General features: G+C 40.4%; 2 protein-coding genes across 6 annotated transcripts; both read left to right on the top strand.

Moving 5' to 3' along the window:
• The first annotated feature begins 2689 nt into the window (after positions 1–2689).
• Positions 2690–42741, top strand: cd302 (CD302 molecule). 2 transcript variants are annotated; one of them, XM_072262012.1, is made up of 6 exons: positions 2690–2853; positions 11066–11173; positions 13104–13217; positions 32675–32854; positions 38658–38690; positions 42129–42741. In XM_072262012.1, exons 1-6 carry the CDS (start codon positions 2769–2771, stop codon positions 42326–42328), a joined length of 720 nt encoding a protein of 239 aa, XP_072118113.1. In that variant the 5' UTR covers positions 2690–2768; the 3' UTR covers positions 42329–42741. The 2 variants fall into 2 exon arrangements, with proteins under 2 accessions (XP_072118113.1, XP_072118114.1); XM_072262013.1 differs by lacking the exon at positions 2690–2853 and adding an exon at positions 3003–3098.
• Positions 42742–58275: 15534 nt separating this feature from the next.
• On the top strand, positions 58276–102315 carry marchf7 (membrane-associated ring finger (C3HC4) 7). 4 transcript variants are annotated; one of them, XM_072262008.1, is made up of 10 exons: positions 58281–58444; positions 68705–68867; positions 70596–70740; positions 83743–83862; positions 85705–86839; positions 92753–92925; positions 93591–93694; positions 93997–94107; positions 94648–94696; positions 101643–101803. In XM_072262008.1, coding segments are annotated over exons 1-10 (2070 nt in total). In that variant the 5' UTR covers positions 58281–58442; the 3' UTR covers positions 101711–101803. The 4 variants fall into 4 exon arrangements, with proteins under 4 accessions (XP_072118111.1, XP_072118108.1, XP_072118109.1 ...); XM_072262007.1 differs by lacking the exon at positions 94648–94696 and having other exon boundaries at positions 58279–58444; positions 101643–102315; XM_072262011.1 differs by lacking the exons at positions 58281–58444; positions 68705–68867; positions 94648–94696 and adding an exon at positions 76329–76442 and having other exon boundaries at positions 70653–70740; positions 101643–102315.
• Positions 102316–102723: the final 408 nt, after the last annotated feature.

Genomic DNA, 102723 nt, shown 5'->3' with positions numbered 1-102723 from the left:
AATGGAATCACTGAAGCTAAGTGAGAACATTTAATAAGGTTTTTCCCATAAGTCTATTGGTAGAAATGCCAATAGATTTGCATTAGGAACTGGGTGAGTAGTAGACAATTAGTCTAGACAGGCTACAGATTTAGGAGTTACAATCTGGATTGTCACAACTGGGAATGTGAACATAAGCACCAACAGGCCACTTAACCCCTTCTCCGCATGTGTGCTCTGTCATTCAGTAAGATCACATCTAATCTTTTACCTCAGATCTGTTGCCAGTACTAACTTTGTATACCTCAATTCCTTCACTATCTAAAAATATATTAATCTATCTTGAATATACTCAGCTGGTGGAACTCTAGTGCCCTCTTGGGTAGAGTTTTCCAATGATTTTATCTCTATTCTGACTGGATGACATGTCATTCTGAAATTTTAACCCAGGATCTACACAAACCAACCATGGGGAAAATCAATTCTGCATCTGTCATGTCAAGCCACATAAGATCATTTCATTAAAAGATATAAAGGTTGTGGCAGACTTTACCCAGTAGAAACTTATAGGACTATATTTTTCCCTGGCTGTCAAGGCTAAAATTAGTAGTCACAGCCTCCCAATGGGTGGGCAGTCAGTTTGAACTGAGCTGACAAGAAATTCTTGTACTTTGGATTTGGAAGCTTTGGAATACTGACGCAAGAGACTACAGATGCGAAAATCTGAGCGTCAGGAGGAACTCAGTGAATCAAGGTGCATCTGTGAGAGGAAAGAAGTCATCAATGTTTCAGGACTGAGAATGGAGAGTCAAAATGACCAGTATAAAAAGCAGAAGGGGAGAGGGAGAAGGGGTAGAGCTGATGGACTGATACAGGTGAGTGACAGGTGGAGACAAAGAGAGGCAGACAGAGCAGGGTTAAGAGAGGTGAGCATGAAGACTGGAGATGACTGAAGTGGGGGATACGCAGAAACACAAAGGGTTACCAGTGATGAAGCTAAGAATGGGAGCTATTAGGGGAGGGGTGAATGGCGGTTGGAACCAGAATCAGGTACGGGAAGGGGCACCTGTGGGTGAGCCTGGTTCTGTGTGTGCGTGGAGTAGGTGGATGGAAGCAGGGAGAGAGGTGAAGGCAAATTTGGGGAGTAGTTGGGCCTGAAGGAAAGGAAGCAAAAACGGGAGTATTGAAGGATGGGGTGGGGGGGGGGGGGGCAAGGAACCTAACACTGAAAAACGTCATATTGATTCCATCAGGTTCCACTTCCCATTCTCCACTGATCTGTACATGGTCAGCTTTCTCTACTACCAGGATAAGACTGGAGGAACACACCTCATATTCTGCCCGGGTAGTCTCCAGATCAGCGGCACGATTGAGCAAGTGCAATGGAGACCCTGCAAGAGAAAACTTTGGAAGAAGTTTAATTAAGTTAGGTGTGGAGCAGTGGGCTTGTAATGGGTTTTGGTGGTTGGCCACTCTCCCGAGATGATGGCACAAAGGTCCAGAAAGGGAAGAGATAGAAATGTGAAGGTGAGAGTCGTTATGAAAGGAATGAAACTTGAGTTACTTGTGAGTGCAGGAAAGAGCACCTGTTTAGTGATAGTTATACCTGACAAATAATTGAACAAGTTGGCCCCAAGTAGGATGAATTCCATGTTTCCCACAAAAGGGTAGGACCACCTGGGACCAATACAAGTGCCTATTTCTACACTTTTTCTTCAGAAAATGGGTGAAGAATTTCTGTAATGTCAGGGCATTTAATTCTGAACCCAAACTATTGACTGTAAATACTGCCTGACTTGAGTATTATTGGTACTTTCTGTTCTTTACTTCAGATTTCTAGATTATGTGTTTGATAAAACCTTTAGCCAGACTAGCTTTTTCCATGTTTGAGCTGAACGAGCAGGCTGCTATTAACAGTGAAAACTGGATGATCACAGTGATGGGGAGATCTGCCTTACTCTGACACTCATTTGAATCATTCTGGACAGAAGTGTTGGAAACAAAGGCAAAAAAAAACATGGACAGGAACAAGATATTTTCATCCCCATATATTTTTTTCTGATCAAATTCAATCTAATTGCTCAGTTCAATTACTTTCGCCTTCTGAAACGCGTTTCCATTTTGTAATTTATTGCAAATTTGGACTGGCATTCATCAGCACATAGAGGCTGGTGAAAGCTTAGCCTTTCCACGCTTGACCACTCAGAGTATAAATATTCAGGGCAGTGCATCCATCTTAATAGATGGACCAGGGTATAAAAGCGTGTCAGATTTTACGCTTCAAGGATGAAATTTAAGGGCAAAGACTAATTCACTTCAAATACTCGTAATGCAAATTTGGAAACAAAAAATAGTTTCACTTTCAAGCTAGTTTTTTTTTCTATTTAGACGAAGAGCGGTCTCTCGCGGTAAAATTCGGAGGATTTAATTCTCTTCTTGGGTTTGGGAAACTATATTTATTTTTAAATTCCATGCGGAATATTTTGGAGGATCAAGAACTATTCGGTCAACTTCCAATGGCATCAGAAAGACCAATCAACATGCCCGAAAAAAAATTAACGGGAAACGATTTGAACTTTTTCCAATAAGGTGTGTTTATCTGTTGAAATTCCTGCAATATCTTGTTTAATTAGTCAGCATTTCCGCTCAATGATTTAGTTTTTTTTGCAGATGCGTTTTGCAAAATATTACACAGCAACGCAGACATGACGCATCTAAAGTTCAAATGTTCATGGTTATGGTACAGTGCAGCCTTTTTCCGATCCCATGAAAAGTCCGGAGATTGAACTATGGATGTGAAAACATTACCAGCTTTTGGCATTGTTTTTTTGACTGCGTTCTGCCTTTTCTCCGCGTCTTCCGCTAACATACCGGGTAAATTCTTAACTTTTATTTGGACTTTGCTTCTGTCGGGATTTTTGTGTGCTCTATTCGTGCTGCGAAAGCAAACCCCCCCGCCCCCCAACCTTTGGAAGTCGTACTCTTGTACGAAGTTAGAGTCAAGAAGTTGCAGTCGCGATTCGTGGTTTTGGTTTGTGTAATTATGTTCGGACCACCCACCCATCCTCAGCTGAAAATAACTCCGATTTTTCAGACATTTCTGAGTCATTCAGACAGAGGTTCGTGTTTTCTAACGTACGTCACGATGCGGCAATTGTCATACCGTTTACAACAGCAAACATTACGGGGAATTAGAAGCAGGGACGCTTGCTGTATTTAACGCCCTCCAACGGTGAAAGATTCGGTTGAATTAGAAAATTCTGCGTGTATTCAGTCAGGCCACATCTGGTGAGGGAGAAACGGAGTTTCAGGCCTGTGACTTCAGTTGGAGCTGGGGAGAAAATAGCTGTTTTAAAGTCGCGGAGATTAAACAATTATCAGTGAGGACACATAAGACTGTGGATATTAGGATCTGAAACAAAGAATACGGTGCCACGGAGGCAGAAAGTATGTCCAAATTTTTTGGACATGGACCCTGTGTTAGGGCTTGGAGGGAAGCGAAAAGATTGGCGCTGCTAGAGGAAGATCTGTGATTTGGATGGAAACAGAGAGCCTGACATAAATGATAGTGATGCTGCAAGAGAGAGAGGGCTTGTTCGTTCCTCATGTGCTATGTCGAAAGACGTGGGCGATCATGGTCTTTCCATAACCGTGATAGTTCTTGGCAAATTTTTCTGCATAAGTGGTTTGCAATTGCCTTCTGCGCAGTGCCTTTACAAGATGAGTGAACTCAGCCATTATCAATGCTCTTCAGAGACTGTCTGCCTGATCTTAAGTGGTCGCATAACCAGGACTTGTGATGTGCACCAGCTGCTCATAAGACCATCCACCACCTGCTCCCGTGGTTTCATGTGACCCTGGTGGTGGAGGGAGGGAGGGGGGTGCTAAGCAGGTGCTGCACCCTGCCGAAAGGTGACCGACCTGCAGGCTAACGGAGGGAAGGAGCAACTTACACCTCCTCTGGTAGAGACGTTATCTCTATACAAAACAAAAAAAAGGGAACTCTGTCTGGGTCGCACAGTATCTGTGGTGGAAGGAATAGTCGATGTTCAGGTAATGAGGGGAAGAGGTGTTAGGTGGAGTGAGATATGAGGGGCGATTGAGCCAGGGGGTGGGTGGAGTTGGGTGGCAGAAACAAGGATGGGAAAAGAGACCAAAGGAGCCAGGGGATAGTTGGTTGATGAGAGAGAAGAGAGAGAGAGAGAGACTCTGACTGACTCTGACTAAACGGTGATGAGATGCAGATACTGAACTCTGGTAACTATGGAAGGCGATAAATGAATCCAGCTAAGAGCGGATTGAAGGCAGGAGACCATGGAACATAGGAACAGAATTAGGGAATTTGGCCCATCAGGTCTGCTTTGCTGTTCCATCATGGCCAATTTCATTATCCCTCTCAACCCCATTCTCCTGCCTTCTCCCTGTGATCTTTGATGCCTTACTAATCAAGAACTTATAAACCACCACTTTAAATATATCCAATGACATGGCCTCCAGAGCTGACTGTGGCAATGAATTCCAAAGATTCACCACCATCTGGCTGACAAAATGGCTCCTCATCTCTGTTCTAAATGGACATCTTTACTGAGCCCACTATAGGAAACATCCTCTCCACGTCGACTTTGTGTAGGCCTTTCAATATTCGATAGGTTTCAGTGAGATTTCTCCCCCTCTCTCCCCCCCCCCCCCCCCAGTGACTCAACTCCAGCAAGTACAGGTACAGAGCCATCAAACTTTCATCATACATTAAACCTTTCATTCCCGGAATCAGTCTTGTGAACTTCCTCTGGATCGTCTCCAGTGGCAGGACATTATTTCTTAGAGAGTCCAATTGTGTCCTGACCTCTCCCTTATAAAGCCTCAGTGTTACATCCTTGCTTTTATATTCTAGTCCTCTCGAAATAAATGCTATCCCATTTGCCTTCCTTACCACTGACTCAATCTACAAGTTTACCTGTAGGGAATCCTGCATGAAGGCTCCCAAGTCCCCTTGCACTTCTGATTTCTGATTTGTTTTCCACTATTTAGAAAATAATCTGTGCCTTTATACCTTCTACCAAGGTACATGAGCATGCAGATCCTTACCACTATATTCTATCTACAACTTCTTTGCCCAGTTTCCCTGCAGACTCCCTACTTCCTCAACACTATCTACCCCTCCATCGATCTCTTTATTGTCTGCAAGCTTGGCCACAAAGCCAACAATTCCATCATTCAAATCATTGATGTATAATGTGAAAAGAAGCAGTTCCAACACCAACCCCTGTGGAACCCCATGAGCCACTAGCAGCCAACCAGAAATGGCCCCTTTTATCCCCACTCTTTGCCTCCTACCAGTTATCCAATCTTCTATCCATGTTAGCATGCTTCCTGCAATACCATGGGCTCTAAATATCTTGTTTATCAGCCTTGTGTGTTTTGCTTATCAGTGCCTTGTCAAATCCAAGCAAACAACATCCATTGACTCTCCTTTGTCTATCCTGCCTGTTACTTCCTCTTGTGGGAAGATTGGGACCTAAATATTAATGGAAATAGAAGAAAGGGCCAGGGGATCACAGGAAAAAGTCCTTGGAGTGCTTAAAGAAGCAGTGAGGAGAAGACAAAGCTTGTCTGGTGGTGTTGTTAAGTTCTTGTAGAATCAGAACATTTCTGGCAAGGCTAAAATGTATTGCCCATTTGTAATTGCCTTGAGAAAGTGATGATAAAGTGCCGCCTTGAAACCCTGCAGTTCATCTGGTGAAGGTACTTCCACACGGTTGTCTGGAGCAAAATTCGGGATTTAGGTCCAATAAAGCCAAAGGAAGATAATGTGTGGTGGTCGGGGGGAACTGCAGTGAGCAGTGTTCAAGCACTTGCTACTTTCTTCATACTAAAGGTTGAGAAGTGGGGGACACACTTCAAGCGGCTTGAGTGAAAAACTGTAATACATTTTGTAGATCTACACACTGAAGCCATCATATATTTGTCATTAAGCAAATTAATTTTATTTTGAATGATGCATACAAATCAAGCATGTTTCTTTGTCCTCAATAGCATTTACTTTGAGTGTTTTTATAACTGCAATCACCTACATAAGAATCAGAAACAGGTTTAATATCAGTGGCATATGTCATGAAATTTGTTGTTCTGCAGCAGTAGTACATTGCAATCATCATCATCATCAGGTACCATGCCCAGTTTGAGCTTTGACTGCCAAGGCCCACACACTCCTGTTTCAGGTCAACTGGATCAATTCATTGGTATTCATTTCCAGTTCTCTGACTGCTGTCTTCATCATCATTTGTTTTTGCCTTCCCTTCAGTCTTTCCCATAATTACCGTGCATTCTAACTCCTCATTCCTAATCACATGTCCAATTAAGTCACGTTGCCTTTTCATGATCTCATACATTATTTCTGTTTTTGTGTTTGCTCTGTTCATGACATCCTCATTAGATATTTGTTTTGTCCATGATATTCTTTGCATTCTCCTCAAAAGCCACATCTCTGCTGCTTCAATTCATGTGTATATATGTTTGTGTCCTGGGTGATGGGGATCCTTAATGATGAATGCCGCCTTTTTGAGGCATCCTTGAAGATGTCCTCGATGCTGGGGAGGCTGGTGCCCATGATGGAGCTGAATGAGTTTACAACCTTCTGCAGCTTATTTCAATCCTGTGCAGTGACCACAGCCCCCTCCCCCTCCCCCATCAGATGGTGATGCAGCCAGTTAGAATGCTAACTGGCAGAGGGTGATTCAAAACATTTGTGACCCTTGGTGTGTAGGTGACGGAAATGCTTTGTAGCTTGTTTAGTCGCAGCAGGATACAAAGTGTCTGAGCTGTTCTTCTCTCCACAGTATTTATGTGGCTGGTGCAGTTAAGTTTCTAATCAATGGTGAGCCCTAGGATGATAATGGTGGGATCTATTTTAACTATATTTCTTCTGTGAGTCCTTTCTTCCATTATCAGGTGAGAAACGGGGATGTTACCCATGTGATGTCTAATTCCATTTATTATTCCACAGCAAATGAACATTCAGCCATGAGCTGACAAATACAAGTAACACTTGTGCCAGAAAAGTGCCATACAGCCGCCATGTGCAATAAGAGATAAATTTAACCACCTACCCTTGTCAAACAGAGTTGGAGCATGTGAAAATAAGGGCAGGGTGGAAGTTTGTGCCAAAGATGATGAAACTATTGTGCTGACTGTCAGAGCAGATGCCACACCACTACAATATACTAGAAAGTGGGGTGAGAGAGGGGTCTAATTAGAAACTATTCAATGTATACCACAAAGAGATGACTATAGTTTTTCCCATGGATGCATTTTTGATTTGAAAGAAATGTGTGGAGTTGAAGGTTAAGTTGATCAGTGTGAAAACAATTCCAGCCAGGTGAAGGAAGATGGTGGCTGAGCCCTCTTTTAAACAAAAGTCCAATGAAGATTTGGGAATTGTAAAAACATGAGAACTTCCACATCTTGGCTCATCTCTTACCAAAGGTCAAAGTAAATTTATTGTCAAAGTACGCACAAGTCACCATATTCAACCCAAAGATTACTTGTCTTGCGGGCAAACAAGCAGTGTGCAAAAGACAACAAACTGCGTAAATGCATTTTGGGCCACATCCACTACTTTTTGAAGGATAATATTTCTGGAGATAAGTAAATAGTTAAAGACTGACTCTGCTGTCTTAAAAAAAATAATAGGAACAATTATGTGAGAAAAACATTTTTATTTAACTAACTATAGTTACAGACTTGTAAAGCTTCAGTAAACTTTTAGCATTGCAAATTGGTTCATGACAACTGTAGGATGTACTGCAGACCAAATAGAAAAGAGTACAGGCAACCTTATCTCAAATTATTTTTCAAGAAAGTTCCATTACTTGTTTTTATTTTGTCCTTAATGTAGCTCGGAGCATGCTCAGCCAGTTGAAATTTGCCAGTTCTCATTGGTGGGTCAGAGGTGGTGAGGAAAGCAGTTCAAATTTTAGGATATGAACACCTTGGATGACCTTTCCCGGTCACAGCATTTAGATGTAATCGCGAAAACTGGGCACCAGTGCCTCAACTTTCTTAAAAATGTGTTAGAGGATCTGGCATGTTACCTCCACAGATGGGTTGTTGAAAGTATCCTGACTGATTCAGTGGTCTGCACCGTCACCTGGAGGCTGCTTCCAGTTGGTTTGTATCCATTGTCTGTTTGCATTCTTTAGAACAATGGAGATACAGAGGGAGATTTGATTGGGTGTATAAAACTTGATGGGCATAAACAGAAAAGGTAAGTGTTCCATGGTATTGCCAACTTGAAGATGTAGTTTTAAGGATTTGAGAGGAATTGGGAAAATTAACTTTTTAGAGCCAAAGTAATGAAATACAAGAGTGATGAAATTAACAATGCTTGTTATAGTTAAGTTAACTGAAAACATAAAAAGAAACTCAAGATGTTGGAAACCCAAAAGAAGACAAAATGATTTTAGAAAAACTCAGCAGATCAAGCAGCATTTGTGAGAAGAGAAACAGATTGGCATCTCAGGTCAAATATCAGGTTAGACAAAGAGAGAAATCTATTTGATATATGCAGTATAGAGGGTGCAGAAGTACAATTGGTAGAACAAAGAATTTCTGTGATAGAATGAAATAATATAACCATGGAAGGGACAGTTATTAGTGTAATAGGTTTTTAATGTTGTAACCTTACTTATAAGAGATAAATGTAAGGCAAAAACAGAAAAAGAATTAAAAGTTCAAAGTAAAATTTATTATCAGTGTACATACGTGTCACCACATACAACCCTCAGTTTCCTTTTCCTGCGGGCATACTTAGCAAATCTATGGAACAGTAACTGTCAACAGGATCAATGAGTAACAAACTGCAAATGCAAGTATGAATAAATAGCAATAAATAATGAGCATGACATAACAAGATAAAGAGTTCTTATAGTGAGCCCATCTATTGTGGGAACACCAGAAATAGAATGAGTGTGGTTATCCCCTTTTGTTCAAGAGCCTGATGGTTGTGGTATAGTAACTGTTCTTGAACCTGGTAGTGCAAGTCCTGGGGCTCTTGTACCTTCTGTCTGATGGCAGCAGTGAGAAATGAGCGTGGCCTGGGTGGTGAGGATCTTTGATGATGGATGCTGCTTTTCTATGGCAACCTTTCACGTAGATGTGCTCAATGGTTGGGAGGGCTTTACCTGTGAACTGCTGAGCTTGAATCCACTACCTTTTGTAGGATTTTCCACTCAAAGGCAAGTTATTTAAAGCTGCTGGATCACCACTTAAGAGCCATGACTTACAATGCTGGTAAATTAGTTTATTATTATCATATATACTGAGGTACAGTGGAAGAACTTTGGCCAGTTATCCATACAGATCATTTCATCCCATCAGTCATTTAGTTCAAGGGAAAACAATAAAAGATGGCAGAATAAATAGATACAGTAAAAGAGTGCAGTCAGTCAATGAGGTGCAAGGGCATAACAAGGTATATTGTGAGCTTACGAGTCTAGCTTGTTGTACTGGGGGACCATTCAATAGTCTTATAACAGCAGTATAGAAGCTGTCCCTGAGCCTGGTAGAATGTGTTTTCAGGCTTTTCTATTTTGTGCCTGATGAGAGGGCAGAAAAATGCTGTGAGCAAGAGTCTGGCAATGAGGATAATCTAATAGGCTCTATTTTTACATAATTAAGTGAACCATACCTTTCTATTATTTATTTCAACTCACTTGCTTAGCTGTTCCAAATACAATGTTTTCCTGTTTTCGAAGAGATACCAGCTTGGCAGATACTTTGAGATGTTTTCTGGAACTCTGCACCACCTCACTGCACTCAGGGTTGGCCTCTTCCACACTGATTATATTGTGTTAGGTCATGGGGTTATAGATTTTGGATTATTTTTATTGCTACCATTGGATCCCCAGTTTTGTGGATTGTTCCTGGGCACAATTTGATGTACTTGGTTCTTCATTTCATAGATAGGACTTTATCTTCACACAGACTGAGCAGCTAGGAATCAAACATTGTTGTAGCTTAGGAATCTACTGAAGGCCTCTGTGGACAAGGAGGGCAGATTCTCTTCTGTAATCAATATTAGTAAATCAGATGGATCTTTGCAGCAATGTGGTAGTTTAATAGTTGCCATTAATGAGGTAGCTTGATAACTTAATATTCTTTTATAATTAACAGAATTAGAATTTCCAGCTACTATAGTGGGTTTCGAATACAGGTTTACTGTATTCATTAGAGTCTCCAACAGTGTTTGCTGTAAGCCGCACGGGAACGTGGCCCTGCAGTTACTGAAATGCTCCTGTGCACATAGCCTTTGTTGCCATGCAGCTGGACTTTTGTTTCATGTAATGTTAATATAAAGTGCAGAGCAGTTTTCAGGCCATGTAAAAATTTCCTGCTCAGAGTAATGTTTGGTCTGTGCAGCTGTAAAAAAAAATTAGAAAGTTGGTAACCATCACAATCCCACTTCATGCCTCCAATACAGAAATTGAATTTATGAAATATTTTGAGATTAATTCAGGTTGTATATGAGGTTTGGAAATTAATTTTATAATTTTCATTAAGAGCGAGAAAGAAACTTGGATTTAATGCTGAGACTTATCAAACAAAATGATTACCACCGGAGGTAGTTAGCATTCGCGTGAACCAAGGATTGGTAAGAGAAACCAGAACTTTGGCACTGCTTTTGGACTCTCTGAGCAAAGTCCCAGATTTAACCTGCTAAACTGCATGGTTTCCTTTTTTACTGTAAGCACCTGTGATTCCAATAGTTTAGAAAATATGATTCAATAATCACTTGAAATTGCCTGAATACAACTTTAATGGTTCACTGAGTTGTTTACTGCCACTAATAAGAAGTTTTTTGATTAATAGTACCGCGCACTGCTGGTTGCTGCAATGTAAGTTTGGAATGCAGTTACTGAACTAAGTGTAATTTCCTCATTGTCACCCTAATTCACGTTAGTGAAGGATATGAGTATATCATTACAATCACAAGAAATTTGAATCCTGACTTAACAACAGAAGCTTCAACTGCACAAAATTTAATGTTGGAAATCTCAGACTATACATATCTTTCTCTTCTTTTCTAAAGGTTGTGATGTCACGTGGATTCCATTTGAAAACAAATGGTACTCCTTTTTTCCAACTCAAGGAACTGGCTATGAAATGGAAGAAGCACAAGAGTATTGCAAAGATATTGGTAAAAATTCCTTTTAGCCTTATTCTCATTTGAATGAAGAAGCAAAATACTTGCAATATGTTTAAAATTTGGTTGCCATTTGAGTGGTAACTTGTATTTCTTCTGCACATTTAGTCAGTGGAAAGGAAGGCAAATGCGGTTAGCATTCATTTTGAGAGGACTAGAATATAAAAGCAAGGATGCAATATTGAGGCTTTATAAAGGACTGGTGAGGCCTCATTTGGAATATTGTAACAAGTTTTGGCTCCCTTATCTAAGAAAGGAGTTGCTGACAATGGAGAGGGTTAGAAAGAGGTTCACGAAAGTGATTCTGGGATTGAAAGGCTAATCGTATGAGGAATGTTTAATGGCATCAGGCCTGTACTCACTGGAATTCAGAAGCATGAAACCTATCGAATGTTGAAAGGCCTCAATAGAGTGGATGTGGAGAGGATATTTCCTATGATGGGGAGAACCTAAGACCCAGCCTCAGAATACAGGGACATCCTTTCAGAATGGAGATGAAGAGAAATTTCTTCAGCCAGCGAGTGGTGAACCTGTGGAATTCATTGAGAGGAGGCCAAGTCTTTAAGTATATTTAAGGCTGTTTGATAAGTTTTTGATTAGTCGGGGCATTAAGATATACGGGGAGAAAGCAGGAGACTGGGGCTGAGAGGGAAAATAGATCAGCCATGATGAAATGCTGGAGAGGACCCGGTGGGCCAAGTGGCCTAATTCTGCTCCTATATCTTATGGTCTCATGGTCTTAAGAGACTAACATCACCAGTGGTTTCAGAGGCAGATGGATAAAATGACAAATCGTCAAAGGATATCTTTAAGATTCTGAGTCATGAATAACAGAAACTGTATTAGGAAATATTTTCTTTGAACTCTTCTATTATTTAATAAATTTTTGATGCTTAAGAAAATGAGAAATAAAAGCAGGGGTATTCCATCTGACTCTTTAAGCCTGTTCTCCAATTCCACAAGATAGTGTCCATATTTTTAATGCCCATGCCACTTTCCTGTATCAATCTCATGTCCTTCAATTCCCCTACCTAATGTTTATCAATTTGCTACCTTGAAGATCTCAGTATCTCGATCCCTACAGTTGTGGCTAGAGAGTTTAAAGTGTTCAACAGGCTCGGGCTGAAGGAGATTCTTCTCACCTCAGAATGACTATTGCTTATTTTAAGACCGCAGTCTCTTGTTCCAAGCACACAGGCTGGGGAAACATCGTCCCTTCATTTGTTTCTATTCCTGGTAAGAATTTTGTGTTATTCAATGACATAATCATTTAGTCCTCTAAACTCTAGAGAATATGGATTAATCTCTCCTCAGAGGATATATCGTTCACCTCAGGAATCTGGTGAGCCTTTGTTACAACCTCTTTATCATAGATCTATCCTCCTTGAGTTGTAGATTAGAACTAAATATTTTTTCAGGAATGTTTGCATTGTATAATTTCAGTAGGACATCTTTACTCTTTTTCTGAATCCTCTTGAAATTAAAGTCATTGCACTGTTTGCCTTCCTAATTCCAGTTTTTAACTTTCAGTGATTTGTGTACTCGTTACTGAGGTCAATATCTTTCAATCTGTTTTTTTTTGTAAAAAGTCTTGTTTAAATTTTACAGTGTGGTTGACTTCATGTTTTTCAAAATACTCATTCAGCTGTAATGCTTTTGCCCATTCTCTATGCGTCATTTTGAACTGAAGTATTGCTTAAAGTATGGAAATATGATTCATTACAAAATCACAGATTTTAGTTTATTCTTAACTTTTCACTCTTAAAAGACGTGTTACCTACAAATATTAAGGGATACAGACAACCTCATTTATTAAGTCCAGTTTCAGAGTAAGCATTTGATGGTTTTGTTTTGAAATAAATTATTCAAACTTTATTTTATTTGATTTGATTTCTGACAAATTACATCTACTTTTGTGTTCCAGGTGCCAATATTGTCAGTGTACTTAGTGCAACGGAAAATAAATTCATTGTTGATCAATTGAAAAAGAATATGCAGTCTAAAACCATTTGGTTGGGCATGATTTTTGATACAGACAGTAAGTATTGGTCTATTTGTTAATAAGTCCTTTTCAAAACAAAAGGGAGTTTATGCACGTCTTTGCAAAGATTTTGTGTCACCACCTAAGTGTCTTGCTGTATTTCGAACTACAGAATACTAAAGCTAAATAGAGTAAGTCTCAAAAAAGTTGAGTTTGACAGTTAAGAACATAGAACATAGAATAGTACAGCACATTACAGGCCCTTCAGCCCACAATGTTGTGCCGACCCTCAAACCCTGCCTCCCATATAACCCCCCACCTTAAGTTCCTCCAGTTCTTGTATTTCAAAGAATTGTTATTTTGGGAACTGTTGTCAAGTGAGCTTTTATGTATTTAATATTTTAGTAATACTTGAGTAATCTTGAGTATCTGTGCATTTTTTTTCCTTTAAGTAATTCATTCCCAGTTATATGTATAAATACGTGAATTGCTTACGTCGTCTGCTGCCATGTGATATATGTGCACCTCTTTTAAAGTAAACTCGAAGTTAGACCTGCATTTTGGACTCCCATGTCTTCCTTTGAATTAGTTTAATGTTTTGAAGCTACAGGACTTAACAGGAGTTAACAGTCAACCATATCACTGTGGGTCCAGGGTTCATAGGGCCATAGGAGCAGAATCAGGCCATTCAGCCCATTGAGACTGCTCTGCCATTCCATCATGGCTGATCCTGGATCCCACTCAACCCCATACACCTGCCTTCTCGCCATAGCTATCTGAATGGAGTCAAGTTAGGAAAAGGGGAAGTACAACGAGATCTTGGTGTCCTTGTTCATCAGTCACTGAAAGTAAGCATGCAGGTACAGCAGGCAGTGAAGAAAGCTAATGGCATGCTGGCCTTCATAACAAGGGGAATCGAGTATAGGAGCAAAGAGGTCCTTCTGCAGTTGCACAGGGCCCTGTTGGGATCACACCTGGAATATTGTGTACAGTTTTGGTCTCCAAATTTGAGGAAGGACATTCTAGCTACTGAGGGAGTGCAGCGTAGGTTCACGAGGTTAATTCCTGGGATGGCAGGACTGTCATATGTTGAAAGATTGCAGCGACTGGGCTTGTATACACTGGAATTTAAAAGGATGAGAGGGGATCTGATTGAAACATATAAGATTATTAAGGGATTGGACACGCTAGAAGCAGGAAACATGTTCCCGATGTCAGGGGAGTCCAGAACCAGAGGCCACAGTTTAAGAATAAGGGGTAGACAATTTAGAACGGAGTTGAGGAAATACTTTTTCAGACAGCGGGTTGTGGTTCTGTGGAATGCTCTGCCTCAGAAGGCAATGGAGGCCAATTCTGTGGATTCTTTCAAAAAAGAGTGAAATAGAGCTCTTAAAGATAGTGAAGTGAAGGGATATGGGGAGAAGGCAGGAAAAGGATACTGATTGTGGATGATCAGCCATGATCACAGTGAATGGTGGTGCTGGCTCAAAGGGCTGAATGGCCTACTCCTGCACCTATTGTCTATTGTCTATAACTTTTAATGCCCTGACCAATCAGGAAACTATCAACTTCCGCCTTAAACATACCCACAGACTTGGCCTCCACGTCAGTCTGTGGCTGAGAATTTAACAGATTCTCTACTCTCTGGCTTAAAAAAATCCTCCTTCCCTCTGTTCTAAAAGGTTGCCCCTCAATTTTGAGGCTGCACACTCAAGTTCTGGATACCCCATTATGAGAAATATTCTCTCCACATCCACCCTATTTAGTCCTTTAAACGTTCGATAGGTTTCAGTGAGATCCCTACACATTCTTCTAAATTCCAGTGAGTACAGACCCAAAGCTGCCAAATGCTCCTCATATGTTAACCCCTTCATTCCTGGAGTCATCCCTGTGAACCTCCTCTGGACTCTTCCCAATGACAACACATCCTTTCTGAGATATGGAGCCCAAAACTCCAAGATGCTGGAGGAACTCAGCAGGCCAGGCAGCATCTATGGAAAAAAGTACAGTTGACATTTTGGGCCTGCTGAGTTTCTCCAGCATTTTGCGTGTGTTGCTCGAATCTCCAGCATCTGCAGATTTTCTCTTGCTTGTGACCTGACTAGTGTCTTATAAAGGCTCAGCATTATCTCCTAGCTTTTATATTCTATTCCCCTTGAAATAAATATCAACATTGCATTTGCCACCTTTACCACAGACTCAACCTGTAAATTAATCTTCTGGTAGTCTTGCACGAGGACTCCGAAGTCCCTCTGCATCTCTGATGTTTGAATTTTCTCCCCATTTAGGTATTAATCCCCACGATTGTTCCTTTTACCAAAGTGCATTATCACACATTTCCCAACACTGTATTCTATCTGCCACTTTTTGCCCATTCTTCCAATTTGTCTAAGTCCTGCTGCAATCGCATTGCTTCCACAGCACTACCTACCCCTCCACCTATCTTTGTATCATCTTCAAACTTTGCCACAAATCATTGACAAACAATGTGAAAAGTAGTGATCCCAGTACTGACCCCTGAGGAACGCCACCAGTCACCGGCAGCAAACCAAACAAGGCCCCCTTTATTCCCTGTCACTGCCTTCTGCCTGTCAGACATTCCTCTATCCATGCCCGTATCTTTCCTGTAATGCCATAGGATTTTATCTTGTTCAGCAACCTGATGTGTGGAACCTTATCAAATGCCTTCTGAAGATCCAAGTAAATGACATCCACTGCCCCTCCTTTGTCCACCCTACTTGTTACTTCCTCGAAGAACTCCCTTTTTGTTATGCATGATTTCCTTTTACAGAAATCATGCTGACTTTGATTGATTTTATCATTAGTCTCCAAATACTCCGAAACCTCATCCTTAATAAAGGCTCCCAACACTTTCCCAACCACTGAGGTTAGGCTAACTGGCCTATAATTTCCTTTCTTTTGCCTTCCTCCCTTAAAGAGTGACATCTGCAATCTTCCAGTCCTCTGGGACCCATGTCAGAATCATGTGATTCTTGAAAGATCACAACTAATGCATTCGTTATCTCATCAGGAATCTGGAATGTAGTCCATTTGGTCCAGCTGACTTATCCACCTTAAGATCTTTGAACTTGCCTAGAACTTCTTCGTTTGTAGTAGCAATGGCACTCACTCCTGCTCCCTGAGACACACGGACCTCTGGCACCCTCCTAGTGTCTTCCACATTGAAGGCTGATGCAAAGTACCCATTAGGTTCATCTGCCATTTCTTTGCCCCCATTACTACCTCACCAACATCATTTTCCAGTGGCCCAATATCAACTCTCACCTCCCTTTTACACTTGCACCATAAAAATATAAATCAGAGCACAAGTGGGCCATGTGGGTTCTTGTATGTTTCCCCATTCAACAATGAACCCATATATTATTTGGTAAATATGGACAGAAGATATATGAAGATCAAGATCTCAAATCTGGTACCAAACTCTAGGACTGCTGGGCAGCAAGTGATCCCTCTCCTCCTGTATGCTTCTGATGTCTGGTCTGCCTACAGTAGGCTCCTTAAACCATGTAATAGGTGCCCAGTTCTGAGCTCTGTCATATGAAGAAAGCAGCAAATAGAGGAGGAAAAGAAGTGAAGATGTGCACAAAGACCTCTTGAATAAATGTAACATCTCGACTGTAGTATTGTGGTTATATCATGTGGGTGCCCAGCTCCAGAGAGTCTCAAGTGAGTTCAACAGTAGTGCATTAATAATTATGGTAAAAATGTGTTACTCTAGCTCAGTGTTTCTCAACCTTTTTTAACCCAACGCCCTCCCCCCAATGCAATTTCATATTTGCCACACCTTCCTAAAGCACCTTCCTACTTGCCAATGCTCTCTAAGGCACAACATACTTTCCAGCACCCCGTAAGTGTAAAACCATGTCTACCATGTGCTAACATGAGAAAAATAATTCTGCTTTCAATTTTTATTTGTCTTTAAACCTGGCTTACTCAGTGCCTGTGCCCTGTACAACAGCTTCAATATTAATGTGATCCTTGAGCTTGATGGCTTTTAGCAAGAGTTGAAATATCTGGTTCAAGTTGTGACAGCAAAAGCCTCAAGTCCCCTATGCATGACAATGTTCTGTTCCTTTTTCTTGTGACTATGAGGTTCACTGCACTGATGCCTCTTTCAGCAAGGTAGGACGTTGAAAATCCAATGAAATGCAGTTTGGCTCTCCTCGAAAACCTAAGAAACTTCGTATGACAGTGTAGCCACGTACCAAAAAAGCTAACATTTTTGAACAGCATTTTTGCTTCATCATTCTGAATTTCAGTAATTTCTTCTTGCAAGCTCTCTTCCTGTTCTTACACCTTGCAAAGTATTGGGTTAGTTACCCAACCCAGAATTTCCAAGTCGTTTGACTACTTGAATTGATTCTGAAAGTCCTCATTGACTGCGGATGTAAGTAGTACTCTTGCAAATCACTGTCTGTGAAAGAGAATGTCATACTTTCCATGCAGGGAAACTGTGAGAACATTCTTTTCCCAATGTTTTGCTTAAATACTTCCAATTTTCTGATGAAAGTGGACACTGCACTTTTTGCCTGGATTAAATTGAAATTCTTGCCCTGAAGTTTCGTATTTGGAATGCTCATTTTGTCATACAGATCAGCTAGGTGTGCCATATCTCCACGTAGAAGTTTAGTCTTGTTTCCCAAGCTCTTCTTGACTCAACCAAATGACTCGAGTGTGCAATGCTTTTATCTTCTGGAACTGAGTAATACCATAAGTAGACTTTTCGGGGTGTCTTTTACAGAAGTGTTTCTGCAATCTTGATGGTTTCATGGCTTGATTAGACAGTTCAGTATTATAAATAAGACACGTGGAGTGTCGCAGATCTGGTAGGAATGGAATAAAACCAAAATGCAGGTATATTGTATTGACACACTTTCTGTGGTTTCTTAGTAGGATTAGAATGCAAGGCTTCATTGCCTTCAGACTCTCAGTGATCGCACTGTATGTATTTATCCGACATTAGCAGGGCTAAATTAAAATAAAAAATTAACACAAACTGGGAATGCCTATCGGACGTGGATGACAGCAGCGAGTTGACACGGGTGGAATGATGGCAGCAGCACACAAAGGAACGGTGAGGCGAAGATGGAAACAATTACAACAGCAAAAATTACATTGACAAGGATTCAGATTGGAATCTGAATGTTAGTTGGGATAGAGCTGGTGTTCAGCAAGCTACCTTTGTACTATTCCAGTTAGCGCAATTGACAGATCACGTAAAGTCTCATAATCCCCAAGGATGGTTCTGGACTGCACATATGAAGCCGAGGTCACTTTGTACATCTTGAGGAATCCTCTGGGTCGGCAGGTTCACTTCCTGTGTTCTACTACCTCATCCTTTCTTTTTCTTTTTGGAAGTGCCTGCTCTACTAATGGTCGATCAGGTCTCGTGCCTCAGATTAGGGTGCCACTTACCGTCCCCTCCCCCCAAGAACCCTGAATGCCCCTCAACGACTTCTATTTCCTCTAACACCCCCTTAAGCACAAATAACCACATCCATTGGGAATCATTGCTCTAGCTATAGTTAAAACTTGGTTAAATCATTCAAGTTTATGCACAGCAAGGCATCTCAAAAACTATGCTGGCAAACCGCTGCAAATGGAAAACTGATAATGACAATTGAAAGGAAATGGAGCAGTTGCAAAGTAGGAAGAGGTACTACAGTAAAACAGTACAGAGATGATTGGTCCTCTGTTGTGGAATGAGCTGGCAGCACAAGCACAAACTTCAATGTTTAAGAGAAACTTGGGTAGGTACATGGATGGGAGGAGGATGAAGGGTTATGGTCCTGGTGCCGATCAATGGGAGTAGGCAGTTTAAATAGTTTGACATAGACGAGATAGGCCAAAGGTCATGTTTCTGTGCTGTACTTTTCTCAATAATCTTTTGTGTGTTTAAATCTTGTGTGATTTTTTTTCTTTATAGTGGAGGTGTATGGTCAAACAACAAGAGGTTTAAGTTTGGGTGTTAAGTTCTAAATTGGACCTAAGGAACAATATTTTCACTGAGAGACAGTTTTAAATCTGGACAACACTGCTTGAAGAGGTGGTAGAATGAGAGATTCTCGCAAAATTTCAGGATGAGTTCTTAAATTGGAGAAAACTGGAGAAAACTATGGACCAAGAACTAGAAAGAACGCATAAACATATTCACTGGACAGCATGGGCATGGCAGCCTGAAGGATATTTATGATAAAGGAACATCCTTTGGGCTACAGACTTAATCAGGAATAGCTAATACTCATGTAATATACAAATACAATAGTTTCACATGCAGACTTTGCTACTGCAAAATAATGCAAATGGAATAACGACTAATATTGTTTGAAAATGAAACTATCATACTATTTTAAAGACTCTTCTAAACTAACCAACACCCTTCAAGGAATGAAATCTACCAAACTTACTGGTCCATAATTCATTAAAAGTGGTGTCACAGGCAGATATGGTCGCAAAGAAAGTTTCGGTATATTGGCCGTCATGAATCAATGCATTGAGGACAGGAGATAGGATGTTATGTTGATGTTCTACAAGACATTGGTGCAGCCTGATTTGGAGTATTGTGTGCAGTTTCGGTCACCTACCTGCAGGAAAGATATCAAGGTTGAAAGAGTACAGAGAAAATTTACAAGTATGTTGCTGGATCTGGAGAATGTGAGTTATATGGAAAGATTGAATAGGTTAGGATTTTATTCCTTGGAATGTGAAAGATTCAGAGAAGATTTGATAAAGGTACACAAAATTGTGAGGGATATATATGGGGTAAATGCAAACAGGCTTTTTCCACTAAGGTTGGGTGGGACTATGACTAAATATCATGTGTTAAGGATGAAAGGTGAAAAGTTGTGCACATCTGCATAGCAGTTAAATAAAAGCACACATGCGGGTGGCGGCTTTAACTTGTGTATTCACGTTGCAGAGAGCAATGTGCATGCATAGACAAAGGTGTATGCGCATACAGCAGATCAATACGTAGTGCTGGGGGGCAGGTGTCATTGCGCTCAAAGAAATAAATCCATAGATTATACTTCCTCTCCCTTTGGATTAGTGCAACATAAAACTGTATATGTACAAAACATTTAATTTCCCTTTCATAAACCCATGTTCCAAATAAATATGCTTTTACAATAGCAGTCCTTAATCAACTTCACAGGTCTAAAGATTCAGTCTTTAGGGAGGTACCCTTCCTTTCAGGATAGTGCCTCTGGACCTGTGGAGTGGCATCAGGTTTGGCAGGTGTCTTGTCAATGATAACGTTCTCGTTGCACCTCTGGATCTGCGGAGTGGTGTCAGGTTTGGTAGGTGTCTTGTCTTAAGACAACATTCTCGGTTTTCGGTATCACATTGCTGTCAGTGACATGATTATCATTGAGAGCTAAGTCTGGTGACTGTAATGTGTACATCTTGATGGATGCAATCGACTCGTGTTTTTCGGTTGAGCAACCAGTATCTGGTCCACATGACGTCTCCATGTCTGATATCCAACACCCACTGTGTACATCAGTGGTCCAGTTCTCACTCTGAATTTTTGTTCTGGTAAGCTATTTCTTGCAAAGATAGTCCTCAGAGTGGAGACGGTCTTTTCTGAGGTGGTTGACTTCATTGATATAACCTCCAGTCACTTCAAATGGGTATACACTGCAATCAGAAACGTGGAGTCCATGAATAGCCCAGCAAAGTCAATATGTACTCTTTGCCATGGTGTTGACTGTACTCCCACGGGTGTAACGGTGCCTGTGGAGGTGCATTTTGAACTTTGTAGCATCTCAAACAGCTTTTGGCCAAGTCTTCAATCTGTTTATCTATTCCCAGCCACCACACGTAGCTCCGGGCAAGGTTCTTCATCTTGACTATACCCAGGTCTCCTTCATGCAGATTCTCTAACACTCTGGTGTGCAATTTAGATGGAACCACAACACAAGATCCACACATAAGGGTTCTTTGACATACAGACAGTTGATCTCCGCTCGCAGAGAACTCTGGAAACACAGGATTACCCTGAGCTGGCCGTCCTTGCACAGTGATGTCATAAATTTTTGACAATGTTGGGTCATTCCTTGTTTGACATAAGGGGATGCATTGCACGCCAGCCTGATGGGTAGGGATGGGTCATAATGGGTGAGCAGTTCATCGGATGTTATTAGTTTCTGTTTCCATGAATGATCTTTCACATCTTTCTGACCATTCTCATTTTGCTTCAGTCTGCAACAGTGCATTCAATGGATGCAGCACTGTAGCAATCTTTGGGAGAAACCAGTGGTAGTAGTTTACAGGGTCCAAATATGACCTGAGTATTGTGAACAATTTTGGACCCCTCATCTAAGAAAAGATGTACTGGCTGGCATTGGAGTGAGTTCAGAGGAGGTTCACAAGGATGATTCTGGGAATGAAAGGTTTATCGTATGAGGAACATTTGATAGTTCTGGTTCTGTGCTTGCTGGAATTTAGAAGGATGAGGGGGAATCTCATTGAAACCTTTCAGTTTTTGAAAGGCATAGACAGAGTAGATAGGGAAAGGATATTTCCCATGGGGGCGGGAGGGAGTCTAGGACAAGAGGACACAGCCTCAGGATAGAGAGGATCTGTTTAAAACAGAGATAAGGAGAAGTTTCTTTTGCCAGAGGGTGATGAATTTGTGGAATTTATCACCATAGGCAGCTGTGGAGGCCAAGTTGTTGGGTGTATTTAAGACAGAGCTTAATATGTTCTTCATTGGACACAGCATCAACGGTTACGAGGAGAAGGCCAGTAAGTGGAGCTGAGGAAGGGAAGAAGGGTCAACCATGAATGAATGGCATAGCAGACTTGATGGACCGAATGGCCTAATTTTGTTCTTATGTCTTATGGAGTTGTGACATATTTTCTGGTTTGGGTGCCTAAATCACTGCTTCCATCTTCTATTGTGACTTATGTAAGTCATGCTTGTAAATGACATGTCCACAATATGAGATTTGAAAAACTCACATTTGTCTCTCTTTGAGTGCAGACCATATTCACTCAGCCTGGTAGACACTTTACCAGGGTTCTGGGGGTGCTCATCATCATTTTTACCTGTCACGATAATGTTATTAAGGTAACATTATGTTTTTGGGATATCTTGGAGCACTTGGTCCATTGTTCTTTGCCAAATTGCTGGAGCCAATGCAACACCAAAGATGAGTCAGTTATACTGGAACAGTCCCGTGTGAGTGTTGATTGAGAGGAACTTACTGCTTGACTTCTCAATCTCCATTTGCAGATAGGCTTGTGACAAGTCAATCTTTGAAAACCTCTCCCCAGCTGCCACAGATGCAAAAATGTCTTCCAATCGTGGCAGGGGATGCTGCACAGTGCACAGCACTGGATTGATGCTCACCTTGAAATCCCCACATAGATGAACAGCTCCAGCCTTCCCTTTCTTGATCACCAGGACAATGGGCATGGCCCAATCGCTGCGCTCAAACTTGAAGGGAATTCCAGACACCTTCAGGTTCTGAGGTACAGCATCAACTTTAGGACATAATGCATAAGGCACTGGACAGGCTTTATAGAATATTGGTGTTGTTGTTTCATCCAGTTCAATTCTGGTCTTCATGCCTTTGAGTTTACCAATCCCCTTCTCAAACACCATATTAGCATTAAGCAGCTGTGACAGCCTCTGATTAGTGCTACCATTTTGCCTGCCATTACCTATTGATATCGCACTGAGAGCTTTGCTTGAATGTCAGTCTAGTTGGATTTTTCTCAACCATTCACATCCAAAAAGTGCTGGTCCTCCACTTTTCAATACATAAAGCTCTAACTGTTGTGCTTGGCCTCCACGTATCACATTTACCTTCAGTTTGCCTTTGGGAGATACTTTTTCACCTGGGTAAGTCTTTAGCATCACTGAGGTCTTCTCTAATGGTATCTTAGAAAGCAGTCTGTTGTAGTCAGCCTCTGGAATTATGGACAAAGCTGACCCTGTGTACAGCTCAATTTTCAGTTTTACACCAGACACATCTGTTGTGATCCAGATGATTTTGTGATCTGCTTTTCTATGCAATTCTAGGCATGACAGTACACCTTTGGCAGGCTCTATGCTGTCTGATTCTGTTTTACATTTGGTAACTTTATGCATTTATTTAGTTTAGTGTTTGAAACTTTCCACTAGGTTGTGCTTTTCGTCTGCCTTGCATATTCTTTCTTTGCGACCTTGTCTGCAGACCTTTTCTTCGAATCAACGGTCATTTGCATCATAGGAGGATTTGCCTCATCGATACCATCTTCAGCTTTTTGCACTATTCAGGGACATTTTGTGCATTTCACATTCTAAACTCCTTTTCCGTAGTTCTGCATCGTTTGCTGCAGTCTCTAATGATATTGCAATAGTCAATGCCCATTATAAGGTTAGGTCTCTTTTGGACAGTAGCCTCTTTTGAGTGCTTTGACTGTGCATGTCACATGCAAGCCGGTCCCTTAATGCATCAGAAAGTCCATATCTAAAGTCCTGGGAAAGTTGATGCAGTTCTGCAATGTATTCAGAAATGCTTTCATCTTTTGACTGGCTCCTTTTGTAAAATCTAAATCTCTCAGCTAATACCAGTGGTTTAGGATTCAATTGATTATGTACAATTGTAACAACTACATCAAACGTCTTGCTTGCTGGCTTTTCAGGGTTACTAGGTTGCGAAAGGTATGTTCCTGCGCACATTAAGTTAAGAATTGTAGGAGCTTTCTTTTGCTCCTTTACGTTGTTCATATTACAATATAGTTCAACCCTTTTGATATGACTCCCAGCCTTCATTAGCACTATCAAATTCATTAACTTTTCCAATTGAAGCCATCACCATGTTATTTTCACTTTAAATTCATCACGTATTTCATTGTGTATAATGCACTGTACTCATGCCTTTCTTAGTGTCCATGACAGCCTTCTCTGTACTATTTTACTCTTGCTGTTTTGTCCCGTAACTATCGGTGCAGCTCATAATATTTTCTGACATTCAGGTTCATACTTGTCACCAATTTGTTGTGTCTGTGCACAACTACGTTTGTACATATGTATTAAATAAAAGCATGCGGTGATGGCCTTAACCGGTGTATTCACATTGCAGTGAGAGAGAGAGCAATACGCATTTGTAGACAATAGTGCATGCACAGACAACAGATCAATGCTTAGTTCTAAGTCGGTGGGGGGGGGGGGGCGGGGGAGGTTCATTGCTCTAAAAGAAATAGATCCATACATTACAGGGAACATAAGGGGAAACTTCTTCACTCAGAGGGCCATGAGAGTGTGGAATGAACTGCTTGCACCAGTAGTGCATGCAAGCTGGATTTCAACATTCAAGGGAAGTTTGGATAGGTACATGGATGGTAGAGGTATGGAGGGCTATGGGCCTGGTGCAGGGCGATAGGACTGGGAAATTTAAATGGCTCAGCATAGTCTAGATAGGCTGAAGGGTCTGTTTCTATGCTGTACTCTACTATAACTCTATGGTCTCCATGACTCCTAACACACCCCTTCACTTCCCCAATTAAGAGACTCTTAACTGTCTTCAGTTCATGATGTAATGATGATTGGTAATAAGTAACAGACCAGCCTGTAATATGCACATCCAATGAGTGCATAAATTATTGAGCTATGGCAAACATAAATATCTCATCATGATAAAACTATACTCAGTGGCCACTTTTATTAAGTATAGGAATGAAATCCAGTGTGGTCTTCTGCTGTAACTCATCCACTTCAATATCGACTTCTTTTGCATTCGGAGATGCTCTTCTGCACACCACTGTTGTTATTTGAGTTACTGTCACCTGTGTGTCGGCTGTAACTAGTCTTCCCATTTTCCTCTGATGTCTCTTATTAACAAGGTACTTTCACTCACCGATATGCTGCTCACTGAATGTTTTTCATTTCTCACACCATTCTCTGTAAATTTAAGAGACTGTTGTGTGTGAAAATCCCAGATCAACAGTTTCTGAGGTACACAAACCACCCTGTCTGGCACTAACAATCGTTCTATAGCCGAAGCACTTACAGTGCCTATGAAAAGTATTCACCTCCCTTGGAAGTTTTCATGTTTTATTGTCACATTGAATCATAGTAGATTTATTTTGACTTTTTTGAGACTGATCAACAGAAAAAGACTTTCATGCCAAAGTGAAATCAGATCTCTACAAAGTGATCCAAAGTAATTACAAACATAAAACACAAAATAATTGATTGCATAAGTGTTCAAGCCCCCCCCCCCTTTTTTTAAATAACACACCAAATCATCACTGGTGCAGCCAACTGGTTTTAAAAGTCACATAATTAATTAAATAGAGATCTGTTTTTGGAGACCTGTGTGCAGTCAAGGTGTTTCAATTGATTGTAGTGAAAATACACCTGTATCTGGAAGGTCCACCTGATGTTGAGTCAGTATCCTGGCAAAAGCTACACCATGAAGGCAAAAGAACACCCGCGAAAAGGTTATTGAAAAGCACAGGTCAGGAGGTGGATACAAGAAATTTTCCAAGTCGCTGAATATCTCTTGGAGTGCAGTTTAGTTAATCATCGAGAAAGGAAAAGAATATGGAACAGCTGTAAATCTGCCAAGAGCAGGCCATCTTCAAAAACTGAGTGACCTTGCAGGAAGGAGACTGTGACGGAGACCACTAAGAGACCTATGACAACTCTGGAGGAGTTACAAGCTTCAGTGGCTGAGATGGGAGAGACTGTGCATAAAACAACTGTTGCCCAGGTACTTCACCAGTTGCATCTTTATGGGAGAGTGGCAAAGAGAAAGCCACGGTGAAAGAAAAACTTGCATGAAATCTCAGCTAGAGTTTGCCAGAAGGCATATGGGAGACTCTTAACGTCAGCTGGAAGAAAGTTCTATATTCTGATGAATGCTTGACATAAGCCAAACAACACACATCATCAAAAATGCACCATCCCTACCATGAAGTATGGTTGTGTCTACATCATGCTGTTGGGGATGTTTCACTGCAGCAGGCCCTGTAAGGCTTGTGAAGTTAGAGAGTAAGATGAACACAGCAAAATACAGGGAAATCCTGGAGGAAAACTTAATGCAGTCCGCAAGAGAACTGCGACTTGGGAGATGATTTGTTTTCCAGCAAGACAATGACCCCAAGCATAAAGCCAGGGCAACACCAGATGGCTTAAAACAATAAAGTTAATGTTTTAGAGTGGCCAAGTTAGAGTCCAGAGCTTGAGCAGTTTTGTAAAGAAAAATGGGGAAACTGCAAAGCTGATAGAAACCTATCCACAGAGACTCATTGCTACCAAAGGTGCATCAACTATATACTGACTTGAAGGGGGTGAATGCTTATGCAATCAATTATTCTGTGCTTTATATTTGTAATTAATTTCGATCACTTTAACACAAAATAGCCTTTTTCTGTTGAACAATGTCAAAGAAACTAAATTAAATCCACTGTGATTCCATGTTGTAAAACAATAAAACACAGAAACTTCCAAGGGGAGTAAATACTTTTTATAGACACCGTACATCACATTTCTTCCCCATTGTAATGTTTGGTCTGAACAAGAACTAAACCTCTTGACCATGTCTGCAGGCTTTTATGCATTGAGTTGCTGCCACGTGATTGGCTGATTAGATCTTCACATTTATGAGAAGGTTTACCTAATAAAGTTGCCACTGAGTGGAGATTATTTGGTAAACAGTTGCTGGGTCTCCTCTGTTACAACATTGACTGTAACAAGCCATCTATTCCATCATCTAAATCATTTATATACAAAATAAAAAGAAGTGGTCCCAACACTGACCCCTGCAGAACACCACTAGTCACTGGCAGCCAACCAGAAAAGGATCCTTTTATTCCCACTCGCTGCCTCCTACCTATCAGCCAATGCTCTAACCTTGTTAGTAATTTTCCTGTAATATCATGGGCTCTTAACTTGATAAGCAGCCTCATCTGTGGCACCTTGTCAAAGGCCTTCTGCAAATCCAAATATCCAACATCCACTGCATCCCCTTTATCTATCCTACTTGTAATCTCCTCAAAGAATTCCAACAGGTTTGTCAGGCCAGATTTTCCCTGAAGGAAACCATGTCAGTGTTGTATTATCTTGTCCTGTGTCACCAAGTACTCCATCACCTCATCCTTAACAATTGAACCTAACATCTTCCCAACCACTGAGGTCAGCCTAACTTCGTCTATAATTTCCTTTCTGCTGCATTCCTCCTTTCTTAAAGAGTGGAGTGACATTTGCAATTTTCCAGTCCTCTGGCAGCATGCCAGAGTCCAATGATTTTTGAAAGATCATTTCTAATAGTTTCATAGTAGTCATAGTCATACTTTATTGATCCCGGGGGAAATTGGTTAATGCCACCACAATCTCTAACACTTCTTCGGTTGTCCATCGAAATCTGATGACGACGTCCACTCCTTTAATGGTGAGATCTTTGATGTCTATACAGTCCTATCCTGGACCCACAAGCTCTATTACAGGTGGGACATGTATATGTGGTAGTGGTGGCAACCATGGCTGCATTTCTCCTGGCTCTCTTCTGCTGTCTTCTGGATGCTTTTTTCCATCTCCAGAATACGAACCCCGTCCCTACACAGCTGTCGCCAAGTGGTACAGTCAGCAGCAACATCCTCTAGGTTCTTGGGTCTAATCTTGCACTTCCTTAAAGCATTCTTCATCTGATCCTTATAGCGCTTCTTTGGCCCTCCAGCTGAGCGTCGACCATGATGTAGCTGGCTGTATAACGCTCTGCGGGGTAGCCAACATGGGAACATCCTTATCACGTGCCCCAGTCACTGCAGCTGACGCTGGGTGATCATGGCCTCAATACTCCTGCAGTTGGTCTTTACAAGTATTTCAGTGTGAGGCACCTGCTCATGCCAGGTAATTCCCGGGATGCGCTGGAGGCAGCTTATGTGGAAGCACTCCAAGGACTTGATGTGAGGGCTGTAGGTTACCCAAGCTTCACAGCTATAAAGGAGGGTGGTGACACAGATGGCTTGGGATACGGCGACTTTTGTGGAGGGACAAAGGTTCCCGTTCTGAAAGACTCTACGCCGAAGTCTCCCAAAGGCAGCTGATGCCTGTTTAATGCGGCTCTGGATGTCGTTGTCAATGCCACTATCCTCAAGAGAGAATGCTTCCCAGATATTTGAAAGATGGCACTACTGACAGCTTTTCATCACCAGCAGTGAGGGTAGGTAGAGTGGGTGGGACACTGGTACTCCATTGGCAAACCACTTCTGTCTTGGTGGTATTGACAGTCAGCCCCATCCTGCTGTACGCTCTCACCACCACAGCAAGGACAGTCTGAAGATCCTCCAGAGTATGGGCCACAAGAGCACACTTGTCTGCACAATGCAGCTCCAGGACCCGCTCTCTACGGAGTTTGGTGATTATGTGGAGCCTCCTGATGTCAAAGAGGTTGCCATCTAATCTGACGTCCACTGCCACACGGCTGCTGTCCTTAATCTCGTTGTGGAGAAGCTTGGTAATACACAGGAGGAAGATGTTAAAGAGCACTGGCGCTAGCTCACACCCCTGCCTCACCCCTGTGCGTACAAGGAAGGGCTTGGACTCTTGTCCTCCTATGGTCACCCGAGTAGTTATCCCATCGTGGAACTGGCAGTGAATGTTAACAAATTTATTGGGACAGCCAAACCTGAGGAGGACATCCCAAAAGAGCTCTCTTTGCACAGTGTTGAATGCTTTGGAGAGGTCTACAAAGGCCATAACCAGGTCCTGATGATGCTCCTGGCACTTTTCCTGAAGCAGCTGGGCTGTGAAGATCATGTCGATTGTCCTTCCTAAATCCACACTGCAATTCAGGCAGCATTGACTGGGAGATGTTGCTGATGAGTCTCTTAGCCAGGACCTTTCCAGCAACAGAAAGGAGTGATATGCCCCTACTATTGCCGCAGATAGCCTTGTCACCCTTGTTCTTATAAATGACAACGATGTTTGCATTGCGCCATTGCTGTGGGATGTTCTCATCAGTCCAGGCCCTGGTGATGTACTGGTAGAGGGTGCTCATACGCATGTACCCCCCATTCTTCAGTAACTCAGCAGGGATATTGTCAGTGCTAGGGGACTTCTCGTTCTTAAGGGAATGGACAGCTGATAAAACCTCCTGGAAGGTTGGTGGTAGACTGAAGTCGTGGATAAGAGAAAGTTCAGGCAGTTCATACAGGATGGTGGGGTCTGCGTCAGAGTCCTCATTAAGCAGGGTGTTAAAATGCTCAGCCCACCTCAGCAGAATGATATTCTGATTCTTCAGAAGTGTTAGACCATCTGCTGTTTTCAGGGGAGTTACACGTCAATTTATTGGGCCGTAGATGGTTTTGACAGCATTGTAAAAATTATGCCTGTCATTATTATCAACAAAGGACTGGACTTCATGTGCCTTTTCAGTCCACCACTCATTTTGTATGACCCATATTGCCTTTTGCACTTTCCTCCGAGCCGCCTGCCAATGCTGCCTGATGCTGGTGGATGACAGGTTGTCTAAAGTTGCCTGGTGTGCTTTTTTGTGCACATCCTTAAGCAAGTTGTGGATGGTGTCTGAGTTATTGTCAAACCAGTCTTGGTGGTTCCTGCTCTTACGGCTGATGGATTGGGCTGCTGCCTCATAGAGCACGGAGCTGAGATAGGTTCATTGTTGTTCCATAGTATTTTCTGAGCTCAGACAAGGTTCCAGCTCCCTTAGTTTCTCAGCTAGGATGCGTCAAATCTCACTTCTTGCTTCTGTGTTTCTCAGGCGGTTGCAATTTAGCCACTTTTTACTGGGTTTTTGCAGCTGCAAGGGGGGACACACTTTCATATGGAGCTTGGCCACAATCATAAGGTGGTCAGTCCAGCACTCTGCACCTCTCATGGCATGGGTGATGAGAACATCCTTGATGTCACTACGTCTCACAATGATGAAGTCGATCATGTGCCAATGTTTAGAGAGAGGGTGCATCCACGAGGTCTTATATTTTGCCTTCTGCTGGAAGATGGTGTTGGTTATGGTAAGGTTATGTTCAGAGCAGAGTAAGTAGCCTCCTGCCACTTGCATTCACCTTGCCAATACCATGCCTACCTAGCACTCCACTCCATATCCTGTTGTTCTGTCCCACCCTGCCGTTGGAAGTCCCCAAGCAAAAAGGATCTTATCATTCTAAGGGATCCGGCAAAAAGCTTCATCCAATGTCTGATAAAAGCATTCCTTGCCCTCATTCTCAGATGGCAAAGTTGGTGCATAGGTACTGAGAAGCGTGGCATAACGTTTCTTTGCCAGGGGAATACAGAGGGTTATTAGTCTTTCACTAATGCCAACAGGTGTTTCTGAGAGACTTGGTAGAAAGGTGATCTTGATGGCCAATCCTACTCCGTGGAGATGTTGTTCACGTGGGGGGAATCCTTTCCAGAAGAAGGTGTAACCCATCCCTTCCTCTGTTAAAGAGCCTTCATCCAGCAGCCTGGTCTCACTCAGGGCAGCAATGTCGATGTTGTAGCACCTCAGCTCAGCAGCGATCAAGGTTGTTCTCCGATGAGGTCTGTCAGAGATGCCATACAAGTCCAGGAGAGTCCTTACATTCCGTGTTGCCAGTTTTAGGTTGTATTGTTTCTTATTTCGACCGCAGTGGTGGAATAACCCGATAGGCGCGGTAACCTATCCAGGTGAGTGATTGAATGGGCAATTCTTAGGCCACCTTTTCTAAGCCCTTCCCCAATTGGGGTGGGCAGTGCGATCCCTAAGTAGGGCTGCTCAGTCGCACAGGGGTCTGCCGAAAACAGCTGCCACTCAGTCCCAGCTGCTAGCAACCAAATACCCTGTGCTGCTGCCATGCAGGGTTCTGACTAGAAGCTCCCAGTCCATTCATACCTGCTCCCATTGCCAGAAGCCCCATTACTGTCAGACTTCAACCATATGTAGGGTCCAGGTATTGTTCACCGTGGTCAGGGGTGGGGACCTGTGCAAGGAAGATTTTAAAGTGCCACAGGGGGTGCACCGTCCCCTGTAGCACTATCTTCACCATATTGAGGTAAATCCCGATGGCAAGGGTGATCCCAGGACAATCGGTCCCACATCTTGGGTGCAGGAGGCTTCCGGGTCCTTTGTCTGTTAAGGCCCACCTATTGCGCGCCGCCCGCGCATTGCTTTTCTGTCCGGGTGTTCTCCCTTAGCCTTGTCTCAACAGACTTACTACAAGGCAGTGGGGCTATTTGCCCATAGCTGGGACAGTGGTTGACGGGCACCAGGGCGTGTCCACACAGTGGTGGGCTTGCACGCCACGTCTCTGGGGCCAGCTGCTGCTCCGAGATCCCCTGTAGTTTAGCCTGGGACTGTAAGATACCCAGTTTCCATGTGTGACCCCAAGGAGGCACTGCAGGAGTCTTGGTGGTGGAGAGGCTCTGTACTGGCAGGAGGAGGCTTACACACTCGGCTCCTCTTTTCACCCTTTATTAAGAAGACTAGCCAGCGGCAATAGCTGTAAGCAGAGAGTAGCAAGCGGAGAGCACTATGTGGTATGCGGTATACAGCATGCAGCATTCACTAACTATAAGCACTACTACACTACTGCACTAGACACTTCACACACACCCTGTGAGCAAATACATACATATATATACACACACACACACACACACACACACACACACACACACATCTCTAACACTACCTCTTTCAGAACTCCTAGGGTGCAGTTCCTCTGGTCCAACTGACTTATGTACTTTTAGGTCTTTCAGCTTTTTGAGCACCTTCTCTCTTGTAACAGTAACTGCACTCATTTCACACACTACAACATCAAGCTTACTGCTAGTATCTTCCACAGTGAAGACTGCCACAAAATAATCATTTAGTTCATCAGCCATCTCCTTGTCCCCCGTTATTATTTCTCCTGCCTCATTTTCTAGTGGTCTTATATCCACTCTAATCTCTCTTTTTAACATAATTGATAGAACTTTTACTCTCCACTTTGATATTATTTGCTAGCTTGCTTTCATATTTCATCTTTTCTCTTCTAATGGTTTTTTTTTAGTTGCTCTCTGTAGGTTTTTAAAAACTTCCCCATCTTCTATCTTCCCACTAATTTTTGCTTTGTTGTATGCCCTTTCTTTTGCTTTTACAATAGCTTTGACTTCCCTTGTCAGCCACAGTTATACTATTTTACCATTTAATATTTCTTTATTTTTTGGAATACACATGTCCTCCACCGTCCTCACTTTTCCCAGAAATGCTCGCCATTGCTGCTCTGCTGACATCCCTGCCAGCAGCTCCTTCCAATTTACTTTGGCCAACTCCTCTCTCATACTGTTGTAATTCCCCTTACTCCACTGAAATATTGCTACATCATACTTTATCCCTATCAAATTTCAAGTTGAACACAATCATAATATGATCGCGCACAATCATATTGAACAGAATGTTGATACTACGAAAAGTTGAGAGTAACATGCAGTTAAATATCAAGTTTTATTAAGATAAACTTCTCTCTGGTGATTATTTCCTGCTCTCTACCAAAAAATGGTTTTCTTTCTCTTTCAGGTGATACCTTCATTTGGTTTGATCAGTCTGCAGTAAATTACTCAAATTGGGATCCTGGTGAGCCAACGGAAGAAAGTAACATTGACACATGCGCTGTCATGGGCATAGAGTCAGGGAAATGGAAAACTGTTAACTGTGATGATGACTTTGGAAGCTCAGTCATGTGTGAAACAACAACATGTGAGTAAGATACAATATTTTTTTCTTGCACTGTATATTTTACATCACATGATTACTAGTTCTTGAATGAAATATTAGAAACTTCTGCTCCATTCTTTACATGGTATTAATTTCTCTAACAAGCTGTCTTTGCATTGTCAACAAATTATTGCTGATTCTGGGGAGCATTATTAGTGATGTTGTATACATCATCCAGATAAAGTTGTAATAAATTCTGAAATCAATATGCATTGGCTAATTTCAGTGTATTTTAGCTTTGGAAAAGTATACATTTATATGCCTGTTTTTTTTTTACATGTCCAAAATGAATCTGTCCAATTTTAACAAGGTTCCTTTAATACAAATTGACATCAATTTGTCCATCTCCTTTCAAACATGTTTTTTTTTAATTTTAGGAAATGTTCAAAATTTATGAACAGTAATAAATGTCCAGCAAAAGATGTTAATGGATTTTTAAAAATCCACGTTTCCCTTCATGCAATAATATTGTTTAAAAAAAACAAAATCAATAATTCATAAAAACAGCCGACTTCCCAAAGATCAGTGGTTCAGAATTATGTAGGAAAAGAGAGCTAACTTTGGATCAAAATGGATTTAATTAATTCAACAAAGATTGAAGTTATCAAAGTAGGAATGTCTTAGTTATGAAGAATGGCAGTTTAACACTGGGATCAGAAAGAATCCTGGGAGTGTGGAGCACAAAACCCATGATTTATTGTAAACTCTTTGTTCCTGCTGTAGCAATGATTTGCACAAGTCCACAAATGGACAATACTGATCAGGGAGCCCGTAATTGAGGTGATTGAATGACTGAAGTAGATCTGAAATGATGTTCATAATCTGAACCATCAAATATTGTGTCCATTGTTTACATCATAAGTCTTTTGTTACTTATCAGTACTATTTGTCATGCTGCCTTCAGTTAAGGAAGTAACTGAAGCTTTGCATTGCAATGTATATGGTTACAAAAATCAACAGTCGAGATAATTTACTGTTTTACCTAATCAAAATCATATTCAAAGTTCCAAGGTGCCACCTTTCATGTGTTGATTGCTTTTGAATAAAAATTCTTTTGCCATACTTAATATGAATATAGGCATAATTACATAACCTTGCAGATTATGAGCAGCTCTCATGACAAAATGCCTAAACTGCCTAAATCCTAGGAACATTCTATTTCTACCTAATAAATTTCTTTGTATATTGTAAAATTCAAGTTAAATGCAAGAATTAACATTTTCAGGGGCAGTGTGTATTCAAAAATATACAACCTTTATCATAGTTCTAATTCTGTCCCTATTTGATCAACCCTTGTTAAAGTTTGGCCTTGCTGGAATAGATTTATATCCAGGGACAAGAGGAGGGTATATCAGGGAGTATTCTTGAGTTATGTGAATATAGCAAATATTAATTCAAACAAGAACTAGTCTGCATTTGTATTGTAAATTGTAGGCAGTAGATTGAAGTTAACAGTACAGACTAAGAGATATGGTTTGCAAAATGATGACTATGAGCATTCACATATACATCAGCCAAATGTTAAGACAATGGGATTGTGTTCATTGGCCTGCATCAAACCAGACAACACGGCTAAATTATTTGCACCATTGTAACTTGAGTTCAAGCTGGCAGAGTAGGCTGGTGGTGTCACTTAGAATATCAAACATGACACATCAGTATAGTTTCAATTAATAGCTGATCTATTGTGTACGCAGAAAGTCAGCTCACACAGATGCTAACCTTGGGTGTTTGGATATCTGTCTTTAGACATTCTTAGAATACTTTTGTCAGTTGGTTTGTCTAGGCAGGGGTGTTTGAATATTAGAAGTGTTTCCCACTGTAGATATGTAATTCAAAGGAAGCATTGTCAATCCAAAATATTGAAGTAAAAAATTGTCATTGTAACTATTGAAATTGTAGTGTCACATACTGTTACCATTGATCTTAATGGTATAAAAATGTGATGCATTTTTAAGTTTGTGAGAACTGAACCAAAAATGACTCTAGAGAATGCCTACTTGTCATGATGAATAAAGACTTCTATATCACTAGCTTCAGTGTCTCTCCAGTGACTTTGATGACAGCCACATTAAGTGGCCAGCAACTTAAGCAGTCTTGTAGTGGGTGCTATTATTTAAAAATGGTCACCCTCTTTGAAGAAGCCAAATTAAATAACTTATTGTGTTATATTGCACCTCTTCAGCAGCAATAAACTAGATGTTATGGGCTAGCGGTCCACCATGAACAAAGCTTGTTTGCAAAGCTATGTTTTAAACTTCAAACTGATTACTGCTTTCCATTTATGTTTCAAGAAATAAACACTGGTTCCCATTTACAAACAGAAGCTAAACAATGTTAGTTAGTAGTTTATTTACAACTGTTTGATTATACAAGTGGCATCTGCTGTATTTAGAGAGCTGAGCTTGGTAAAACAAGAGACCTTCTGGCTGAGAAAGTGAATATCCATGACACAGTGCATGGGCTCTCATTCACACAGGCGGTAAAAGAGAAGACACCGCTGTTGGGATGTGCCCAGGCTGGCACTGAATATTAGAAATTCCAAGAAATAGTTCTGGCAGATCCAAGAGAAACATTGATACTTGGATGGATTTTCTGCCTTGGGCTATTAAGTCAATAAATGGAGAAAAGTAAAATTTAATTTTGTTACAAGGTCTTCCCTATGCAGACTTATCAAAATTCCCCTGCTGCTTACAAGCAACTCGAAGCTAGAAAAATGAATGAATGTAGTTAAATACTGTGTCTGAGTTGAGGGGTTTCCTTTTAGAACAGAGGTTCCCAACAGTTTTATGTCATGGACCAAATCTATTAAGCAAGGGGTCTGTGGACCCCAGGTTAGTAATCCTGTAGAATATGGTCTAAAGTGGTCAAAAGGGCAATTGTCATGCTGGCATTTGTATGTAGAGTAGAGGAGCACACGTCATAGAACTTGTGTTACATCCTTCAAAACCATGATTGGAGTACAGAAACCAGCATATTATGAATGGCTTTGGCTACCAAACCTCAAGGACGATTTGGTGGTATGAAAGATTAAATTTACTGGAATAAAACCAGTGAGGAATTATGGAAACTAGGGCAGTATTCCGTGAAATTTAGAAGGCTAGGGGGTATTAAATTAGAAATTTTCATGATATCATGAAATGGTACCTTTAGAATATTCATGCAGTTCGGAGATTGTGAGACTGGCGGGATTTGAGATGTATAAAGACCACAAAATTTTATAGTGTTTCCTGCATTTTGGTGACACTTTTGTTGCTTTGTGTATCACTAGCATCAGATTTCATGTACTTTCTTTGCATTCCCTGCAGGTATTTGAAAAACAGATCTCACATGTCCCTGTTGTGCATCTTGGTTTCTTACACAATGCTGCAACATCACAGTGAATCAAACTTGAGAGTTAGATGCTAATCATGAGCGATGATCTCTGCTCCTTCGGCCATCTTATTTATCTTTAATGCAGTTGTAAACTTCAAAATCTTATCCTTCAAAATGTCATTAGTTTATTGCTGAGGACGTCACTGTGGCCAAGACCATCACTACACGCGCTAACCAGAAGCCATGGATGACCACAGAGATGCGTGCACTGCTGAGGACCTGTGACTCCGCCTTCAGAGCAGGCGACAAGGCAGCCCTAACAACAGCGAGGGCCAAACTGTCCTGGGCCATCAGAGAGGCAAAGTGTGCACACACCCAGCGAATCCACAGCCACTTCCAGGACAGCAGCGACATGAGGCGCATGTGGAAGGGCATTCAGAACATCACCTACAAGACAACACCACCTGCCTGTGCTGGTGATGCCTCCCTCCCAGATGTGTTGAACAACTTTACACTCGTTTTGAGGCGTAAAATGACGTGGTGGTGAGGAAGATCACCCCTCCTCCAAATGACCAGGTGCTGTGTCTTACCGTGGCCGATGTGAGGAGAATCCTGTGCAGGGTCAACCCATGGAAGGCTGCTGGACCAGACAATATTCCTGGCAGAGTGCTTAGAGGATGTGCGGACCAGCTAGCAGAGATTCTCACTGACATCTTCAACATCGCCCTGAGCAGTGCCGTCGTTCCTATGTGCTTCAAGGCCGACACCATCGATCCCATGCCGAAGAAGTCTTCAGTGTCCTGCCTCGACAACTACCGTTCCATTGCACTCACATCCATCATCATGAAGTGTTTCGAGAGGCTCGTCATGAGGCACATCAAGACACTGCTTCCCCCCTCACTGGACCCCCTGCAGTTCGCGTACCATCCCAACCGTTCACCAGACGACGCCATTGCCATCACCCGCCACCTGGCCCTAACACACTTGTACAAAAAAGACACGTACATTCAAATGCTGTTCATAGACTTCGGTTCAGCATTCAACACAATCATTCCTCAGAAACTAATTGTAAAGCTGAGCCTACTGGGCCTGCAACTGTATCCTAGACTTCCTGACTGGGAGACCTCAGTCAGTCGGGATTGGAGGCAGCATCTCCAACACTGTCACACTGAGCACAGGGGCCCCCCAGGGCTGTGTGCTCAGCCCACTGCTGTTCACTCTGCTGACCCATGACTGTGCTGCAACACACAGCTCGAATCACATCATCAGGTTCGCCAATGACACAACCATGGTGGGTCTCAACAGCAAGAACGATGTTGAGACGATGTCTCAACAGCATACAGGGAGGAGGTGCAGTGGCTAACGGACTGGTACAGAGCCAACAACCTGTCTCTGTGAACAAAAGAGATGGTTGTTGACTTCAAGAGGGCATGGAGTGAGCACTCTCCGCTGAACATTGACGACTCCTCCGTAGAGATCATTAAGAGCACCAAATTTCTTGGTGTTCACCTGGCAGAGAATCTCACCTGGTCCCTCAGCACCAGCTCCATAGCAAAGAAAGCCCAGCAGTGTCTCTACTCTTTGCGAAAGCTGAGAAAAGTCCATCTCTCACCACATTCTACAGAGGTTGTATTGGGAGCATCCTGAGCAGCCATATCACTGCCTGGTTCGGAAATTGCACCATCTCAGATCGCAAGACCCTGCAGCGGATAGTAAGGTCAGCTGAGAAGATCATCGGGGTCTCTCCTCCCGCCATTACAGACATTTACACCACACGCTGCATCCGTAAAGCAAACAGCATTATGAAGGACCCCACGCACCCCTCATACAAACTCTTCTCCCTCCTGCCATCTGGCAAAAGGCACCGAAGCATTCGGGCTCTCACAACCAGACTATGTAACAGTTTCTTCCCCCAAGCCATCAGACTCCTCAATACCCAGAGCCTGGACTGACACCAACCTACTGCCCTCTACTGTGCCTATTGTCTTGTTTATTATTTATTGTAATGCCTGCACTGTTTTGTGCACTTTATGCAGTCCTGGGTAGGTCTGTAGTTTAGTGTCGTTTTTGTGTTGTTTTACATAGTTCAGTGTAGTTTTTGTACTGTTTCATGTAGCACCATGGTCCTGGAAACCGTTGTCTCATTTTTACTGTGTACTGTACTAGCAGTTATGGTTGAAATGACAATAATAAGTGACTTGACGACTAAAGAATTTATTTTAAGTTGATCTAGGAATTTCAGAATGCTAAGAAAGAAAGTACGAACATATTTATTATCAAGCCTTGAATGATCCTAACATATAAATCCATCAGAGTTAATGAAATAAACATTAGGCTGCATTACCAGTCATAATGTAGGTTTACAAGCTAGAGTTCCACTAGTTAATTTAAACATGGAGAATATATAATCTACTTTGCATCCAGAATGTAATATAGGACATAAGCTTAAGTTTTTTATATTCTTTTTCAGTAGCCATACCTGATGGAGAAAAATGCACAAGAAGTAAGTATATATCTGACTAACAACTTCTTGGAATCTTTTCAAATCTGAAAATACCTACTTTGCATCATACCTTAAAATTATTTGTGTTTTTTTCTACTAACATAAATGTCCTGACATTAGTGATTTAGTTGGGACTTAAGGGACTTCATGCAGAAACGTTTATGAAATGAGCTGCCCAAAAAAGTGGTTCGAGCAGGTAAAGAAACAACATTCAAAGGTATTTGGATAAGTACACCAGTAGGCAGGGCTTAGAGGGATATGGGCCAAATGCAGTAAATGGGACTAGTTTGGTGGGCACCATGTTCAGCGTGGACAAATTGGCTGAAAAGCCAATACTATCATCTATACTATCATCATCATCGTCATTATGACGTGGGCAATCATGGTCTATGACCATGATTGTTCTTGGCAAATTTTTCTACAGAAGTGGTTTGCCATTGCTGCCTTCTGAGTAGTGTCTTTAGGAGACGGGTGACCATTATCAATACACTTCAGAGACTGTCTGCCGGCATCAATGGTCACATAACTGGGATTTGTGATATGTACCAGCTACTCATACGACCATCCACCACCCACCACCTGCTCCTGTGGCTTCACATGACCCTGATTGGGGGCTAAGCAGGTGCTACACCTTGCCCAAGGGTGACCTGTAGGCTCACAGGGGGAAGGAGCACCTTGCTTCTCCTTTGGTAGAGATTTATCTCTACCCTGCCAACCAAATCCATGCTATATTGCTCTAAATTGGAACAATAAGGTTCAACTTAAGGTATGTGTTTGATGATGTTAATGGTTCATTGATATGTGAAAATGTACAAATATTCTGGTCTTTTAAACTATCACCCATGCATCATGAACAGTGTAACACTATCAGATGTGGAGTAATAATTATTTAAGAAGAAAAATTTTTAAATGAAAATAATAGAAGACAGTTGTTTACGGATCACCTATGATATTCTAGCAATTGATGATAGAGACAAATTGAGATAGTTAACTAGTCGTATTAGACTCTGTCAATTATTATGCAATACAGGCAAATTCTAGCACTTGAAAACTTTAGGAAACATTACCTTGAAATTGGATTTCACTCTGTCTTGGTATACAAAATATATGTTGTTTATCTTGTCATTGTCCACAATCATCTCACAAACAAAAAGTCAAACTCGAGCAGAAGTTCATAAAGCTGCGTGATTGCATTCTTCATGGGGATTTTGGGGTTTATATGGAACTTGTGTAGTACTCATCAGGAGCTACAGGCAGAGTTCACAGCTCTTGAATTACCACCACCTGTCTTCTAGAAAACCTGACTTTTTTTCTGTGGCAGCCTCTGCAGAATTGCACAGAAAAGTCACCAGGGATTTGAAGGAAAATCTGTGGGAGGAGTAAAAGGTAATGTTTGGTTTGCCTGGACATCTTGCCTGCAACAGTCTAGCCCCATAGAATCCCAACCATAAACTGTTCCAGCTGCTACCATCTGGGAAATGGTACTGCAGCAGAAAAGCCAGGACCAACAGGCTCGTGACAGCTTCTTCCACCAGGCCATCAGACTGATTAATTGATGCTTACACAACTTTATTTCTGTGTTATATTGTTGTACATACTATTTATTATAAATTGCACATTTAGACGGAGATTTTTACTCATGTATATGAAGGATGAAGGAATAAAGACAGTTCAATTGTTACAACTGAGACTGAGCCACTGTGAGGTGCAAGATAATCAAAGAGTCAGAGATTATAGGATATATTTCAGAATTAATATACATATAGAGACTAGACTCTTCTAGTGAAGAGAGCAGTATTTTCTACTGAAATTTGAGGCAGGCAGATGCTGTGTTGAAGAAATTGATGTCATAGCACAGCCTACTAATTACTGATTCACTTTCATTCCTTGCACGATATATTCCCAGTTTTTCCAGTCAGTGAATGGCAGAAGGTTGTATACTGTCACTAAAAAATCAAAATTCAGCCAGTAAGTGTCCTTGGTTACACTACTGCATGGATGTGACCAGGCGAATTTCCTAATGGGCGTTATTTCAAACGTAATCATTAGTGCAACCTACCCTTAGTAATATTGCTTTTGTGCAGTATTTTATCGTTAAACAGAACAAATGAGGTCAAGGTCATCACTCTCTTTCATAATTACATCCAACACACATCACAATTATGCATTTACTGTATGAAATCTCTCAAATTTGTGTATAAATGATTGCCATCTTCTGAATTTATTTACTGAGGTACACCATGGTGTAGGCCCTTCTGAGCCTTTGAGCCATGCCACTTTATCTCTAGCCTAATCATGGGGCTATTTACAATGACCAGTGAACCTACCAACCAGTATATGTGTTTGGACTGTGGAGGTAGTGGGAACTGGAGAAAGCCCATACAGTCACGGAGAGAACTTGCAGACAGTGGTGGGAATTGAACCTGGGTCGCCTGTACTGTAAAGCCTTGTGTTAATCACTGCACTACCATGCCACCTTATTGCCACCTTTATGTTCACTAAAATACTGGCTTCTTACCCAAATAATTGCATAGGTGACAAAAATAGCATAAAAACACCACCAAAACATCTTAGTAAAAAGATGAGAAGCCTCACAGAATAATTTACAACTTGCTAGAATGGAATTCCATTGCTTCACTGTACCCTTTCTGGATCCTTAAGTTACAGTATCTGTTAAGGATCATAAATCATGTCTGCATAAATCATGTTAACTACCAGCCCCGAGTAAAGGTGTTAAAAAATTGGTAAATAAGCACTATCAAATGAATATTGTTGTAACTGAGCAACATAGATTGTTCAGCAGTTGTGTAGAATTAGAATATATGGTATAGCTCTTTCAGTCCACCAGTAAAGGTGGTGATCGTTACTATGAGCTGCCTTCCCAGAATTTCTGGCCTCATATCTATCCTGGCATGTACAATAAAACTAAGTAGGATGAGCAGGGAGAAATAATATCTTTTGATATTTGGGGTCCCTTATTTATTTCTATCTAACATCTTTTTGGAGCAGATTTGCTTTCACATTGCAAATGCTGTCCATTTTTACATAGTATATCCATGTAATCTTAAGGAATGCATGACATTTCATTATTTCATATGGCTTTTAAAAAACAGAAACCTGAATAGGCAAGTTATCTTTTTGGCTCAGTGACATTCCATGAAATCATTGCTGAGGTGATGTATCTGCTTTTACCTGTGTTTGTCCCATATCCTCACACTTGGCCCTAAACATCAATAATTTCTTCCCCCATAGATGCTGCTCGACCTGCTGAGTTCCTCCATCATTTTTATATATTGTCCCTTAATTATCTTTGATTAGCAATCACCTTGTAATAGTGATAACACAATCTTATCCTCTTGGACCAGAAAGACTATTATCATAAGTTGTTTTCTCTATCAACCAGAACTTTTTCCAATATCTCTCTCTTTCTTTTTGCAGGTGGCAAAAGTATCTTACCAACAGTATTAGTCATCACAGTTGCATTGATTTTGATGGTAATTTCGATAGTTTCATGGTATGCGTACAAAAAGAAATGTCTCTGTGTAAATAGATTTAGTTCTATTCAGTACAATGCAGCGGATCAAATTACAGACAACAGCACGTTAGTAGAGAATGAAGAAAGGGAATATGAAGCATAGCCTTTTAATCAGATGTGATATTAAATATAAATTGTACAATAAATGATGAAACATGTTGCTGCAGTTAATGGTTTGAAAGAATTTTTATACAGTATATGACTTTTCGCAATTTCAAACTATGGTTTCACAAAGCTTACCAAATGTTACCATTTAAACCTGCAAAAAAATGCAGTTTATGTAAAATCTATTTTAAAAAGTAGTTAACTCATTCCTTAAATAATTTAGCAAGATTTAGGATTTTTTGTTTTGAGTTGACTATATTAAGTATTAAGAATGTGGAACAGCATGTGATTCATTCTAGTTATTTGTTCTGCATGGGGTTCTGCTATTAAGGTCAGTCATTTCAATGAATTTTGAAGAATATTGATTTATTTTTTACTGTTTTGACCTGATTAAAATTATTGTTCAAAATATATACACATTGTAGTTTTTTTTGTTTAATTGTTTAAAGAAATTCTGACTATTATACAGTAAAGCTCTGCACTACAATTCTTCAGGTGAGGATATTTACTGATCTTGTTTGATCCAGGCTCTTTGTGATTCTTGATCATCAGCAATCTGATTGACTTTATAATTGCTAACTGAAAAATCCCTCTATTACCCACCCTGACCTTTTACCTCTCCTCACCTGCCTATTACTTCTCCCTAGGTCCCCTCTTTCTCCAGATTTTTACCTTTCCCACCACCTGGCTTCACCTATCATCCAGCTAGCCTCCTTCCCCTCCAAACCCGCGCCCCCCACTTTTTTTATCCTGGCATCTTTTCCCTTCCTTCTCAGTCCTGAAGAAGGGTCTCGGCCTGAAAAGTTAACTGTCTATTTATTTTCATGGATGCTGCCTGACCTGCTGAATTCATCCAGCATTTTGCAGTGTTGCTCTCTGAAATGGCCCAGTAGGCCTTTCAATTGTATTAAAGTATTATATAGCATCAATTCAAGCCTACAGTTCAGACACCACAGAGTCACTCCAAGCCTGGTTGATCTTGCAAGATTCTCTTAGTGATAACAATCTGAAAACTTGCACATTGTATCTCATGGGCAGAAGAAATCCATCAGATATATGAGAGTCCTTAACATTGACTTCAAATCCCAACAAGTCACATGTCATCGGTTTAAATGTGGGCAATGAATCCTTGTCAATGCTACCTATAATCGGCAATCCTTCATCTTAAACAACATTTAGAAGGAGCACTGTTACACGGCCCAAAATGTATTCTAAGTGGGGATTTTAGTGTCAAGGACTAGCACCTCCAATGACTCAAAAGTAAATTTCATTCAGCAGGTGTTTGCTCCTTTACATTTTTTTTTACATCCTTTTATATGTTCAGCTGCAAAATCCAAATAACCTCATTTTAACATGCCTTCCCACTTGTTTTACTTACCAGCAAATTTGGATACTTCGACTCTGCCATTCTTCCAATCATTAATAAAGATAAAGAGGCCAGGGATTGATCCTTGGGGCACGCCAGTCTGAGAAAGACTTGCTTATTCCAATACTGCTCTTGTGTGGACACAGCATGAGAGTCCATTGAAATTATCACACTTCAATGTTTTTCAAAATGCTATTCAATTGATATCATACCTGTTTGATTTTTGCAAAACTTTGCAGAAGATTGCTATCTAATCAATTATTTAGGCTGCTGTACAAACCAGTCATTCCTGCTTTAAAACTGTATCTTCTTGATTACATTACTCCTCTTCAGTCTTCACACCAAAGTGCAATACTTCACATTAAATTTAATCTCACCACTTTACATCCTTCTGAAATTCTTGTTGAAACATAAGTGTTATCTCTGACGTATTGGGGTGTATGGGGTGACCAGGAAGAGTAGCTTCTGGTGAAGGGGCTTGTGTCCATTCTGAGGCAGTTCACTCACCTTTGGTCCCCATTAGGCACTCAGCTCTCAGTTGAGGCTCCAAGTAAGCGGTTTGCATGCGACAGCAGCCATACTGTGATCCATCGCTTCAACGGGCAGGCTAAACCAGGTGAGGATAGCCAGCAGACCCCATACTCCAATGAGATAAGGATATGCCTGTCCTAGCAGGCGAAGTTAGCTCCAGTGGACTGGGTGGATGAAATCAACAGTGAAGTCCAATAAACAGGAAGGCAGTCTACAATGCTTTATGGATTGAAGGGCATAACAAGGCACGGAAGAATTCTTGGCTATTTACTACGACCAAGGAAGACCCCAGTTGTGATGACTACTCGTACCACTGGACCTTGAATTCTGAGGTCAAGAGAATGGAATTGCCCCTGTGCAATGGCTTTTCCACTTTAAAAACTCTGCAGTTTTCTAAAATGCAGTTCACTAAAATCTGCACAAATCTAACTCATTATCAGATACAATGGACAACTAATCATTAATTGGATCACATTTATATCATTGTATAGATGTGTGCAATCTAAAGAGAATTTTGAATGAATCTGCCAGCTTCAGTGTTCTTTCTGAAATCGAGGCCAGGGCAAAATGGCACCTCCCCAAAATGAAGCCGCATTAGAATGCATTTTTATAGGTAGAAATTGGTGCAGATACACTTTCACTTCTGGCAAACCTCAAGGCTTCACACACAAGGAGAAACACTTTCACCTTTTTGACTATGATGTGCTGCATTGTTATGACAAGGCCCAATTCAAGCTTGAAGTGTAACAACTCATCTTCGGGCCACAGGGCAACCTATAAAACATATTACTGGCAAATTAGTTTATTATTGCCAAATGTACCTAAGTACAATGAAAAAACTGAAAGTTCAAAGTAAATTTTATTATCAAAGTACAAATATGTCAGCATCTACAACCCTGAGTTTCATTTTCTTGAGGGCATACTCAATTTATAGAATAATATCCATAACAGAATCAATGAAAGACCACACAACTGGGCAGCGTTCAACCAGAGTGGATGGCATCCGTTAGTGTCGCGAGACCATGGATCTGCGCCTGGAAAGTCTTGCTTCAGTCTCTCCAGGGCACAAGCCTGGGCAAGGTTGTATGGAAGACCGGCAGTTGCCCAAACAGCAAGTCTCCCCTTTCCACACCACCGATGTTGTCCAAGGGAAGGGCAAGGGCTGATACAGCTTGGCACCAGTGATGTCACAGGAGTTAACAGAGCGAGGTTGAAAGCAACATCGGATTGCCTTACGGACTCCAGCTCTGGATTTGTCCTCAGGGTTTACTTCCGAAGCCTTTCCCATAAGTGGGTATGGCCGCAAGGCAGCAGAGGTTTGAAATCAGAGTTTTCCCTCTCTTAGATGGACTGCCTTCCCAGGCTGATGAGCTCCATCTACCCAAAGCACTGGTTTTAAGGTGCCAGGACCTGCATTCACCCCTTCTCCTGTCAGTAGAAACAGTTCCACCGGGCTTAGAGGCTAAGCCACACGAGAAGGCCAGGAGTTGGACTTGGTTGTCAGAGGTTATTTGAGGCCCATGCCATGAGGAGCACTTTTGGGTAGTGGGAGCTTGGCCCCACTACCACTCCTCGGCTTGACAATCTTGGAACCAGAGTGGAGAACACAATAAACTGTGCAAATACAAGAAGGGACAATAAGAACAAATAAATAAGCAATAAATATTGAGAACATGGGATGGAGAGTTCTTGAAAGGTTGTGGAAACATTTCAATGATGGGACCAGTGAAGTTGAGTGAAGTTATCTCCTTTGGTTCAAGAGCCTGATGGTTGAGGGGTAATAACTGTTCTTGAACCTGGTGGTGTGAGTCTTGAGGCTCTTGTAGCTTCTTCCTGACGGTAATAGCAAGAAGAGAGCAAGTCCTGGGTGGTGGTAGTCCCTGATGATTGATGCTGCTTTCCTGCAACAGTGTTTCATGTAGATGTGCTCAGTAGTTGGGAGGGCTTTACCTGTATTGGGCTGGGCCATATCCTCTATTTTTTGTAGGACTTACCATTCAAGCAGATTGGTGTTTCCATACCAGGCTGTGATGCAGACAGTTGATATGCTCTCCACTACACATCCATAGAAATTTGTCAAAATTTTAGATGTCATGCTGAATCTCCACAAACTCCTAAAGAAGTAGAAGTTATGCCATGCTTTCTTCATACAGATGAGTGCATTGAGTTAGTGCAAGTTAAAACAATAACAATGCAGAACAAAGTGTTACAGTCACTGAGAAAGTGCAGTACATATAGACAATAACATACAAGATGATTTCAAGTTACTGTAGATTGTGAGGTCTAGATACCAAACATGAGAAAGTCTGCAGATTCTGGAAATCCAAAGCAACACACACAAAAAGCTGGAGGAACTCAGCAGGTTAGACAGCCTCTATGGAAAACAGTAGACTTTCTATGGTTCGAGCCATGATCCTTCTTCAGGAAGGGGGAGGATACCAGAATAAAATGGGGGGGGGTGCAAGAGGCTAGCTGGAAGGTGATAAGTGAAGCCAGGTGGTTGAGAAAAGTCAAGGGCTGTGAGAATAAAATATCTGATAGGAGAGGAGAGTGAACAAAAGGAGAAAGGGACGGAGAAGGGGACCCAGGGGAAGTAATAAGCAGATGAGAAGAACTAAAAGGTCAGAGTGGGGAATAGAGGAGTTGTGGGGGAATTTTTTAACTGGAAGGAGAAATTGATATTCACACCATCAGGTTGGAGGGTACCCAGGTGGAGTGTAAATGTTTAGTGGTCTTATAACAGTGGCATAGAAGTTGTCCTTGAGCCTGCTGGTATGTGCTTACAGGCTTTGTCTTTTCTGCCCAGTGAAAGGGGGGAGAAAAGGGGATCTCCAGTGGGTGGAGTCTCTGGTTAGGCTTTATCAAGGCAGTGAGAAGTGTAAACAGAATCCATGGGGGGGGGGGGGGCTGGTTTCAATGATGTGCGGAGCTATGTCCACAACTCACAACGTCTTTAGAGAACTCATTTTTCAACTGGGATCAGGACTGACCATTTCTGCCTGCTATCAAGTTGGTTCAGGTTTTTCCCCCTTTTTTTGTATAGTTTGCACTACAGCACCACAGCCTTACCATTAGAAACACTTCACACAAAGAAGGTTAATCTGATCTTAAGTGCCCTGTTAACTGGTATAAAACACACAGAAAGGACTCAGGAGGCCCTCTTAACTGATACATTAGGTCATCCATCTTCAACCTATTAGACTCATTATTCTACCCACCCACCTCGAGCACCTTCTCTGCCACTTTAACTTGTGGTTAGCACAATGCTTTACAGTACCAGCAACCCAGGTTCAATTCCCATTGCTGTCTGTAAGGAGTTTGTAGGTCCTTCCTGTGACCACATGGGTTTCCTCCAGTTGCTCCAGTTCCCTCCCACATTCCAAAGTTGTACTAGTTAGTAGGTTAACTGGTCTTTGTAAATTGTCCTGTGAGAAGGCTGGGTTTAAATCAGGATTGCTGGGTGGCACGGCTTGAAGGGCCAATTCAGCACTGTATCTCAATAATATTAACAACATAAAATAAAATAAAAACATTTTTAGAGAGTCATAACCATAGAATCATTGAGAAATACAGTAGAGAACAGGTCCTGTGGCCACCAGGTCTACGCCAATCATCAACCATCCCTTTACACTCAGCCTACATTAATCCCATTTCATTCTCCCCAAATTCTCATCAACTTGTCCTTGTTCTGCACATCTACATACCAAGGACAATTTACAGTGACTAGTTCACTGATTCTAGTTCAAGCTTATTGTTGTTCCAACTGTATAAATGTATACCAAATGAAACAATATTCCTCCAGACCAAGGTGCATTGCACAGCACATATAACTCACACACAATGCATAAAGTAATATTCTCACAAATAAATTAACAAATAATAAAATATATTCCAGAAGATTCACATTTAACATAAGGTGCATTTATTACACAAGTTATAAGGTAAACAGTATAATGCCACTGGTGCTTCATAAGTGATGAAACCTGGGTGGTGGCAGGGAGTTCAGTAGACATACAGCTTGGGGAAGAAGCTGTTTCCCATCTTACCCTTACCCTAATGCTGTGGTACCTCCTGCCTGATGGTAGGGGGTCAAAAAGATTGTGAGATGGACAGGAGGGATCCTTGACAATGCTGTGAGATTTGGCAGAAAACCACAGCAACTGGAGGAAACCCGTCGGGTCACAAGGGAGAATCTGTGAACTGAAAATAAACCTCAAGGTAGTATATGGTAACTTTGATTGCAATGGTTCAATTTAATGTCAGAGAATGTATACAGTATACAACCTTACTCTTTGCAGACATCCACGAAAGCGAGAGAAAAAAAATCAAAGAATGAATGACAGAAAAAGCGTTAGAAGTCCAAAGTGATTTAGCATCCAAAATATGATCTAGTGTTAAAATACCCAGAAATAACAGGCAGGATAGACAAAGAGAATCGGTTGTGTACTTGGATTTTCAGGAGGCCTTTGACAAAGTTCCACACATGAGGCTACTTAATAAGCTATGAATCCATGGTATTACAGGAAAGATTCTAGCATGGATAAAGGATGGCTGATTGGCAAGAGGCAAAGAGTGGGAATAAAGGGAGCCTTTTCTGGTTGGCTAATGGTGACTAGTGGTGTTCCGCAGGGGTCTCTGTTGGGACCAATTCTTTTTATGTTATATGTCAATGGTTTGGATGATGGAATTGATGGCTTTGCTACAAAGTTTGCAGATGATATGAAGAAAGGTGGAGGAGCAGGTAACTTTGAGGAAATAGAGATGCTACAGAAGTACTTAGACAGATTTGGAGAATGGGCAAAGAAATGGCAGATGGAATACAGTGCTGAGGAGAGTATGGTCATGCACTTTGGTTGACAAAGTAAGACCATAAGACCATAAGCCATAGGAGCAGAATTAGGCCATTCAGCACATTGAGTCCGCTCTGCCATTCCATCATGACTGATCCTGATCCACTCAATCCCATACACCTGCCTTCTCTCCATAACCTTTAATGCCCTGACCAAACAGGAAATTATCAGCTTCCACCTTAAATATATACACGGACTTGGCCTCCACCGCAGTCTATGGCAGAGCATTCCACAGATTAACTACTCCCTGGCTAAAAACATTCCTCCTTACCTCTGTTCTAAATGGTTGCCCCTCAGTTTTGAGGCTGTACCCTCTAGTTCTGGATACCCCCACCATAGGAAACATCCTTTCCACATCCACCTTATCTGGTCCTTTCAATATATAGTAGGTTTCAATGAGGTCCCCCCTACATTCTTCTAAATTCCATTGAGTGTAGGCCCAACGCTGCCAAATGCTCCTCATATGTTAACCCCTTCATTCCCAGAATCACCCTCGTGAACCTCCTCTGGACTCTCTCCAATGACAACACTTTCCTTCTGAGATATGGGGCCCAAAACTGTTGACAATATTCCAAGTGCGGCCTGATTTGTGTCTTACAAATGCTCAGCATTATCTCCTTGCTTTTATATTCTATTCCCATTGAAATAAATGCCAACATTGCATTTTGTCTTCTTTACCACAGACTCAAACCTGTAAATCATCCTTCTGGGAGTTTTGCACAAGGACTCCTAAGCCCCTCTCCACCTCTGATGTTTGAACCATCTCCCCATTTAGATAATAGTAGGCAGCATTGTTACTTCTATCAACATGCATACACTTTCCAACACTGTATTCCATCTGCCACTTTTTTGCCCATTCTTCCAATTTATCTAAGTCCTGCTGCAATTGTATTGCTTCCTCAGCACTACCCACCCCTCCACCTATCTTCGTATCATCCACAAATTTTGCACTATTACAGATTGTCAGGTCTGATGTTGTGGCCATCACTGAATCGTGGTTGAAGGATGGTTGTAGTTGGGAGCTAAATAAGACCATAAGACAAAGGAGCAGAAGTCGGCCATTCGGCCCATCAAGTCTGCTCTGCCATTTTATCATGAGCTGATCCATTCTCCCATTTAGTCCCACTCCCCCGCCTTCTCACCATAACCTTTGATGCCCTGGCTACTCAAATACCTATCAATCTCTGCCTTAAATACACCCAATGACTTGGCCTCCACTGCTGCCCGTGGCAACAAATTCCATAGATTCACCACCCTCTGACTAAAAAAATTTCTTCGCATTTCTGTTCTGAATGGGCGTCCTTCAATCCTTAAGTCATGCCCTCTCATACTAGACTCCCCCATCATGGGAAACAACTTTGCCACATCCGCTCTGTCCATGCCTTTCAACATTTGAAATGTTTCTATGAGGTCTCCCTCATTCTTCTAAACTTCAAGGAATACAGTCCAAGAGCCGACAAACGTTCCTCATATGTTAACCCTCTCATTCCCGGAATCATTCTAGTGAATCCTTTCTGTACCCTCTCCAATGTCAGCACATCCTTTCTTAAATAAGGAGACCAAAACTGCCCACAGTACTCCAAGTGAGGTCTCACCAGCGCCTTATAGAGCCTCAACATCACATCCCTGCTCCTATACTCTATTACTCTGGAAATGAATGCCAACATTGCATTCGGCTTCTTCACCACTGACTCAACCTGGAGGTTAACCTTAAAGGTATCCTGTATGAGGACTCCCAAGTCCCGTTGCATCTCAGAACTTTGAATTTTTTCCCCATTTAAATAATAGTCTGCCTGTTTATTTCTTCTGCCAAAGTGCATAACCATACACTTTCCAACATTGTATTTCATTTGCCACTTCTTTGCCCATCCTTTTAATCTATCTAAGTCTCTCTGCAGACTCTCCATTTCCTCAGCATTACCGTCCCCTCCACCTATCTTTGTATCATCAGCAAACTTAGCCACAAAGCCATCTATTCCATAATCCAAATCATTGATGTACAATGTAAAAAGAAGCAGCCCCAACACGGACCCCTGTGGAACACCACTGGTAACCGGCAGCCAACCAGAATAGGATCCCTTTATTCCCACTCTCTGTTTCCTGCCAACCAGCCAATGCTCTATCCACGTATATAACTTTCCCGTAATTCCATGGGCTGTTATCTTGTTAAGTAGCCTCATGTGTGACACCTTGTCAAAGGCCTTCTGAAAATCCAAATATACAACATCCACTGCATCTCCCTTGTCTAGCCTACTTGTAATTTCCTCAAAAAATTGTAATAGGTTTGTCAGACAGGATTTTCCTTTAAGGAATCCATGCTGAGTTCTGCCTATCTTGTCATGTGCCTCCAGGTACTCTGTAACCTCATCCTTCACAATCGACTCCAACAACTTCCCAACCACCGATGTCAAGCTAACAGGTCTATAATTTCCTTTTTGCTTCCTTGCCCCCTTCTTAAATAGCGGAGTGACATTTGCAATCTTCCATTCCTCCGGAACAATGCCAGAATCTATCGACTTTTGAAAGATCATTGCTAATGCCTCCGCAATCTCCACAGCTACTTCCTTCAGAACACGAGGGTGCATTCCATCTGGTCCGGGAGATTTATCTACCGTTAGACTATTCAGCTTCCTGAGTACTTTCTCTCTCGTAATTGTGACAGCGCACACTTCTCTTCCCTGCCACCCTTGAGTGTCCGGTATTACTGCTGATGTCTTCCTCAGTGAAGAAAGATGCAAAATACTCATTCAGTTCCTCCGCCATCTCCTTATCTCCCATTACAATTTCTCCAGCATCATTTTCTATCGGTCCTATATATACTCTCGCCTGTCTTTAACTCTTTATATACTTGAAAAAGCTTTTAGTATCCTCTTTGATATTATTTGCTAGCTTCCTTTCATAGTTAATCTTTTCCCTCTTAATGACCTCTTAGTTTCCTTTTGCAAGCTTTTAAAAACTTCCCAATCCTCCGTCTTCCCACTAATGTTTGTTTCCTTGTATGCCCTCTCCTTTGCTTTAACTTTGGCTTTGACTTCTTTTGTCAACCACAGTTGCATCCTTTTTCTATTCGAAAATTTCTTCTTTTTTGGAATATACCTGTCTTGCACCTTCTTCACTTCCCGCATAAACTCCAGCCGCTGCTGCTCTGCCGTCTTTCCTGCCAGTGTCCCTTCCCAGTCAACTTTGGCCAGTTCCTCTCTCATGCCACTGTAATTTCCTTTACTCCACTGAAATACCGACACATCGGATTTCAGCTTCTCTTTTTCAAATTTCACAGTGAACTCAATCATGTTATGATCACTGCCTCCTAAGGGTTCCTTCACCTCAATCTCTCTAATCACCTCCGGTTCATTACACAATACCCAATCCAGTACAGCCGATCCCCTAGTGGGCTCGACAACAAGCTGTTCTAAAAAGCCATCTCGCAGACATTCTACAAATTCTCTCTCTTGAGATCCAGTGCTGACCTGATTTTCCCAATCCACTCGCATGTTAAAATCCCCCACAATTGTCATAACACTGCCCTTCTGACAAGCCTTTTCTATTTCCTGTTGTAATTTGTAGTCCACATCACTGCAGCTGTTTGGAGGCCTATAAATAACTGCCATCAGGGTCCTTTTACCCCTGTGATTTCTTAGCTCAACCCATAAAGATTCTGCACCTTCAGATCCTATATCACCTCTTTCTAATGATTTAATATAATTTCTTACCAATAAAGCCATGCCTCCCCCTCTGCCTACCTTCCTATCCTTCCAATACACCGTGTATCCTTGGATGTTCAGCTCCCAGAGACATGCATCCTTTCACCACGTCTCAGTGATGGCCACAATATCACACCTGCCAATCTGTAGCTGTACAACAAGATCATCCACCTCATTCCTTATTCTGTGTGCATTTAAGTATAACACCTTAAGACCAGTATTTGGTACTTTTCGCTTTGATTTCACTGCAACTTTATTGCACTGTAACTTATCCCAATGGCTACAAATTTGCTCCATCACCTGCCTGTCTTTCCTGACATCTTTACTGCTCACTACCTTAGATTTATTTCTATTTTCCCCTTCCTCCACTCTATCATTCCGATTCCCATCCCCCTGCCAAATTAGTTTAAACCCTCCCTAACAGATCTATTAAACTTTCCCGCCAGGATATTGGTCCCCTTCGGAGGCATGTCCAAGGTTATACGTTATATCAAATGGATAGGAAAGTAGGCAGAGGGAGTGGTGTGGCTCTGCTGGTAAAGAATGACATCAAATCAGTAGAGAGATGTGACATAGGATTAGAAGATGTTGAACCCTTGTGGGTTGGGTTAAGAAACTGCAAGGGTAAAAGGACCCTGATGGCAGTTATATACAGGCCTCCCAACAGTGGCTGAGATGTGGACCACAGATTACAACAAAAGATGGAAAAAGCATGTCAAAATGGCAATGTTGTGATAGTCATAGGAGATTTCAACATGCAGGTCGATTGGGAAAATCATGTTGGAAATGAATCTCAAGAGAGTGAGTTTATTGAATGCCTACAAGATGGTTTTTCAGAGCAGTTTGTCATTGAACCTACTAGGGGATTGGGTGTTAAGTAATGAAATGGAGGTGATTAGGGAGCTTAAGGTAAATGAACCTTAGGAGGCAGTGATCACAATATGATTGAGTTCAACTTGAAATTTGAAAGGGAGCAAGTAAAGTTTGACATAGCAGTGTTTCAGTAGAGTAAAGAAAATTACAGTGCTATGAGAGAGGAGTTGGCCAAAGTAAATTGGAAGGAGATGTTGGCAGGGATGACAGCAGAGCAGCAATGGTGTGAGTTTCTGGAAAAAAATGAGGAAAGTGCAGGATAGATGTATTCCAAAAATGAAGAAATACTCATATAGCAAAATAGTACAACCATGACTGACAAGAGAAGTCAAAGCTACAGTAAAAGCAAAAGAGAGGGCATACAACAAAGCAAAAAAGGATTGGGAAGCTTTTAATAACCCACAGAGTGCAACTAAAAGAATCATTAGGAGAGAAAAGATGAAATATGAAAGCACACCAAAGTGGTTAGTAAAAGCTTTTTCAGAGGAGATTCACAAGGATGATTCCAGGAATGAAAGGGTTATTATACGAGGAACATGTTATAGCTCTGGGTCTGTACTAGCTGGAATTTAGAAGGATGAAAGGGGATCTCATTGAAACCTTTTGAATGTTGAAAGGCCTAAGAGCAGATGTGGAAAGGATGTTTCCCATGGTGGGGGAGTCTAGGACAAGAGGGCACAGCCTCAAGATAGAGGGGCATCCATTTAAAACAGAGATGTGGAGAAAGTTTCTTTAGCCAGAGGGTGGTGAATTTGTGGAATTTATCACAGGCAGCTGTGGAGGTCAGGTTATTGAGTGTATTTAAGGCAGAGCATGATATTTTCTTAATTGGACACAGCATAAAAGGTTACGTAGAGAAGGCCGGGGAGTGGAGCTGAGGAGGGGAAAAAAGGATCAGCCATGAATGAATGGTGGAGCAGACTTGATGGATCAAATGGCCTGATTCTGCTCCTATATCTTATGGTCTAAAGTACATATTTGTGGCATACTTGATTAAGTGGCTGTCAGTGTGTATATATTCAACAGTCTAAAAAAGAATCTCAAATATATAAAATGTATGGGGTTAATACTTCTTTTCACAGGCTGTATAGAAACTGAAATCACATAATTAAAATTGGGGTGGTTATTCAAGACAGGCATGAGATCTCTTCAGAGGCAGTAAATCGATGGAATTAATTGTCCTAAAGTGGACAATGGATGCTTAGTCACTGTGTACATATACTCAAGAGAAAGGTTGATAAAATTTGACACGAGCAACAGGAAAATAATGTTACTGCAGAAAAATGGCACTAGGATAAAAGAAAAAAAACATAAATTTATTGGAGTGGAAGCAGTTGGCAGTTTCCTGTTCCTATTTACAGTATATTCTGAGGTAAACCTGACATCCTTTTCAGAGTTCTACTCTTTGCTATTACTCCAAAGCCCATATATTAAGAACTCAGAAGAGTACATACCTTGCAATCTTCATTACATTTCTCAGTTTGTATGATCTATTAACTTTGAAATTATGTTCAGGTTAAGATAATTTCTAATGTGTACATCAAAAAAAATCTGAAGCAAAATGAATCCAATAAGATAAGATCAAATAAGAGGTTTAATATCACTGGTACATCTTGTGAAATTTGTTGTTTTGCAGCAGTAGTACAGTGCAATACATAATAATACTATAAATTACAATTAGAAGTATACATGTAAAAAAATTAAATAGGTAGTGCTAAAATATAGGCTAAAAGAAAGTGAGGTAGATTCATTGCTCATTCAGAAATCTGATGGCGGAGGGGGAAAGGCTGTTCCTGAAATGTTGACTGTGTGTCTTCAGGCTTGTCTACCTCCTTTTTGATGGTAGCAATGAGAAGAAGATATGTCCTGGTGGATGGGGTTTCTTAATGATGGAGGCATTGCATTTTGAAGGTGTCTCTTGATGCTGGGGAGGCTAGTGCCCATAATGGAACTGGCTGAGTTTACAATTTCCTACGGCTTTTTTCCAATCCTGTGCAATGGCCCCTCCATAGCAGAGAGAGGTGCAACCAGTTAGAATGCACTCCACTGTACATCTGTAGAAATTTGTAAGAGTCTTTGATGATATACCAAATCTCTCTAAACTCCAAATGAAATATAGTCCCTATCTTGCTTCCTTATAATTGCATCAATATGTTGGGCCTAAGATAGATCTTCAGAGATGCTTAACCCAGGAACTTGAAACTGTTCACTTTTCCATTGCTGATCCCTTGATGAGGACTGTTGTGTGTTACTTCGACTTCTCCTTCATGAAGTCCACAATCAATTCCTTGGTTTGACTGACATTGAGCACAAGGTTGCTGTTGCAACACCACTCAACCAACTGATCTATCTCACTCCTATATACCTCCTCATTATCGTCTGAAATTCTGCCAACAGTAGTTCTGTAATCAGCAAATTTATAGATGGCATTTGAACTGTGCCTAGCCACACAGTCATGCATGTAAAGAGAGTAGAGCAGTGAACTAAGTACGGATACTTGAGGTGCCCCAATATTGATCGTCAGTGAGGAGGAGATGTTATTTCCGACCTGCACATACTGTCATCTCCTGAAGAGGAAGTCAAGGATCCAGACATTGAGCGAGGTGCAGAGGCTCAGGTTTTGGAGCTTGTTGATTAGAACTGAGGATATGATTGTATTGAATGCTGAGCTGCAATCAATAATCCACAGCCTGATGTAGGTACTGAAATTGTCCAGGTGATCCTAGGCCAAGTGGAGACCCAGTGAGATTGCATCTACTGTAGACCTATATGGTGATAGGCAAAATGCAATAGCTCCAGATCCTTGCTTTGACAGGAGTTCAGTCTGATCCATGACCAACCTCTCAAAGCACAGTAGATGTGAGTAACATTGGACGATAGCCATTGAGGCAGCTTACACTGCTCTCTTTAGGCACCGATATAATTGTTACCCTTTTGAAGCAGGTGGGAACCTTCGACTGCAGAAGTGAGAAATTGAAGATGTGCTTGAACACCTGCTAATTGGTTGGCACAGGTTTTCAGATCCCTACCAGATACACCATCAGGGTCTGACACCTTGAAAGAGTTCACCCTCTTGAAACATGTTCTGAGGTTGACCTCCGAGACAGAGGTTACAGAGTCACCAGATGCTGCAGGGATTCACACAGGTGTAGTTTCATTCCCCCTTTCAAAGTGCACATAAAAGGCATTGTGCTGATCTGGGAGTGAAGCATCACAGCCATTCATGATGTTGGGTTTCGGTCTGTAAGAAGTAATGGCCTGCAAACTCTTGCCAAAGCTGATGTGCACCGGATTCCATCTCTAACCTCAATCAGAATTGTTTGTTCACTCTTAAACTAGCCTTCTGTAGATCGTATCTGGATTTCTCGTATTGTTCTGCCACAGATCCAGCCCTCACCGAACTACAAATCTCCTGGTTCATCTACATCTTTTTGTTTGGGTTTGTCTGGTATGTTCTCGAAGGCACACACTCATCCACCCTGGTCTTGGTGAAGTCAGTGACAATTGTGGCGTATTCATTTAGGTTCACTACAAAAACTTAAAGAGTTGGATAAGAAAAGAGGTACTGTATAGCCAACCAATATTGTGCAATTACTCACCTCCAATTCTAAATGGGAAGAGTGGTGGGGGAGGGTAAATCTGGTAGGATGATCAATGTTCGTAAGTCAATTCAAGTTTATTGTCATTTAACATGTATTTATTGTCATTTATACATACCTATATGTTGTCAAGTGAGACCTGCTGACTCTTTCATGCAGTTTGTTTTTAATTCACATTTCTAGCATCTGCTTTTTTAAAAAATTATAAATATCAATGTGTTAATTTGTGACTTGTATTTTGAAAGTTGTTTAACATCTGACTGACAACCACTCCCTCCTCAGATATCTGACTGACAACCGCTCCCTCCTCTGATACCTGACTGACAACCGCTTGTCCACCGATATCTGACAACTGCTGGCCCTCCGATATCTGACTGACAACAGCCTGCCCCTCTGACATCTGACTGACAACCCCCTCCCTCCTCCGATATCTGACTGACAACGGCCCCGATAACTGACTGGCAACTGCTTGCCCCTCCGATAGCTGACTGACAACCGCTCCCTCCTCCGATACCTAACAACCGCTCGTCCACCGATATCTGACAACCACTCGCCCTCCAATATCTGACTGACAACCGCTCGCTCCTCCGACATCTGACTGACAACCGCTCCTTCCTCCGACATCTGACTGACAACCGCTCCTTCCTCCGACATCTGACTGACAACCGCTCCTTCCTCCGATACCTGACTAACAACCGCTCGCTCCTCCGACATCTGACTGACAACCGCTCCTTCCTCCGACATCTGACTGACAACCGCTCCTTCCTCCGACATCTGACTGACAACCGCTCCTTCCTCCGATACCTGACTAACAACCACTCGCCCTCCAATATCTGACTGACAACCGCTCCTTCCTCCGACATCTGACTGACAACCGCTCCTTCCTCCGACATCTGACTGAGAACCCCACGCCCCTCCGACATCTGACTGAGAACCCCACGCCCCTCCGACATCTGACTGAGAACCCCACGCCCCTCCGACATCTGACTGACTCCGGCACACCGAGCGGACGCCGCCGCCCCCCTGACCTCAGAATGGCTGTAAACGGAAGTACCGCGTCACATGATTCCTGTTGCCTGAGCTGGGGACCCACCAATGGACGCCATTATAAAGGCGGTGTAATGAGCGGTTTATACTTACACCGATTAATTACCAGTCTCTTTTATGAATAGATTGACCGTGGGTCGAGTCCATGTAAGTATGCCTTCCATTTCTTGTGTCTTTTTTTTAAAGAAAATCATATATTAACGCGTTCACAGCGTTTATCCGGTAAAGGTCGTGCCCAAATTGTTTTTGAAATGTTCCTATTGGGCCAGGGCCAGGGGTAAAGAAGTACGCAGCTGAGTAAGTGTTTGCTGCATATCTTAGGTCGCTTAAGTAGGAAAGTCAATTCGTTGTCCTTCGTGAAAAATGCACTGCCTGAGAAGGTGCCATTTTTATTTGCTGTTAGCAGCAAAATCGCGTCCAATTTTCGTAATCATAATTTTTGATGCAATTCAAAACGCATTTTAGATCTTTTTTTGGTCTAATCTTTAGTTCAGTTTTATAACGGTGCTGCAGATCAATAACAGAAATATCGAACGCAAATGATCTTCGAACAGATTGTCTTTTTTTCTGATCTTGAAAGCAATTCCTGAAACCCTGTTATAGACATTTCAGCTTTTTCAAATCAGCTTTTTCAAATTTTGTTAAAACTTTGATTAATTGTTCAGTTGCATTGTGCGAGTTCTAGTATTTTACTTAGGTTAAAAAAATGGATGCTGAAAGTTTGAAATAAAATCAGAAAAATTAGAAAATGTCAGGTAGTTTGGAGAGGATGTTAAAATCTGAATCTTAAATCCCTGCGGAATCCTATTACCCCAGGATTCTTAGAGGTAGTTGAAGACTGGATAACTTTACAGATGGTACAAAGAGAGCTGCAAAAGGACTTGGACAGATTAGGATACTAGGCAAATGGAATACAGTGTCTGGAATTCAATGGTCATGCACTTCAGTAGAAGGAATAAAAGCATAGCCTATTTTCTAAAGGGGGGGGTGGAATCAAAAATCTGAGCTGCCAGGGGACTTGGGAGCAGTCGTGCAAGATGCCCTAAAGGTTAATTTGCAAGCTGATTTGGAATAACATCTAAAACTTTGACAAACTCCTATAGATATGTAGTGGAGAGTATAATGACTGGCTGTAACAGACCCTGGTCCAATGCCCTTGAACAGAAAATCCTACAGAAAGTAGTGGATCTAGCCCAGTTCATCATGGGTGGAGCCCTCCCCACCATTGAGTACATCTACATGAAATGCTGTCACAAGAAAACAGCATCCATCTTTAGCGATCCACCACCAGGATATACTGTCATCTTGCTGCTACTGTCAGGAAGAAGGTACAAAAGCCTCAAGATTAGCACCACCGGGTTCAGGAACAGTCGCCATCAGGCTCTTGAACTAGAGGGGATAACTTCATTCAACTTCACTTGTCCCACCACTGAACTGCTCCCCAACCTATGGACTCACTTTCAAGGACAAGAGCTCTTGTCTTCAGCACTCTGATTGAACACCCAAGTTGGACAGTCTTTCATTGATTCTGTTATTGTTATTATTCTATATAATTGAGTATGTCCAAAAGAAAATGAATCTTAAGGTTTTATATGGTGACATGTGAACTTTGATAATTTACTTTGAACTTGGGTGAGGAAAGCTAATACAAGGTTAGCATTCATTCTGAGAGGAATCGGAATCAGGTTTATTATCACCGGCATGTGTCCTGAAGTTTGTTAACTTAGCAGCAGCAGTGCATTGCAATACATAATATAGAAGAAGGAAAAAATAATAAATAAATTAATTACATGTATATTGAATAGATTAAAAATTGTGCAAAAAGCAATATGTATTTCAAAAAAGCGAGGTAGTATTCACAGGTTCAATATAAACTGGACTAGAATATAAATGCAAAGATGTAGTGCTGAGGCTTTTTGATGCACTGGTGAGGCCTCACTCAGAGCATTGTCAGCAGTTTTTCTTTAAGAAAGGATGTGCTGACATTGGAGAGGATTTGGAGGAGGTTCACAAGAATGATTCCAGGAATGAAAGGCTTGTACAAGGAGCAATGATGGCCTTGGCCTGTACTCACTGAAATTCAGAAGAAATGGGGCAGGGAGGTGGTGGTGAGGGGGGTCTCATTGAAACCTATTGAATTTTATAAAGCCGAGATGGTGGATGTGGAGAGGATGTTTCCTATGGTGGGGTGGGGGGGGGAGTCTAGGACTAGAGGGCACAGCCTCAGAATAGAGGGACATCCTTTAAAATGGAGATGAGGAATTTCTTTAGTCAGATAGTGAACCTGGAATTCCTTATCATAGTTGGCTGGAGGTCAGCTCATTGGGTGTATTTAAGGTGGAGGTTGATAGTTCTTTTGGGGGAAAGTGAGGAGACAGGTTGAGAGGGAAATGGATCAGACATGACGAAATGGCACAGCAGACTCGAAGGGCTAAATAATCTGACTTGGAAACATATCGCTGTTCCTTCATTGTCGTTGGGTCAAATTCATGGAATTCCTTCCCTAACAGCACTGTGGGTGTGCCTACACCTCAGACTGCAGCGATTCAAGAAGGGCAGCTTACACCACCTTCTCAAGGTCAACTAGGGATGGGTAAGTAGGGATGCTGACTTAGCTGACGACGCCCACATCCCGTAAATGAATAAATAAAAAAACAAAAAAAAAACCTAATTCTGCTCCTATGTCTTATAGCCCAAGGGCCCATATTGACCTTCAATTACCTACTTCAATCAACCATTTCGTTCTTCCAACATATCCATTCACTTCTTTTCCAAGTAAGTGAAAATCAGAATAGAAATGCAGGTGTTGGAAATCTGAAATAAAAACAAAATGCTAGAAATAATCAGCAGCTCAGGCAGCCGGTGGAAAGGGAATCGGGTTGATATTTCTGGCTTAAAGGGCTGACCTGTTGAGTAATTGTTTTCATTTTAAGATACCTTACATAGCAGGGACAGTTTAGAGTGGCCAAATCTCCTACAAGGCTACATGTCTCTAGGATATAGGAAAGAAACTGGAGCAACTGGAGAGAAACCCTGGTGATCACAAGAACAAGCAGACTGCACATAGATGACACTTAGGGTCGTGATTGCTCGAAAAGGCATCTACTGTTACCTGAGACCCTGTGCTGCCAGATGGTGATTGATTATTGTGGCTGTGGTGCAATCATGCCACATGTTAGCCTAGGCCTGAATGTTGTTTGGGCACTGCTACCATGCTGTGATTCATTTGTTGAAGAGTTGCAAATGGAATTTATCACTGCCATTGAAATTAGGCTTGAAGTCTGCCTCTGACTTCATTGGTGCAGTGTCATTGATCAAGTGGCTGAAATTGGTTGGACTTGGGATATAGACCTGAAGAAATCCTGCTCTGATGTAAGTATTCAAATCTAAAACTTTTGACAATCTAAGCAGTCTTGCTTTGTATATACAAGTTAAGACTGCAGCCATTGGATCATTTTCCTCGTAATGCATATTGACTTCAGTTTTGTCAGGACTTTGAAATTCTGTCATGGTCTCTCTCTCAACAAGGAGTCATCTGTCCCAAGTCTTTGACCATTCATGTTTAGTTGAATTATGAAGTATGAAGTTAAAGTGTCCTCTTGAAAATTCAACTAGGCATTGATAGGAATATTATTGATCAGAATGTTCTGCTTGTAGTTTTAAAGAGCAGGGGAGCTATCATTGGCTTCTATGCTATTACTAAAATAGCAGCACTAAAATATTATCTGGCTGATATGATATTGCTGTTTAGTAGCAGGGTTATATTTAATTTGGCTGCAGCACTATAAAGAATATTCCCATATAAATACATTTGAAAATAGGAGTAGTAATTGGTCAGTCAGCTGCTAAAGACTGTCTTGCCTAGCAGTGCTAATCATGGCTAATTTTAGACACTTGTCACCTTTCTGAGAAGTTCCTGTGCACTTCAGTTTTAATGGGTGACGCAGCGTTAGAAATCAATGTTCAAACCTGACTGGAGTTTGAGCTTGCTCACTGTAGCTGCATGGGTTTTCTCCCATGTCCCAAACATCTGTTGGTTTATTGGTTAACTAGCCACTGTAAATTGTACATTGTACAGCTCACTGGTAGAATCTGGGTGGAACTGTCGAGAATAATAAATGAAGAGATGGTTGGTGTGGATTTGATGGCTTGAGGGGTCTGTTTCTGTGTTGGATTTCTGGGAATCTCAATAATAGTCCTAATCTTATGATTATGACCCCTTATTTGAGTTTCTCCAGTTAGCGGAAGAAACTGGATATCTAACTCCCTCTGCCAGAAAAAGTGGGATCGCCCAGTGGCTATCCATCCATTTTAATTCCACTTCCCGTTTCCATTCCGACATGGCAGTCCATGGCCTCCTCTACTGTCACGATGAGGCCACACTTTGGTTGGAGGAGCAACACCTTATATTCTGTCTGGATAGCCTCCAACCTTATGGCCTAAACATCAATTTCCTGAATTTCTGATAATGCCCCCCCCCCACTCTTCCTTTCTTCCATGGCCTTGTGTCCTCTCTTATCAGATTCCCCCTTCTCCAGTCCTACATCTCTTTCACCAATCAACTTCCCAGCTCTTTACTTCATCCCTGTCTCTCCCCTCCACCCCTGATTTTCACCTTTTCACCTATCACCTTTTGTTTCTTCCTCCTCTCCACACATTTCCTAACTCTTGATTCCTTGTCTTTTTTTCTCCAGTCCTGATGAAGGGTCTCGGCCAGAAATGTCGACTATACTCTTTTTCCATAGATGCTGCCTGGCCTGCTGAGTTCCTCCAGCATTTTGTATATCTAGCTGTTGTTATGTCTTCCACACCCTTCTCCGGGATCTCGTATGTTTGAATAAGATCATCCCTCATTCTTCAAAGCTCCAAAGAATGTGGGCCTAATTTCTTCAGCTTATGATGAGACTACCTTCTCTTTCCAGAAATTATTTCTGGAAATAGTTTTTCTTTCCAGAGTCTAGTGAGTCTCTTAATTGCAGAGAGATGTGAACACAGACTAGTCCATCAGAAAACCAACTTCCCCTCCATTGATTCTGTCCACTCTTCCACCTGCGTCAGGAAAGTCAACATAATCAAGGACCTCTCCCAACCCCATTCGTTGTCTCTTCACTCTCCCCTCAGGCACTAGTTATAAAAGCGAGAGAACATGTACCACCAGGTCAAGGACAGTTAAATCCTTTTGTTATAAGACTCTTAAACATTCCTCTTTTATCATAAAGATGAGCTCTTGATCTTTTAATCCACCTCACTGTGGCCCTCGCATTTTACGATCTGTCTGAATGGCATGCAAACAATGGCTTTTTGCTGTACCTGATTACCAATTCTGGACTACCTCCAGTCTTAGTATATTCTCAAATAAGAGTACCAAAACTATGTGCAGTAATCCATGTGTAGTCTTGCCAGCATCCTTTATAATCGTAACATTACTTTCCTATGACTAAACTATGATCTACATGCAATTGAGATCAATGTGCCATTTGTCTTCCTAGCCACTTTCTGTGTTTGCTTACTAACTTCTCTGCACAAGAACAGCTAGATTTATCTTTCTTCAGTCATCTATAATGTTTTTTTCATTTGGTTAAATCTGACTTTGGATCCCTCTAAGTAAGTGTATAACCTTGTGTTTTCTACCACCAAACTTCATTTGCCAAGTATTTTGCCCACTCGCTCGACTTGTTGATATCAAGTTGAAGGATCCTAATATTCTTATTGCAGTGTAACCCCACACCTATTTTTTTTGTGTCACAGGTTACTAACATGAGGGATAAGGACCGATCCTTGTTTCACACCATTGGTTGTTTTCTTCCAGACTGTTAATGACATGTTTATTCTATCCCTCTTGTGAATTACATAGGTGACCAGTCCATAACAGTTCCTCTAATAGCTTGTGTACCAGCTTTTAAGTAACTCCTTTTCTTTTTTAAAAAAAAAATCTTCTGAAAATCCAGTTACGTTACAACTACAGGTTCCTCTTGGTCATCTCTGTTTCTTCTGTCTTCAGAGAATGGGCAAATTTGTTAAACGATCTATCTTTCAAATATTCACATTTGCTTGGTTTAATTACATGAGCTTCTCTATGCGACTTCCTATTTCTTTCTCCATTTAATTTGGCTTTAAACTACTTTTCAATGCCTGACAGTGATCAGTGGTACTTTTATAAATGCAAATCTGTTTTGATAATATCAGGAAAAGATCCTACCTTGTTTAATGGTTGCCTTTTAAGGTCCAGTCACCTGCAGGCAGTAGTTAGAGTAAAATTAGGGACAGCATCTTGAGTGATTCCAGGGATATTCGTTCTGGACAAGGAAGAAAAGTCTCTCAAAAAAAAAAAAAAGAGCAAATGGAGGCAAGAATTCTTTGTTTTCTCAGATGATTGCAAACTTGTGAATGATTTTTCAAGTGAGATCAGAGTATGAGTCACTGGAGAACCTCTGGTATTGCAGGACGACACCATCAGTAAATTGCTCACTGGCAGAGGAGCTGGACTTGGTACGGACTGTGTTTCTGTCTGCTACAGAAAAGAGTCTGCATGAAGGCGGCGTAGTGATTTGTCTTGGATGTTTTTCTTGCGATCGCAAGACCTTTTTGGACATTGGTAATGTAAAATACTACAAGTCTGGTTCACTGATTTGTTGGAGAGATTGATGGCTGGGGAGCTTCACAGCTTCCGTTGTAGTGAAGAATAGGCCTCCTGCTGTTGGTTTGCTAATTACAAGCATCCAGAAGGGGAGATGCTGGAGGTGATATGGAGTAATACTCATGCTGGATTGGGGTCTGGCCCTTCATTTTGGTGCTGTCTTCCAGTGTTCGCTCAGGGGAAGACAGGCTGGATTGTGTATGTACACTCATCTACAGAATGCTGAGAATTGCTTGTTCTTTCTGACAATACCCAGACATCATCAATCTGCTGGACTTGTCACTCAGGGACTTGACTTATATATTTATTTGTGATTGTTTCCTTACTGCTATCTCTTGTACTGTATTTGCCCTGTGCACTGTACTTTGTTTTGCATCTTGGACTCAGGAACACTGTTTCATTTGGCTGTATACATGGGCATCCATGTATGGTTGAATGATAATTAAGCTTGAATTTGAGCTGATCCACCCCAGATTTTGCAGTTAGAAGTATAAAGATGCAAGTCTGTCTCTTGACCTTAAGGTGGAGATCATTCTAAGGGGAATTAGCATTTTCAAGGCCAGGGCCAACAAAAGCCGATTTAGCTAATTGAGATGATTTGTCATTTGCAGGTGTGTCATGTTAAGTAAAGTGGCCAAAAAAGTTTTCAAAATCATTGAAGTATTTTAGAGCAGAGGGTTTATCTGAATGAGTTCACAAGGTAATGAGTTCAAAGAGGAAAAGGAGATTTAAAGAACAAACTAATCTAATATTTTTCCATGATAGCCGAATGGTGGAGAACGTAAACATGGAAAGAAAGAGGAGGTTTAAAGGTATGGGAGGCTGTTAAACTCAAAAAAAAAAAAAAATAAAAAAAATAAATTGAAATCCAAAGGATGCTGGGTTCCTTTGTACAGAAGTGAGAGTTAAATGGGTGAAAAGGCAGGGAGTCAGGACTGGAAATGAGGGTAGGGCTGATTCTGCTTGCTGTTCTGCAACATTTGCTCTGCTCTTCTCTGCACTGAGGCTGTGAATTGCTCTGGGCTTCATATCTGCAGGCTCTGTGATGTTTACTTCACTATGTGCTGAACTGAGGCTGTGGCTTGCTCTAAGCTTCATGTCTGAGGATTCACTTGTGTTCTAAATGCTATTTGCTTACTTTTATTTTGTTTTCATGATTTTTCTCTCTGCATGTTGGGTGTTGGTCGGTCTTTTTTTATATATGTGTTCTTTTGGATTTCTTGTTTTGTGGCTGCCTGTAAGGAGTTGAATTGCAAAGTTGTATAATGTGTACATTGATAATAAATGTATGTTGAACTTTGGTAAATTTTTAAACCAAGCATGAGGAATGGACCTTGGCTGAGATGTAGGAATTGTAGATTTTTGAAGTGAGAAACACAATTATGAATCACCCACTAAGGTTTGTAGAGTATCTGGCTGTTCAACACACTGAATCTGTAGCAAACGTCAAGTGTTGGTTTACAATAATTTTATGTTAAACCAATTCTTTTTTCTTCTGCATTCCTGTCAGTGTTCCCTATTCTTGCCCACACACTGTGGGATTTGTAATGGCCAATAAACCTACCAACCTGCATACATTGGGGATGTAAGAGGAAACCAGTACACCCGATGTTGGTCACAAGGAGAACACATAAACCCCACATAGGCGGCACTCAGTCAGGATTAAGAATGTGTTTCTGGTGTCATTGAGTAATGTAGCATAAAAACAGGCCCTTTGGCCCTACTTGTCTTTGCCAGCTAAGCAAGTCTCATTTGCTTGTGTGTAGCCTATATATCTCTAAACCTTGTTCCTGTTCAAGTGTCTTTGAAATGTTATCATACCTACCTTAACCACTTCCTCTGGCAGCTTTTTCTATATGTGCACCACCTTCTGTGTGACAAATTTGCCCCATGAGTTCCTTTTAAAGTACAGTATTCCCTTCTTGCCTTAAACCTATGCCCTCTAGTTTTTGTTTCCCTTTCCCATTCACTCTGTCCCTTGTGATTTTGCAGCTCTAAGGTGCTGCCTTGTGTCTTGTTGAAAATAAAGTACACATTGAAGGGAGGTGTGCAGGGAAGAGTGTCACACACCAGTGGAGAGATTAGCAGGGATTTGCTTGTTATAATTTTAAAACTTATTTCTGTCTCTGTCTCTCGCTCTGCAACTCCTATCATCCTTGGTTAAAAGAGTTTTGTTGATTTATCCTTTCCTGGTAAGTGAATGGCTCCAAGGTGGGGGTGGGGAAGAAGTGGAAGGTGAGTAGTCAGTGGCCAGGAAAGCAAAGACTTGAGATGGCTGCAAGAAAACTAATGTAGACAGAATGATAAAGGGAATTGGAAGTTAATTACTTGGATGCAAGGTGGTAACTAGAATGGGAATTTTGTAAAAATGCTTATTTTAAAAAGAGAATTGTTGAATTGCATAAAGTTAGAATGTGTTGAATGTAAATACAGAAAGGAGGTGACGTTAAGCCAAAAGCTGATAATATGTAAAGCTGGTCTTGGTAAAGTTGAGAATCAACAAAGAGTATCTGTTTCATTTTTTTGCCAACAGTAAGGTATCATTTTGTTTAGGATTCTGGCAAAAGGTCTCAGATCCAAAGTGTTGTGACTGTTTTATTTATGTGTGTGTGTATTTTTTTAATTAAGTGAGGTAGTCTTCCAGGGTCCAATTCCCATTCTGAAATCGAATGGCAGAGGGGAAGAAGCAGTTCCTGAATCACTGTGCCTGCCTGCCTGCCTTCAGGCCCCTGTACCTCCTTCCTAGTGGTAGCAATGTGAAGAGGGCATGTGCTGGATGATGGATGCCACCTTTCTGAGGCATTGCTCCTTGATGTCCTGCATGCTATAGAGGCTAGTGCCCATGGTGGAGATGACTGAGTTCACAACTTTCTGTAACTTATTGCAATTCTGTGCAGTAACCCACCCCCCCCCCCCCATACTAGATGGTGATACAGCCAGTTGGAATGCTCTTCACAGTACATCTTCGATATGTTGGGTCCAGGATGGATTCTCAGACCCAGGAACTTGAAATTGCTCACTCTTTCCACTTCTGTTCTCTCTCTAAGGACTGATGTTTGTTCCCTTGTTTTACCCTTTCTGAAGTCCACAATCAGCTATTTGGTCTTACTGAAATTGGTGCAAGGTTGTTGTGACACCACTTGACTAGCTGATACATCTCACTGATAAAGCTGTATCCATTTGCACTGGTGGGGCACTTAACTACTGATACATCTTTCTGAAAGCTGTATCCATTTGCACTGGGGGGGTACTTCCAGGTAATAACATAAAATCTGAATTTAAGCTGCCCACTAATTAACCTTGCAAGTTCGATGCCTTTTTTTTTAAAAGATCATGGACAGAAAAGTTGCTATTGAATAATTGTTGTTTGTCTCTTTTCTATTTTTAATTCTATGATTTTTTTGAAGCGTTTAAAATTTTAAGGGCATTTGTAGACATTTGCTGTGACAGTAGGTAAACTGAATGTGAAGACTTAACTGTTTTTAATGTTTCTGGTGTTGGAGTTTCAATTGTGAAAAGTGTAATCTGCTGTGGCTTGGATTTGGTTGCATTTTAATGGAAAGCTCAGCTTGCTGTAAATCAGTCCACCGGCCAGCAAGATCTGGTCAAATTTAAAACATCGGAGCATCAATATAAAATGAGAGCTTTGTCACATGTTAAGCAACATAATAACTATTTTATAACCTTAATGCATGAAGGATTAAAATAAATTTAAACAAGTCTGATTCCTTTTCCAAAAGTACAAACTCTTCCTGATGTTATGTTTTAAGGATGGATCCCAAGCCTTCGAGGATACCCAGAAAACTATCAGTTGAAGTGCATAATACTTCTACATCTTCAACAGAAGCAAAAATGTTGTACGAGGATAGGTTGAATGTCCTGGATGACTTCTATGCAACAAGGGAAAGTGAAAAGCAAGAAGCTGAATTTCAGGTAACAGCTTTTTTAGTCACTCTTGTCTATTGCAGCTGTGAAATAAATAGCTATATTATACTTGTTAATGAATTAAAACTGCACAAGTTGTGTACTAAGGAGGAAGAGAAAATGAACAGAAGTGTGCCAGTTTTTTGAATATGACTGGACAAAATGTTTTATGGCATCTTTGTAATGCTAGGCAAAATATTGGAAATTCAAAAAGGGAAAGAGCAGAGATTGTGGCTGGTGTTGTGCTGGTATAACGGATGGGTAGTATGTGTGTTTGCATTTTTTTAAAAAAAAAAGAATATTGTTGGTAAGACAGCCATAATTGATGACAGGAGAAGACAGAATTGCTTGCAGTTAAGTTTGGTGAGAAATTGTACACACGTCTTTTGAGGGCAAAAAAAAATCGGCAGCCTTGGTGAAGGCTTTTTAATCTAGTTTTTGAAATTTGCTAATATTTGATGACCTTAATGGGCTTGTAAGTAAAGTGGAAAGTATTTGGTAAAGGTGTTGAATTTGTGGTTTTTGGTCATTGGAAATGTTAATACAATTTTTTTGATATTAAGTGAGTTAGTTTAAATCTAAAGACAGCCATGCTAGGTCAGACTTGTGTGTTTTTAAAATGTGAGTATCACTGAAAATGTTTCAGTATCCGTACTAATTGCCTGAGTTAGGATAGCAGTCCATGACAAATTTTATTTGGCAGTTAAGACTCGAGCACGCTGTTGAAGGCTCAAAAGTTATGGGTAAGAGTGATCCCTCATGCAGCCTTTAGCTGCCCCTGATGCCATTCAATCTCTTTCTTTCTAAATTGTATGATTATAATGGAGCAGTAAGGGAAATGCTAATTCAGAAACTTGTTTGCACAATCTAGCGTTAATCTGCCCTTCTTAAAACTATACATTAAAGTGAATATAGTAACATGTTTTTTTTCATCAAAGAGTAATGGATTTGCTTTTCAATGGTCTCTTTCCACTCCCACCTCCCTCCCCCGCCCCATGGACATCAGTAATTTTGCACGGTTGAAGTTGACATTGTTTCCTTTTAGTGAACAAACTAACTAAGTAATTCCCTTGACAAATAACACTTTATCTTTCAAGGTCCTAGAGTATGAAGATCGTTGTATGTCTCCAAGTATTCTTTTTGTGTTTGTTTCTTAAAAGAAGCAAGTCATTAATTTAGAGCTTGAACTAGCAAGCATTCAGTAAACATAGTTGAACTTGCTTATGGCAGAGGCATCAAAGGTATAGGACAAATTTGCTTATTTAAATAAAATCAAAATCTCATTGGAATAGCTAGTGTTTTAGCTCATTAACAAGAATAAATCTGACTTCTGAGCACATGCTGTCAAAAGTGGAAGTTCTGGCCTTGCAAATTTGGAACACTGAGTCTAGCAACAGGTTTGAACTGTCTGTTTCAGTGGGATCTACAGGGATCCAGATTAGGAGGCGAAAGAAAGAATTTTGGTGTATTTTTTTTTAATATAAGCTTGCTAGAATTGATGTGTGAGTCTGTTCAATATTTACACTTTAAACTTGAAAAATTGTGGGTACGGTTTCATCTGTAAGATGTGTGTGTGCGTGGCTTCAGTATTGCAGAAAATAGAAATTCTGAAACTCTGAAATATTTTTGTTTATGCTAGGTGAATTACACTTATAAGTTAGCGGATCTGAAAAATTATTATTATTTGATTTATAGTTTTCAATATCTGAAAGTTGTCATTTATTTTCATTCTTGCAGCCTATTCTATATAATGAAGCAGACACACTTCCAGGGGCGCCTTCAGGATTTTTAAACCCATCTGAGAACAGCGATTACAAGAGGCCTAAGCTTGTATCATCTTGTTCATCCAACAATAATGCCAATTGCTTTAGCAATTGTTCAGGTATTTTCCTCAAAACTGCACCCACCTGATTTTTTTTTTAATGTATACTCTATGTAATTAAAGGCAAACCTGAGGGCAGGGATTAGAAGTTCAGTACTGGGTGGTAAAGGATCTAGAAACTGCAAGAAGAAAGTGTTCAAAATTGGGTTTATTATTGTTGGCAATGCTAGAAAGATGGCTTTGATATAGTGAATAAATCTCTTGTCCTAAATATCATGAATTCCAGTTTGCAAAAGAAATTGTAGAGGCTTAGCACTATCTGATGAATATCTATAGATTTGCAAATACTGCCTGATGTTACAGTGAGTTACATAAAGGGATGGACAAGTAAAAAATTTTAAAGAGCTTATTAGAACTTGTCAGATTAAAGACAAATGGAAGGTTATGATCATAAACACATCAAATACAACATATAATGATGACATGAATAAGACCAGTAACTATAGATCAGTTAATTTAACTGGTTTTTGTTTCTAGTACTGTATAATAAGTTGACCATTAAAGTTGAAGGTCATGAAATAAGAGCCGTATCCACATGAGTAGACAATGAACTTGGGAACAGGAAATTGATTTTTCTTTTTTTGTTATTTCTTTGAAATACAGCACAGAATAGGCCCCTTGAGACATGCTGCTTAGCAATGCCCAACTTAACCCTACCCTAATCAGGGGACAATTTACAATGACCAATTAACCTACCAACAGGTACACCTTTAGACTGTGGGAGAAAACCAGGGCACCCAGAGGAAACCCACCCAGTCACAGGGAGAACGAAGAACATACAAACTCTTTACAGGCAGTGGTGGGGATTGAAACAGGGTTGGTGGTACTGTAAAGCATTGTACTAACAACTGCACTATTGTACAGCGGAGGAAAGTGTACAATCACTTCCCTGGGGATTGACCCTAAGACTACTGCTTTTCTTGACACCCTTTAAAACCTGGATGTACAGGACACAATTTGTGGAAGAGGCAAAATTTGCAAGTATAAAGTAGTAATATCTTTCAAGGAGATGCACAGTCTAGTGAAATGGACAAATAGGTGACACATGATGTATAATAATGTAAGATTTTGCAAAAAAGGTGTGCTTTAACCCTGAAGCTTTGTCAACAACTATGTCATTGTCCAGAGTGTTGTACTGTGAGCAGGACAAGAAGTTGATCTAAATAATAGTTGGAGACAAAGATTAAGTTCCAATGTTATGGGACCTTGCATGTCTTTTTCTCATTACTACAATTGGGGAGGAGGTACAGGAGCTTGAAGACCCATGCTCAAGATTTTAGGAATGGCTTCTCCTCTCCCCACCAACCATCAGATTTCTGAATAGTCCATGAGCACTACTTTGCTGTTGCCTCTTTTGTGCCATTTATTTATTGTAACTTGTAATTTTTTGTCTTGCACTGTACTGCTGTTGCAAAACAACAAATTGCACTATGTGTCAGTGACAATCTGATTCTGAATAGGAAATTAAATAAACTACAATTCTATTCACTGGAATTCGGGCACTAGAAGTGATTTTATTTTTTTGATAAACCTTTTTGGGAAGTTTCTTGCCGGTAACCCCATATCTGGATGTTTGGCAAAAAAAATTAGCCCCAAGCCCTTTTAAAAATGCAAAGTTGGGAGACACAACTAATGGAGATTTTGTAACTTGCTCAGTAGCAGTTGGCACAGTTTAATTTGACAAGTGAAAGATTTGTTAACTAAAGATATTTTGGGATGGAATGTCTGCATGCAAAGTTGTAACTTGGATCACTTTAGATCTTGCTGAATGGTAGACCAGTTCAGATCTTAGTGGACAGCTTTTATTTTTATCTTGTTTGTCTGCAATTAGTGGTTTAACCTGGTCTCTTAAAGATCATATAGCTTTTAGGTAGGTTTTATCCTACATTTTATGAGTATCCAAAATGCCTCATGGTTTTAATGCACTATATTCTGACACTTGGGTGGGATTGTCATATTAGACAGGTTTCTGCTACCTACAAGTGGACTATTCAACCTTTCTTCACTAAGATTCACCATGAAATTGTTCTGACAATGCCACCGACAGGGGTGTTAATTTTAGTAAGGATTAATCTGTGTTTTCATCCATAAAAGGTCACAAATTGAACCAGTGGATAGTGACACCATGTGTTTTGTGTTCCATTTAAATTGTCATGCTACCAGAAATGTTACATGCAAATCAATTATCACAGCATGGATTGCATTTGGAGCGCAAAGTATAATGAAAACTCCATCATAGGCTATTTCTGATTGGTAAGGTTTCCAGCATTTAGTTGTCTGGGAGATGCTGGCTTTCCCCTCTACATTGCATGAATTCCATGTTAGTTTCTTCATCGTACTCCCATTTTGTTTCCCATGTACAAAATGATTAGTGAATGTAAGCTACTAAGATTACCACTTTTTTTCCCAAAATAGAAAAACTCATTTGTCCAGGTTTTGCTGAAGGCATACTCTTGTGATTTGGGGCTAGCAATTCTGTTATACCCCTGGTCCTCCAATTTCCAGACATCTGCTCTCACCCCATCTTCCCACTGCTCTAACAGGGGTCGAGTTCCTCTTGTCCTCGCCTACCACCCCATGAGCCTCAGCATCCAACATCATTCTCAGCAACTTCAGTCATTTTCAATGGGACCCTACCACCTAGCGCATCTTTACCCTCCTCTTTTTTCTCCCCCCCCCCCCCCACTCTACCTTCCACAGGTATCACTCCCTCTGATTCCCTTGTCTGTTCATCCCTTCCCACTAATCACTTTGCTGGCACTTATCCCTGCAAGCAGCAGCAGAACTATCCCTGCCCAATCACCACCTCCCTCCTCCATTCAGGGCCCCAGACAGTCCTTGGTGAGGCAACACCTCACTTGTGAGTCTGTTAGGGTCGTCTACTATATCCAGTACTGAATGTGGCCTCTCTTACATTGGTGAGACCCGACATAGATTGGGGGACCACTTTGTCAAACACCTTTGATCCATCTGCAAAAAGCAGAGTTACCTGGTGGCCCACCATTTGGATTCCTATCCTTATTCTTGTTCCAACATGTACTTATACTTTATTGTTGCCAAACAATTGGTACCAGAACGTACAATCATCACAGCAATATTTGATTCTGTGCTTCACACTCCCTGGATTACAAATATTAAATATTAAAGATATTAAAAATAGTTAAAATTAGTAAATATTAAAAATTTAATTATAAATCATAAATAGAAAAATTGGAAGTAAGGTAGTGCAAAAAAAAAAACGAGAGGCAGGTCGGGATGTTTGGAGGGTACAGCCCAGATCCGGGTCAGGATCCATTCAGCAGTTTTATCACAGTTGGAAAGAAGCTGTTCCCAAATCTGGCCATACGAGTCTTCAAGCTCCTGAACCTTCTCCCAGAGGGAAGAGGGACGAAAAGTCTGTTGGCTGGGTGGGTCGTGTCCTTGATTATCCTGGCAGCACTGCTCCGACAGTGTGCGGTGTAAAGTGAGTCCAAGGACGGAAGATTGGTTCGTGTGATGTGCTATGCCATGTTCACAGTCTTCTGCAGCTTCTTTCGGTCTTGGACAGGACAACTTCCATGCCAGGTTGTGATGCACCCTAGAAGAATGCTTTCTACGGTGCATCTATAAAAATTAGTGAAGGTTTTAGGGGACAGACCAAATTTCTTTAGTTTTCTCAGGAAGTAAAGGTGCTGGTGGGCCTTCTTGGCAGTGAACTCTGCTTGGTTGGACCAAGTCAGGTCATGTTGGCGGCCTCTTCTGCCAACTTTTCAGGTTGGAGGAGCAACACTTCATATTCTGTCTGGGTAGCCTCTAATCTGATGGCGTGCACATCAGTTTCTCAAACTTCCAGGTAAAAAAAAAAATTTGTCCTCATTTCCTCTTCATTTCCCCACGCTGGTTTCTTGCCTCTTCTCCTTAACCTGCTTATCAATTCTTCCTTCTCCTTCTCTCATGGTCTACTTTTCTCTCCTATCATATTCCTTCCCCAGCCCTTTGACTTTTCTATTTATTATCTCCCAGCTTCTTACTTCATTCCCACCCCCCACCTTCTTACTCTGGTTTCTTCCCCCTTTGTTTCCAGTCTAGTGAAGCAGCTCAGGCTGACGTGTCAACTGTTTGTTCATTTCCATCGATGTTGCCTGACCTGCTGAGTTCCACCGTCATTTTGTGTGTTACTGTGCATTTCCTGCATCTGTAGAATCTCTTGTGTTTCAAATCCTTCTATGCTTTCCAGGACAAGATGTTTCTTTCTGACAAGCTGCACAACAATATATAGAATAGTAATGAGTATCGAAGCAGAATACTGCACATTCTGGAAATGCTGCATGACCTGCTGACTGTCTTTGGAGGAGGAATAAAGTGATAACATCAAAAATATAACAGATTTTTAAGTGGAAAGGTGAAGAATAGAAAGGAACAAAATGAAATGAGGGCCTATGATGGAGAAGGGGAGGGCATTCGTGGCAAGTAGTGATGGTGATTTTACACCTTGTAATATGGTTTATGTTCAATGTCTCTATTTTACTCCACTTTCAGCCAACACCACCATTACTTATTACTTTCCAGTCTCCACTCCATCATTGACCTTCGCCTTTGTTATCTTTCCAACATTTCTTCAATTTTAAACTTCAGTTAACATTCCTAGTTATGCTTAAAATCATCAACCTGAAACATCAAAACAACTTCAGCAATGACTCGCCTGAGTTTTCAGCATCTACTTCTAAAATGTCTTATTCGCTTGTGACTGCTGAGCATAACCTAGCAAAGCCTGAACTTGTTTTCTGGAATTGTCATAGAGCAGAGGTTCCCAACCTGGGGTCCACAAATCCCTCAGTTAATGGTAGGGGTCCTTGGCATACAAAAGGTTGGGAACCCCTGCCCTAGAAGCTTGAGCCTTTCTGATGGAGGTGTACACACACTTTTGGTGGAGAATTCTCGGATATAGTCTTGGCAACAGTGAATGTGGTGATATAATTCTGAAGTCATTTGCTGAGAATTGAGGGGTAATTTTGCAATTCTCATGTATTTGCTGCTCTTAAGTGGCAGGCTGCCAGTTTAGTCTCTGCTCTTGTAGTATGACAGTTACTCAAGAATACTATAGATTTCAGTAGACAACCCCTCCTCAATTGCAGGATATTGATGGCGGAGCATTTGGAGATACTTCGGCTGCGGGTTTTCATGAGGTGATTAATGCCTAGTAATTATCTGAATGTTGTATGCAGTTATGTGTACCTCATTTTCTAAAGGTTAATGAAGAGTTGAACAATGGATGCTGCCCTTGGGATTAAAGTCATTTGAAATAGTTGAAGATTGTTTGGCCTAGGGCACCACCTTGGAAAAACTTGCAAGTCTTGTTTGAAGTATGATTTCAGTCAGTGAACAGTTGGGTTGCTTTGTGCCACACTTGATCAAATGTGTCTAGAGTTGAAGGACAGTCATTCTTGCCATGGGCCAGAGCTGAGACTAGAAGAAAAGTGTGTGCAAAACTGCTAAGAGGGTTGAACAGGTTATGTGAATGTGTAGCTTGACAGCACTGATACGTTGCATCACTTAACTGCTTTGTATTGGACTAATTGGGTGGTAACTTATTCCATATTGGTTCACAGGATGTTGACAACACTGACAATGCTGGCATTTTATTGTCTTTCCCTAATTGCTCTGAACTGAAGGCAGCTAAGTCATCCATATTGGTGGGTCTGGAGTCACATGGGCCAGGCCAGGTAAGAATGGTAGATTTTCTTCCCATTGAAGCAGATGAGGTAAAATCATCATTGGTTCACTTTCCTCCTAAAGAGTAGTGGATTAAAATCTTTTTTTTAAGGCAGAGGTGATATTGATAGCAAAGGGGTAATGGAAAGTAGAGTTGAGATATAGTAAAATATGCTAAGTTACTTAACATAGGGCCAGATTTCAATGGCTAAATAGCCTACTAATTAATTTGCTTGTACATCAATCTCGTGCTTCCACAGTTACCATAACTAAGAGTAGCTATTTTGAACTATGGATTTGTATAATTGCTTCACATCGCTTAACCTCCTTGTTACGTACAGGAGCCTTTGTGTCCCACACCACCAGATTCAGGAACAGGTATTATCCCTCAGTCATAAGGCTCTTGAACCAAGGGGATAACTTCACTCACCCCAATACTGAACTGATTCCTCAATCTATGGACTTGCTCTTAAGGACTTTTACAACTCGTGTTCTAAATTTGTTTTTGTATTTGCACAGTTTGCTGTCTTTTGCACATTGGTTCATTGTCGAGTGTTTTTTTTTACATCAGTTCAGTTGTTTCTTTGTATCTACTTTGAATGCCCACAAGAAAATAAATCTCAGGGTGAAAGTATTCATTTCTGCTAGAAATCTGGTTTGTTTCAGAGCATTTCTTTCTACTATAATTGAAATATGATTTGAATTGTTCTCATTTTATTATAGAACAGTACCCCACAACTTTGACAAATTAGTGAGACCTGTTGTAAATTGGGGGCTGCTTTGTTGAGCACCTCCACCACAGATGGTCTCTTTGTAAAAATAACACTAGCTCATAACAGTACTATTGTAGATAATTTCATCTGCAACAATGGAATAAGGATGAAATGTCTGGCAGCTATGTCCTTGGGAGTAGATAAAATCAGTCTCTGGCCGTTTGAGGTGACCATGATATCCCTGCTAGGTGCAATTCTGCGTTATCATTCAATAAAGAACTGATCTAACATTTGCTGGAGGTAACTAGATTTCCTTGACACTCATGGGATCCAGAGTCAATATTCAAGAATCTCACTGGCAAGCTCATTACTGTGTGTATAGTACCATATTATCAGTGAACAAGAATGTTCCAAAGAATGTTTGTAGTCTGGATGTGAGCAAAAAGGTACAAATCTGAGTTTGACTATAACAAATTGTTGCTTGACTAATCTGGGAGAATGCTCTTAAATTAAATGCAAGTCCTCATGATCATAGGACTGCAGAGTCATTTGTGTTGTGAACAGGCTTGTCTGAATTTGATTACCTTGTATCTAACTTCATGGCCACCAATATTGAGACTGGATTTTATTAATGGCAAAATTAATTTCCCAGCTGAAGTGATAAGTACTCAGTATATCCTTAATCTAGGCCTCTGTTCTTTTTAAACAGTACACCATAACCTCTATTCATTTACTATTCTGAATTTTCAGTTTTTGGCTGTTTCATGATCTCAAATCTTAAATTCTGCCCACAAGCCTTTGTCCATATAAACAAAACCATCTTACTATTCCATCTTTAAACTTGGTTCAAGCAATACACACAAGTTGCTGGTGAACGCAGCAGGCCAGGCAGCATCTCTAGGAAGAGGTACAGTCGACGTTTCGAGCCGAGAGTCTTTGTCAGGACTAACTGAAGGAAGAGCTTGTAAGAGATTTGAGAGGGGGAGAGGGAGATCCAAGATGATAGGAGAAGACAGGAGAGGGAGGGATGGAGCCAAGAGCTGGACAAAAGGGAAAAAGGGATATGAGAGGATCATGGGACGGGAAGCCTAGGGAGAAAGAAAGGGGAAGGGGGGAAGGCCAGAGGATGGGCAAGGAGTATAGTGAGAGGGACAGAGGGAGAAAAAGGAGAGGGAAAATTAAAAAAAATATATATATATAACGGATGGGGTACGAGGGGGAGGTGGAGCATCAAAAAAGTTAGAGAAGTCAATGTTCATGCCATCAGGTTGGAGGCTACCCAGATGGAATATAAGGTGTTGTTTCTCCAACCTGAGTGTGGCTTCATCTTGACAGTTGAGGAGACTGTGGATAGACATACAAAATGGGAGTAGGACGTGGAATTAAAATGTGTGGCCACTGGGAGATCCTGCTTTCTCTGGCGGACAGAGCGTAGGTGTTCAGCTAATGTCTCCCAGTCTGCGCCGGATCTCGCCAATATATAGAAGGCTGCATCGGGAGCACCAGACGCAGTATATCACCCCAGCTGACTCACAGGTGAAGTGTCGCCTCACTTGGAAGGACTGTCTGGGGCCCTGAATGGTGGTAAGGGAGGAAGTGTAGCACTTGTTCCGCTTACAAGGATAAGTGCCAGGAGGGAGATTGATGGGGAGGGATGGGGGGGACAAATGGACAAGGGAGTCGCGTAGGGAGCGATCCCTGCGGCTTTTAAACTTGGTTCAGCTGCTTTGTTAGGCCAAGCTTTCTCACTTGCTTTCTGGCTCTTGCATCTTCATCTGACCTTTCTATTGACCTCTTTTGTATGATAGAGCCAGGAAATGTTAGGAATAAACAATATCTGTGGACAGAGACAGTTAACATTTCTGACTGATGAAATCACACTCATTTCTGTCTCTACGGATGCCTCAAAAACTGATCCTTTCGGTCCTTTTTCTCTTTAGGCTCTCTGCATTGGCCTTATTTGACTTGCTCTGTTTCCACCTTGTTATTTCATAATGCAGCACCATGGTTTGAAAATTCAATGACTACTTGTAGTCTTTGCAGGAGTGTCTTGAATTTATTGAGAGAACAAATCATGAGTATTTTGTCCATGAATGTGAAGGGGTCATCATGGTGTAACTACTGGAGAAAATGGGTATGTGGGAGGAACATTACCTATTAGGCAAATGTCACAGACAATGAATATTTACTTGCATTTTGACTCTGTCTACTACATTTCAAAGTTCAAAGTAAATTTATTGTCAAAGTACATAAATGTCACCGTACCCTGAGATTCGTTTCCTTGTGGGTATGCACAATAAATGCAAAAACATAATTGAATCAATTAAAGACTGCACCCAACAAGACAGACGGACAACCAATGTGCAAAGGACAGTGAACTGCAAATACAAAAAAATAATAAATAAATATCAAGAATGTGAGATGAAGAGTCCTTGAAAGTGAGTACATAAGTAGTGGGAATGGTTCAGTGATGGAACAAGTGAAGTTATCCCCTCTGGTTCAAGAGCCTGATGGTTGAGGAGTAATAATTGTTCCTGAATCTGGTGGTGTGGGTTTTGAGGCTCCTGTACCACCTTCCTAATGGCAGCAGGAGAGAATGGCCTGAGTGGTGCGTCCTTGATGGATGCTGCTTTCCTGCGACAGCGCTCTGTGTAGATGTGCCCAATGGTGATGATGACTGTATCCACTACTTTTTGTAGAAATTTGCATTCAAGGGTATTGATATTTCCATACCAGGCCACGATGCAATCAGTCAACATACTCTTCACCACACGTCTATAGAAGTTTTAGATGTCATGCTGAATCTCCGCAAGCATCTAAGGAAGTAGAGGTGCTGCTGTGCTTCTTGGTAATCGTACTGGGCCCAGGATGGGTCCTTTGAAATGATCACACCAAAAAATTTAAAGTTACTGACCCTCTTCACCTTTGAAGTCCCCAATGATGGACCTCTGGTTTCCTCCTCCTGAAATCAATTACTATCTTGTTCTTGTTGATATTGAGTGAGAGGTTGTTGTGACACTACTCGGCCAATCTCCCGCCAATATGCTGATTTGTCTTCACCTTTGTTTTTTTTCCAACAACAATCAGCAAATTTAAATATGGCATTGGAGCTGTGCTTAGTCTTACAGTCGTAAGTATAAAGTAAGGAGTGCAGGGGACTAAGCACACAACCTTGTGGTGTATCTATGCTGATGGAGATCCTGGATGAAATGTTGCCAATCCAAACTACTAGGGTCTGCAATTGAGGAATTCAAGGGTCAAATTGCACAAGGAGGTATTGGTGCCAAGGTCTTGAAGCTCTTTGATTAATTTTGAGCGGATGATGGTATTGAATGCTGAGCTGGAGTTGATAAAGAGTATCTTTGCTGTCCAGATGTTCTAGGCTTGAGTGAAGAGCCAATGAAATGGCATCTGCAGTGGACCTGTTGTGGCAGTAGGCAAATTGGAGCAGATCCAAGTCACTTCTCAGGAAGCAGGTGAGGTGTTTCATCACCAACCTGTCCAAGCACTAAATCATAAGTATGACTGGACGATAGTCATTGAGACAGATTGCCTCATTCTTCTTGGGCCTCAGTATAATTGAAGTCTGCTTGAAGTAGGTGGCTACCTTTTATAGCCAAAGCAAGAGGTTAAAGGTATCGGTGAACACTCCAGCCAGTTGATGAGCATATGTCTATAGTTCTTGGCCAGCTAGGCCGGATGGTTTCATCTTGCTGAAGGATGCTCTCACATTAGGCTCCAACTGAAATCACAGGTTTATCACGGGCTGTGAAAGTCCATAAAGTTTCCTCCTTGTTTTGACAGTCAAAGCAAGTATAGAGGGCATTGAGCTTATTCAGGAGTGAAGCTCTGTTGTCATCTATGTTGCTTGGTTTCACATTGTAGGAGGTAATAGTATTCAAGCCCTGCCACAGCTGTCGAGCATCCTTCAGTGATTCAAGTTTGGTCCAGAATTGCTATTTCATACATGGTTTTCCAGAGATCATACCAGGTTCTCTTGTATTTTAGTTGGTCACCAGACCTGAATGCCGCTGATCTGGTCCTCAGCAGATTGCGAATCTCATGGTTCTTCCAGGGCTTCTGGTTGGGAAAGACTCCAAATGATTGTGTGGGGACATGCTCATCTACTACTGTGCTTAAAGTCTGTGACAACTGAGGTATTTGTTTAGTGTTTGAAATGTGGCTTCCTCTACATGAGAGGAGCCAAATGCAGATTGGGTGATTACTTTTTGGAACATCTGCATTTGAAAATATTCCTAAATTCTGGTTGCTTCTCATTTTAACATGCCATTTCACTGCTGTGTCTGGGTCTCATTGTAACAGTATAGGAGATAACTATGCAAGCTCTTAGATGACCATCATTCATCTAGGTACATTGAAACTTAGACTCAGTTGTATTCTGAGTTGAGATAACTTGCTCCTTTTTGAGGACCACTTTTTTTTTGCTGATTATTTCTTATTTGCTTCAGTGTCTAGGCTGGCCTGCTGAACATGAAGCTACCTGCCAAATAATCTGAGAGATCCCCTCTGTTCCACCCATTGTTTAGCCTTCCTTCACCACCACACTACCTACTCTTTACTTTCACTGCTCCCCCCCCATCTGTTCCCCTGCACCTTTGCTACTATCTCAACTAACTTGTTTGATTCTTTGAGTCTTTTGAATGGTCCCTCATCAGAAACATAAATAATTTCCCTCCTACAGATGCTGACTAAATAGATTTTTTCCCCAGCATTTTGTCTTATTACACACTCCTTCTCCCCCCCCCCTATAGATTTTGCACAGTGGTGTAATTTTTCAGTGAACCAGCTGAGCTTGTATAGGGACCAAGGGCTACCTGTTGCTCTATATGAGCAATTGAAGAGCAGATTATTTGGCTTGTAGGTGGCAGTTAGAATGCACCCAACTTGACAGTGAGGTGAGATCTTGCAATTATGTAATACTTGCCATTTCTATTTAGCAAGTGTTTTACAGATAGCCATTACAGCATGAGAAATATGGCAACCAACTTGTGCACAGCAAAAAAAAATCCACAATGGTAAGAGTTGATGGGCAAATCTACTCGGTGACCTAAATATAAAATATTGTAGCAGCTGGCAAATAAAATAAAGCTGTCTCAAAATACTCAGCATCTACAAAGAGAAATATAACATTTTGCTTTAAAAAAATTGGAAAATTCTTAGTATCCAGCAGCTCTAACAAGTGTGTTTTCAAGTTGATGGCCTTTCAAAGCTGGGGAAGTGTGGAAGTTTTTGCAAAGAGAAGATATGACAAAGGAATGCACTTAATGAGCTTCAGACAAAGGTTGTCCAAGTATGTTTGCTTTTGGTACCAGTATTTTGGAGAAAGAGTCCACATTCAGACTGAGATGTAGAATATCAGCTTTAAGTCTGAAGCCAAGTGGAATTCTAGAAATACTCAGCAGGTGAAGAAGAAAATTTGAGTTAATTGTAATCAGAGCAAATTAATTCCTATGAAAATGAGGCTCGTTACCTGAAATTGTTTTTCCTGTTGGGTAGAATGTGAAGTGGAAGGGATTTGAGACGCCTGGCCATAAATTTGTAGGAAGAAGTAAAATGGACTTTTCTGGTCATACCTGACCTTCTTCCTCTAATTAGATGTTAATTAAGCTTAAAATGACTAACTGTAGAGATCATAGTTGGAACATAAAGGAAGCCATTCAGCCCCCTATGATTCAAATTTGATCTTGTTATCTGGTACCATATCAAAAACATTTGTGTACGGTGTCAACTGAAGGTGTCTATGATCTGGTTGCCCCTGAGGGATGGTGCAATTGCCTAATCTAGAATAAATGCATAAAACTGGCTACTTATATCTTAACTTCCTATAAACCAAAAAAACAATTGAATTGAATATTTAAGATTTCACTTTAATGTAAACACATTAAGTGTGGCATTTTTACCTGTTAACACTTTTTGATGGTTTGTATGGAGTTATTTCAGTCAATTGAGTGGGCTAATTTATGGACATCAACAATAATTTGAATGTAATAAATTGTCTTGAGCTTCATTGTCTGCTTAATGTAACATCACAATGGGTTTCCACAAAGTTTAAAGAATGATCAGCTGTTGACACCACACAGATCAGCTTGCTCCTTGCCTCTATGTAAGCTCAAATCTGAAATGAGCTGGCACATCTAACCTGCTTTACTACTATTCTCAGATGGCTTTTATACAGCAAATTCCTTTCATTGATTGAAATGTAAATTTCATGTTTTAAAGCAAGATTAAATAAAATTAAATTTCTAGAGGGTAGTTTCCAGTATATGTATTTTTAATCAATGATTCAAAAGATTTGGATTTCTGTGCAAAAACTCTAAAGCAATTTGAAGGTTCTTCAGTAACTAGCAAAAATAGGCTTTTTGCCAGCACCTCTGCATTATTGTGGCAAACCTGGCTGTATGCTTTAAGCTGTAGAATGCTGTTAGGTACTTAATTGCATATTCAAAATATCCATTGTGAATATGTATGATTCTGCATAACACAGCTTGTTTATTGTATTCTTGTGTTTGGTTCCTATTTCGTATTAGCTTACTTCATTTTTAAAAAAAATAATTCAAAAGGAATAACTTTTTCTCAGATTCGATTTGGGAGAATCAGTTTCCAAGATCACAAATACCACTTAACTCAACATCAAGAACTGAAGCTGCGCTCTGCAAAGAGACAAAGATGGAAAGGACAGCATCCAGTCATGGCGAAGGTGATAGTTATGATTACTAGCTTATGTTTTTAATGTTAGGAATTTATGAAAAATGTGGCATAGTTGATGCAGGAAATTGTGAAATTGGGAGGAAAACGTGAAACTTACTAGAATAGCTGTATTTTGTGCAGAATTTGAATATTTAAAACATTTAAATCTTTTTTTCATGACAGTGTTCATTATCTCATTTATGATCTATTTTGTAGGGTCAACAATTACAGAAAACTGATATGATTTCATCAGTGTGCTATTGGCACATTTTCTGTTACTTGAGGTGTGAAAACTGAATTGTATCTGTATTAGGATTTGAATTTACATTTTGCATTGTTCTGAAGAAACTGAATGGAACATGTTCATGTACATAATACATTGGATTCCAGTTAATTGGGCTGTTGATTAATTGGGGCAGCCACTTACTTAGGACAACTTAAAAGAGTGAAAGCTAATCATGGAAGTTGCCAGGATTCTCTGTTTCTTTGGGACGCTCTGCCACTTAATTGGCATAGGAGACTGTTGCTGAACAGGTTCCAACTAGCATCAGTTGTGCACACTTGAGTGGCCATTAGATGCTACACTGTGCTTGGAGCAAATAGTTTTTTTAAATAGTGTTAGTTGCATGTATTTGTGTTCAAAAAGTAATCCTTTTTTAAATCACTGATACCTGGCAAGAAATGAGCAGTAAGACAACTTCTCAACTGTTCTTACTCATTCGGTTTCAAGCATTCAGGCTTGGAAATACCAGAAACCGCCGGGAGTGAAAGTGAAAACTATTTTACTTGAAGATTTGGCTTATGCAGTTGTCAAAAGCATTGTATGAAGATAGTTTATTATCTACACTTGGTGTCTGTGCTGATTTTGTTCATTACGTACACTGGATGAAGTCCTCCATTGATAACTAACTATTAGGAACCAATACAGTTTTATAGTACTGTAGTAGTGTTAGTGATCTATTTTGTTCTGTATTTCATTCAAGTATATTTGTTACTCAATTGAACTGTAGCTTTTTTTTATTATAAATCTTTAACTATATTTCCATGTAACCGGCTAACTGGGCAGCCACTTAATTGGACTAAAATGTACTGGTCCCAATTAACTGGAATCCATTGTACTTGAAAATTGATCTGCTTAGAAAAGTGGCATTTTGAAAGTTGAATAATTGCATACCAAATTCTTTTTCAAAGTATATTTCTGTGTGGATTCTTATTTTTGTTGATTTCCCAATTGGAGATACTGGTATTAATATCAAATATCATTTAGGAACTTTTTTTGTACATAGAATTTTCAACAAAGACTTTGTTTTTGATTGTTATCTACAAGGTGACTGTCTAAAGTTGAAAACCCATTTACGCTGTTGCAAATGTTCAGTATCAGCTCCTGAATTAACTCATCAATAGCATAGGTTGCAGATCAAAATTGGACCCTTAGAGTATCAAAGGCGTACCTATATTATGGCAATAAGAGAGGTGAAACCTTCTAATATTCAAAAAAACGTCTTGATTGCTTTGCAGGATTTAGTATTTGAGGTGTGTGTCAGTGTCCTGAATTGTACAGAAGAGTTCCTCACTTGGATAACCAACATATCAGACTTAAAATTAACTGTGTTGTAATACATGCTGGATTAACTGGAGAAAATAGCAACTTACTCCCTTTAGCTATCAAAACCTTGTTAACCAACATGGCAATGTTACTGCTGTAACCATAAAATTTAATATTATTAACTAAATGGATTTTGGGTTTTGTTCTGCTAACTGAATATCTGGTACAAAGACCTGTTTTAAATATTTAAACCTTTTTCTGAAAATGTATTTTCAATTATTGCTTGAATATTTTTATTTTTCATAGGTTTTGGAAGAGTTTTATCATCATATGCACAAGGTGCAAGACCAAGAGAGACATTGCTTGGATCTATACGGCGTACCACATCGAGCTTAAGTCAAGCACTTTCTTCATCTTCAGGCAGTCCATCTGCGTTCTCTAGAGATTCCAGAAATTCTTCCAGATCTTTTGACAGCAACAGTTGTTCATCTGGTGTTGGGGTAATACAAAGGAGTGCAGAAGGTGGTTTCGTGCACAGAGCTGAAACTTCTGAATCTGAAAGAAATACTTCTCTATTACATTCAAGGCCCCTAAATAATTTTGCATCAGAATCTTCTAATAGCAGGTGTAGACCTAGACAGCTGTTGTCTCGTCTGGCATCCAGCATGTCTTCGACTTTCTCTGGCAGTCGAATCTCTAATTGGGGTCATTCAAGTACAAGGTCTCTTGAAAGGGCGAATACTTTTCAGCAATCTAATAATGCATCATGTGGTGAGAGGCCTGAAAATTTGGCACAGGCTACTACCATTGGCAGAGCTGTTAATAACTTCTCCCAGAATCAGTCCCCTGAAACTTCTGAGGGATTCGGATTTTTGAGATGGAGACGACCAGGACCATCAACTGTTTTGCGATCTCAGAACTTCACTATGGGTCAAGAAAACTTAAGTCCAGATGATTCAGAAAATAGCAATACTAGTTCGTGGTTATCTTCACTACAAAGTAGATATGCTCTTTCCAGAAGAGAAGGAAGGGATGAAACTGCAGCATCCAGTTGTGTCTTAAATGAAGCCAGGGAAGATAAGTTGCCAATTCCTCAAAGAGCAGTTGGGACATTTCAGAATTTGAGCAGCGAGCAATCAGATGTTGTTCGTGGTGCTGCAGCACCACCTTTCAGTGGTTTGCCTTCACCTATTGCAGGCAGCTCAACTCGAAATGCAGCACCAGAAACTTTTCAAACAAGAAATACTGCAGAATTTAGAGAAGTCTTGTCCAATTCTTTCATTTGCCTTTCTATGCCATGTGGTCCAGAACATGATTTCTCTGATGTTCTGATAGCAGTAGACTTCGTACATCCAACCAGAGGGCGTTCTGAGCAAGAGAAACAGCAAAATGCAAGTACATCTTCAAAAGATCCAGAAAAACTGAGAAAAATACAAGAAAGGTATATTTTACTGCATTTCAATAGAAACAGTTTCATAAATGTTCATTTGTTGATCTGTTCTTGTATTCCATTTACATTGAGTGGCTTTTAAGTAGAGAATTAAAGGAAGAATGATCAAAAATTCCTGAAAAAAAATTGAAATGGGAAGGACATGCCGCTGGAGAAAAAGCAAATGTCTTTGTTCCTCGCATCTCCTCAGAACGCGACTGCAATCCAAAGTCCTTTGGCGATGAAAATTTTAAAAAGAGAGCTAGAAATTTGAAATAAAAACAACAAATGTTTGGGGTGGCAGGGGATGAACTCAGTAAGGGAAAGAGAAGCTATGCGGAAGTTTCATGTCAAGACCCTTTATTACTCCTTCTACAGAATCCCAAACTCAAAATGTTACCTGTTTCTGTTTCCACGGACACTGAATGGCCTATTAATCTTTCCTGGCTGTTTTGCTTCATGGAATTGGAAACACAAGAACTCAAACTGTTCCTTTTTTTTTTTAACCAGCCCATTTGAGTCTTTCCGTGTACTCTCTTCCATGTATCCTGCGCACGTGCACATCTCCCCCCCCCCCCCCATTTTTTGGGGGATGTAGAAGGAAACTGGACCAACTGAAGGAAACAATGTATTTTTTCAGAATGTACGCACTATTCGCAGCACTAGAAGTTGCAATATAACCTGGCTTGCTTGAACAATGGGAGGGAAGCTCTACCTGCCACCTTTAGGAGGTTTTGATCTTAAATGGTACAAGAAAACGATACAATAAGATCTATTTGAATATTAAATTAATGCATATTTGGATGACTTTTGGAGGAAGAAAGGCATGTAGCCTGATCTTTTCAAAGTAAGTTTATTATCTAAGTCCATATGTCACCGTATACAACCCTGAGATTCGTTTTCTTTCGGGCATACTGAATAAATCCAATAATTGATTAAATGACTGCTGGAAAATCAGAAAATCCAAAAATCAGTTCCTTATTGATATTTGTACTTGACCTAGGCACAAGAATTTGCAGAGAAATGCAGTCCTCCCTACCAAACTCTGGGTTATAATTTATAAGTTTAGTCAGTAATTCTGACGAGCTGCATCATTGCTTGCATATTAATCAATGACAATATGACTCTCTAAGAATGCAGGGTCCCAATAAAAGTGGCATCGTTTTCAACTGGAAAATATTGCGGTTTGATTCTCTGTACATACCTGAAATGGGGTATGCTGTATTGAATGATATGCATTCAATAAGTTGAGTTTACAGAAGATTTCTTGGGCAGATCACACATAGCTTGCAGTATGAGTTGAATTGGTGACTTTTAAGGTGTATTTGAGTTAAACTGTAAGACGTGGGAGCAGAATTAGGCCATTCAGCTCATTGTGTCTGCGCCGCCATTCCATCAGGCCTGGTCCCGGATCCCACTCGATCCCACTCAACCCCACACACAACTGCCTTTTTGTTATGACCTTTGATGCCCTAACTAATCAGAAAACTATCAATTTTTGCTTTAAATATATCTGCGGTCTTGGCCTCCACAGCTGTCTGTGGCAGAGTATTCCACAGATTTTATATATAAAAAAAATAAATTCCTCCTTGCCTCTGTTCTAAAGGGTTGCCCCTCAATTTTGAGGCTGTGCCCTTTATTGCAGATACAATAGAGACTTTTAAGAAACTCCTGGATAGATACATGGAGCTTAGAAAAATAGAGGGCTATGGGTAACCCGAGGTAATTTCTAAAGCAAGTACATGGTCGGCACAGCACTGTGGGCTGAAGGGCCTGTATTGTGCTGTAGATTTTTTATGTTTCTGGACATACCCACCAGAGAAGACATTCTCTCCACTTCCATCTTATCGAGTCCTTTCAACATTTGGTAGCTTTCACTGAGATTTCCCCCTCCCCCACATTTTTCTAAAGTCCAGTGAGTACAGGCTCAGAGCTGCCAGATGCTCCTCGTACGTTACCCCTTCATTCCTGGAATAATCCTCATGAACCTCCTCCGGTCTCTCTCCAATGACAACACATCCTTTCTGCGATTTGGGCCCAAAACTGTTGACAATACTCCCAAGTGCAGCCTGACTAGTGTCTTGTAAAGGCTCAGCATTATCTCCTTGCTTTTATATTCTATTCCCCTTGAAATAAATAGCAACATTGCATTTGCCGCCTTTACCACAGACCCAACCTGTAAATTCACTTTCTGGGAATCTTGCGTGAGGCCTCCTAAGTCCTTCTGCACCTCTAATGTTTGAACCTGTTCTCTATTTAGATGATAGTCTGCATTTTTGTTCCTGTTACCAAAATGCATCATCATACATTTCCCAACATTGTATTCCATCTTCCACTTTTTTGCCCATTCTTCCAATTTGTCTTAAGTCCTGCTACAGTTGCATTTCTTGCTCAGGACTACCTACCCCTTCCACCTATCTTTGTATCATCTGCAAACATTGCCACAAAGCCATCAATTCCATGATTTAAATCACTGACAAACAATGTGAAGAGTAGCTGTCCCAATACTGATCTGCTGAGGAACGCCACTAGTCCCTGGTAGCCAACCAGAAAAGGTCCCCCTTATTCCCCAATTGCTGCTTCCTGCCTGTCAGCCGTTCCTCTTTCCATGTCAGTATCTTTTCTGTAATGCCATAGGATTTTATCTTGCTGAGCAGCTTATCAAATGCCTTCTGAAAATCTCCACTGCCTGTCTTTTGTCCACTCTGCTTGTTACTTCCTTGAAGAACTGTTAACAAATTTGTCAGGTAAGGTTTCCCTTTACGGAAACCATGCTGACTTTGATTTGTTTTATCATTGGTCTCCAAGTACCCTGAAACCTCATCCTTGATAATGGACTCTTAACATTTTCCCAACCACTGAGATTAGGCTAACTGGTCTATAATATCCTTTCTTTTGCCGCCTTCCCTTATAGAGTGGATTTCTAAGGAAAATTGGTACACTTTAAATGTAACAGATATCAGATATATTTTTGGACCTCTTCTGGTATATTAGCAGTCTTTCAACTTTTTCTGAGACTGTCATGAGCAGCACTCTGCCCTGCTCTGCCTTGCTTTCACTCCATTCCCAGTCCTTTGTATTTTTGTGAGACCTTTTACAATGCCCAGATTATGATTCTTTCTCAAATATACATATTCCTCATAGTAACACCTAGGGTAGTAACATGTTTTTTTTTAAGTTTTAGAATGTGGCTGTCAGTTTTGTAGTTTAATAGAATATTCAGAAATGTTTTTTTAATAATAACATCAGAGGAGAGATTATCATATTGCAAGGATTGACAACAGTACTGTTGCTCAGGAGCGTTTTTCGTTCCTTGGTGACCTTGGCAGAAAGAGAATCTGTGAATACAAAAACTAAGCAGTTGTGTGAAAGAAGTGAAGTTCTGAAGTTTCCTGGGTTGATTGTATTTTGAAATATCTCAATTCCTAAATGCATGGGATTCTCCAGATGCTGGAAATCCAGAATAACATACGTAAAATGCCAGAGGAACTCAGCAGATCAGGCAGCATCCATGGAAAGGAATAGTTGGCATTTCAGGAAAAGAAAGAAAGGTGGTGGGGGAGGAGCAAGGATTGAACAATTACTTCCTCAATTCCTGCCTTCTAAATTTTTCTCTTGGTTGAAAGCTATTTCCTGATCTTGGGATTACAGGTGTTGCCACTTTGGTCTTTAATGGAAATGCAGGTGAAACTGACATTCTTCCCAGGTGTCTCAGGAAATAGCTTGTTAGCCCTCGCTGGCAGTCTCCCAACTCAGCACTGTGAAACTCACCTTTCTCCAGCCTCATATGTTTTAGGACACACTGTTCCTGCTAAATCCATGAAATTGAGATGTCTTGCCCACCCAGGCCCCGGTTTGTGTGAATACTGTAATACCCTGTTACAGCTCAGTGCAGGAAATAACAGATCGCATACAATTTTTTTAAGTGTATTTATGAATATTATCTTAAAAGAGTTAGTAGAGCAAAGAAAAGGAGGGGGGGACAAAAAGGGCCCATTATAATTAATAAGCAGTCAAATATACGTAGGTTGGAGCTCAAATCTTCCAAAAGTCACTGATCCCCAGTAGATTCCTGCACCTTGGCTCCATTGAATTCTGCAACTGGTCCACTCTAGCATCTTCACTCTTCATCTTCTGCCGAAGGGGGGGTAAAAAAACTCCACCAGTGTCAGGCACAAAAAAAAATGCTTGCTTGGCCTTTTCTCCAGATTGGCATGGCCTACATTCCTAAGCACCCCTTATCTCTCTAACAACCCAAACACTGTTAGCAGTGAAACCTTTACTAGGATGTTACTCAAGTATAATGGTCCAGCTTTCTCAAATGATTTCCACAACTTCTCTGTCAAATCTAGTTGGTATTCTATCTATTTTATAAATTGAGTTGAACCAAGAGACTGCTTCCATTACATCTGGAGGTTTCATAAATGATGCCACTGAAGCAGTTTTGTAACGTATCCAAAATATCTCATCATTTATAAAATTGGTTTTTCTAATCATTTTTATGGTTATGATATATTCCAGTTTATAGTAGAAAAATAAATACAATTCTACTGCCCTCAGTGCTGATGTGCAAAGCTAGGCAGCGAGTTAAGCACTTAGTCAAAAATCACCCGAGACAACGGCTTTCTTCGGGGTTTTTTAAGGAGAGTTGACTTGTGAAACTGTAGAAAGTTAAATAAAATATGTATTAAATTCAATCAGTACAGAATTGTGTACCTGTTAATTCTCGTGATCAGTGTTAACCAGGGAAATACGCACATGCAACGCTCCATGACTATGCTCTGTAAACAAGTAAACTCATGGTGTAATAATATCTTAATGATAAACAATAAACATAGTACTTCAAAACATGTCTATGAAATGTTTATCAATATTAACACAACTTAAGACTCAGATATTGCTGTTTCAAGGGCATGTAGAGAATGGAGGTGGATGTCTTTCCAATGTGTGTTTGAAGTTGAATCCAAATTAACCTGCACAGGAACTGAAATATAGATACAGGTATATATTCATATGTAGCCCCACCCCCGGCCACCCTCAGGGTTGCTGGGCTCGCTGTCGTCTAGGGAAACAGCCTCGGCCCCGCCAAACTGGGTAATAGTTTGTTTGGATGCTGTGTGAGGTACCCCACCCCGCCCAAATAACAGACAATACACCAGATGCAATTAAATGATATACAGTTTATAGATATTACTGGAACTATATAATTAAGATAAAATATAAAATGAAAATAAAAGACGCCACACTTATCAAAGTTCAATCTCTTCGTGCACAAAACAGTTGGAGCTCAAGGACCTTCTCTTCACCCTGCGACCCCTCGGACCACCTCGACCAGCCGCCTGGGACCAACATCGGTGGTCGACCAGACGCTCTACACGAGTCTGTCTCCGTCTCCTTGCTGAACGCCCTCCTCGGGGTCCGACCCCGTTAGCGGACATCACAGCACCTCATCCATCCTCTGTCTCGCTCTCCCGCCTTCTGCCCCAAAACCCCGCGCATACAGTATCTTCAAATACACCAAAACCATAACAACTATCCCAATTGGTTAATCGCACCCTCTTATCACCCTCTAAACCAAAACAAGCTGCTAGCACAAACTTACTCAGCGTTTAACACAACAAAGCCACATTCCCGATATTAACATAACAAAGACGCCATTTTAATTAGCCTCCACAGTAACATAAGAGTCGAAAGCCCCTTACACATACAAGGAGTGATGTTAATACAAATTAAATTGTATGTGAAATGAACAGCACCTCTAGAACCCAAAATAAACAATAAAACCATGTAATATGTGGAAAGGAAAATTGTAAAAGTGGTAATTTAGAGTGAATTGTCATTTTAAAAAAAAATATATACTATTGCTGCAGCCCTTGCTGCCAATGAATCAAAAATGGAATGAAATTTAAAGTGTAATTTTTGTAGTTTACTTTTAGAAGATTCTGATGATGACGAAGAGGATATTTGTCGGATTTGCCAAGTCGGAGCTAGATCAACATCATCTAATCCTTTACTAAAACCATGCAATTGCACTGGCAGCTTGCAATATGTTCATCAGGAATGTATAAAGAAATGGTTGCAATCCAAAATAAATTCAGGTAAAGTGGGCACCTTAGTGACTTGTGAAGAGTACCATGAAATTCTGTGTGATGAAACTCGGGAGTAGATGGTATATTTGGTAATACCATGAGATTTTGAAATTTTAACTCTCAAAGTTTTGTTCCTTCCCTGATCTAATAAAGTTGAAATTTGGATTCTTTTCACCTGTTTTTTACCTCCAAGTTCTCAGATATCTCAAAAAAAAAAATTAGCTGGAATTAAACCTTCCACATTAAAATGTAAAGTAAAATAGTGGGTTATAGAGCACTGTTATTGGTAGCAATTAAGGAGGTTGCCTTTCACTGGGAAATGGAGAAGGAACAAATTTCTACCATTGGTTTAGTTGTTTACAGGAGCCAGATGTAAAAAAAAAGTTCAGAATTTTCTCTTGATTCAGAATAACTGATTTAACCAGCTTCTAAATTTATACAAGTGGACTCAATGAAACACAATGCCACTTAAAGAAAATGTGTAGTTAGATAGCAGGGCTGGGAGGTTTGCCTCCCGATGCAGTCTTTTCATGGGCAAGAAATGTATTTAAACTTGCGAAGCAGACCCATTAGAGTAAGTTGACTAGAGCAATTATTTACACATTGTGAATGGTAAACATGATAAATGGGGAAGATGTGAGATAAATGGATATTGTTTGTTGAATTTATTGCAGGTGCTGATTTGACTGCTGTCATCACATGTGAATTGTGCAAGGAAAAGTTGCAGCTGGATTTGGAAGATTTTGATGTTCATGAATTGTATAGAACCCATGAACAGGTGTCTAAGCTTTTAAACAGATGTTTCTCATTTCTAGGATATTGTTCAAATGGTACACTGCTTGAGGCTTTAAGCTGTGCTTTTTTTGGAATATAGTTGTCCATGAAACAACGTAATTTTAGCAGTTTATTGGAAACTTTGTAAAGGGCAATTGTCAAAACAGAGGAACCAAACTAGTTAACTCTTCACTAAGGTATTAGAATGTTATCATTTGTATGGTCAAAATGTAACACATCTGCAGAAGAAAATGGGTTGCTCTGAACTGAAATTTTCATAACCATTTGTACTTTTTATGATTTTAGGCACAGCGTAATATCAGTTCTGGTCTTTACCTTGTTCTTTTACTTCATCTGTGCGAGCAGAGATTTTCTGAGATAATGGGTGGCACAAGTGAATCAAGGACCAGACTTCAGGTGAGCATGAGCTATAATAGATTGTCGACATATCTAAATGATGTAACTTCAGTGCATTTGGTTATTAAGCTTGGCATTAAACTAGCCACCATCTGCATGTAAACTGTTTCATTAATATTATCAAATTGGAAGTAAACTTGTAATCAGGATGTTTAAGTGTTTTCTCATTGTGGATCAATATTTAGAAAATCCATCTGGAATGCTAGGAGAGCAACCAGTCCTTTAATTATTTTTAAAAATTGAAATACAAAAAACAAGTTTATTTGATAGCTCTGTTTTACAACCCTTTCACTTCACTAAAATGCAATTAATTGTTTATTTCAGTCTTTGAACTAGTGCAGTTTCTGTGTTAGAGAATGCTTTGTCCATTCTTCATGTTTGGTGTATGGTTGTAGTTTTGAACTTTTTAATTGAACACGACAGAAATGTACAAGATTATTTACCAGCGGGATGATATTATGCTTCTGAGTTTTCCCTCCACCCTTTCGGTACAAAGGGTGAAGATATATGGTTTTGACATTGTCCACTTTTTGCTTTCAGTTCATCCACTTGGCAAGAACCCTTCAGCAGCACATACAAGATCTTGAAAGTAGGTTTCTCGGATGCCCATATGCCCTAATTTGGGCAATCCAGTGCTTTGTGCCCTTTTGGAATGTGCTCTTAATTATAAACTATTAAAACTGTTCACATTGAAATTGCAAATAAATCTCAGACAAAATGCTTTTTTGGAATGTAAAAGTTATCATATATGAGGGTTAAAAGAATCTTTAAAACTGAACGGATAACAGGGCCACTTCAGATTTTTTTTTAAATCTTTGTGAACAGCTGATTTAAGTTTCCCACATTGCTGCAGTTCCCAGTATATTGGATGCCCTTTAGTTTTCCAAAATTTGTTACAGTATCAGAAGAATCTATTTAAACGCCATCAAATCGTCACCTCTTGGGGTGTGGGGGGTAACAAAATGGCCAATGTTGTTCAAGTGATATATGCATCAATAGTTTAAATGCCAGCTTTAATAATGTAGTCCATGATGTTACTAAGTTTCATTTACTGTAATAAGAATCATGGTTAGATAGGCAAGATAATTGAGCATACCTCCTAAATCATACTGCAACACTTTAATAATAAAAAAAAAATTCCCTTTCCTCATTTCTAAGTTAATTGAAGCACCGAAGTGCTATTTAGTACCCGATGTCTATGCCATCCTTGGTCCTTCTTCCTCAATATGAAATGCTCCATAATGCGATACCATGCACTGCATAATTTTATACATCCAGTGCATCGTCTGTTTTCACTGGCTGCTACCATCCTTTGTTTTAAACATCTTTTATGGCTGCAAATCTTTGATCTGAAAATCATCTTTTATTCCCGTAGTCCCACATTCTGCTGCTGCTCACCAAAATGTAGGAATTTCAGCCTATCTGATGTTGATAAAGGATTTGAAATTGTATCTTTCACTTGATTGTTTGAACCTTGTACATACTTCATATGCAGTATTTGCATAGAATTATCCTGACCTTATTGTTGCTAATAGGCTAATTTCCAAACAAGTCTTTCTTCTGCACCTCTTATAAAGAAATTGCAAAAAAATTGCAATTGAATAAAAAGAACTCACTTTTAATGAAGTCCTTTTTATATTTGCCATCTATTGTTTTTTTGTGTGTATTAAGTATCTTGTAATAAATATACATTAGTAGGTTTGAGTTTTACTGTCCCACAATTTTTTCTTCATTGAAAATGTACATTCAGTGAAATGTATCCTCCACGGGCTCTGCTTTCTTTTTAGACCAGCTTTTTAAGCATTCCCTGCCTGTGAAACTTGATTCTTGCTAACTTGTACCTGTCTTGACTCAGTTCTGCAAATGCTACAAGGCAGGTTTTTTGAAGTTTGTTCCTTGGGCCAGTAATGAACATTGTTAACCCTTGGTGGGGGGGGGGGAGATGGCAGAGAAATTGTTCTGAAACAGACATCAAGAGTAACAAGAATATCTTGCATGTATAAGATACTTTTGATAGCAATACATTCAAAAGCTTCCCTTCCAGCAATCTGTTTGAAGTGTACTGTTGTTGTTCAGTTGTCTCCAGACTCAAAGGTGTCAATGGCAGTAAGGTATAGACCAGTTAAAATGTACTAATAGATAGGAAAGAAAAATATTGTTCAGTGCATGGAGAAAATATTTCTTTTTCTGCTTTGATTTTCTGCGGGCATTCCGGCTTTTGGGTTGCGTTTTATGGTAGTACTGGAGTGTAGTTAGGAAGTGTCAATACTGCTAGAGAATTTTTGCTTGATAGTTAATGTAACTGACTATATATGCATTTCATATTGCAGCAATAGGTAAAATTTGTCTGGAGATGAACAGTCTTCAAAATCTGTGTACTGATGCAGATTTAAAAATAAACAGCAATGTTCTAGCAACAGTACCTTCCATGATCGTGTTGCTTGACAATTGTCTAAACTTGCACATCAGGGGCAGTTGTTTTTGCTGCTGTAAATGTACACTTGATTATTCAATTTTGAACTGCAAGGAAAATATTATTGAGAAAGGCAAGTTTATATTGCTTAACTCCAATATGTGGCATTGACTTTAAATATAATGTCCTGGATTTGGATGACTAACTTGTTCCGTTCTTTTTGTAAGTTGTGCTACGTTGGTACCTTGTCAACAAATTCTTCAGTAAAGCATGAAGCTTATAAAGTTAGCATTCTAGAAGCACAATCAGTGCCTTGGAAGTAGAAATAATATCTCAATTATAATCCTGCAATCGTTGAAATTTGTAGGCTCTTGTTTCTGCGGGATTTGTTATTTTGAGTGAGATGAGGCTTTTTCTCAAGGTTTTTCATTTTAAGGTTAACTTTTGGTTTGGAATATGCATTGAAATGATTCTTCTATCTAGTTGAATTTTATTTGCCTTGCTCATTTGTATACTCTATAGTGGACTTTGTGGTGAAATTGATTTCCATTTACAATAAGTTTCTCCAAATTATAAGCTTCAAGTGCAGTTACTTGATACGACTTACAAAATCCAATCGTGAATCATTCTGGAAGTGTCGACTTAGACAGCATTTTGTAAATTATGTACTGTAGGTCACTAACTTGTTTATTTACGTAGTAGTATTTGCTGGTAAGGTAAATGAAATAACAGATTTTATTAGATTTGTCTGTTTGCATTGAAATACCCGAAAGCCAGAAGTGGAAAAACCATTTGGCGTTGAATGAATGTATACCAGAATGACTGAAATTCTGGAAGTACTGGAGACTTTACTGATATTTCAAACCATCTTCAGTGTTAGTTTTTGTCAGAGGACTGAAGAGCTGTTAATGATTGCATAAAATAGTAAGAATTGGTAAACATTTGTAAAATTCTTCTAAAAGCTGCTTTTAAAAAACAGTATATCAAAAATGTGGTTTAAAGGAGCAGGTACATAGTTTTGGTCTTTCAAGTTGTATAGGAAAACATAACATTTGTGTTCAACAGTACCAATGTGAACATTAATCATTGAATGTTACAATATTGAAGAAATCTGTGAGTTGGGATGTAGACTGGCTAGATGTAAATGTCAACCTTGAGCATTGATTTGGGGACATTTGCATTTTACTGGTAGAATGATCTCTGTGGAGAGAACTGTAAGCTGTTTGAAGATGCTGCCTACTAAGTGGATTGTGCATTTGGTGCTGTATTGGACATAATGGTAGAAGGAATGTGGAAGCTTTCCTTTTAAGAAGTGTGTGAACAAATCAAAGGCTGTTTGAACTTACTTTTCTCTCTTTGTCTCTTCTCCCCTCCCCACCAAAGAAAGTTGTCACTTATTTCCTGATCCTCCTGACAGAAGTGAGGGCTGTTTAGAAATGCATTGTAACTCTGTTAGTCACAGCTCTGATGTATTGTTATCGATGTTCATAATGTCTACATTTGACCATGCATACAGAACCTGTCAGCCAACATATCTTCACCCATTTAAAAATGATATGGCATACTCTTTGTCAACTTCTATTAAACAGAAGAATATTGCTGAAATTAAAAGCTGATAATTACCCCTCTATGTGCATTTTCACCCTAAACTACACTTTTTTTGGGGGGTGAGAAACAGGAGATAACATGGACAAATATTTTACAGAATTCAAACAGTAAGGATAAACGGATCAAATTCAGAATGCACAGAGTGACTCTTTGTAATGCATTATTAGTTATTGCTGGGTTCTTGTCCATTTCCAAACTTAAATTATGGTTTTTGACAAGATATAGTGAAGATAGTTTATTAACATTGATGGGTAGGGTGTATGGGGAAAATGAGATTTTTGGTATGAAGATTGAATAAATCCTATTAAATGATGGGCTACAGATGATCGGAGTGCTGATGTAGAAAATTGCAATTAAATAAACTATTGGACATGGTGGATTTGCTTTTACTGGAGAAAAAATGAGGATTTTTCTTCCCCTGAAGCTGTTCAGGCCTTTGAGATGACTGGAAGATTGTTTAGTTCTAATAGCCATACCTGAGGAAGCATACACTTGATTCTGTAGAGCTTGCTGAAGTTTGTGAGATGCTGGGAAGGAGTGTTGGTTAGATAGAGTGCCTGGAACTCTACAGAGTCTTTTGAATAAAGATTCTCTTTTGACTGAAGAAATTTTTTCAGAAAATTCCAGTGGCTCAAAATCTGTAGGTGGAGCAATTAGAATTTCAGACATTGAATAGGGTGTTAAGGAAACTTAGGTTAGAAGGACCTTCAGGATATTATCGAATGGTGTAATGGGTTCAAAGAAGCTAGCTACAAAGACTCTTTGTATTCTGGATTTTTTTTTAATTTGAGGAAGTTCCCAGGACCTGATGTAGATGTGTTTTCAAAACCTCAGATTATAAAGAGGCTAGTTTTACGAAATGAGAGCCTGTTCAGAATAATGCATGGCTTTCTTTTTTTTAAGGGGCTACTATAGAATAGAAACTTGTGGGTTTTTTTTTAAAAAAAAAAAGTATATAAAGGCTTGGAATGCCTTAGCACAGCAGAATTCAATGTATTGCTGGTAAGGAAATGATAGGTCAGGAAATAGACAGATCTGGTGGCCCATTCTCTGAAGCTCAGAATTGAATGTCACTGGGAGCACTACTACTTGTGTGCTGATGGGTTGCTGAATCCCTAACGGTTTGGGAAAAGATTGTACAAGGATGGGCTTTCCAATCCATAGCTGGCCCTACCCCTATTCGCATTGACACCTGGGCAAATCAATCTGGCCGGTGATGAATTTAATTGGTACAAAATCTGCAGATGCTCTACTCTGGTCTTCAAAAAGGAACTGCTGGATGAACAGTGTGTTTCTGGGGAATGCAAGAAACTTAGTTCCCCCAGCAGTTTGGTTTTGATTTTTTTTTGGACTAATTTAGATTCTTAGTGATGAATGGCTTTTGGTTTTTACATGACATCATGACATTCATGTACTGCTGGTCATTGAGATCTTACACACCTTCGGATGAAATAATACTTTTTTAAAAAAAAAACTAAAAATGGTTCCCCATCAAAATGGCATGATGCAATACTGCAGTAATTTTGAGGCAATCCGATGTTCTGTTGTATAATGTTTATTTAGCCTGCTGACTTGTAAAAGATGGATTAACATTGATTTTTGTCCAGAATGTCAGCTGAATACTTTATCCTTCAACTTGATGCTGCACTTCATTTGCATTAATTGTTTTAGCACCATTAACACTTTACTCATTCACTTGTAGTCATAGTGCACTACAACTCAGAAGCTGGCCCTTCTGTCCATCTAGTCCATGCTGACCATTTTAATGTCTAGTCCCATATATTCACATCCAGATTATAGCCCTCCATGACCCCCTCATCAATATACCTATCCAAGCTTTCCATAAATTTTGGAATTGAACTCTCATCCACTTCTGCTGGCAGTTCGTTGAACACTGTCGCCACCCTCAGTGAAGAAGCTCCCCCTCTGGTTCCCTTAAATATTTCCCCTTTCACCCTAAGCTTATGACCTTTAGTACTAGTCTCAGCCAGCGTGTGTCCGGGGAGGACAAAGCCTTGGTGTATTTTCCCTATCTAAACCCCTCATAATTTTGTATACCTTTAAGTAGTCCCCTCATTCTCCTGTGCTCCAAGGAGTAAAATCCTAACCTGTTTAACCTTTCCCTAAACTCAGCTTCAAGTCCTGGCAACATCTGTGTAAATCTTCTCCACACTCTCAGTCTTATTGGTATCTTTCCTGTAGGTAGGTGACCAGAACTGCACACAGCACTTGAAGTATGGACTCCTAAATGTCCTGTGTAACTTCAACCTCCCATCCCAACTGCTGTGCTGGGTGTTCTGATTTATAAAGCCCAATGTGCCAAAAGCTCTTTATGACCCTATCCACCTGTGACACCACTTTCTAGGAATTGTGGATCTGTATTCTCAGGTTCTGTTTGTTCTACAACTCACCTCGGTGTCTTACATTGTGCAAGTCCTACCCTGGTTTGTCCTCCCAAAGTGCAATACCTCACGTGTCTGCTTTAGTTCCCTTTTGCTTTTTTTTTTCCTTTCCCTGTCCACTACTTCCCCAGACTTGGTATCATCTGTAAGTTTGCTGATCCCATTTACCACATTAATATAGATGACTAACAGCAGTCCCAGCACCAGCTCCTGTGGCATACCGCTAGTCACAGGCCTCCAATCATTGAGACAACCATCTACCATTACTGTCTTTTGCTAAACCATTGCTGAATCCAATTTTCCATTGTCCACTGCCCTTTTATTATCACATTCCTCCTTCAGCCCTTTACCTCTTATTATCACCTCCCAGCTGCTTACTTCATCTTCTAAACCCCCCCCCCCCACCTGGTCTCCTGGTCTTATAAAGTCAGCTTGTACTTCTCTCTAAACCCCACCTTCTCCCCCCCCCCCCCCCCACCTGGCCACCTATGTTTTTTGGCTCTTCACTCTCCCTTTTCAATCACGATGAAGGGTTGTCAGTCTGAAATATCAACTGTTCATCCCTCTGTAGATCCTGCCTGATTTTCCTCCGGGATATGTTGCAAATGGTGACTTGAAGCTCTAAAGTTTTCGATTTCTGAAAATCCAATAACAAAGGGATTCAGCTGCATGATGAAACTGATTATTCTTGGAGAAGAATGTTTAGGTTTTTTTAAAATTCAAAGTACGTTGTTTTGAGGGGGCCAATATATCATAAGTTTGCTGAAAAACTTGGTGATGAATATCCTGCCTAAATGCATGAGTGGAAATAGTTTTAAATGTGGGAATTTTGGAACCATTAGGATGAGCTGTGAATAAGTTATGGCAAGTTTCAAATGGTTTCAAAAGAGCAGTGAGCCTGTTGGTTAATCTTTGCCATATTATAGTAATCTATTTAATCACCTTTTTCATGGGTGCAGGAATCATTCTTGAAATTTAGATAGAATTGTCTTAAAATTTGCTATTGTCAGTTTAAGCTGATCAGTGAAATGTAGTACACAAATTTTTAACCTACAAATTCTCTCCATGTGTATCAGACTACATTATGTACCAAAATTCATTATTTTTCACAGCCACAGATGAAGATTCTGAAGATGAACAAGATAGATTTGAAAGTAGAACACCAAGAAGTTCTACTTAATGGAATCTGTGAAGGGGCATCCCAGTACAACAAGTCTTTATATAAAGGCAAAACATTATATTCATTTTTGACTTTTGCTTGAAATTGCTAGTGGAATATCAAATAGATACTGAGAACCTGGGTGAATTTGTGAATGGCTTTATGATTTGATAAACATTTTAAAGCTTTATTTGTAATAATTATGAACAAAGAAGAAAGGACTCTTTGCAACACTGTCCTTGGGCAGCTGAGGTTCTGCACAGCTGCTGTTTGCCTATGAAAATTTGACTTTAAATGTCAAACCCAAATTGGAGATGAAAGTTGTGAAAATTCTTCAGAAATTTCTACATTTTAGGAGGAAGTTTCCTGCAAGTGTGCTTCCTGCATAAAATGTATACAATCTAATTATTTAAATTGCAGCATTGTTTTGCTTAAAATGACTAATCAATGATACAACTGGGTATTCAGTAATGATTAATGAAATAAAATGTATTCATTTTCTGAAGGGGAAATGCTAGGTTAAAATCTTGTAGCCTTTTTTAATTGCAGTTTTCATAAAGGTACTAAACTGAAATTGTCTGAACTTTATAAACTGAATAAATAAGTGTGAAGTATTAAATTTCCAAGCTTGTTTAATGGTTTTCCAACTTCTGAATGGCATTGGTACATTTCCATTACATAGAGATAAGTATTCTGCACACATTTAGAAAATAGTTCTTTAAGAACAAATGAAAAAAGAGATTTTGTATTGGAGAACATAATGAGACTGAGAACTGAAATCCCAGCACCTGATGACTTAGAGGCTGGCTATGGAGACTGGATTATAATCTTTAAAATGTAGACCATCCCTGGGTTAAGTGTCTGATTATTTTATTTTAAATATTATGTGCAGTCCTACTTAAGAACAATCATTCATAATATTGAATTCAAAATTAAGATGGCACTATATTCACTTCAGTAATTTGCTTCTTTTTGTGCTTGTTTTTAATGAAATTCTTTGCGGTACTGTGCCGGAATGGTTACCATATAGCTTT

This window comes from Mobula birostris, chromosome 6 (genome assembly GCF_030028105.1).
Source record: "Mobula birostris isolate sMobBir1 chromosome 6, sMobBir1.hap1, whole genome shotgun sequence".
NCBI classification, from domain to species: domain Eukaryota; kingdom Metazoa; phylum Chordata; class Chondrichthyes; order Myliobatiformes; family Myliobatidae; genus Mobula; species Mobula birostris.
The sequence above is the reverse complement of the archived record's forward strand: the minus strand, read 5'-3'. Positions and strand labels throughout refer to the sequence as shown.

Coding starts and splice junctions, on each gene's coding strand:
- cd302 (XM_072262012.1), top strand. CDS start 2,769: ATGGATGTGAAAACATTACCAGCTTTTGGCATTGTTTTTTTGACTGCG. Junction 11,174..13,103: donor AGAGTATTGCAAAGATATTG/GTAAAAATTCCT, acceptor TTTGTGTTCCAG/GTGCCAATATTGTCAGTGTA. Junction 13,218..32,674: donor CATGATTTTTGATACAGACA/GTAAGTATTGGT, acceptor TTTCTCTTTCAG/GTGATACCTTCATTTGGTTT.
- marchf7 (XM_072262007.1), top strand. Junction 68,868..70,595: donor AGCAAGAAGCTGAATTTCAG/GTAACAGCTTTT, acceptor TCATTCTTGCAG/CCTATTCTATATAATGAAGC. Junction 70,741..83,742: donor TTGCTTTAGCAATTGTTCAG/GTATTTTCCTCA, acceptor ACTTTTTCTCAG/ATTCGATTTGGGAGAATCAG.